General features: G+C 33.0%; 15 protein-coding genes and 1 non-coding gene across 33 annotated transcripts; 6 read left to right on the top strand and 10 right to left on the bottom strand.

Annotated features, from left to right (window-relative positions):
• Positions 1–23966: 23966 nt before the first annotated feature.
• LOC124836736 (Protein kinase superfamily protein) lies at positions 23967–27171 on the bottom strand. Its single transcript, XM_047311921.2, is given in 5 exon segments — positions 23967–24213; positions 24215–25133; positions 26012–26485; positions 26598–26689; positions 26789–27171. Coding segments are annotated over 5 exon segments (1869 nt in total). The 5' UTR covers positions 27149–27171; the 3' UTR covers positions 23967–24189.
• A 3453-nt stretch (positions 27172–30624) lies between these two features.
• PDE334 (ATPase, F0 complex, subunit B/B', bacterial/chloroplast) lies at positions 30625–31519 on the bottom strand. The gene has a single exon (XM_047311923.2). The coding sequence runs from the start codon at positions 31404–31406 to the stop codon at positions 30759–30761; it is 648 nt and encodes a 215-aa protein (XP_047167879.1). The 5' UTR covers positions 31407–31519; the 3' UTR covers positions 30625–30758.
• Positions 31520–31795: 276 nt separating this feature from the next.
• Positions 31796–34304, bottom strand: LOC124836734 (uncharacterized). 2 transcript variants are annotated; one of them, XM_088107137.1, is made up of 5 exons: positions 33899–34304; positions 33688–33787; positions 33352–33451; positions 33016–33104; positions 31796–32499 (listed from the first exon to the last, which is right to left on the bottom strand). In XM_088107137.1, the coding sequence occupies exons 1-5, from the start codon at positions 34173–34175 to the stop codon at positions 32166–32168; spliced, it is 900 nt and encodes a 299-aa protein (XP_087963263.1). In that variant the 5' UTR covers positions 34176–34304; the 3' UTR covers positions 31796–32165. The 2 variants fall into 2 exon arrangements, with proteins under 2 accessions (XP_087963263.1, XP_087963264.1); XM_088107138.1 differs by having other exon boundaries at positions 31796–32493.
• A 2862-nt stretch (positions 34305–37166) lies between these two features.
• LOC124822822 (Nucleotide/sugar transporter family protein) lies at positions 37167–43200 on the bottom strand. 5 transcript variants are annotated; one of them, XM_047294893.2, is made up of 10 exons: positions 42771–43199; positions 42551–42627; positions 40679–40840; positions 40460–40593; positions 39735–39865; positions 39584–39628; positions 39367–39464; positions 38773–38880; positions 37835–37891; positions 37167–37761 (listed from the first exon to the last, which is right to left on the bottom strand). In XM_047294893.2, the coding sequence occupies exons 1-10, from the start codon at positions 42922–42924 to the stop codon at positions 37687–37689; spliced, it is 1041 nt and encodes a 346-aa protein (XP_047150849.1). In that variant the 5' UTR covers positions 42925–43199; the 3' UTR covers positions 37167–37686. The 5 variants fall into 5 exon arrangements, with proteins under 5 accessions (XP_047150849.1, XP_047150848.1, XP_047150847.1 ...); XM_047294892.2 differs by having other exon boundaries at positions 37167–37891; positions 40484–40593; positions 42771–43200; XM_047294891.2 differs by having other exon boundaries at positions 37167–37891.
• Positions 43201–47425: 4225 nt separating this feature from the next.
• On the top strand, positions 47426–49214 carry IAA29 (indole-3-acetic acid inducible 29). Of its 2 annotated transcripts, none has more exons than XM_047294888.2 (4): positions 47426–47824; positions 48150–48409; positions 48495–48585; positions 48697–49214. In XM_047294888.2, the coding sequence occupies exons 1-4, from the start codon at positions 47559–47561 to the stop codon at positions 48755–48757; spliced, it is 678 nt and encodes a 225-aa protein (XP_047150844.1). In that variant the 5' UTR covers positions 47426–47558; the 3' UTR covers positions 48758–49214. The 2 variants fall into 2 exon arrangements, with proteins under 2 accessions (XP_047150844.1, XP_087964147.1); XM_088108021.1 differs by having other exon boundaries at positions 48679–49214.
• Positions 49215–50714: 1500 nt separating this feature from the next.
• TRNAR-CCG (transfer RNA arginine (anticodon CCG)) lies at positions 50715–50787 on the bottom strand. The gene has a single exon. It is a non-coding gene; the product is annotated as a tRNA-Arg (tRNA).
• Positions 50788–52706: 1919 nt separating this feature from the next.
• Positions 52707–55339, top strand: LOC124822819 (ENTH/ANTH/VHS superfamily protein). Its single transcript, XM_047294889.2, has 2 exons — positions 52707–52966; positions 53049–55339. Exon 2 carries the CDS (start codon positions 53078–53080, stop codon positions 55034–55036), a length of 1959 nt encoding a protein of 652 aa, XP_047150845.1. The 5' UTR covers positions 52707–52966; positions 53049–53077; the 3' UTR covers positions 55037–55339.
• Positions 55340–60914: 5575 nt separating this feature from the next.
• On the top strand, positions 60915–63089 carry LOC124822823 (histone acetyltransferase). Its single transcript, XM_088107135.1, has 4 exons — positions 60915–61121; positions 61195–61309; positions 61467–61581; positions 62354–63089. The coding sequence occupies exons 1-4, from the start codon at positions 61021–61023 to the stop codon at positions 62878–62880; spliced, it is 858 nt and encodes a 285-aa protein (XP_087963261.1). The 5' UTR covers positions 60915–61020; the 3' UTR covers positions 62881–63089.
• An 853-nt stretch (positions 63090–63942) lies between these two features.
• LOC124822820 (uncharacterized) lies at positions 63943–67404 on the bottom strand. The gene is made up of 4 exons (XM_047294890.2): positions 66760–67404; positions 66305–66493; positions 65265–65693; positions 63943–65144 (listed from the first exon to the last, which is right to left on the bottom strand). Exons 1-4 carry the CDS (start codon positions 67135–67137, stop codon positions 64194–64196), a joined length of 1947 nt encoding a protein of 648 aa, XP_047150846.1. The 5' UTR covers positions 67138–67404; the 3' UTR covers positions 63943–64193.
• An 11783-nt stretch (positions 67405–79187) lies between these two features.
• Positions 79188–82519, top strand: SD2-5 (S-domain-2 5). Its single transcript, XM_047326836.2, has one exon. It carries the CDS (start codon positions 79906–79908, stop codon positions 82357–82359), a length of 2454 nt encoding a protein of 817 aa, XP_047182792.1. The 5' UTR covers positions 79188–79905; the 3' UTR covers positions 82360–82519.
• A 601-nt stretch (positions 82520–83120) lies between these two features.
• Positions 83121–87421, top strand: APX6 (ascorbate peroxidase 6). 3 transcript variants are annotated; one of them, XM_088107134.1, is made up of 10 exons: positions 83121–83364; positions 83465–83564; positions 83660–83787; positions 84586–84656; positions 84831–84873; positions 84956–85052; positions 85357–85440; positions 85756–85891; positions 86284–86350; positions 87114–87421. In XM_088107134.1, the coding sequence occupies exons 1-9, from the start codon at positions 83226–83228 to the stop codon at positions 86299–86301; spliced, it is 816 nt and encodes a 271-aa protein (XP_087963260.1). In that variant the 5' UTR covers positions 83121–83225; the 3' UTR covers positions 86302–86350; positions 87114–87421. The 3 variants fall into 3 exon arrangements, with proteins under 3 accessions (XP_087963260.1, XP_047182793.1, XP_047182794.1); XM_047326837.2 differs by having other exon boundaries at positions 83137–83364; positions 85770–85891; XM_047326838.2 differs by lacking the exon at positions 83121–83364 and having other exon boundaries at positions 83478–83568; positions 83665–83787; positions 85770–85891.
• A 1545-nt stretch (positions 87422–88966) lies between these two features.
• Positions 88967–96716, top strand: LOC124849003 (protein WVD2-like 6). Its single transcript, XM_047326835.2, has 9 exons — positions 88967–89237; positions 90077–90356; positions 90450–90695; positions 90861–90901; positions 91012–91089; positions 91237–91333; positions 91413–91484; positions 91567–91677; positions 95740–96716. The coding sequence occupies exons 2-9, from the start codon at positions 90087–90089 to the stop codon at positions 96253–96255; spliced, it is 1431 nt and encodes a 476-aa protein (XP_047182791.2). The 5' UTR covers positions 88967–89237; positions 90077–90086; the 3' UTR covers positions 96256–96716.
• A 1861-nt stretch (positions 96717–98577) lies between these two features.
• On the bottom strand, positions 98578–102130 carry LOC124849002 (EIN3-binding F-box protein 1-like). The gene is made up of 2 exons (XM_088107133.1): positions 101855–102130; positions 98578–101203 (listed from the first exon to the last, which is right to left on the bottom strand). Exons 1-2 carry the CDS (start codon positions 101877–101879, stop codon positions 99294–99296), a joined length of 1935 nt encoding a protein of 644 aa, XP_087963259.1. The 5' UTR covers positions 101880–102130; the 3' UTR covers positions 98578–99293.
• A 10762-nt stretch (positions 102131–112892) lies between these two features.
• On the bottom strand, positions 112893–116461 carry LOC124834684 (uncharacterized). 9 transcript variants are annotated; one of them, XM_088107131.1, is made up of 6 exons: positions 116320–116345; positions 115975–116050; positions 114531–114744; positions 113844–113931; positions 113500–113566; positions 112893–113246 (listed from the first exon to the last, which is right to left on the bottom strand). In XM_088107131.1, the coding sequence occupies exons 1-6, from the start codon at positions 116328–116330 to the stop codon at positions 113193–113195; spliced, it is 510 nt and encodes a 169-aa protein (XP_087963257.1). In that variant the 5' UTR covers positions 116331–116345; the 3' UTR covers positions 112893–113192. The 9 variants fall into 9 exon arrangements, with proteins under 9 accessions (XP_087963257.1, XP_047165394.1, XP_087963252.1 ...); XM_088107132.1 differs by having other exon boundaries at positions 113175–113315; XM_088107128.1 differs by lacking the exon at positions 112893–113246 and adding an exon at positions 113248–113315 and having other exon boundaries at positions 113436–113566; positions 114531–114739; positions 115975–116057; positions 116304–116461.
• Positions 116462–116844: 383 nt separating this feature from the next.
• LOC124834687 (phospholipase D alpha 1-like) lies at positions 116845–120878 on the bottom strand. 2 transcript variants are annotated; one of them, XM_047309440.2, is made up of 4 exons: positions 120726–120878; positions 120513–120578; positions 117503–119372; positions 116845–117397 (listed from the first exon to the last, which is right to left on the bottom strand). In XM_047309440.2, the coding sequence occupies exons 1-4, from the start codon at positions 120813–120815 to the stop codon at positions 116952–116954; spliced, it is 2472 nt and encodes an 823-aa protein (XP_047165396.1). In that variant the 5' UTR covers positions 120816–120878; the 3' UTR covers positions 116845–116951. The 2 variants fall into 2 exon arrangements, with proteins under 2 accessions (XP_047165396.1, XP_087963250.1); XM_088107124.1 differs by lacking the exon at positions 120726–120878 and having other exon boundaries at positions 120513–120719.
• Positions 120879–125479: 4601 nt separating this feature from the next.
• Positions 125480–128859, bottom strand: LOC124834686 (phospholipase D alpha 1-like). The gene is made up of 5 exons (XM_047309439.2): positions 128836–128859; positions 128629–128725; positions 128138–128218; positions 126147–128010; positions 125480–126037 (listed from the first exon to the last, which is right to left on the bottom strand). Exons 2-5 carry the CDS (start codon positions 128722–128724, stop codon positions 125595–125597), a joined length of 2484 nt encoding a protein of 827 aa, XP_047165395.1. The 5' UTR covers position 128725; positions 128836–128859; the 3' UTR covers positions 125480–125594.
• Between the last annotated feature and the right edge of the window lie 4119 nt (positions 128860–132978).

Here is a 132978-nt window from a genome sequence, read left to right as displayed (position 1 = left end):
AAATCTCGATAATCGACACACATCCGAACTTTACCATCCTTCTTAGGCACCGGTACAATGTTTGCTACCCATTCTGGGTATCTCGCCACAGCTAGAAACCCTGCATCGAATTGCTTCTGTACCTCCTCCTTGATCTTCAAGGACATTTCCGGTTTCATCCTTCTTAGCTTTTGCTTTACCGGTGGGCATTCCGGCTTGAGCGGGAGCTTGTGTTGTACAATATCTGTATCGAGGCCTGGCATGTCATTGTAAGACCAAGCAAACACATCCCTGAACTCCCTCAATAAGTCACACAATTTTTCTTTCACTTCTGCTTTCATGGCTGTACCGATCTTCACCTCCTTTACCTCATCCCCATTCCCTAAATTGAGTACTTCAACATCTTCCTGGTGAGGTTTCATCTCCTTACACTCTTGTTCCACTAGTCTCAACAGTTCAGGAGGGGGTTCCGGGTCATCATCACAATCATCTTCCGTATTATTGACGGGGCGCCCAAAATCAGGAATATCAACATAATTACTTTCAAAACATTCATTGTCATATCTGCATTATTTGAGTTTATGAAAAGGAAATAAATAAACGAAAAACGACGAGGAATGCAAAATGATGATAAAACACAAACAAACACACTTTGATTATCGCGCTGAGCATAAAACTAAAAGCGTCAACCCGTAAGTCATGAATCCTAAAGCCCCGGGTAAAGCTATAGGATTAATTAAAGTTATTACATCTTATTCAAATTAAGCATCACGGGCAAATCCAGCATCTCCCAGTTGTCGAGTCGTGCATCCGGGGAGCAGGCCCACACGAAACTGGAACCTTCCGATCCATCTTCATCTCCCACAGCTGCTATGTGGCCAGTGTTAACCCAACCAGCACTGCGAAAGCTCTCCTTGAGGTCACAGATACGAATTCTTCCCACTTTGGGCTCCCGTCTTTCCATCCGAGCCAGACTGCGCTCCCTCCTTTCTTCTATCAGCCTTCTCCTATCCTCCTTGGTGGGCTTGTATCCCAGGCCATACCTATTCTTGTTCTCGACGACCTCCAGAGGGAATGCTCGCCCCTGTCCATACCTACCCAAACCTTTCCCATGCATGTAACCTTCTTTTAACATGACTTTGGCCATCATGATAGAAGCACGCGACAGATGTGGACTGATCGCGAATGGCTCCACGTAGGTGTTTCCCACGATCTCCAGAGATTGGAAAGTTGCCTCGAGAGCTTCCTCGGCTACTTCAATATAACGGGAGGATGATGGTCCGCTCACAAGGAGGTCCTCCTCTCCTGATACTATCACCAGCTTATCTCCCATAACATATTTCAGCTTTTGGTGTAGTGTGGAAGGCACAACTCCTGCAGAATGGATCCACGGGCGACCCAACAAACAGCTATAAGCCGGGAGGATATCCATAACTTGAAAGGTCACTTGAAAGACACAAGGACCGACTTGAACGGGCAATTCAATTTCTCCCATCACTACCCTTTTACTGCCGTCAAATGCCCTCACAATCATAGAGCTCGGCTTCATATGCATTCCATCACAGGGGAGCTTCTCCAATGTCGATTTTGGCATGACGTTCAGAGAGGAGCCATTGTCCACCAAGACACGCGCTATAACGTGATCCAGGCATTTCACAGAGACATGAAGGGCTTTGTTATGACCTCTCCCCTCAGGTATCTCCATCAGTGAAGGTGAGGTAATTATTAGCAACGATGTTGCCAACAATGCCCTCGAACTTGTTCAGAGAAATACCTTGTTCTACATGAGCCTCACTGAGTATCTTCATCAACAACTTTCGGTGCGAGGCAGAGTGCATGAGTAATTCTAGCAAGGAGATCCGGGCAGGCATGCGATTCAACTGTTCCACCACTTTGTACTCACTCTGTTGTATGAACTTTAGGAATTCACCAACTTCTTCTTCAGATATTTCCCTCTTCTCCTCTGTGTCGGGGGTCTCCTCGGCCTCCACGTTCTTCCCCCTCAAGAACTCCTTTGCTTTTGCAGCCATTGTGCTTCCCTATCATTGGTTCTTTCTCTCGCCAATTCTGGTGGTGTAAAGATTCGACCACTTCTGGTCATTCCACCAATGCCTGATATGTTTTCCACAGTCGGATTTGCATATTCTCCCTCGTCTAATGCAGTTGCCCCATATCTCCATGGGACGGCTTTCTCGTTCTTATAAGGGAAAGGAGTTGGCACTCGGATGACCACAGACGGATTTCCTTCAGTTACCAGTGCAGGGGTGGTCCTAGTAAAATGGATCACCAAAGGTTCGGGTAGAGTCACATCAGATTCTCCACCAATTTGTGCAAATACTTCCTCCTCTCTGACCTTGCGGCACACTTGCATCAGATTTCTATCAAGTAAGTCTTGTAGAAAAATCTCGAATTCCATACATTCCTCAATAGAGTGCCCGGCCTCCGGATGGAGTGCGCACGCTATACCCAGATCATAATCGCCCTTCACTAGGCCCTTCTTCAACAAAGCTTCAAAGATAAACCTCCTAGAACTTCGGATTTCGCCCACATCTCTTATCAGATCATGGTTTCCAACCTCGACGGCGTTCGTCGAGGAACTCCCGTGCCCGGACAATGGATTAGTATTGACGTTGGGCTGGTCCTCTTGAAACTTTAACCAACCCGAATCTATCAGAGCCTGAACTTTGTATTTGAGAGCCATACATCCTTCGGTCGAGTGGCCAACGCCTCCTGCATGATAACTACACCTGGCATTCGCGTCATAACCCCTAGGATACGGCGGCTGTACAGGCTTCATCGGACAAATGGCGACCAGACCCTTTTTGACTAGGTTAGGTAACAATTCAGTGTAGGTCATAGGGATTGGGGTGAACCTAACAAATTGATTTCCCCTTGGGTTGTTGTTGTGACCCACATTCAGATTTGGGCCCATGTTTGCGACCGGTCTTGCAGCTTCGGTTGGGATACGCTGCGGTGGATAATACGCTTGTTGTTGTTGAGGCCTAGCTTGGTGAACAAACGTGGTGTTAGCAGCATAAGGAGGTGGGTTTAAGTATGGTCGATAATTAGGATTGGGAGCTCGTCCTCTCCACGCAGGCATTACCGACGCAGCATGTACCTCCCCCTCTTTTTTCTTCCCCTGATTGAAACTGGGCTTTTTGTAGTTTGTAGCTGCAGGTGGGCCATATGCTATCTTCCCGTTTTTCAATCCAATTTCTATCCTCTCACCAATGATGATGGTGTCAGCAAAATTGACAGATACATTCCCAACCATATGCTCATAAAATGGCGGCTGGAGTGTGTTTACGAACATCGACACCATCTCCTTATCAAACAACGGCGGCTCAACTTGCGCAGCCAACTCTCTCCATCGCTGGGCGTACTCTTTGAAAGTTTCATTGTCCTTTTTTGTCATATTCTGCAGCTGCAGACGGTCCGGAGCAACATGAGTATTGTATACATATTGTTTACGAAGGCATCAGCTAGATCCGCCCAACAACGAATTCGGTATGGCTCCAGGTGGGTGTACCAGTTCAATGCCACCCCAGCCAAACTTTCCTGGAAAACGTGGATGAGTAGCTGCTCATCATGAGCATACGCAGCCATCTTTCTGCAGTACATGGTCACATGGCTTTTAGGGCAAGTGTTACCCCTATATTTTTCAAACTCCGGCGCCTTGAACTTAGGCGGGATTTTCAAGCCCGGAACCAAACTTAATCTGGCCGCATCTCCAAACCCGTAGCTCTCAACTCCCTCAACAGCTCTCAACCTCGCCTCCAGACTTTCCAACCTACCCGTAGCTCCAACGAGGCTACCGAATCCCCCAACCACCGTGGCGTGTGGTGCAGCTTCGGCTGAAAAATCCTCCCTAGCAACCACAGGCGGTACTGGGGTCACCCGAATTCCATCAGTGGTGTTGGTCTCATTCATTCCCGTGCCCACCATGGGAGCCGACACTAAGACAGGTCCCTGAGTGCCGATTGGTGGTATATTGACAGTCGCGGGAAACGAGAATGAAGCGTGCTCAGCTTCTGAGTACTCTCCTACAGGAGGAGCGTAACCCGGAGGTAAACCATACAGTGGGAAAGGAACAGATTGGCTCGCAGCGTTGAACATTGGGGATAAGGGTGAGCATTCCCCCCAACATGCGTAGATGAAGACTCTCCAGCAGTCTTCATGGATTCAAGCGTCGCCAAGATCTGGCCGATCTGGTCCTTCAACTGGCCAACATCCGTTTTGAGAGACTCTGTGACTCCTCCCAGCTTGCCATGGCTTTTGAGTTTGCCCGGGTCCGGTAGGGATGTCGTGGAAATTTGGTCGTCGTTTTTTCTCACGCGTACTGCTTTATTATTTTAATTAATTAGATGGAAATGAAACATGCTGAACAAAAGAAAAGATGATGCATGCTAGTAATAGGGGGAAATCACAAGATTGTAATGACATCTGATGGAAATTAACACAAGCAGATGCTAAACAACATCCCACACCTTTCATTTAAAGGGAAACAAGTTCATTACATTTCTTACAGGAAACAAATCATAAAGATCTCAAATACATCAATTCCTATCCCGAGTGATGAGGGATTTCATCTCGTCTATCAATGTTTACAGTGATTAATAAAAAGCTCTATCTCTACTGGTGGGCTATAAAAGTGGGTACTCGCTTCAGCTTCCGACACCATTCTGGGGATGTCTTCAATTGCCCCATTTGCCAAAGCAGCCAACTGAGAGAAGCTTTCCTTCCAATGCTTTACGGCCGTTTCTTGCTCTGCGATGTGCTCTTTCATTCGCTTTATCAAGGCCTGATGCCTTTCTTCAAATTCCATCGACCTCCATCGCTCCTCCTGCTCCTCGATGTAATCCTCCATCTGCTTTAACATGGCTCGATATTCCCCTTCAGCCTCTGCCAGCTTCCATCAAAAAAAAAACCCCACACCCCACCCCCCCCCCAAACACCCCCCCCACCCCCCCCCGATCCTGATTCAACTCCGCTTCAAATGATGTAGCCATTTCCTTCATTTGATGCCCCGATTCTTGTACTTGGACTTGCGCTTCCCTTAGTCTTTTTAGGGCTTCCCTTTTATCCCTCTTGGCTTCTTCATAGAGTTGTTTCCACTGTCTGCCCTCTTCTAGAGCCATATTCTTCTCATTCACCCTCATGGATAACTCCTTACTTGCGGCCGCAAGATCCTGTTTTACTCGGAATGTATAATCTCTCTCTGCCTTCTGGCTTTTGACATGTTTTCATAAGCCTGTGACTTTTCTTCGTTATCATTCCTCATATCCACAAAATCATTGCGAGCTTTCTGTAATTCATTTTCTAACCTAGCATTCCTCACCCTCAATTTCTCCACCTCAACCTTCAGCTGTTTCACCTCTTCACTTTCTGGGGGCTTGGATGTCTTCACTTGCCGATTGATCATTGATGGCTTAAAGGCAACTTGACTTCTCTTACCCTCTCCAAATCCAGGTATGATAACTAACCCTGCTATCCATCACTCCACTCCTCAGGTCCTTCTCTGCTCGCACCACATTTTCCCAGGCACTTCTGACTCTCCTCAACATTTCAGTACAATGTCCGTCCTCATAGTAGATGAAGAAGGCTGTGAGATAATCTGGTGAAGGCGCTCCCTTCATAGGATATCCGAACTGTCTTTGGACCAAAATAGGGTTGTAGTTAATACAATACCTAGCGCCTATGAGAGGTATGTTAGGGAAGTTGCCACAATGATGGATAGATGGTTTAGTCTCAAGCCAAGGAAGGCGCCATTTTACGTTTCCCTCTCTCAAACCGGCAAAGAAAAGAGCCCACCCATTACCTCCTTGATGCGACAGATTCTCAGGTGAACTTCTAACATCGACTACCCCCTTAAATACTCGTGCCGTCATCCACGCATATAACGCCGGCAAACAACAAAGAATCCTCTTCCCTTTTCTCTCCTGGCAAAAACTCATAGTCCCATACACATCTGCGAGGACTGCTGTTACGGGGTTTTCTGATCTCGTCTTTTTTGCCACGAAGACATCAATAGCAGTGTAATCTACAAAGTCTTCCAGCTTGGGAAACAGGACAATGCCAAACACAGTGAGGGCTAGTACATCCATGAAGGTCTCCCATTCTTCCCTATCGCCCAGGTCGTGCAAATATTGTTCAAGGTAACCTTGTGTCAGCCCCCGAATTTGATGTCTCGTTATCAACCGGTTCTCCAATTCATTGGGCTGTAATTTCATTATAACAGCAAGGGTAGAAACAGAGGCATGATGCTCCAAGTGCTGATATGGCTTGGTACCCTCTAATGGCAAGCCCAGAATATGCTCAAATTCTTCTACAGTTGGCCAGCTGGAAGTCCTGGAAGGTAAAACATCTCAGGGGAGAATCATAATACTGAGCTAGAGCTGTAATAGCGGGCAACTGTACTTTCACCTCCATTAAACTCAACAAATTCCCATATTTCCTCCCGAAGGCTTCTCTCTGTATGGTCTTGAGTCTTCGGCCTAAATTTATCAACCCGGTCAAATTTCCAACATGTGTCCTTAGGCTAGACTTCTTTCTTAAAATGGCGGAGTTGGTATGCAGTGTAGCATCAGATCTGGTGTCAACATCCATCTCGTGTGAAGTCAAGTGTATACCTGTGATTTCCCCTAAAACCAACATGTTACTAAATGATGCATGAATATGATGCATGATAATAAAACAACACGATGAATCAAATGCATGCATGGTATGAAAATGCAATAACATAATTTTCGAAAGAGAACGAACAGCGTGAGGATTACAAGAATACACGTTTCTCCCTTTGTGCCCTAATAAAGGTTCAATGGCTTGGATTCGATGTCAAGTACATGCAATTTCACAAGGATGGTCTCCTGAACCTAGAGGTCAATGGTCACTAGAGCTATGGCCCCCTTCATAGCATCTCCACAACAGTCGAGTAATCAACTAGATGAGGAGACACAAGTGAAGAGAACAAACTCTAGCTGGAGTTCTCACGATAGCCAGACAGGAAGTACATCCCAGAATGACACCGCTACACAACTCCTCTAATTCTAAGTTGCGCTCAGACCCGGGTATAGGGCCCCACTCATGATATGCACAAAGTGTGTGTGTGAAGGGAGAATGCAATGCATACCCAAACCCTCACCTGCAAAACAACCAGAAAATATTCCCAGGCAGATATAAACATGTTTTCTACCCTAGGGTTCCATATTCAACAATTCACATGCAGTTATTCCAACTATCAGACACAGATAAAGAAAAAACAACAGGGGAAGAAAAACACAAAGAAAAATCATGTCAAATTCGCGCATCTAATTAAATGGCCTGACTCTCGAGTCCCCAGTGAAGTCGCCATCTGTCGCAACCGGAATCGCGACGGGACGACGATCCAAAAAAGAAAAACGCGGGTTTTGAAAAGAGATTTTGGAGTCGCCACCATAGTTTATTCTGGAAAACTACGGAAAAACCATAAAACGATAAAGCACGGTCCACGAAAACCAAAGATTGGGTTCGGGAGTCGGTTACGCGTGGGGAAGGTGTTAGCACCCCACAACGCCTGCCCTAAGGCAGTACCTTTAACTAAATGCACGAATATGATGTGATTGTCAAAATGTTTGACTATCCCCTAAAATAAAATTCTAAAATAAACAAAACATATTTTTTAGTTTTCTGGGCCCGACAAGGATTGACCTTGCTCCTACGTATTCTCATTCAAAATGAGAAATCAGGGTTACGTAGTTCTTTTAAAAAACTGCTTGAAAATTTGTTTGAAAATTGTTTAGAAAATTTTGTTTGGAAAATGATTACGGATAAATTTGGATTTTTGGGAAAGTGAACCTGACAAGGGCTAGCCTTGCTCCTACGTATCTCCACTTTTGATGGAGAATCAAGGATCACGTAGTTCTGGGTAGCAAGACTATTTGTTGTTTAAAATTGTTGATGTTTTCGGGTTTTTGAAGATTTTATACCCTTTTTTGTATTTTGTTTAAGAAAGAGAAAAGGTTGTTAGCACAAGGACGATGCGTGCGATCACACATGTGCATAAACCTTTAAAACTTACTTTTTTTGTAATTTTAATTAAGAAAGCGAAAAGGTTTTCAGCACAAGGACGATGCGTGCGATCACACATGTGCCTAAACCCCTAAAACATATTTTTTGTAATTTTAATTAAGAAAGCGAAAAGGTTTTTAGCACAAGGACGATGCGTGCGATCACACATGTGCCTAAACCCTTAAAAACATATTTTTTTGTAATTTTTAAATAAGAAAGAGAAAAGGTTTTCAGCACAAGGACGATGCGTGCGATCACACATGTGCCTAAACCTTCAAAACATATCTTTGTAATTTTATTTAAGAAAGAGAAAAGGCTTTCAGCACAAGGACGATGCGTGCGATCACACATGTGCCTAAACCTTTAAAAACATATCTTTATAAATTCCTTTATTTAAATTGTAAATATTGCATTATTAAATATATATTTAGGAAAAGTAAATATCTAGAATAAGTAGATAGAACAAAATAAAATAATAAATAAAAATAAATAAAACAAATGAAATAAGACAGACAAAATAAATAGAATAAAATAAGAAAAAACAAACAAATAACGAGCGTTAGGGGATTTATGAACGGACGTTGGGGGTGAATGTGAGATAACGAGCGTTCGTTGCGAATGACGAGGACGAACGAGTGTTAACGGACGCTCGTTGAGGATGAGAGTAAGACCGAGCGTTCGTTCGTTGTGAATGAGGAGGACGAACGAGCGTTGGTGGGAATCTGGATGACGAGCGTTCAATGGGAGAGATAACGAGCGGACGTTGAGAACAGGAGGGTGGATGACGAGCGTTCGTTGGGACGAGCGTTCGTTAGGGTAGGGGCTGAAGGACGAGCGCTCGTTGGGATGCGCGTTCGTTGGGAAGATCGAGACTGGATGACGAACGGATTCTGGGAAAGGGGCTGAATGACGAGCGCTCTTTGGGGACGAGCGTTCGGTTTGGAGTTGAATGATGAGCGTTCGCTGTGGACGAGGTTGAATGACGAGCGCCCGTTGGGGACGAGCGTTCGGTTTGGAGTTGAATGCGAGCGTTCGCTGTGGACGAGGCTGAACGACGAGCGCTCTTTGGGGACGAGCGTTCGGTTTGGAGTTGAATGCGAGCGTTCGCTGTGGACGAGGCTGAATGACGAGCGCTCGTTGTGGACGAGCGTTCGGTTGGAGTTGAATGCGAGCGTTTGCTGTGGACGAGGCTGAATGACGAGCGCTCGTTGTGGAGTTGAATGCGAGCGTTCGCTGTGGACGAGGCTGAATGACGAGCGCTCGTTGTGGACGAGCGCTCGTTTTGGAGTTGAATGCGAGCGACGAACGCTCGTTCTTTACGAGGCGTTCGTTGGGAAGGAAGATTGGTGCTCGTTGAGAAGATGTGGATGACGGATGACGAACGCTCGTTCTGGACGAGCGTTCGTTGGGAAGAATATTGAAAGCTCGTTACGAACGAGCGTTCGTTTGGAAGATGTGGCAAAGGACGAACGCTCGGAAAAGGCCAAATAACGCGCGTTCGTTCTGGGCTTGGCCCACCCGGGTGGTTTCTGACCTAGAATTCCCCTAGGGGTTCCGCCTTCCCATCCCCATTCCTCACCCACTCAGACCCAACACTCTCCCAGAGATCCAAGGTCTCTTGCTCTCTCCGCAGGCCCACCGTCGCCTATGCCAGCGCCGACCACCGCTTGTGCCACCGGAGCCCTCGTTAGCTCAAGCCGAGTCCGCAAGCTCTTTCTCTTCTCGCGCGGCTCGAAGACGGGTTTCTGCTTCCTCTCCCTTTCTTCTTCACGCAAGACCCAGACTCAATCGCCAACACACGCGGTTGCCGGGGGAGCTCCAGATTCGGCGCCAGTGATAACGGCGACAGCCTCGGTGGGTGCTTGGATTAATTATTTTTCACACAGGAAAATGGCATTGGTATGGGGTTGTGTATGAAGGATATCAGTTTACAGGTTTGGATTCTGCAAAGAGAGCATTGGTCTCTTGTTGAAGGTCGTGGGGCGTGTTTGGGTTGTTGGGAATGGATGAAGGAGGTATCTGCAGAGTGAAGTGGAGGCCTTAAGGGTGTTTTTGTGCGATGATAGGTGTAGTGGATGATGGGTTATGTTCCTCGATGGAGGTGTTCACGGGTGCTGGAGATGATGGAGAAGAGTGGAGAATCAGAGGGGTTGATGGAAGCTTGCGAGGGAGGGAGACAAAGGTTGGAGTAGGGAAATGGATGAAGATGGTTAAGGGTAGGATGAGGCTGGGGTGGTGAGTCTGTTTTGGTGGTGATGAAGGTGAAGGCTGATTCGGGGATGAAGATGATGAAGTGGGGAGCGGCGGTGATTGCGTGAAGGAGGATGACGGGTTCACGGGGTGATGGGCAGACGTTGGAGGTATAGTGGATGACGGAGTTGAAGGTGATGAAGATGAATATGAAGATGGCGGAAGTTAGAAGTGGGAGCGTGAAGGTTGTGGGTTAAGGTGTTGTTGATTGGAAATGAAGGGAAACTTGAAGGGTGAAAATTGGGAGTGGAAGAAAAGGGTGGCTGAAAGGGTGTTGGTTACTATAGTAGCCGGAAACGATGGTGAAGGTTCAAATACACCAATCTTAAACAGAGCAATATCAAGTGTAAAAAACGCAATAACGAGTATAAAAAGGCAATAGCAACCATAAAAGCTCCAGTGTTCATTCCATCATACAGGACAATATGAACGAGTGAAGTAGTTGCTTACCTCTTGGAGCTCCTATGCTATTGCTTGGCGTCTCTGGTGGCTGCTGCAACTGCGAGTGAAGTTGGTGCTGGTAGTGAAGATCTCCAGGAAAACCCCCCTTCTCCCTTGAGTGGCTGACCTCTCCTTTCTCTTTGCTGTAAAAATGCTGGATGCTCTGGATGATGATCGAAGATGAAGGTTCGAAGACGCCGTGTCCAATCCTCCTCCCCTTCTTTTTTTTTTTTTTATCTCCAGCAATGGATTTCTCTCCTTTGATGAAGGCCCCTGTAGCTCCTCCCAAAATCCCACTTTCTCTATGCTTTTCTCTGCTTTCTGTGCCACCCTGCCATTCCGTATATCAAATCGTGTATGTGCCATGCAGGCTCCAAAACGTCTCTGCCATCCCAAAACGTGCCTTGTCCTTGCCTGCTCCCAAAACCAGTTTGTCTCCCACAGCAGGAAACCGTTTTCCTCCATCGTGTCCCCTCGCCAATTTGTCCTTTTCTCATTTTTGATTCATTTCATTTGTTATATTTATATATTTTTTTTATTTTTATTTTATTTTAAAACCTTTTAACTAATAATAATTATGAAAAGATAAAAATTTAAGAAAAATAAGAATTAAAATGAAAACGAAGAATTAAAAGAAAATAAAAATAAATAATAAATAAATAAATAAAAGGAAAAAAAAGTAAAATAAATGAAAGAGATAGAATAAAAACAAAATAAGCAATAAAGAAAAAGGGTAATAAAACAATAAGATAAAATAAATAGAACTAAAAAAGAAATAGGTAAATGAATAATAAAAAGGTTAAATATGTGACAACCAAAATGCAATAAAACTATAAAAATAATCCGGACGAAATTGGGTATTGACAATATCTTAAACTTAGTTTTTTAAATTTAAATAATAAATATATTGTTTTATCTTTATATAAAAAATAATTTTTAAGGAAATTATTTAAAAAGAATTAAATAAAAAATGTATTAATTGAATATATTTAAAATTTTATTTTGGTTTTAGTACATATTTATTTAAATTTTAAACTTTAAATTTAATTATCTACATTTAATATTTGATTTCATTTTATTTTTCGTTAATTTTTTTTTTTGCGAGATCATATATTTATTTCACATGTTATTGTTTTTTTTTATTTGAGTTGTATTTATTGTGAGTTTACTTGTAATAACATTACACTTTTATTAGATGTAAAATATAATATAATTAATTATATTTTAATATAATAATTATTTTATTATTATCAAGTAAAACAGTTATTTTTATAATTATAATATAAATATGTAGAGGTTTTTCTTTCAAAATCACTGGTAACAAATTAGTTTGTTAATGTAACGAGGAGTTTGAAATTTGAGTAAAATGTACAAACTATAATTTTGTGTATAAAATTCATAGTTATAAAGGACAATTCACTTGGACAATCACTGGAAATTCTCTTAACAATTATATTATATGCATACATACTAAAAAGGAATTAGTAGTACAATTCTAAGATTGTTGGTGAAATTTTTATTTTTTTTTCTGTGAAGTGAACTGCTGAAATGGGTAAGTAATAAATAAGAATAAGAATGAGAATTTTTTGAAAGCGATCTCTTGAAGCTGAAGTTACTTTTATTTTTATTTTTGAATTTTGACTTTAATTTAATATGTTGAAAAAAGTGGTGGGAAGATAGGTGTCGGGCAATAGGACACTCACCTAAATGCGTACAGAAAAAAGAGAGAGTATTGATTGATTTTATCTAAAGATTTTATTATAACACATTTGAATCCACGTACTTTTCCCACAGTACACACCATTACCATTTTCCTTTTCCCCATCAGATGGATTGCAAATACAATGGGTTGGTAAGTGGATTTACAATGATTACATCTTTTATGTTTAAAATACCTATCAATAAAATTATTCTTTTACCAGCTTAATTAAAAAAACAAATATTAATTTGATCTTTTTAAATTTTTTTCCAATTTGGTTTTAATATATATTTTTTATTCAATTAAGTTTTAATTTTCATCAATTTTGTTCAATTGAATCATTTTAGGATATTATAATTGTTAACAAACACAATATTCAGTGACAAATTTACTTTGCATGAAACTATTTATTTTATGTGGTATGTTTTGAACGGTAATATGTGTCTTTATTCTTTACCTTTGAATGAGAATGAGAGAAAATGGTTTTAGATTTTTATAAAGTGGAGTTTATCTTCTCACGAAAAGGGAGATTAAATTTCACTGTCCAGTTAAAGACATGTGTTGTATGTCTTATAACCAATCTTTTTTCTCTTGTTGTAATAGTTAAGGACAACAAAGTTATAGTTACTCTCATGGTGATGGGTGTAGGGTCTTGGGCTTGACACTCATTTGTGATTACGGAGAGGTTGCAATTGTGAGAATTGAATGTTGGTAAGCAATGTTGGAATTATGCTAGTTACAAGGTTATATTCACTCATTCATTTTTCGGGTAATGTTTTATGGATAAATGATTATTTATAAGACATAATATGTGGTGTTGGTGAGAACATTTTTAGAAGAATTCATTTATATGATTTTTTTAAGAATGATTTAGAGAAATAATTGTATCCAGGATACTCCAACTTTACACGCCTATTATCAACTTTGAAATTGTTTAGTTCAAAAACAAAAAATGAATGAACTAATAAAAGTTTTATAGAATTATTGGAGTTGTTGAATAAGATGTTTTCAAAAAATAAGCACGTTCAACGATGCCCCTATCACTAAACACCAAAGCTTTCACAAAAAAATACATTCATTTGTATAAATCCCTTCATTGAAGGTCAATCATTAATGTACCTCGGTTTGACTCTTAATCGATGTCATTACTTGAAGAATTTTTTAAATCAATGAAACTATCATATTTTAGTTGTTAAAGTGAGTGTCATGTTCATGTAGGTATTATGCATATCATTACCTTTAAAGTATATACAATTTATTATCTTTTATAAATCATGCTCTAAATATAACATTAAACACATGCATATATCACATCACAATTTAATCACTTTTAGTTAATTAACTTCGTAAGGTTATGAATAAAAAATAAAATATCTCATTTTTCATTTTCTTAAAAATGATAATCTCTTTATAACTTATTCATTTCACTTCTCCTTAAAATTTTGAGTCATCCTTTTATCATTTTTCTTATTCAAACCTTGTCAACTAAAGTGAGTTTAGATCATTTTAACCTATCAAAATCTTGATTCAATTAAGTTATTTTTTTCTTTAAATGTTAATTTTTTCTTGCATGTGAGGTAATATTATCACACGTGTGCATGATAAAAAAAATATCAAAATTCTTAAGAGGAAGTTAGAGCATCCAAAATCACTAATCATTGTCTTTTTTAAAGTGAATTCTTTAAGAGCAAGGAGTTTCAATTTAAGAGAACTTTGGCTAATATTTACGTTGGAGGCATTAAAATCTTAAGAATGATTAAGCTCGGTTATATATATCGTGTAAGGATATAATGTATATGATGATCTACTTTTATATTTAATTGTTTGAGTTAGTTGAAGGCTTCATACCTGATTTCCATGTTTGAAATTACGACTTTGATTTTGATTGGATAACTGCTTTTATTGTTATATACGTTGAATTTGACATTGGATGTTGTTGTTCTTAAAACTATTCAAGTACTATAATAAACTAGACTAAAATATTTTTATTTCAAGTTTTGTTTAATGTGAATATATAATTTTTTTTAAGTTTATTTTTTTTTATCTCACAAAGTTTTGAATTATTATTATTTGCATATCTTGCTTAAATTAATATAGAGTTGATCATTTGAATAAGATTCAAACGATCTCATTAAACGCTAGTGTAGAAGTTCATCGCTCAAACATTCAATTACGAAAAAAATAATGTTTAAATACCCAAATGGTAATCTGTGAGGGAGAAAAGTTATAACGTTTATATCTCCTCAAGTGCATGTTTTAACTTTCAATAAAGAGTCAATTTCAATTTCTTTTACTATTAACCCAAATGTCACTCAAGAATGGTATGAATGCTCAAATAAAAAGTTGCATTATTTTAGCAATCAAATTGACATTTGAATGAGAAAAAACTATTTTAGGAAATATTTTAAGTGAGGAGAGTTTCCTCAAGTGATATTTTCCTATTGATTAAGAGCAATGGTACTATGACATACTTTTACATTCATTTGACATAGAGTATAAGGGTAAAATAGTCTTAAAACTCTAAAGTTTTATATTTTCTAAAAAAAGAAGAGAGTAAAAAGTAAACAAGGGTAGTGTCAAATGAATGTAAAAATTTAATTTAATTATATCTCATCACGGGTTTGAACCGAGTTGGGTTTGAAAAAAATGTAATTTTTTAACCCGGCTCACCCAGGTTGAACCCGTGGTGAGCCGGGTTGGCTCACCAGCCCACCTAATTTAATTTAATTATTTATTATTTTATGTTTCAATATTATTAGTTAACATTTTTTTTATTATATTGTAGATGGAATAAAAAAAATATTTTAAGAGAGAAAAATATTATAGATTTATTTATTCAAGACTCTAATTATAGATGGACAGGTGATACAAAAAATATCAATATTAAAACCTTATTTGTTTGCCTTTTGTGCTTGTTAACCTTATTTGTTTGCCTTTTGTGCTTGTTTTTGGATTCCTTGTATGATAATTTTTTTATTTATTTTGAATTGTCTTTGAAGTTTAACATAATTTTTTAATGAAATTTATTTAGATTTGAATTAAAAAAATTATAATTTTTTATTTTAAAAAAATTATAATTAAATGAGTCAGTGAGCCAACATGTTTAACCCACTAACCCGTGGTGGGTCAAGCCGGTTCATATTTTTTTAGCTCGCTAATAAGTGAACCGGGTTGGTTGGCTCACTAAGTGACCAATCGGTAGTGGACCGAGCTAGGTGAGCCAGACTATGAAAGTTAGTACATTATTATTATTATTATTAAATTATTATTATTATTATTATTATTATTATTATTATTATTATTATTATTATTGAATATTATATTATTATTAAATTGATATGATTGTTTAGAGAAGTGTATATAATTATATCCTTATTTGAGTCCAATGAATTTCTCTGTTAAAAAGCTATGACGTGTGTTACTCTTTTGGGAACAGTAATTGACTTGTCTAAGGGTGTACATTAACTAATGAAATTATTACTAAATGAAGAGATATATATGTTTCACCGTGTAGATGAAGATATTAGATGCAAAAAGTCTATAACGATTTATAATAATCCAACGCAAAGTCAGGTAAACCAAATTATAATGCAATGATTTTGCTTAGATTACTACAACCTTAAGTAAAAATAATTATGCAATGACTATTAATTACATTAGAGTTTCAATTATTATTTATCGTGAATCAATTTAAAATATATATTTAAATAGAAAAGGCTAATAAATTAATAATGAACCTTCTATTCCTTTTTACCCCTTTAACAAATATCATGAAAGACAAAGTTTTATTTATTTATATTTTACATATAATATTTTGTAAACCTAATAATAAAGTATAACGTTTTTCATATCTATAAAATAAATTAAGTATACATAGAATTATAAATACTTTTATATTGTTGATTTTTTTCTAAAATTTTATCGATATCATATGATATCATATCACCTATTAATTCTTACACATTTATTTTTCAAAAAAAATTCTTACTATCATATCTTATGATATGAGACTAGATTTACCGAAATAAAATATGATATGATGAATGGAAGCATGCATGGGTAAAATGTAGGTGGCATTGAATGTGCACCAAACATTATTTATGAACACAACACAAGCATTACTGCACTGCACTGGGATACTCCCAAATTCAAATTGCCTGCCACATCCTATTCACTCTTAGATTTTCTTAGGTCCAAAAGATTTTTTTGGTACAGTTAGGTGCACCGGATTTTTTTTCATTTATTGTTTTCTTAGCTGCAGAATTATCATTCAAATACTCAACAATTTCACGTTTTCTAATTTCGTTACACTTTTAAAATGCATACAATTCTTTTAAATGAATTTTAAAAATAAAAACCAGCTGTAGGTAAATATAATATAAATAAAATCTGTATTAAACCTACAATGTGATTTTCATACACATTGAATGAGAATAGTTTTATTAAACAGGGAATTATCATTTCGGCAACTTTTAGCTTGGAATGAAATTCTTTTAAGAAAAGCGCCACTTTCATGAAAATAGATCTCATTACGCAAAATATATGTTATAACAGTCTATGTCTGACTATTATTCAAATAAAAAATATCATTTAAATGACATATCTTAGTAAAAAATATCAAATTCTCTGTTTCAATTCTTTACTTGAGTGGGAAATCTTTTATGAATATTCTCTATGAAATTTCATCTTACGTATTCTAAGAGAGAAAATTGCTTGTCTGACTGAGAACCACATAGATTCATTAATTCAAACTTAAAATTTGAATTTCAACTTCTCAAATCATATTAATAACTTCTTAGTTCAATATTTAAAACACAAAGCTATAATAACAATCAAACATCTGCATAAATTTACACAATTATGATTATTATATCGCACATTCAACTAGTTGAATAAGAATATCAATTTTCTTTTTTTAGATTTGTAAGGTTGATAAAACAACACAAAATAAAATATTCACTTATATCCTAAAAGAGAAGAGTTGAGAATAATTTTCTTTTATCCTCATTTATTATTAGTAAAGGTGTGATTAATAACACGTCATCACCCCGTGAATAAAATGTAGTTTGATGACACGCAAGTTAAGACTGACACGAAGAAAACAAAACGTGAAGAAAAGAAAAGTAAACGGAGGAGAGTGGGAGAGACGCGCAGAAAAAGGAAGTGGGATTGAGATGGAAGGAGGCCCCAGAGATGAAGGCACTGTTGATGCGCACGCGAGCGTACCATAAAACATGATAACATGATCATTAATACCTTTAGACCATCCATCACATCCTCCCGATTCACATTTTATTTCCCTTTTCTCTTCTCATTATTCTTTTACCTTTTTCTTTCATTATTATTTCATATATGGCCTTTGTTAACAATAAATTGTAATACTAATAATAATAATATATATAATATATATAAAGAGATGTTTTCTTACTTTTAATAATAGATTTAATAGATGTAGTAATAAATAGATATTTTTATTAGAGACAGCGGGTGATGAAAGTAGATCTTCTTAGGATCGAGGAGCCCACAGAGTGTTGGTGATGATTATGGAATGGCGGGGACCTCGTACTACCATGGACATGTCCATGCCCATAGCTCTATCATAACCTTTTTTCTTCCTTATCTGGAAAGACACACTGCAATTACATATTAAACCTAACCACATCTTTTTATTTTTGTCTTTATCACTAATCATAACCTCACACACATGCTTACCATTTCTTTATCGTAATCTCAACAGTCCTTTAATAGTTTTCATCTGCTCCCTGTTTTCAGTTTCAGTCACTGCATGTGTACTTTTTTTTTAAATATCAATCCAAAGGACAGGATCAGATCCTAATTCCAGATTCTGTACTTCCATGCTTCCCATTCCCTTCTTCTTTTCAGTATGATATCTTTTTCACAACATTTCAATATTTACGTGATTGGTTGAGATTAATGTTTATGATTATTATTATTAATTATAAAATAATTTTAAATTAATTACAAAATAACATGTTAATGATATTAAAATATTATAAAAAAAATGTGTCAAAGTTTTATTATTCATCCCCACATTGTTCATCTCATCATTTTCAAATTTATAAAAAAAAAATTACACCCTTTTTCAAATAATATTAAACTCAAATACCTTAAATATTTTTCCACCCGTAATATGCAGTTACTTGATATAGGATGGGAGTAGATAACTGACACCCTCTGCCACATTGTTTAGTTTTCGCACTGTTTTTTCCTCTCTCTTCTCACATTGCTTATTCTTTCTGAGATTTCCTTCCATACATTTTTATTTCGTTTCACTGTGCCTTTGGTCCCTTCTTCTACCTTATTCTAAATTACTATGTTTTAGTATAACTTATGATTGTCAGCTCAATATTTACAAAGTTCACCGCTTGGTCGAAGTTTTAAAAAGAATGTTGAAAAGATATTTCCAATCCTAAGTTTATGTATATTGGTCCAATTGGAGATTCTACTGCTAAGCAAATTTAATATGTTTAAGAAGTAAAAACATGTATATTTATTAACTTTTAAGTTGTGATTAGATTCGTCTTAATTAAAAATTCACTTTCAAATTTATAAATACAAAGATAAAATAAGAATGTATGTATTTATTAGAATTTAAAATTTTATTATGATAAATTTAACTTTTAAACTATAAATACATATTTGACTTTTAAATTTATAAATACATATGTAAGGAGGTAAGTGATTGTGTTTATTAAAATTTTAAATTTTATTGTGATAATCAATTAAACACGTTTCACTGACTTGAAATGTTAGAATGTCTTTAATAGATATCTTCAGTTCGGTTTAGAGATCTACAAACTGATAATTATTATAACAAAAACAAAAATTAATGTTAAAAGATTAACAAAAAAAAGTATGGAAGAATAGTTTTGGTCCCCATATGAAACATTTAGTACCATCATTTTATCACTGTTTTAGTTATTAAACTTTCATGATGCTCAAAAACAACAATTTACATTCAACTCATATTTTAAAGAGTTAAATATCTGTTTTTACTTTTACTCTTATAAACACTTATAGTTTTTGACTTTAAGTTCAAAAACATAGGTAGATGGATACATACATTCTAATGTTATTACTATCTACACAATTTTTTTCACAAACTATAAAAACAATTATTAAAAAAATAGCACAATAATAGCAAAATGTAACTCAGTTATTTTACCCCTATTTAACACTTACAGAAAGCTACTCGAAATGATAAGAAGGGTATAAAATTAAATAATTATATTTGTAGTGAACTAGACCTTTCTTAACAATATATAACTTACCATCACATCTTAATAATTGAAACTGCATTATATTAATACGAATAGCATGACTTTTGTATCTACCAATAATTATAATATATATATATATATATATATATATATATATATATATATATATATATATATATTTGCAACAGCCAATAATTTATTTATAAAAATTTAATTATACGCATTATTATAATTTATGAATTCTATTATTGAAACTGTACAGTAGGGTCAATATAACGATTCCATAAATTATATCTTAAACCAAAAATTGTACATTTTGTGTCTGATAATCTGATGATAAATATAAGGAGTTACTCTTTTTTAAGAAAAAAGGAACTTTAAGATATAAATGAGCAAACCATATAGAAATGAAAAAAAAATTGATATTTCTATAAATAGTAAAATATCACATCAAACTTCTTCGGTTTTAGAAGTTATAGGTAGATTCCTCATGAACTTTTTTGTGATCTTTAATACTTTAATGCAAAGTGTTATTGTTACGTGACGTGTTCGGTTACATGTGTAATTAATTCAATGTTTTTATAATGACCTTTTGAATGTTTCATGCAAAATTAAATTAAATTCAATATTAATATTTATATTATGCTTTTTTGAATGCAAAATTAAAGGTTCACATAATAAAAAAGATAATCTATGGAACTTGCTATAGAGTAATAACTAAGATGGTAAAAGAGAAAAAATCATACTTTTTTTTTTACAAATATCTTACGAAATAAAAAGTTTTAGATGAAAAGGATAAGATGTAGGAGCTATCATTATCTTTTGTGGAAGTCACTCTTATTTCGTAAAAAAGTTTCAAAGAAATAAAGAAAGCATTCAGTTGCGTAGATTCATCTCTTTTACGTCCTAATCAAATATTGTTGTAGAAAAATAGGTAAAAATTGCTCAAGTATACAATGTAGACACGCAATTTGAAGTTACCACTAATAGGCTATGTTTGGGTAAAATATTTTTGGAAATTTATTATTTAAACTATATAATTACTATATAATAAACACATGATAAATTGTAATTACTATATAATAAAATAAATACAAATTATTATACGAGTCAAAATTAAAAGAGATATAGTTTCATCATGTTTAATTAATTCATTGGCAAATTTATTTTTCATTATATATTATGTATACATGGAAATATATATATATATATATTTTGTTACTATGTGTTACTATGAGCTCATTGTCGACTGAACGGTAAAGGTGCAGGAGAGCATGTCACTCGGGGGTTCATAAAGTATCGATTTACTTAATACTAAATAAGAGTTTAGGTTCGAGGTAAACTCACGATTTACTTAATACTAAATTATAAAAGGCCTACAGAGAAAATTTATGACTTGAGCGTCAGAGTGTCTTCTGCAGGTCGTCCCCCATTCGGTGATCGATTAACTGGAGATAGGAGAGGGAGGACGCTCGACAGTGACAAGAGGACGTTCGGCGGAGATCCTCGTCACATTTCAGCAGAAACACTATGGGTTTATAGTTGACTGATCGGTTACGGTAACAAACTGGATGAAGAAGGAGTGGTTGACGTGCCAGAAAGCAATGATTGTTGTTAATGTTTGCATTAATGATCATTAAAAGGTAAATTAATTGGTCAGATTCCTATAAACTTTGTAAATAGGGGTTTAATTTCGAGGTAAATGCATCTTTACTCACTATTAAATTACTAAAGGGCTATAGAGAAAAATTCTGACTTGAATCGTCGTAGTGTGTTCTGCAGGTCCCCTTGTATATTGATTGTAACCAGAGCGTGGAGTGGAGAAACGTGTATATATATATATATATATATATATATATATATATATATTATTAACAATTTAAGCTAATGGACATATTAAATAATTTTACTATCAGTCTAACTTATTTACAACAAATTTATACACATTTTACTATAATTGACAACTTTTAATTTTGTTTAAAATAATTTTTATATATTTTATAATAACAGAGAAATTTTTAGTGCGATTACGTTGAATTTAATTATATATTGATTCAAAATAAACTTTGGTTGATAATTATAAATTATGAAAAGTGAATAAATCAGTTGATGAAGATTTGGAATAATTATAAAACTAAATCAATATTAAAAAGTAGACTAAAGACGACAAAGATTATGACTTTAACAATAGTAAGTGAAAAAAAAAACCCTTTAACATTAAAAAAAAAATAAAATAGATGACATTGAAGTCATTATTGCATACTCTACATTTTGATAACAGTTATACAAAATCATCTTTAAAAAATTGATCTGACAACGATTGTCATCTGTCACTATAGGAACACCATATTTTCAATCCAGTTAAAATAAAACACAGTTAAAAGAATTTAAGTATTGATAAAACTTTTTGAGTGGTGATTAGTTCGTAAGAATATACTTTAATCGTTCAATCATACTTAATTTTTTTTTAACAGAAGCAAAGCACTTTAATTCTACAGCCCGAGCAAGTGTGGGGTTCTGGAAATTATAAAAAAAGAAAAGAGCAATGTTAATGAAGCATTTCTGTGTATAAAAAAATGGATTCCGAATAAGTTTTTCATAAAATATTGTTAGTTGCAGAAGCTCTCATCATAGGTTGTTTCTTTCGGCGATAGCTTTCGTGATAGACTTTGTTTTATACATTAACTATAATATATAATATCCTAAGAGTTTCCGAAACGAATAATATCATTTCACATCTAAGTTAAGTTCTTCACGTCGTTAGTTATTATTTTTACTATGGATAATTGGTAATTAAAGTTAAAAAGAAAAGTGATTATGAGCATTAAATTAATTTGTAACAAGTATTTGATAAGTTTGAAAGACTTAAGATTACGAAATCTTGGGTTGATCCTTTGTATATATGAATAAAAGGAGTATCTAATCTAAGTGTACCATAATCTCCATAATGTAATGGTAGCATTAAAAAATATATTTATAATGAAGGTATGAATCCGAAGCACTAAGAAGCCAATTAAGAGAAAGACGTGAAGGAACAGAGAGAAAAGCGAATCAGGTCGTAATCTTTGAAATCTGCATGTGTATATTAATTGGGTACGCAAGAAAGAGTTTAAGATGATTGATTCTTCAAAGCAACTTGCTATCGCTCACGAAAGAGACATTCTAGCTTGGGTTTTAGTATGGTCCGAGGTTCTAATCATGCTGTTTCTGAAAACCTTATATTTTTTACAGGACTAGCCTCTTCAAATCTTTTCTTTTCTTGTATTTAACTACACATCAAATTAATTTGCAAATTTCATTTAAAATTAAATTAAACTCAATAGCTAACTAACTTCTTAAAATAATATCTGTTCTGATAATATCGAGTAACATATAAAAAATATTATTTATTTTGAAAATTAAAAATTTATTACGATTTTGTCCGATAAAAAAAGTATTTTAAGTGTTTTACATCTTAATTTGTAAGCTACTCAAAATTATTAAACTTGATAAAAACATAGTCAAATTATTTATCACCTATTTTAATGAAATTTATTATTTATTAAATTTATTGAATCACTCCCAAATATTTATATGTACACTCCAAATATACATGTTTAAGGAAAACTCCTTCTTTCTCTCTTCTTTTTTTTTTTTACTGAAAATTAATACTTTTTTCCAACTTTTATATATCTATAGATATCAATTGATATTATTAAATGAAAAGAGTGATAGAAAAGTTATATGTGATAACAACAATGTTTTGTAGCGTACAGTACCTCTTTGCTTATTTTAGTGTGGAAAACCTAAAAGCAGAAGAGCAGGTCTAACCGTATCAGATTCTCTGCGACAGTGTCTTAAATTTGTCATAGTGATAGTGGGCTAATGGGAAAGGGTGCCACTTTCACTCCCTTTAAACAACTGTACGTGCGTTCAGCTTCCATTAATCAATTAATGCTCTTTTTAGCTCAATTTATCAATGATTTTGTCAAATTCAAATCAATGACTGTGCTAATGGAAGAAATGACAGATTTATGGCCATGAGATAGTTGATGTAATAATTAAATCCTAGATAAAAATTAAGATGTTATTGTCAAAAGAAGGTAATTTAATATTGTCTTAAACTTTGAAAGCAGTAGTTCAAGAAGAAATGGAGAGAATACGTAAAACTCAATTAAATTAGAAAATAATAGAAAATCATTAAATAAAATGTGAAAGCAATACCTTAATGGAAATTTTAGTGAACGTGTTTAGAGTGTATACGAGAGTTTCTTACAAGCATTTATCAACATACTTCACAACTTCAACGGTACAATCCAGTCAAACAATGCTTCAGGGACAAGTATATCATGAATTTTCCAGTGTTCATTATGGTCAGCATTTGTGGAAACTAAGTATGAACATAGCTGGCTATTTTTGTTTGTAAGGCATTTGTACAATTTTTACATTCAGTGTTGGCATCTATACATAATTACAATTCTCATGTGACATGTTTGTCAAACAGCAACATGGCAGAACAGCTGATGAAATAATATTGAGATTGAAGGGGTAAAACTACCGCCCAGTGGACATGTTAACTACCTTCTCTGAAAAGGATGTTAGCTACTGAAGATTTCCATGTAGATGTAGGGCTGCTAGCATTCTGGCTATCAGTATAATGATTTTCATTCTCCATTGCATTCACATTCATGTTCCTGCCAATTTTTTTTCCAACTGAAATCCCTAGTTTAACAGTGCTAAGAAGGCCAAATGCAATTAGAACAGGTCTAATTGCCCAGTGGTGATCCTCAACATGTTGATACTTTTCTATCATATTTGGACAATTCTTAAAACTAACCACATCAACCTCAGAGGGATCAGCCAAATAAGTGTTTGGTGCATTCCAGATGTTCAACATGCCAGGGAACTTGACAACCAGACATCCATTTGGTAGGATCCAAGAAATCTTAGCAGTAGCCCAGGTACCTCCCCTTCTACGCAACCATTCAAACCGGGGACTTAGAACATTGGGTTTCAGCCTAATAAATTGCCCCACACAGTAAGACTCTGCCATTTCAAGTTCTGAACAGTTTCCTTTCCAAAGAGTTCGTAGGCCTATAAATCCAACAGTCACTCTGCCCTCACGATTGATAGAATGAAGAATACCCACTGGCGAGTGTTTATCATCTTCTTCCTTAATGCGCACCCAATCCCCGGCTCCTAAACCATTGGTGACACGTTCAAGAGTTGACGCATGAATCCTTACAGGGTCATGAACTCCATGGAGCCTCACTAAAACAAATCCATGATCTGCATTGCCGACAACATTTCCTTCTGGGACCTCCATGTTCTGTGGATTGCATGAATTGGAAGGCTTTCTAGAGCGCACGGTATCGCCCACCTGAAGATGATCCTTTGAGAGGGACCACTGTGTGTAGCCCGTGCTACTTGATTTTTCTAATGTTTTGTGAATTCCAAGATATCTCCATCCTCCATCGTTGACCATTGCATTCCGTGCGCTGCAAGGTAGGCAGAACAAATAAAAATAAAGAACTACTGAATATAAATAGAATTCCACTGAAATAATCATGCTTGGAAAAAAACAAATGCAGACTTTTCTCAAACATTATTGTTTTAACACTTTCCAGAACAAAAAATATCTCAGGTTATTTCTAAACATAAGTGTAGAATAGTTTAATTCTCAACAAATTCACTGTCTGTTAAATGTTCAAAGTTCACAATCAAGCTTTGCAAGATTCAAGTTACAATGAGGGACTTGCTACCAAAATGAGTAACCAAATCACCAGCTAGATGATATGCACCGGATGCTTTGTCTCGGTGCCTTTTCAACGAAACAAAATGTTTCACATGTTATGCAGTCATGTAGGATCTTAAATTATAATTGATTGATCTAAACAATATTATGTTTATTCAGACAATGTACTGCAAGACACTAAACCATCAACAAATGGAATTTTTAGAACTGGTGAGGACTACCTGAGCGTTGTAAGCTCGGTTTAGGCTGTCTCTCTAGTTGTTGTAGGACTAAACAGCCCCCTTTTAATTAAGGAAGCCGAGAGAAGCCACGACTAAACTGGATCAAGGGTGACTTAAGGTAACTCACCAACACTCCCACTCATGCCTAGGACAACTGACACAGAGCATGTCAAATGCCAGTTTTGATATCATCCTAGAAAATGCAGTTTTTGATGTTAAATGAAGGTTAAAATCCCAACAATTTTCCAAAATATGAATGTCAAGAACAAGAAAGGTTAGGAAAAAATACATGTGACCCAAAATAAATGTAACTTGGAATATCTAACATACTAGGTTATATGCATACAAAAAAAGGCCACCTAATCATAGAAACTTCCTTTGAACATTGAAACTAACATACCTTCTAAAGACAGACAGAATATCTACCATTGAAGGGCGATTCCTCAAGTCATATTCAAAGCAGCCACTGAGGACATTTTCAACTGAAGAAGGAAGGCCACCAGGAATCTGGGGTTTTTCATAATTTTCAACAACTGATCGATATACTTCACCAACAGGACACCCATACCAAGGTTGGTTACCAACCAACATTTCCACAATAGTACACCCAAACCCCCATGAATCTGTTTCAAAGGATACAGGGCCTCTGACTTCTGGTTGCCATTGTTCTGGAGCCATGTAATTTGGAGTACCAAGCCTATTGGCAGTATCTGAGCTTAGGAATGAGGAACCAAAGAGAATATTTGGAATACCAACATCTCCCAGTATTGCTTGATCAGTATCTTTGAGAAGCACGTTGGATGGTTTAAGGTTGAGAACTAGGATCCCTTTTGAGTGAAGTTCAAGAATACCTTGAGCCAGATCGATACCATACCTGAAGCCCAATACCACACTCTTAGCATTGACCAATATTCTTCCCTCTCCACCATGTACTATAAAGATAAACATGTAAAAATATTTTAACATACACACCAAACTCTCGTTACCTAAGAACATCAGGCAATGAAATCCTTCCCTCTCTGAGTCTAGCCATCTTATCACCAACCGATCCCTCATAAAAATTCATAATGATGCATATCTGTGAGTATAAACAAATATATTAGCTATATAACAAAGTCTCACAAAGGAAGTTAAAGATCTCCCATATACTGAATAAAATGCATAATCCATGGCTAACCCTTCCATTTAAAATTGAAATCCCAAGTAGCCAAAACACCCTAGCCGCTCCTTGGCACTGAAAATATAACTCAAAAAATTTCTCTAATGCAGTCTTCATATGTTCCTCTCTGATAGGGGGTAGCATCTTTGCAGCAACTTCATGATACTCATCATAATCTTCAGTTGACTGATGATGAGTTGCTAACCAAACATCGCCAAAGGGTCCCCGACCAATCCTGTGTCTAAGTTTTAACCTTTCAGGTTCAATCCATGGGTCCGTGCTGCTGGATGAGGCTTTGACAGTTCTAAGGTTCTCAGGATCACCAACCAAGAGTTCAAAATCAAAAGGAACTGGTGGAGTACCAATATCTTGCGCCATTCTTTAATCTGATGTTGTAACATCCATAAAATAATTCAGCAAAAATAAATAAAAGAAGAAGAATCCAATAAATTATCATGAATATTCGTCAAGAATCCCAATATACTTTTTCTTCACCGGAGTAAAAAAGAAAAAAGATTGACTAAAGAGTACTATATTCATACCGAAATTCATCCCCCATAAGGCTGAGAGAGGATGATCCTTAAAAGGGGTGAGACATCAATCCATGAAAAATATAACATATAAAAACCCACATAATCCATAATAATCAGTCACACGCCGTATATGTTCTTTCTCTTCTCAGCAGGAAGAAAATAGATGACTCTAGGGATTAAAATAACTTCCATATTTTTAAAGAAGAATATATTTGACCATAAAATTGTCAGGAATCAAACCGAGTCACTACTCAAAATAATACAGCATAGTACTCATTTGGATAATTTCCCTTCGCCGAACCTCAAAGATTCAATCTTGCGGCAACTAAAGCCAGAGTCAACCCCTCAAAAGCTCTACTTGCAAAGAACTGAGGCAGTCTCCTAAACACAGCTCCAACTTACAATACAAAAGTAGCGGTTCAGTCACAGAGACAACCAACCATGCTAACACATGCACACATCAAACTACTTTTCGACTTCTCAGAACTAAAGAACAGTAATACAATAATACAAAAATCAGGGGAATATATATATAAATATATATATGAGAAATACAAAATTTGAAACATGAAAAACATGCAGAAGTTAAAAACAAGAAAATTAGAAACAGAAAAAGGTACCAAATTCACTGGGCACGTACTCAGAAGAAGAAAGAAATATCTTTTAGCGACAACGTGAACACTGAGAAACACCAACGGCTTAGTAAGCAGAGAAGATTGTTAGGTTTACAGAAATTCAATAAAAAAGAACAGAAACCAGAACTAAACTAAGGGTAGGAATGACATTTCAACAGGTGACGTGATGTGATGAATATTGTCTATAGATATTTGACAAGACTAAAACTTTTGGTAAAAGAAAAAATTGGTATCAGGTTGATTTTCATTCATAAACCATAGGCATAATCAAGTTAAAGTTAGTATTTATTATAATTTTTAACTAAGGTGTATTCTTTTTTATTATAAGAATATAGAAATTGAGTACGTGTGATATGTATCTACAACTACAAAAGGAAAAAAAAAGATGGAAAAGTGCTAAAAACTGATAAAAAGATTGGAATAAGTAATTGTCATAATTAGTATTTTAGAAGGTAAGATGTGTTCATTTGAGTGGAGCTATACAAAACAAATCATGAGTAAATATCACTTTTAATTCATATTTGACTCCGATATTCTACTTATGTCTTGCAAGAACCTGTGATGTATTGCGTTATTTTTTGTTTCAATTTGTGTAAATAGCTTATGAGGTTCGTCTCAGTTTCTCATAATTCAATAGTTTTATGGAATATTTTAACAAAGAGAGAGAGAGAGAGAGATCACATCATGTAAACGTAACTATGTATGGAAAATTATGTTAATAAAGTGTGGAAGCATGAAAGCACAGTGCCATTATGCGTAAAGGAACTTTCACTCAACAAAATAAAAAAAAAATCAGAAAGGATTAAAATAGTAACACCAAATCAATATTTTGTTTGAACGCATATTATAGCATAGTAGAAGTCCTCTGCTTGGGTTTTACCGAGTGCTTGCCATGATTTTATCATTCAAATAAGTTTATAATTTATATTTATATGATGTTGTTTGTATATATATATATATATATATTTTTAATTTTATCGACAAGAATGCTTTTGGGTAGTTGTGATTTTAATTTTTTTAATTTTGATCAGTTATATTTTTATTTAAAATAATAATTTTCATTTATTAGTCCTAGTTATTTTTCACGTTACATGAATAACTACCAAAATTTGGACTTTGATGTTTAATGCGCATAAATTGGGCTAGAAAATTGAGGTAAAATTGTTACATCCAAATTAAGTTAAACACCTAAAAAGGAGGTTTAAGAAAAAGTTCCTGGATCAATATATAGTTGACTTATTCTTTTAGTGCCAATCTTAAAATAGAACTCGGTAGACATTTCGTCTGAACTTTAAAAAGTTGAAAGTTTTCCTAAATGGTAAAACTTCTATAAACTTGATTGTAGAGTGGAATTGTAAACAAATGAATTTCCACTGTAGAAAAAATAATATTAAAAATTGTAGTGCATAGGTTTTACAAAATATTATTAGTAGAATAGTACTTCAACGTTTCAATTTCAAAATAATACAAAATATCAACGCCCAATAATAAAGTGTAGTGATTCATTAGTATTAAATAGAATCAAACTAACCAAATTATTATACCAATACTCAACAAGAATAAAAAATAGGAAACCTTTTTTTAAATGATTTTTGTCATGATAAAACACGATCATTGTAGGGGTCAATGTGAACATTGTTTCATTTCTTGACTTGAGAGTGTACTAAACTTTACATAAATTAATTTAAGCTATTGCTTTTATTTCTTGATGATTCAAGAGTTTATGTAACATTACATCATTTTATTGAATCTAGAACAATTTATTGAAAAAAGAATTTGATAGTGCTAACTTGTTTCTCCATTCGGTTTATTCGGTTTTTCATATCGTCTATCTAATATGTCTTTACTATAAGTACGCAGTGAAGCATTATCAGCGAAGAGGTTATCCATCTGGAAATAAGGTTAGAAATTTTTTAATAGGTTCCTTTTTCTGGCAATGACTTGCTGTGGTTCTAAGATATCATAATAAACTGCATGGGATTTGAATCCTCTCAGTAACCTATTGAAAAGATAAATACGTAAAAATTACAGTAGTGATTGGTTTTAAGGAGCATTAGTTAACTATATTTCCCTTATCTTGTTCTGTCTCCCTCTCTAACACGACCTTTTCAGTTATTCTGTGAAATTTCAGTTGCCATAGGCATCGGTTAACCTGACCTCTGATGAGGAAATCAGAAAGCCAAATGCTTTTGAAAGCAGTCTGCGGCTCGCATGGATTAAGCAATCAAATTAACAAAACGAATCCACATGATACTTCCTAACGAGCCACTTAGATTCTATCCATAAATTCATTCGATGTACAACAATCAAAGGTTCTGCAGAATCTCCGGCAGTCTTTCATTAACAGCTTCCATTCTTCGTCACAAACTAAATACATCAACCCATTTCAAAAACAAAATTATAACTCAATGTCTGATGATGCTGATAACCTGCTCCTGTTGCCTTAACCAAAAAATTTTGACATACAACGAGAAGGGATGCACATAGCTGCATGGTTCCCAACCATAAATGCAACTGTAGTAAAAAGATTTTTCAACTCACTGCAAGAGCAATTACGGGTGCTTTTTCTCACAATATAAAGAATTGTCAGAAATTGCAACCACAATTTGGCTCGGGTGGGGACTTTACCTACATTTTCCATAACTTTTAGAATAAAGGCAGGGGGGACGGGGAGGGTGGTAATTCATACGTGAATATCGGATTTTACATTGAACAGTGTAGCGATTAAACAAGAGGCACATCCAAAGGAGAAAAGGTAGAAACTATCAATTCTTCTTTGGTGGGGGGTGGGGGGATTGAAATGAAAATTACATACATATATTAAGCAACGGGAAGAACCTTTTTAACAATCTCCTGGCTAAGATCTGCAATTTGGGAATCAAGGGACTTGATGGTTTCTTCCTTTTGCCTCTCCAAGTTAGCCAGAGCCTCTTGCAGCTCAGCCTCCACTTTCTTCCTTCCCTCCGCAATCTTTTGCTCCACCTCCGCCTGCGTCTCCTTCTTCATCGCGTTCAGCGCCGCCGCAATCTCCGCCCGAGCAGCCGCCATCACGGCATTCGCCTTCTCCTCCAGCTGCTTAACCTCCGACGACGTGTCCTTCACGCTGTTTAGCTTCTCCCTGATCGCGGCGTCCCTCTCGTCCATGAATTTCCCAAGTGGGGTGAACCATATTTTGTCCAGCGCAACCATCAGAAACAGAAACTCTACCATTATAATGGGCAGGGTCAGGTTGAAGTCGAATAATGCAGCTTTCTCTATTTCGCTTGCGAGGGAGGGCTGAGCCAAAATCAGTGGTGCTATTCCGCCCAGGAGGGATAGCATCTGGGGCTTGGATATTGGGAGTTTCAGTTTAAGGGTTGGGACTTTGGGGAGTGAAATTTGGAGAATAGGAAGTTTGGATGTGGGAGAACGAGAATTGGTGTAGACTGGAACCAAAGGTTTGGTGGAAGCCATAATCATGTTTGCCATGGCTACTGCTTGGTGATTAGGATGTGTGTCTCAGCTCAGTCTGAGGATTGGATTGGAGAGAAGAAGAGGATTTGAGAGGAGGGCTATCTAAATTCTTCGCCACACAAATTCATGAGGTTGTGTGGCAGTGGCTGGCTAATGGAGTCTGAAGGACACTCAAACAAGTTGGAATGTTCCCTTCTAAATGGATCAGGCCTTGGCCCATTTGTTGTCTACCCAAATAACACCTATCCACTTAATTCTCCCTAGGCCCAAATATACAGATTCGGTGTAACTCACTTGCAAGTAAGACAAGAATGTGGACTGAATAGTTAAAAAGAAAATGCCGTAGCATAAGTGCACAAGAATGTCACTGTCAAAATCAGCTGCAATTGAGTAAAACAAACCAACAATTTTAATGACTTTCTACCTTGTCACAAATTGGGTAGGAAATCATTATCCTTAGTTACATTAAAGCAACTGAAAAACTTTTCCATTGCAGGTAGGCCTTGACCCTAACTGCAGCAACTAAGTAATCTAAAGGTATGTCGTGCCTGATAGACTTTAGCATTATGAGCTTTTACTACAATTCCCAAGGCACATCGTTCTGTACAGTGATATGAGAAAGTCCAACCGCAATATGGTACGAGCCCGTGTTTCGTCCTGTTATTATTGTCTCTATCGCTGAAGACCATAAACTAACCAAAGCAAGTACTGTTGAAAAATTCTTTACAGTGGGTATAAAGACAAGAGGTTAAAATGATTAAAGTGCAAACTCCATCAAAATTCTCTCCATGTGGGTCTCCGAGAGTGATGCTGCCTCCTCCAACAGCGTAGAACTCTTCTAATTTTTTTAAAACTGCCCACGATAAATCTTGCTATCATTGAGCAGCAAATCCTACCCTCGGTTCCATGTCTTCTCACAACTGGCAGACGGCTGTGTGAGAATAGTCCTCCCAAAAAACCAGATAGCCAGCTCTTTCCTCCTCGAATTTCTGCATTGTAATTCTGGATATTCCCATTCTCTATGACTATACCATTCAAACCAATGTCGTCTTCGTCATCGTTATGTTCTGTCCGTTGATATATATTCAGTTGATGAGATGACCTGCACCTCCATTGATATCATCCAAGTAGTGTAAGGACTTGTTTGAGAACATTATAGCAACGTGCATGAAATTCAACAAGACGAATTTCCAAATTTCCCATCTTAGTGGTTCCACACCGTTTCAAAGAAAATCATTTAAGTTCTAATAAAATAATCATAATGGTAATTTTCGAGGCATATCACATATTTAAGACCTCTCTAGCTACGGTGTCTTCTATGATTTTAAATTGTATACCTTTAATAAAGAAACACACTATACAAATCTGCAGCATCTACTTATCTAAATATTTGACATGTAACTGAAAAGGTTAAATTAAAACGGGTCGTGTATTATTCGTGAATTTCATTTGGAAGGCACCACAATGCATCAACACAGTTTAATTAGAAATGAGATAAAGTTATAGGGTAGATAGCTCATAGCCCGATAGAGCTGATTTTCAACAATGACAGTACAAAAGTAAATTTCATCACATGCAAGATGGCAACGTAATGCTTTGTATGGTTATATTGAAAACTGCATACCTCATGCGTTTATTTTTCAAATTGAAATATCGTTTCTTTGACTGCTTATTGTAACTGTCAGTGTCAGATATATGGCGCACGAAATGAAGCTGCAAAGACCAAAACAAACATGAGTCAATGGTCATAACAGCTACAGGCTTCTAAGTTCTACATCCTAACCACAACACATCATACAAATGAAACTATAGAGTAAAAACAAAACAAGTTTAGACTCCATTTTCAAATCTTTGGTAGAATGTAGTATTGCCACGTCAAAGTCACACGAAAAATATAATCATAATCTATGTTGAAGGCATACAAGGATGAAGCTGGCTCTTCAATAAATCTGACACAAACCTGGTCACCATCCTTGATGCCATAATCTCGAAGGTAATCCGTCTCTGTAACTAATTTATGTCCTTGATAGGATAAGCAGAATTGCCGCCAAACAAGTGGCCTACAGAAACAAATGAATAATAATTCAAAGAAAAACCCAGCAACATATTATGATGATGAACTAATTAAGTAAATAGAAACTCCATATTTAAAAAAAAAAAAAAGAAAAAAAAGGAAAAAACTCCCCTGTTTTACTTATAATAAAAACGTATAGAATTTACAAAATCAAATTAGTGAAATTACACATTCAGAAACATACGTAAGATCTTTATTAAATTAATCAATTAATACACACACCACAATATTTTCCCCGCGCCCTTCAGAGGCACGTGAGCGAAAATGTCCTCGACAGCCTGCTTGAGTTCTGCAACAGTTGCTTCCTTTGAGACTTCAATGCCTGCAAACAGAATCATGCATGAATTCAATGTCCAGGAACGTTTGACGAAAATAAAATGAGAGAAAAAAAATGAAAAGAGTTACAAAAATAGAAGAAAGAGAATCGAATTACGGAAGAAAGAGGCGTCCAATTTGATTATGGAGAGGTTGAGCGTTTGGGAAGGAGGCTTGTCGTAGTAAAATGTGTCGTCTTTGACGCTCATGCTTGACGATCGCCGATAGCTTCCGTTGGAAAGAATCATGAAGCTTCTGTCACCCACATGCATCACGATGGCTGGATTGTCATACATTAATCCATGGTGTTTGTAGGAACGTGAGGGAGATTGTGAATTTGAACCAAACGAATTATTAATGTGGAAACGGAGCCAGCATTCGTCTGTGACTGACATCGATCGGCGGAGAATGGTTGTTGCAGAGCGGCTTCTGCAGAACGGTTACGTTCCGCCCAAACTTCTGTAACCGTTATTACGCGCCCCCTTCTCTTCCTTCTCCTTTTCTTGTCAGGGAAGACAAATAAACACATTCTGTAATAATGATCAATTTTTATAAAATCAGGTTGAGAAATGAAGAAATAAAGTAAAAATCAAATTTAACATCATCATGACATTTATCTATGTGTCTCAATGACATAATTAGAATTATTATTATTTGTTTATACTATATACATAATACATGTATATATGCATTGGATAAATATATGTGTATATTTATATATAAATATGTTTATTCAGTAAAAAAATATTGGATAAATGTATGTATTTTTGTGCTGCATAATTGAAAAGGACTAACTTAGTTTAAAGGATTGATTTAGAAAGAGAATATTACATATAAAAAAGAAGGTTTAATACCTCTTTTGGTCTCTCGAAAGGGGGCAAATGTTCAGTTGGGTCCTACCTTTTTTAAGAAGTTCAGTGTGATCCTTTTTGGAAACGGCGTTGATTTTTTAACGGAGCAACTCACAGAGTGGACTGAAGTTAGCTACGTGGCTGTGTGAGGGTAATACGTGGCTATGTGAGGGTGATATGTGGCTGTGTGAGGGTACTTTTCTCTTCATCTTCATGTTCATGGCAATCTTAAGGTACTTTTCTTCTTCTTCTTTATCTTCCCTTTCATCATCTCTCACCCCTGTCTTTTCCCTCCCACGCCGTTTCTTCCTCTTCAGTGTTCCCACAGACCAAACCTTTACCGCTGTCCCTCTTTCTTGACTCATCTGGGATCACCGTCACCATTTATACTCAGGGTATGCTATAAAGTTTCAGTCTTTCTATTGGGACCCCTTTTCTTCTTTCAATTGGAATATTCTTTCGACCTTTGACTGATTGTCACCTCTGGAGCAGCCAAAGGCCCAGTTTTTCTCTTCCTGTTGGATTTTTGGGCTCCTGGATCAGATTTCCTGAAGGGTTTCTCTCTGATCTGTTCGGAGGCACATATGTTTGTTTGAGGTTTTTGTGGCTTTGGTAAACTTTGGAGCATTTCGAGTTTCTGGAGACGAGGATCGTGCCTCTTTGGAGGCTTGCTAGATTGGAAAAAAGGGATCGATTAGTGAACATTACAGGATGTTTTTATCTGATTTTAAACCCTTTTATAATTTCTATGGGGTTTTTGTCTTCTTTTGTTTGATGTAATTTGGAGGGTATGCGAGCTTAATTAGGGTTTCTGACTTTTTCCCCACATGAAAAAGTACTTGGTTTTTGAGGATTCTGGTTAGTTTTATGTAGTACTCATATTATTGTTAAGCAGAGTAGGGTTCTTCCTAGTAGTGGGGAGACTGAGGTTGTTCAAAAGGTTGTTTGTATTAGGATGATGGTATGCTGAAAGCTTCTTCCTCTATGTTATGGATTTGGTTGATTGTCTTTTTGGACTGGTGAATCCAATGGGTCTGCACCCTTTGCCATTGTTTTGAAAACAAGTGCATATCTGGTGTTCTGTTAACTCCTGCTGGTTTTCTCTTTAAGATGGTCGTGAACAATCACTGTTTTGTGGAATGGAAAGAGCAGTTTGTTTCACAGGAGCATGGTAATCGTGTGGTTCACTATTAAGGATGCTGCTGGAGAATCTATCACAGCCACTTATCACCCTCACACAGCCACGTATTACCCTCACACAGTCACGTAGCTAACTTCAGTCCACCCTGTCAGCTGCTCCGTTAAAAAATCAACGCCGTTTCCAAAAAGGACTTGATTGCACACTTTTTACAAAAGTTAGGACCACATTGAACTTCCAAAAAAAGGTAGGACCCAATTGAACATTTGCCCCCTTTCGAGGGACCAAAAGAGGTATTAAACCAAAAAAGAACAATGATACACATAGACCTTAATTTTGTTACACATATACACATTTATTTTCTTTTATCATATCATATTACCTTAGCTGGAAACTTATTTTTTTTCTCTAATTGTATAGTAAGTATTGTTTTGAGGGAAAATATTTATAATTACTATTGTTATTTAAGTTAATTTATTGCAAAACTATGGCTTTCTATGGCAACTCTTCCTAATTAATAAAATAAGAGTTTAACTTACGTATATGGCTGGTGTAATTGATGAGAATATTAATCAATCATAAATCATGCTAATAAAATCTTTAAGTTGGATCGAGTGAGAAATTTTAAAATTTTGAGAATTTGGTGATGTTTGTAATTGGTACTGTTTTAATTTAAGTTTATAAATTTCAAATTTTTCTTTGTATGAATCAATTCAAACCTTTTTAATTTAAATTTCTTAATTTAGACACGGTAATTTAATTTCCAGTGTATATAAAAAATAAAAAACTAAATACAAATTTAAGAAGTTAATTTTAGTGACAACTTTTACTTTTAAATATATAATTTTTGAGGAGTAAAAACAAAAATATCGTAAAAAAAAATACTTAGATGTCAGAGAAAAAGAGCAACAATAATTTAAAATTCTTATATTTGTGAAATTTACAATTAAATAATTAAAATACTCTTATAATTTTATATTTTTAATTTTTTTTACCTAAATAACATATTTCGTCATCAAATACTTTAAATTTCTAAAATATTGAATAATCCTTTAAAAAATACTTCATCCGAATACAGTATTAAAGTAATTATTATAAAAATCATCAAATTTATGAATATATTTAAATTGAACTCATGTAACCTCATGTAAAACAAAAAGAGTTCAGCTTTTATTGCTACCTAACTTCGTTTTTGATCCGTGAAGTTTTTTGGCCGACCTCCACTTGGTAACTTATATATTTTTTAAAATTACTAAACGTACATTTATGCTGTCAAAGAATAGCAGACATTTCAGCTATTAGGTAAGCAATTTTTCGTAATTTTCCCGTAGTTATTATTTGTAGAGTTGTAAAATAAAAATGAGATGCATGGGGGCAAAAGTTTGACAGACCAAAGAGAAGGCGCATAAGTTCTGTTTGGGATATAAATATGATCTTATAATTGACCCTCAACCGTTTAGCTTACTCTCCCAAAAACATAACGAACAGGTACACGTGTGAAGTCCAGAAATGGATATCTATATCCTACATTCGAACCTCAAAACTGTTAAGCTTACCGTCCCTCTCTAATCCCGTCTTCTTCAACCTCCCAAAAAAAATTAATAAAGACATGTAAACTCAAAAAATTTCCCTCCCCGTCATGTGGAGAGGGGTGCAATGGATTCATCAAATAAACTAGGTGAACTCATTGCTAGATCAAAGGCAGGGAGAATATACTAAGGCCATGAGATATGTCTTGATGTCAACTTTGACTCAACAAAATCTCCCAATAAATTAGAATAGAGTACGTGTAGAATCAATTCAGATTCTTCTCCTTCTAAAGGTTCTCCTTGTAAAGGGATGTATTGAAGGTCAGATAACAGATGTAAATGGTAGTCCCTAAACAATAAAGACATCAACTGCACAAACTTGAGTGAGTTATTTGCCGATGAGCTTATTGTAGGCAAATAAACCAGAGCCCACAAAACCCAGAAGTTGCCCCACTACATTCCACTGCAACAAAAACGCATATGAACAAGAAAAATACCTCGAATGATAAAAAATCAGTCGGGACAAGAGTACTCACAAAATCAAATGGTAGCCCACCAAAAATTATCCAGCCAAAGCTAATAGTGAATAGATCCTGGACATTTATATATTCAGAATATTTAGAGTCCGTGCATAAAATTCAAATACAGTCTTTAATTATTGCAATAATCTAAAATGAATGTAAGGACTGTAGAAATGAGTTTACACCACAATATATACCTTAATCCAATTAAAATGAAGATATTGTGGTAAGTTTTAAGTAGGCAGCGTTAGGTAAACATATTCTATCTTTGTTGTATTCTAAAATAAAAAACAAAGCACAATGTTGTGTTGAGAAGTGGCATATTTTTATTCAATAAAAAGGAGAGCAACCAAAGATAAAATCCTACTCTAGCACTATGTCTTAATTAAAGGTTTCCAATGTCAATCAAAGATCATTACTATGACCCATCAATCAGAAACAACTGTTCTGCACTAATATGCTAAGTTATGTTTCTTTTTCATCAATTGTTTAATGAACATTTATAATTCAAATATATCCTCTCTGATGAATACGAGAGCCAAATTCATATTTAAATACCCCTCACTATTCAGAGAGTACAGTTTGAATTGCTTCACAACCAAGCGCACCCCCATCCTCTTAACACGAACCAACGTCCATAAGCAATTAATAGTTCCTTATACTTGCTCCCTCTCTCTCTCTCATTCCACACCAAAAAGTACTAGTAGATTTCCCCAGTTTCCAAGTTTTAATAGGCAAGAAGTGCACCAACGCACCTCTGTTTCTACCCTAACATTGGTCAAATTTTTAATTTACCAGAAAATATTGACTCCACCCACTTAGTCCTTGCAAAAATCAATGCAGTAATTAGGTACTATGATGACACCATAAAATAGAACGCTTATACATTATCAGTGCCAATCTGGAACAATACAAAACACATTTATGGCAACACCGCTAACGACTGAACAAACCTTCAGATTACCACATATTGTCTGAGTCAGAGCTGAATTGAGAGTTGTGTTCAGAAAAATACTGTAATTCAGGAAGAAAGCAAGTATGCAGGAAAAAAGTAAAACAACCTGCACCCAAAACACATAAAAACACAGCTTGTCAAATATAAATATTAAGAGGAATCTTGATTTAAAACTTGAACCAGATTGCTATAACCCATTCAGCAGTTGTTTCTCTATGATCAAACGTTATGGACATTTAAATTGATGGAAACAAAATACTTTGGTCACGCAGTTAAAATGAGCCAAAATGCTCCAGCAGATTGCTACAAAATACCATCAAATTGTCAACAGAATAGCCATGTGGAACACATGATAGAAATCAGACTAGGTCTGTTTGCACTTTTTCAAGTATACTTTACTACCTAAGTATATAACCCTCTTTCCAACAAAATGAGACAGAAAATAGCTCAAGCTATAAAAATGCAGAAGAGGGAAGAAGAAATTTGATTATATGATTAATTCTAGACAACTTGAAGGATAGAAAAAAGTATATTTTGGCAAATAACTCAATACTGCTAATTAGTAAATGGAGAAAGCCCGAGCATAACATACAATAAAACCAGGTGAAAAAAGGTATGGAAAGTTGAGTGTCATCTTCAAGTCACCCCGTACTAACGTCCAAATAACCAAAAAGGGCCCACATATGATACCTATATCACAAGAAAAAAATATTTCAAGTCACAGAGATGTTAAAAGAAAACCAAGCGTGATTTCTTTTACCAGGAAAATAAAAGTTTGATAGGCCATTTTATACAATCGATCAGCTTACCATTGCACCACATAAGGCCAAAGCTATTAAGGCCACTAGTTTTTCCTGAAAAAAGACACAATGCAAAAAAAATAAGAAACAGCAGTCCAACTACACGGACAAAGGTATAGAACTTCCAGTTTCTGAACGAGAGACAGGATAGGAATACAACCAACACGGGCTATCATTGCAAGATATATAGCTGTACTGATGTTTGACAGGAAAACAATGGCATAGCCATAGGCATCAAAGGAGAAATCCCGTGCTCCCGCAATAAATGCACCGAAGACAATCAAGCCAACACTGATAACAACCTTACAAATTTCAGTTAAATGAAGGAATCAGGGAGATGCTCAATCAAAGAACAATTTTGAAATTTAACTTCATTGAGTTATAATGGAAAAAGGGAGAGATATACAAATAAACAGATAACCATTTATTTTTCTTTTGAGTAAAGACTCAGTTTGGGCCTCCAAAGAAACATGAGTCATTACAAAACATCAGTACCTAAAAAGTTTTAGCCACCAAATTAATCCTTCAGATTCTTTTTTCGCTGCTTTAGTCCTCAAAATATTGTCACTAAATTAGTCTCCCAATGCCCTTTCTTGCAAAAGGCTATTGGGCTTAGGTATCGACAATGCACAATGCACAATGCACGAGCCTAACCACTTGGTTGTAGAGTGTCAAATTCTATGTTAGGATAAGCTATTAGGAGAAGAGACATGAATGGTTTATTATATTTCTAGGACTGTGGAACATTTTCCACTCTACCTAAATTATACATTCATCATGCCTCACCAAATTTCACATGCATTAAATCATCAAAGATTTATTTGAGCACAATACGGATCTGTAATTCTGTATGTCATATCATGCAATTGGAAAAGGGTAATCTACCTGAAAGTGACAGAAGATGTGTACCTATTCCCCATCAGCATATATTCTACAAGCATTGTAAATACCACTGTGGTCCTCCTAAGGGTGGTGTACATTGGAACATTTACTCCACGAACAGACTCCATGGTGACTAACTTTTGAACAGAAGTGAATGAAAAAATAAAAAACAGAAAAAATTACAATAGAAATTTTTTCCTACAAATAAAAGGAAGGGCATACCATGTAAAGTAAATATGCTCCTGCTAGAGGAAGAGTGTGCTTCAAAGTCCTCAGTGGCACAAACTTCTTCGAGTTATCTGCTGTAATAACTGATTCGCCTGCTATGAGAGAAATCATCCTCCAGCGCCTCAATACATAAAGAAAACAACATGAACATACCATCTGCAGTGGTAAGAAGCATAGAATTATGTTTAAAAGTATGAAAAAGGTCTAATGGAGATCCAGGATGATTTTATTTGTATTCAAGTTGCAGGGCCAGAGTGGTCAACCAAGGTATAGAAACCACACACTTTCCTACATATTTTACATTTAATATATCATTTCTATATCAAATGTGTGAAATGTAGCTTTTGCATTATTTCTTTAACTAACTTGGATAAACCTTAATTTAAGAACTTCAACTACTGTACGGATTTTGTTTGATTGCAAGAAACCTAAGTTTCAGTTGAGAAAGAAGCTCAGAAGCATGGATAGAGCAAAACAGAGGAAGATATGAACAATAGCAGACTGGGAAAAATAGTGAGAGTCAATAAATAAAGCGAAAATGAGAGCTTAGTGTAGCACAGTCAATTTATAGATTAAACCTCCATTTTAATCTCCTAAATGGGAAGGGAGGACAAATTTTTGTTTTCAAAAAAATATTCTCTAGTTTGATAAATTTTTAAGATTAAAGAAATAAAATGATAAATTAGTATACACTTAGAGTTTAATTACTATGTACTGTCAATAGATAAATAGTCATCATATGGTATCTAAGGTAGTTATTGTAAAATTTAACAAATTATTATTCATGACTGTCCATGAATAGATGATAGTGAAAGAATCCTTTACACTCAGTGCATATACTATTTACCCATAAATTAGTTTAATTTTCATGCAGTGGAAAAAAATTAAATACAGCAAACAATCAAGAATAATCATAAATATGACATTTAAAGTACTTATTAAAAAAATTACAAACTAATCTTTCATGGCAAGTTATGATTGGATTATAGCCATTGAAAATTTGCGACTGGAAGTCAATGCACGATAATTTGTGATTGTATTATGGTGTAAAAACCTTTACATCATTTGTGCATTCAATTTAAATTCTAAATGTGTCCCCCCTCTTCCCTTTTCCCTCCAAACATACCCTAAAGCCACATGAGTCATCATTTTGGTCCTCCAAAGAACTTTGACATAAATTTTATCCCTTAATCATGGAAAGTGGCATCAAGGTGAAAGTTTAACCTAATTTACATGTCCCGTAGATTGATTCTCAATCACTGAGAAATTAAGGACTGTAACACGAGAATAATTAGCCAAGCTTTCTTGTAGTCAGAAGATGAGGAAAAAGATATTTTTTTTTATCAATTGTATTCTTGGTTTTAAGAACAATTGAGAACAAAGTTATTTTAGTTACACTTTCAAGCAAGTGATGCCACAAATTAAATTACAATGTTTTTCCCTGAAGAAAAGTGTCAAGCTCTGTCACACAGCTTCCTAAAACCAAGAAAAACCAAATAAATCCTTCAAACTGTTACTCTTTCATCTAAGTTCTTAAAATATACGTTAACGTTATCACTTCAAATCACATGTTGCATGTAAAAGAGATTGACTGATTGATTGCAGTTCCGAGGACTTTCTTTCCATTTTCTCAGCACCTAACAGTTTCAGGACCAAACAGGTGATTTGCCCTTACATCAAATATATTATGAACCTGATCATAGTCCAATTCCAACCATTTGATTTCAACCTTTGGCAAACAAAGGAGTCCCAGACATTTTCCTCCCCCGACATTCTAGTCCAGTTCATAATTTCCTATTGTTCAGAGTGGAGAGAACTATAATTTTAATCCAAATAATAATAATGAAAATTAAAATGCAGAACAACCTGAAGAAGCGTGACGATACTCGAAGACGGGAAGTCATAGGAGGAAAGAACAGCTTTATTGAACAGTATCAAGAGCACTACAAGGCAACAAAAACCTGAGATTAGCAAGTACTTAATCAAAATGTAAAAGCACGCGGAAATTTTTGCGATTAGTTAAATAATTGGAGAATTAAAAGAATACAAAATGCACCAAAAGCTGAATAATAAGAGTGAGCTGAACCTGCACATGACATGTAAGAGATGGCAGCGTAAATCCTTCGTCCTCGGAAGGTCTTACTATCGCTCTTCAAAAGCCTCTCTCTGTCTTCTTCGTTGGGAGGATCGGATACCGGAAGCATCAGATTCTCCGCCGAATAGGACGGTTTTAGAGGCATTCCGCAATTCTCAAACCTCGATATCTGAGTTTCGCGATTCGGAACTAGCGATTAGGAACTAAACTCGGTTCCTCCACTTCTCATATGGCGCTGCCGAAACCCGCCGGCGTCTCTCTCTTCTCCGATTCAGATTCAAGATACCGATTGGTAAAAGGGAGATGAGAAATTATTTCTTAGCACAATATTTTATAAACTTTTTAAATTAGGGAAAATAATAAGAACGAAGGGCGAATTGTGAGACGAAGAGAGAAATAGATGAACAAACATGTTGAAAAATAATCTTAAAAAGGAATGTCCACTCTCTTTTAAATATTTTTATCTTTTTAAGTTAAATTACTACACTACCTTGTCTAATTTCTAATTTTGATTATATTTTTAAAACAAGCCGTATCTTATTACATGTAAAATTAACTTGATTTTTTACTACATACTCAAACAGTTTTTTACTACACTATCAGTAAATACAGAGACACGGTTGAATGTTTTTAGACTAAGTCTCTTTTCAAATTTAGCAGGAATATATATAAAAGTTTTTATATATAGTGTTTTTTTCCCTAGGAAAATGTGTGAGAAACAGCTTTAAAATTTAAAAGTTGTCTTACTACCTTTTATTTGGAAGGACTTCTCTGTTTACTCTGAATTTTCAGCAGCTATATTAACAAGAGAGCTCCAAAAGAATGCAGATTTTGTAGCAGTTTAATAGGACAACACGTAAAAGAAAGATCAGAAATGTCTTCACTTTGTTTCCTCTAGAAAGAAAGTTGTCCTGGATTTTTATGAGAAATTCAAGCAGGTAATCATGATTTGCACGTATATAATAATTATGGTTTGCAATAAAGAGTTTGATTTAACATTACCATAGTCAATGTTCCTGACAACAATCAACAAGGATTTCCATGCATGCTTTGGCTATTGTGCTTTCACATTATCAGTTCAATTCAATTTCTTAAACATCTAGTTGCTTGGTTCAGCAGTTGAAGGCATATCGAATATATGCAACTCACAAAATGAATCTGAGAGGCTATTGCCTATATTTATTTGCTCCATGCCATTATTAATTATCCATGCTTCACGCACTAAAAAAAATGAAAGAGATTAATAACTATTATAATTAAAGAATTCAAACCAAATGGAATGAGGTAACTCGTTTTGAAAGTATGAGTTACTTACTTAAACGAAGAATAAGTGCTTCCCATAAGACCAAAGTTTTGTTGTCCTTTAGTCGAAGACAAAGTTAGGCACAACAAAATTTGGTTTGGGAACTCAAAAAAACATAGTGATAATGTGTCGATGCACATCGTTTCCTTGAAGTGGGCCATCGAATAAACTTTAGAACAGAATCTTTTCGCCTTCCAGATTCGAGAGGGACATCGAATCCATCGGTTCACATTGCTACTCTGTTAAAATCAATTTTATATTTCCAAACTTTATTTCACCTATCAAGAAGAGGATAGCTTTTAATTTTAACCAGATAATACAAAATTCATTTTAAAGCAACCAAAAGTATATAATATTTGCATTCCCAAATTTCGTAAATATTTATTACTTTTAATTTCTTAAATATTACATAAAATTAAAAAACCTGAACATGTAATAAAAGCTTCATAATATAACTTACCAATGACCATTAAAAATAGAAAAATGAAGTTAGGAAAACTTCTAAAAATGTAAGATGTTCGAAAGGTGGGTGAGTTCATGCTCTTTAATATCTGGAATTGAAAATGAAATGTCTTATATAAAATTGAGTGAGAAATATTTAAAATATGAAGTTAAATTATAAACTTAAATTTGTAAATATTTTTGGAAGTGGAGTTACATTACAAAGACTCTAAAATAAAGTTAAATTAGAAATGTTAAAAATCTAGAGATAAGATGAAGAGTTTTAAGGATCAACAGTCCAATGTTAGAATTCAAAAAGTAATTAAGTTGACAAGTTATCATATACAAATAAATTTTAACAAAAGAATGCAATAATTTTAAAAAAAAAATTAAATGAAAAAAATACAAAATACAAGATTTTGAATATTTTAAAACGAACTTATTCAATTATTTAGTTTATATTCAATTCATGATTATGTTTTTTAGTATAAAATTAGTTAATAGTATTTTACTACGAGAATACTTTTTTTTTCACCGTTAAAATTATGTTATAAATACAGATAAAAACTAACATATAAAACAATATAAGTATTCTGTCCATCTAAAGTTTGTGTAATTTTTTTTTTTACTTTTTATCTAACTCGTTTTTCCCTTAAATAAATTAAGCCTAATTGCACCCATATGACGCACTCCAACGGAAACTTTCGAAAAGATTTTTCCATAAAAATATAAATGTTTCCATATATTGCTTCAAAGATTACATCATAAATACACCCAAACGAGGAGGTGTCCTACTCTAGTAGATAAATATTCACTGTTTCATTATCGAACATGATATATATTTTGATATTCAATATTTTTTTACACAGTACCCTTCGTTATAAAAAGTGTTAATTAAAGTAGAAAATTATCACTAATTTTGATTATAAATTTAAAATCCTGATTAGAGGGTAAAAGTTGAGTTAGGTTTTATATTTTTAGGAATTAATTGTTAGAATAACACACAATCATTGCATACTATTCTATGTGTTTTTTTTTTCTTTTATAAATACAAAATTTTATTATTTTATGATAGTTTTGAGTGTAGAGTCTTGGTTATAATATTCCAACTTTTAAATCGTATGGACGGATACATCTTAAAGAAATATCATTATCACAATAAAACTTCAAATTCACAATAAATGCAATCAGTTATCTTTTTACTTTATCTATGTGTTTATACGTTTCGAAATAGACTTTTAATTAAAATTAAAAAAAAACTTATATAAATGTGATAAATGTGTTCAAATCAAAGCAACAATTCAGTTTGAAAATAAATAAGGGAGAGTGAAAATGATCCTGTTATGATCATTTGAAAACATACAGTCCTATGGTATGTTGAGTATTTTATTCTTATAATAGATGTAAAATGAAATGAATGTAAAGATGTTTGAGAGAATTACTGTAATCGTTATCCTGAAAAGTAAGATTGAGGAGAGACAAAGGTGGGAGTTGTGAAGAGCGATGGTTACCCAAGTGTTGGATATGGTGAGTTGTAGAGAGTGGGAGCAGTAATCAATGCCAGGTAAAGGGCAAGCAAGGAATTAGACCTATCATATTTATAGGGTCCTACTACTTCAACTTTGCAACCTTCACCGCACCACAACCAGATACAACCTCTTCCACTGCTCGTGCAGTCTTCACTGAATACCATAATCTCCCATTTCCCTTGCACCATCACGTGGCCTTCACTACCTCTTAACCTGGCTGGACCAGCACTCCATTTTCCTCTATTCATAGCCCTACACTACCATTCTCTTTTCGACCATATACCTAACCATGCTACATACCTTTCTCCACCACTATTTTCAAACATAATCTAAAACAAACTATTCTTTACGACACTAACATGGTACCAGGTACCTAAGGGATTAATTAATTACTAATCAACCAATTAATTAAAAGATCAAACCAAGGTGAAGCGTATGTGCATCAGTGGAAATAGGTAAGTTCTGAGTTCTTCTAAAATCATGATACGTTTGACGGACATCAACCGACACATTGGACTTATTAGCAAACAATATCAACAGGTGCATGAACTGCTAAACATTTTTTATTTTGTTTGGAAGCTACCTCTTCCGTAATCACAAATCGTATTTTTCGTTTGCTACATGAGTTTGATACAAGTTCAACATCATTAATCAGAATCCGAGGGAGGCGACACAAAATTTGACACACGATGTTAGGCTATAAAGAGATTCCACTGGAAAAAGAAAAAGAAAACCAATCGTATCATAAACAAATACAAGTTGTTCCGTTTTGATAAATAATATAAAATTATATCACATTATATTATGTTATATATATCTATCTCTGCATTCTTTCTGCTTATCTGTCTGTGTCTCATTTATCTTGAAATGGATATCAACACATCGTGTTTCCAAGATTAGATTCCAGTTGATGAACCTAATCTCTAATCTTTTCAGAATGATCATCTTCACCCGATTACGGTTTTAACGAATGCGATAGTTTCCTAAAACATTAATACATGATTATTATTATACTAAGTATATAATAATTAACCAAAGCAATGAAAAAACTTCTAGAGAGAGAATATATATGTGTAGTGGGGACACATGTAGGAAAATTGAGACAACTAAAAGAAAGCGGGTAAAGTGGTTGTGGCACGTTGGTGCTCTCATTCCTCAACTAGCTTATAATGCTGCTTCACTTTTAGCCGACCCACCTTCCATGTTGTCTTTAACTATCCTTCTTCCATAAGACAGTGGTCCTTTTCATTCTTATGCCTCACTCACACATGCACACAAGAACATACACACACATAAATATATATATATATATATATATATATATATATATATATATATATATATATATATATACTTATTGCAAGTCTCAAAGGTCTAATAATAATCTCAATAACTTTTGAGAAGGCTAGGAGTGATCTATATCTAACTTTGAGAATAGCCCATATAAATGTTCGACTGTGCCCGTTGCATATATCCTAGGTAGCTTCTTCGTTATACCACGTGCATATGGAACTTCAGTTAGGTCTTGCTCTCCCCACTCACAACTCCGCCGAGGAATTCAAGCTCAGCAAGTCCAAACAAATAGTGAGTTCAGAGTTATGGAGACCCAGTTGCGGTTCTGAAAGTGGAAAGCATGTCAAACACAAGCGCAACTTTGAAGAGTCCTTTGAACGTTTTCTGAAACCTTTCCCTTTACTAGTATGGAGTGGGCAGCCAAATGAAGAAGATGACCGTAGTCAAAAAGTGAGAAGAAACATTCACACACCCAACGAGTAAGTTCTGTTTCTTTCTATTTCCAGCTTTTCTTACCCTTCTAAAAGTAGCTTCCCCAAGTAGAAATTAACATTTGGATCATATATACACACCTCTCGGTAAAAGACAACACTCAGATACAGTTCTATAAATATGTGTTGTTCTTCTATCAAAATTGGACTTAGTTGACCTTTAGTATATTTGTATTATACATATTATCAAGATAAAACTTCAATTGATCATAGAATAATTGCACTGTTTTGTTCTCAGTACAGGAGAATTAAACTTTCTAAAAATGAGAAGCTATATATATGTCTTACTTTTACTTTTATCATGTATACACAGGAACCGTAGTGAAGAAAACCATTTGGTGGGGTGGCCACCAGTTAAGTCATGGAGGAGGAAAGAACTTCATCAGCATCAACCTGCAAGAGGCCAAATCAGGAACGATAGGATTCAAGCTAACGGGAATCAAAGTAGAGGACCAAACTCTTTATATGTCAAAGTTAACATGGAAGGGGTAACCATAGGAAGGAAAATCAATCTGAGGCTTTTCAACTCGTATAAAACACTTACAAACGCCTTGATCAACATGTTTGCTAAATGTAAGTGAATAGTTCTGCATTTTTTTCTTAGTGTGTACAGTGGATTTTGTTTTTGATTTTGTCCATACACTTTATATTTATGCAGACCAAAAATTGGAGGAGGCTGGAGAAAGTTACACACTCACCTTTCGAAACGAGCAAGGAGATTGGCTGCAAGTAGGACATGTTCCATGGCAGTAAGTGTATATTTTACATATAGATTGATTATTTGGATAAAAAAAGTGAGAGTTTGGGAATATTATGATGTTAAGGTATCTAAAGAACAACAGCACTTTGTCGATTTGCAGATCATTTATTGATACAGTGCGGCGTTTGGTGCTACTGAAGAATGGAAGTGAAACTATTTGATAGAGTTTATAATTTTGCTATGATGCTGTTTATGGTGCTCCCTTCGGGGAAAAAGTATTTGCTTTGAAAAGGTTGTAGAGAGCAAAAGCCTCAATATATATGAAAAGTTGGATTTCAAGTAACTGCTTCAACTTTAATTCTTTAATAATAACTTTGTGTCGTTTCAGTCACAAGTAACCTGATCGCACTTTCACATTTTCTGAGTGATCCTTTGTATCAGTAGAAATATTGCATTATAGTAAGGTAGCAGAAGTATTTATCAAGAAGTTGGTATCCAAAGGCATTCCTCTGCTGCCAGTAGTAACAGCAGTGAGACATGTGTTGCAGTTGTCTTACCTAGTTTGTGATTCCACAACCTTGTTCTTCCCATACAAATTACTGTAACTCACTGCACACTTTTCTTTGTGATCAAGGATTGTCTTCAACACAGTAAATTGGTTATGTCTTGTTTTGTTCACTTGATATTTTTGGTGAAATGCTTTCAATTTAGTAACATTAATTGTTTAAATTTTAGTAAGAGTTACAATTATTTATATGTAATCAGTTATACCTTTAGTATTTTACTCCATTTTTATTTAAATGCTAGACACGTATCCTTTCTGGTCACAATTAAACTAACAAAGTTGTTTATTCTTGTACTACTTTTCAAGTCACAAAAGATGCCAGTTTCGCACAAAATCTTGAAATGATTGACAATAATCTAAAAATTACAATATTAAAGTGGAAATAATTGAAAAACTAATAAGGAACCATTTATGGGTATGTAATTTGCATAAGTTTAATTGTAGTGAAATTGTAATATCTTGTTTAAACCTTTTTTTTTCTTAAGGAGTTGGTAAATTATTTTTTCATTTCACGTACTTCTACTTCATGATACTCGTTTTCTTTCGTCTTCTACAGAAAGATGGAGTTTTTGCATAAGATTATTTGACACTCAAATTAGTATTTTGGTTAAAGATTCTAATTAAAATTGAATTATTGCAAAAAGTGAACTTGAATGGGTCTCTTGAGTCTATTGGCCCATGAACCCAATGACCAACTTATATGTGACAAACGACAATTATTTTTGGTTAAATTACCTAATGCGATAATGTCTTCCCGAAACAAGCATATGTATTAGTAGGTGGCGCGGCACCCTGTTCTAGTGAGGAGTATGCTTATTAGATAATCAGTGTAGTCTTTGGTTCACGAAACATAATATTCACTATTCGATCATTGGTATCCACTGTATGTAACATTAAACTTACTCCTTTATAAATACAATATGTGATATCATAAATAGTCCATCCATAACAAAGTGTTCGGTGATCATCCTACTTGCTACAACCTAGTAGTGTAGATACCCAATAAATAGTATCCTATATTAGTGTGTTAGATAACTATTTTGAGACTATAATTGATAGGGCCGAATGTTCGACTACGAACAATACACTTTTCTTTCTTAAGAAACAAAGTATGATATTTTACTTTTATACATGCAGTTGTTTTGTCTATTATTGGTTCCCCTTTTTCGTTTGTCCATTAAATTAAACTGAGTAATGGCAGCCTTAAAATCACCACAAATTTAGTTCCAACAATTTTTTCTCTGATATGTCACGCCATTGAATATAATTGTCATTGAAGTGTAGATACCTAACTTCACATCCACTTTGACTACAGTGGTTGTGGTTGATTAGAGTGTTTTCAGATAAAACAATTCTATTATTTATTTTATCTCTCTGAAATGTCTTACTCCCTTTGACTCCATCGTTCTCAAAAAAAACTGAAATCTTTTCAGTTCAAATAAAAAGCTAAAAAAGGAAAGAAGAAAAATTAATATAAATTACTTAACACGGTGAAAGTCTTTTCACTATGTTTTCTTAGTTTCTGTTGACATTTGAAAATTGGTTGAATTCAATTTGTTTTGATTAATAAAAAACTTGGAAATAAATATATCATCAAAAATTAAAAAGTCGATCGATCACGGTGGGACTCGAACCCACAATCTCCCGCTCCGGAGGCGAGCGCCTTATCCATTAGGCCACGCGACCTTTTCATGCTGTATTTCAACATCAAAATGTATTTTATATATTATTTAGATTAAGATGAGTTATCCACATCTACATGTAAAGATGTGAGTGGTTGTTCATCATTGCCCAGCGACCTAACTTGATGACTATTAGATTAAGACTTGATGTTTTGTTTGATAAAAGAGGTCAATATTTTATATGCATAAAGGGGTTAAGATTTAATATTTTAAGTAACTTTCAACCTATGGGCAAGTGTTGAGCTAAATAGATACAACATCCGCTTAAAGGCTCATTAAAAAAATAATTTTTAAGAGTTTACTATAAAAATAAAACTTTTAGCACACAGTTTTAAGATATTAATTAAAACCTTCAGCAAATAATAATAAATAGAAAATAGTGAGAATCAAATTCAATAAACAGAATACCTGAAAAAAAAAAAGGATTGGTTGATTGTTTCCACTTTCTATCCTTTGGTCACATGGATCTCCAACGGATACGAAGTCGTTGTTGAAAAAGAAACAGAAATTCAAAGTCTAGATTTTAATAACTGTTGTTGAATCAATTTTAACTCCAACGACCAAAGAAATGGTTTAAAGAGTCAAAATAGAATTCAATAGAAAGCATGAGTTGGATTAGTATTCAACAGCTAATTACTCGTTCAGAATCAGCTGTGATCTAGATGCACATAATTAAAAACATTTTTTCCATCGTTTTTTAGCTGGCAAGTGAACACTGCTACCTGTATTCTTTATAATATTTATAGTTTTAAAATTTTCTACTAAACATTATTGATTTTAACGGATATGCTGTAGTTAACAAGTATTATTTGCCTCATTCATTATATAACTTGACTTTTTTATCCCAATGGACAAACTTATGAGCACTAAATGAAGCACAAGTTTAATTTCAGAGGAAGCGGTTAGTTACATCTTTAATTATCACCTTATTATAGTTGATTATTCCAAGAATAATAATTTGCATGAATAAAGATTATATATATTCTTACAGTAATTCGATTCGATTGGTTCTGGTTCACTATGAATTTACTTAGTGAGTTAACCTAATCCGTTTTATTTATCAACGAACAAAAAAATTGAATTTAGTCTGACTCACCACACATTGGTAGGTTAAACGGTTGACTCAATCATTCACTTAATTACAATTTTTTTTATAATTCAAATAAAATGATGCTAAATTTTAAAGACAATTCAAAACAAAAAGAACCAAACAATTTAAATATAATCGAAAAATAAAACTTCTAAATGAATTAATTTTATATATTTTTATTTATTTATAGTATTAGAGTCTTAAATAAATAAATTCATAATATATTTTTCTTTTTCTTCGTTACAACAAAACAAAAATATATAAATAATAATATTAAAATATAAATTAATAAAATAATTAAATTAAATTAGAAATCAAGTGACTCACCTTGATTCACCACCCGGAGGAATTGAATTATAAACCAGATTAAAAGTTGATCTGTATTAAAAAATACATTATTTTAAACCCGATCTAATATGAGTACATTGATGGACCGGATTCACTGTCATATTTTTAAGCACTATTCATGTGATTTTTTATTATTATAATTATTGTTATTTAAGTAAAAAATAATGAAAATGGAAGTGAGAGACAGTAGAATAAAAGGAAAAGGAATGAAATGGAAAATAAGGAGAAAAAGGCAAACACAGGAGACAAATGCTAACATTGGTTGCTTGGGATGAATCCAAGGCATTTCAGATTTCAACATCCCACCGACGACTTGCTAGTTGTACTTCAGGAAGTGGAACCCACCTCATCACAGCAGCAATGGGGCTCCACGTGTTCACATCGCAACGGCAATATAAAAAACAAAATGGGTATGAAGAAGGAGGAAAGCTGTCCACGTCACCGTAAGCCGTACGCGTCGCAGAGAATCCCTACCCTTCCTGCAGATACAGAGAGTTTGGGTAGGCGGTAGCTATTGGTATTAGAGTTTACAAGAACAGACTTTTGTATTTCTCTTCTCTTCTCTGTTTCTCTCTCTCATCGCAGATCTGAGAGTCTCACAGATCACAGGGTTCCACGGAGTTCACGCATTTGGACCCTTTTATTCTCCGCTGCTATTCACCCGAACGCCACGCTCCAATAATCTAGCTCCGAATCCCTCCAATCGGATCCCTCTACCCGATTTCACGCGGATCTAGGTGCTCAGGTAAGTCCTGAGGATTTATCAATTCAAACTGAACGGATTTCTGGTTTTCCAAAATTTGTTGATTAATTCAGCGAGGGTTTAGTGTGTGAGTGAGTAAGGTTGGGGTTTGCGATGGCTCCCACGACGATCCGGAAGGCGATTGGGGTGGTGAAGGACCAGACCAGCATAGGGATTGCGAAGGTCGCCAGCAACATGGCGCCGGAGATGGAAGTCGCGGTTGTCAAGGCCACCAGCCACGATGACGACCCCGCCAGCGAGAAGTACGTCAGGGAGATCTTGAACCTCATGTCGCACTCGCGGGGCTACGTCCACGCATGCGTCTCCGCGGTGTCCAAGCGTTTGGGGAAGACGCGCGACTGGATTGTGGCGCTCAAGGCGCTCATGCTCGTACACCGGCTCATGAACGAGGGTCCCCCTCTGTTCCAGGAGGAGATCCTTTACGCCACCCGCAGAGGAACACGGCTCCTCAATATGTCTGATTTTAGAGACGAGGCTCACTCCAGCTCCTGGGATCACTCGGCTTTTGTGAGGACCTATGCCATGTATCTTGACCAGAGGCTTGAGTTGATGCTGTTTGATAGAAAAAGCACCGCCGCCGGTGCCGGTGGTGGTAGTGTTGGCGGCGGCGGTGGTGCTGATGATAGGTTTGGCGGAAGGGACAATTTCCGGTCGCCGCCGTATGACTACGGTGGTGGGGAGTATAGAGGGGAAGGTAGCTATGGGTATGATAATGGGATGAGGAGGACGAGGTCTTTTGGGGACATGAGTGAATCGGTGGGCAGGGGAGATGAGAGGAGTGTTGTGAGTGTGACTCCTTTGAGGGATATGACCCCGGAGAGGGTTTTTGGTAAGATGGGCCATTTGCAGAGGTTGTTGGATCGGTTTCTGGCTTGTAGGCCTACTGGGTTGGCGAAGAATAGTAGGATGGTCTTGATTGCTTTGTATCCGGTGGTTAAGGAGAGTTTTCAGTTGTATGCTGATATATGTGAGGTTTTGGCTGTGTTGCTTGACAAGTTCTTTGATATGGAGTATGCCGATTGCGTGAAGGCTTTTGATGCTTATGCCAGTGCGGCTAAGCAGATTGATGAGCTTGTTACTTTTTATAATTGGTGTAAGAATACTGGTGTGGCTAGGTCCTCGGAGTACCCTGAGGTTCAGAGGATTACCAGCAAGTTGCTTGAGACGTTGGAGGAGTTTGTGAGGGATAGGGCTAAGAGGCCGAAGAGTCCCGAGAGGAAAGAGGAGGCTCCACCTGTAGAAAAGGTAGAGGAGGAGCCGGCACCAGATATGAACGAAATCAAGGCATTGCCTCCTCCGGAGAATTATACCCCTCCTCCTCCACCTGAGCCGGAGCCTAAGCCCCAGCCGCAGGTTACAGAGGATTTGGTGAATCTGAGAGATGATACAGTCACTGCAGATGACCAGGGGAATAAGTTTGCTTTGGCACTGTTTGCTGGTGCGCCTGCCAATAATGCAAATGGATCATGGGAAGCATTCCCTTCAAATGGACAACCAGAAGTGACTTCAGCCTGGCAAACCCCAGCTGCAGAGCCAGGGAAAGCTGATTGGGAATTGGCATTGGTAGAGACCGCAAGCAATTTGTCGAAGCAGAAGGCAGCTTTAGGTGGTGGTTTGGATCCTCTGTTGTTGACTGGCATGTATGATCAAGGAATGGTCAGGCAGCATGTCAGCACTACCCAATTGAGTGGGGGGAGTGCAAGCAGTGTGGCATTGCCAGGACCGGGAAAGACTACAACCCCTGTTTTGGCTCTCCCTGCGCCAGATGGATCTGTGCAGCCAGTTAATCAGGATCCATTTGCTGCATCCTTGAGCATTCCACCCCCGTCCTATGTCCAAATGGCTGATATGGAGAAGAAGCAGCATTTGCTTGTGCAGGAGCAGCAGGTGTGGCATCAGTATGCAAGGGATGGGATGCAAGGCCAGTCTAGTTTGGCCAAACTGAGTGGCCCTGGATACTATGCCGGAGGCCCCATGCCCATGATGCCTTATGGAATGCCCCCAGTCAATGGAATGGGGCCTCCAGCCGGGTATTATCAAACTCCTTACTGATATCCCTTTCCTTTTTTGTGTCACATATCTATAGGTTGTTTCGTTTATTTTTTACTATGACATAGTGTTTTCCTTGTTTCAAATGATGTCATCTTATTCTTGAGATCTGCACATTAGTACTGCGAGGATGCCAAGGGGACTGAGTTAAAAGGGACAAATTCGTGTTGGGTTTTGATGCCTGGGAGATGTGTACCTCATTTGTGATGTCTCTCTGTATTTTGTAATACTAGCATTTTCTTCTCGATTTTGTACTTTTTGCTCCTTAAAAAAACAAACGATTAACTACTGTAAATTTTTATTGAATGCTGGTGCTGATGATCTTGATTGGTTATACCAAATAATGTTTCATCCTGTAGGAACCTGCCTTGACGGCCTATTCTTAAACTTTATCGGAGGTACTCCGGAAGTAGTTGTTCTTTTATAGTGGTGTTAGGGTTAGATATCTTAGTAAGTTCCTTGGTTTGATATATTAGGGAATAGATTTTCAACCTCTGCACATTTTTTGTTTTCTTCTTACCTTTGGTCACCTAATTTAACTGCTTCACCATTGATATTTTCTATGTACCATAATTAGATGTCAAGTAACATCGATATGGTTGTCCCATACTCTTCATTTCCTATCGTTCATACCTCTTCCGTTTGAATTTTGAAACTATTTCTTTTAGATCTTTGGTTGAAAATTGTCTAAATGGCGAGAGAAGACAGACAGACCGTCTGTCACTGTAAGCTGTAGTTGTTTCTCTCTTCAAGCTTTGCGGTTGGTATGGGAAAAGTTTTGCTGCTGTGAGTTTGTTAGCTGGTTGCGTTGTGGCCTGTTGGAGCTTTTCTTTCCTTTGTATAGTTTGTCAGCTTGTGTACTGATGCAGAGTTATTGTAATATCTTCATTCAATTATCCGTTGATATTTTATCGGACAGTGAAATTTTAAATAATGCGAGTTATATGACAACCTATGATTCTATAATTTTCTAAAATAGCACCTTTAGTAACAGTATCAGCTTGCTTGCTGCAGTCGATATGATGGTGACTGTTAAATGAGTTTGTTCTTGAACTATAGATAATGGGTAAACAGCAAAGACATGTTCGACCTTAGGAAAGTTGTTTATGATTTTTTGTATGTTTCAATTACTTGATTACTTGATTAATAAGTTCGTCGATAATTGTTAAACTTATTTTAGAAAGTCACAATATGCTTTCTGCGTGGAATTTCCAAATTACTTTAGACGAAACTTGCGAAAGAGGATTTTGTTTTAATCAATCATTTCAAGATTTTTACGAACACAACAAAGTTCTATTAATTTTTCTTGATATTATTGTTTGTATTAACATGAATTGTAGGTGGTAACGAACCCGGTCTCATGATCTGGTTCATTTAATTAACTTTTATAGGCGGAGTGAATGGAGATATTCAACTGAGTTACTTTTTTTTTTATGGGCTAAAAAAATTCGAAGTTTTGGATTTCTGTTTTATTTTGGTATGAAAATAAGTTATGTTTTAAGACTCAATATTTTAAGATAGAAATAATCTATAAAAGTAAATGCATTTCTTTGATAAATTGTTTTAGAATAAAAAATAAATTAGAGGAAGTAAATGAAATGAAACGATTAAAAGAATCAGTTGGATTGGATAGCCGCTGACGAGCTTAAAATGGTTTTGTGATTTTATATTTCAATTCATTTTCCCGGTCAACTGCCAATGCGTACATACATATTTAGAGATTATATTTTGGTTATACTAACAATTGTAATTTTGATACCAGATTATTTTTAATTATTGATATTTTTAAAAGTATTAGATTGAAGAAAGTTACTAAAATATATAGAATGAGGATAACTTGAAACGGTTTAGTTTGTTTTGGTGGATAAAAAAGTAGTTTGTGGTAGAATATTGAGAATATTTAATTGAAGTAGTGGGAGTAAATAAAAGTGAGAAGTTGAGTTTGAAAAGTACGTGCCAAAAGAAAAGTAAAATTTGAGAGAATGACGGAAAGGTTGTTTATAGTTTTGTTGTGATAGAACTTTATCGACTTGTCCGTCTATTTTGTTTTTTGTTTGTCGCATTTCCCAATTAGATAAACATTCATATTTGATATTATACTTTATTATTATTTTTATTTTTTTATGATTATTTTATCTTTATATTATTTTTATAATATATCAAATGGATATAAAAATATGTTCAGTGTATCATTAGTTTTTATAAAAATAGGTCTGACTCTGTATAGAAATAGGCCTTAGGAGGAAGGTGAACCAAAAAAAGCTATATATTTTTACGACAGACGTAGGATTCTCGTGCATCCACCTTTTCGAATGTGTTCCTTTACAAATATACCCCTAAAATACATCTCCTTCAATTATGAATTATGATGATTTTGAAACTCAACGTGACGTGATATCAGTTGCCAAACACTACATATTAAATATGTTGAAGCCCAACTAACGAAGAAAAACCAAAGGAATGGGATTTTTTTTTGGTGGATTTCATAAATTGGCCTTAGAAATGGAAAGATTATAACAGATTTCAGGTTATTTGTCGGTATTTTTATACTATAATTTTGAAAATATATTTTAAAATAATTTTAACATATATTAAAATTAGTATCTTTTAATATATTTTAAAAATATAACAAAAAAATAACACTGAAAATTCAATAAAAAAATGTATCAGAACTTGGTCATAACTTTTATTTTCTACGTTAATTTCTGGAAAAGCATTATATTTGTGGCCAAATAAGAGATGTTTGGTATGTCTTTTTAGGAAGGATCGTACCTTAGCCTTAGAAACTTACCTGCTAGAATAAAATATTAACATATTAAGTAAGGAACAGAGGAATTAAAGTAAAACCATACTTTGTGGGCATTACTAAATAAGCATAACTCTCGTAATGCTTTGAGAATAATTTGAAATGAAGCATCTTTTTATAGGATATTCTTTTTTCAGTACTAATAATATTGGAGGAGTACGAGGTCATGTACATTCCAATTTCACTTCTCTCTTCTTTCATCACTCTTCAAATAAATTCTCTTTTATAACTAACTATACTTGTTTCACCTGCCTTCCAATCATTTTATTATGTAAAAAGCCTACTTTTTGTGTTTTATCCAATTTCATAAAAGATTTTTTCTTTTTTCTTTGTTAAATTTCGAAATTTCATAAAAGTTTTTCCATTTTTTAATCAAATTTTAAAATCTAATAAAGGTTTTTTTATTTCTTTTATTGAATTCCGAAATTTAATGAAAACTTTTTTTATGTGAAATTTTGAAATGTGATAAAAGATTTTTTTATCAGTGAAATTCAATAAATAATTTTTCATTTTTCGTTAGATTTTGAAATTTGACGGAGTCTTTTCTTTATTAGATTTTGAAACGGACTAAAATGTTTGAAAGTGCATAATGAAACAACCTTTAACTATTATAAGATTTCTTGTATTTTCTTAACTATTAATGTAGCTAATGACCATATAGTCAGTCATATGACCGATCAAACAGTCGTTCCCCAAAAAGTTCTTTTTATGATTGCAAGTTTAGGAAAGATAATCAAACAATCACTTCAAAAAAATATTAACCAATCTTAAAAATTCTAAATAATTTAAGACAATGACTATCATCAATTTAACCGTAATTAAATAATTAATAATTAAAAATTTATTTCAAAATATATAAATATAAAAAGATTAAAAAATAAATAATTACGTTTAATACATCATTAATGTTTTAATAGTTTGAATGATTATTTTATTTTATTTTTAACATAACTTAGAGTTTTGTTTGTTCTTTATACGTGCTTCTACTGCATTCATTTCCATTCCCATTTCCGAATGCTAGACTGTTGTTTTTATTCTTCATCTTCGTTTTGGTTGCAATAGTAATACAAGAACATATTAATAATCATTAATGATTGAATTTTCTTACTTTATTTTTTCTATGTTTGCATATTATATTGTGTTTATTAATTTTAATCCTTATTGTACAGTTTCTGTCTTCTCTCTATGATTAAATACTTTGATTTCATACTATTTTTTAATATAAAACAAATTGAAAGGGTAGCATTCATATATTTGGATAACTAATGGCTATAAAAATGAAGAAAAAAAAGGTGAAAAATATAAGGAACAAAAATAAACATGTGAAGAATAGAATAGAAATAAAGGATAAATATAGTAAAAATTAATTTGTTGAGATTTTTAATTTATTATTAAGTTTTGTTGGCTATTTTACCCATTTATTTACACTTATAATAAGAAGAAAATGGAACTTGCATAATTGAGTGTGAAAAGCCAAAACCAACTAATTATTTTGTATTTTAATCAATATAATTAATTATATTGTCATCCATAAGATTTTTCATGCGTTTTCTTTTATGCTTTGTATGGAAAAAAAAGTTAAGCATTCCACTCTTTTAAGAAAATAATTCTTCAAATTTCTACACTCTCAAACTTCCAACTTCAACTCTCTTCCTTCTTCTTTTTTATGTGCTAACAAAAAAAGGGATAGCATTGAGTATCTAATAATAGGATGATCAAGTTGAATAGATTAAAAAAAACAAGAGTCCAAAACAGTTATATTTTATCTTTTATTTTTTAGAAGTAAATTATACAAATACTTTTTAAATTTTCTTAAAATTAACTATTTAAACATTAAAACAATCTCAAAATAAAACATTTCAATAATAGTATTCGAAATAAATTACTTTTTGACAGTCTGTGGCGTAGAATGAAATTACGATATTCATTGTAGAAATTTTCTATTTTTTAATATCAATTAAGTATGAATATAAATATAAAATAAAATTTCATTGTTCTTCTAATACCAAAACTGATGAACATGAAAAAATATTATAACTTTAAAGTAACTTGTGAGTACGATTTAGTTCATTTTACATTTGATTTGTAAAAGATGGATTGATTATGGATACAAAATTTTGTTCTATTAATATTTAGTTTATCAATTTGCGAGTCAATCAATATAAATACAATCTTTAAAAATTATACAAATATTATAAAATAGTTTTTACTATATATTTGTACAGGTGGTCCACGAAATATGATTTTAAATTTTGTGTGATTTTAAGTATGATGTCTAATCAAATTTACTAATAAATTTTATTTATTAGGAATACTTAATAAGTAAAATTTATTAGGTTATAATTATGATATGTTAATCATAAGCTAATATATGTAAATATAAGATTGAGGTAAGTTTTACTATTGGATCATAATTATAACTATGTTAATTATAGATTTATTTTGAAACTTATAAATATAAGTTTGAGATAAAAAATAGAAAATAATATTTATTATGAATTTAAAATTTTAATATTACGCCATTATATCATTCACTTAGTACAGTAGTACCTTTGACATATCTGAATGATACAGATAATTTAAGTATCAAAACATATAAGAGTTAAACTAAGTACACACAATTCAACTAAAAAGAAAAGTATAAAGGAGTGATTGACAAGATTATTGACTAGCACTGAATATACTAAAATTAAACTTTTTATAAAATAAAAAAAAAACAAATTTATTGTCTAAACTATAAAAGAAAATTATAAATATTAATCAATATTAAATATGGGAAGACCGTCCCAATTCTCGTACATATTCCGAATTTATGGATGAATCTTTTATTGCCCTTAAGAGAAGAGACGTTTACACTTATTTTTGTTTTTTTATTGTCTTTTCTTAAACAGTGTTATACCAGTGATACAACACTAATGTATTTGTTTTCGGGGTCACCGACAGTGAGAAGAGGATAAAAGGTGAACAGTGAAGACAAAAGTGTTTTTTTTTTTTTTTTTTTTTAATTTGTTTTGGAAGTGGAGAAGTAATTAAGAAAGAAGAAATAAGAAAAAGCAAAAGACAGAGTACAGTGTAGAAGTTGAGTTACCCTTACCCACTAACATCACACAAAATTCACATTTTATAGTTTGTCTCTTTTCATGAAACAAACAGAGGACTCTGTTTTTCTCTAATCACCACCATGCCCCGTTCAGCTCCCAAACCTTACGATTGCGTCAAAAGAACATGGCACAGTCAAATACACCAACCCGTTCGAGGAACTCTCATTCAAGAAATTTTCAGGTCATTTTCTTCTCCCTCTCACACTTCTTCTTCCTCTAATTTCTCACCTTCACTATCTTTTTTTCTTTTGTAGGGTTGTCAACGAGATACATACCTCTTCCACTAAGAAGAAGAAAGACTATCAAGAGAAGCTTCCCGTTGTTGTCCTCAAGGCAGAGGAAATTATTTACTCCAAAGCCAATTCCGAGGTAACCAAACCGACCTTGTTCCCTTTTAAAAAGGGAAACACAGAAATTATTTGAGGGTTATTTATTTTTTGAGAAAAACATCTTACGAGGATGAAAGCTTGTCTGGTGTTGAATCGATAGTGGTCGTAATAATAATTGGAATTATTTTCTTGGGCAGGTGGAATATATGGACCTTGCAACTCTTTTGGACAGAACCAATGCTGCCATTGATACAATAATTCGATGTGATGAGCACACACAAACTGGAGAGTATCTGCGACCTTGCATCGAAGGTATTTTTTACTATAATCAACTCTCACATCAAATAAAAAAAAAGTCCAAGGTTTCAACTTTTGTTCATCACCTTTTAAATAAAAAGGGAATAGATGTGGGGAGAGAGAAGAGAAGATTTTCCACAAGGGTTTATCTCTTTTCTTTTAGCACCAAAGGGAGGAAGTGCACTTGTGAAGTACTGTAAATTTAGGCAGTGTAAAGGATTTTTTTCTTAACACTTTTTGGGTTCGAATGAAGTTAGAAGGAATTTTTAGGCAAGAAAATAAGTGAAAGAAACACTCTTGCCTTGTTTGTTTGGTTGGTTTATCTCCAATTCTATGATCATAACCAAGATTGTAAATTTAAAATTGAAATAGGTTTATATGACTTTTAGGACTAAGCAATATGTTTGGAAAGCCATGTCCTTTAACGGATTTTTACCATTCCAATGTAAAAAGTAGAAACCGTGGAATAGGTTCTTCCACTTGACAAATATGCAAACACATGTTTGTTTGAAAGGGGTTTTGTCATTTTCCAAATTTTGTTTTAGCAATAGTGGCAATAGTTGGATGTTTAAATGAAGTTGTGAACGTATCATTGTTGTTCTTTCTATGTATGTACTTTCTCTCATTCCTAAAATCTATCAACAAATATTTTTTTACATTAGCTATTATTAACGCAAGTTATTCTTGGACTTGCTCATATCTAAAATGCTCTAATCGGTGGTAATTGTTGCACACACGTGTTATGTGTACTTTTCCTTCTTCCATTGTTGTTATTATTATGGTTCAGCTGCTCTGAGTTTGGGATGCTCTCTGACAAAAGCTTCAAGGAGTCAGCCCAACAACCAACGTTGTTACCTAAATCGCAACACTGAAGAGGTTCGCAATCTCTTCCATGATCTCTCAACAAAATCGCAATATGTGTCTGAGCATGTAGCTTCAACCAGTAAAAAACAGTGCGTGGAACATCAAGCACCACCAAATTTGTTTTCAGTTTATCCTTTGTACTATGGTAATAACATTCAACTGGACGAGTCTCGACATGGGTTCAACGTGTCACATGTATCTGTTTCTCACACCGGTGGATCTACCCCTGTTGTTGGTGCTGAAAGTCCCCTAGCCCATAACTTCAACTCTTCAAGTGGGGGCTCCCAATCATTCATTTTCAATGGGGATTTTGAGAATCCATGCACAAACAAGTGTGATCTATCATTGAGGTTAGGACCATCTAGTAGTGTACCATACCCTAGTTTTGAAAATGGTCACATTCGGGAAACTGAAGTGAAAAGCAGGTTTAATTGTTGGAAACCCTTATAAAGGGGAAAAAAGTATGTAGCTTCAAGGGCATAGAGTGCAACCAATGGCAGTACAACAACCGACGTGGGTTTTAAGGTTTGTTTTCCGCTTTAGATTGGGTGTGTACTAACTTTGAGAAACCGTGGTCTCTCTGTAGACTAGATTTGTTTGTTAAAATTAATGCAAACTATCGTTTTATCATATTATAATATTGGAATTTGTATTTCTAAGTATCGGTCTTTTATTGAGTTGCTAAAATATCGGTTGAATGGTATTTTGACGAGTCTCGAAATATTCAGAGAACATAATCAACGGGTACCAGATATCGAATATATTTGAATGTTGAAATCTATAGTTAAACGAATGAGTGGAACCACCTTGTGAAAATGTATGGTTTAGATGTAGACACGAGTATTGGTGAAAAGACACAAATGAATCATTGTGTTTTTACATGAATGGTATGTTCCCTTTTTATCCATTTTCCATCACATTATTTAAACAAAGGGTTAGGTAGTGTAAATTTAGTTGGTATTGGGGTGGTTCATAGCAAACTTGATAATTGACACTTGCCTGTTGAAATATGAACTGGATGCTAAAATAATAATTCATGAATAAGACAAACTTCAATCAAGTCTATAAAGTTACATTTTGGGATAGCTTTTGTAAGTTCATATCTCCCAATATATAATATTAAAATCCTAATATATATATATCCAATTATAAACATACACTTTATTTTTAGATGTATAATAGAAACAAGAGAAACAGGGAGGAAAAAATGAAGGAGGACAAATAAAATGATAGATATAACAAGTGATAAAATAAAATTTGCAGGGCAAGATGTCCAAAAAAGTAGTTGGATCAAATGTTAAGTTTTAGACGGTAAAAAATTGATTAAAAAATGAAATGTTATGGACAATTACATGGCATCTGCAGTGAGATTTCTTTCGTTTTTTAATTGAAATCCATTCAATTAATCAAAAATAAAAAAGGATAACTGTTGTATGAATTAATGATGCTTTTATAATGTTCTTGATCTTCAATTTCAGTAAAATCAATGGCACAGTTTTAAAGGTTTAAAAGTAGTCAGCAAAAAAGAGGTGCAGCCACCAAAACTAAATTATTGTGAATTATCAATTTTGGTCCTGGCAATTGCTCAAGGACAATCTTCGATATCTAATCTAAAAGATTGTAACATGACACATAATTTGATATGTCAAAGGTTTATAAGCATCAATCCTACAACAACAAAGTTAGGAGGGTCATCAAACTCGAATGATTCTGCACGTGTTCCGTGGGTGATATATCAGAATAATAATTTGATGATTATGCTTCTAATTCAATGTTCCACTTGATAAGAGAGACCACAAAGAATCAGTTGAAGTAACAGAAGAAGAAGAAGAAGAATAAGATGATGATGATGAAGAAGAAGAAGAGGTAGAGGAAGAAGAAGAGCTATAATGGAAATCGATCTGCAATTGTCGATGAAGATAGGGACTTGAAACACTCCATTTCTTCTCCTCCTTCTCCATTTGCCAAAGTGGTATAGCCGCCAGAAAGCGTTTGATGAACTCTTTACAACACTCTTTTCCACGACAAATTATCTCACGACTTTCTCCCTTTGAAGGCTCCTCTTTTGTGGTGTGTTTCTTATAAATCAAACTCGAATCATCAAACTTCAATATGAATGCCTGTTGACACCCCTCAAAAAGTCGCTCCCCCAAAGAGTCAATGATGTAGTAAGCATCTCTTTCTACCTTCAACACAAAGAAATGATCATTCCAACTCACTATGTAAATTCTTGGCTCATGATCACCCACCTTCATCTTTATCTCGTCCCAAATTTCATCAAACGACATGGCTCCTTTTAAGCACTGAAACTTCTCAGGGGAGAAAAACCCCGTATACGATTTCCGAGGCAGAACAACAAGAGGTCTTAGATTGGCTTCGATGATCGTCTCAAGGTCAAAATGTTTATCTGGGAAGAGCTTCGAGTAGTAATCACTGTTACATAGCCTTCTCCATTCTGATGAACCTTGTGTGATGAGTTTCTCGAATTGCGCTCTCGTTGGCATTCCATGGTTTGAGTGAAGCCAATGGGCTATGAGTGCAACTAAAACCGTGCACGCACTCTCACCACAAGCTCTTTCACTCATTTGGTCAAAGGAAGCAAAAAATACATTGGTTTTCAGCTTTGCCTTCCCATCTCTACTTTTAATCTCCCTGAATTCCCAATTTTTTGCAGTGCCTTTCTGGTATACTTGTGGATAAACTTCATTTGATTTCTGCCATAAGTAAACAAAACCATTTAGTAACTATCTAGTTGGTAAAAAAGGAGGGACCTTTGCAGTGATAACCATTAGTTAAACATAAAAATGAGGTAACAAAGTAAGAATGAAACACACCGTGAAAGGACCAGGATACGAGGTTTGAGTTTGTTGTTTGTCAGTAGTGGGTGTCTGAAAGTTCCACCCATTGAGGCTTCTATTCTTCTGCAAACGGGTCTTTCTGTCTGAGGTTGTAAATCTCTCAGAGCCCTTTGTGAGTGTTGGCCGTGTGTTGTGGGTACCACTGTTGTTGCTAGCACTGCTTGTGTTGGAATCGTTGGACGAGTCATCCGAGTCAAACATGGGGGATCTATCCGAGTCACAAGGACTGGTTTGTTTTGATTCGTCAATCTTGCCATTGTTTTTCTTTCCCAAGCTTGTGAAATGCTTTACTTTCTCTATAATCCCGTGTTTCTTCTTCGGCTGGACGCTGTTTTCAAAGGGTTTTGCTGAAACCGAGTCACCCTTAGAATCAGAATCTCTCAACTTCAATAACCTTATAGAGACCTGTTAAAAAGAGCAGAGCGGTGAGAAGTTGTATGTTGTCACCACATTTGTATAACCTTTTTGGGTTAGATGAGGCTGCCAAATTCTTTTTTTCAAAAAGAACACACAACAATAATTAAGTGCTGTTCTCGACAGACATCTCACTTATTACTGTCGTATTCTATTCTTATTCAAACAAAATTAATGATACGTTGATGCCGTAACTTTTTTTCATACAACGTAAAGAGTTATATTTGACTCACAAATATCAGCCACAAACTATTAAATTTAAAATAAAGAAACAAAAGGAAAAGACAAAAGCTTCGCTAACGACGGTCAAATCACGTTATTCTAAAAGTGAATTGCCAGAGAAATGAACGAGGAGAGTCACGAGTTTGAAACAACAAAATAGGACATGACATGAGTGGTTTTGTTTGATGAGTTTGTATCCATCCAAGTAAACATGGAAAATTTCAATGAAGGAACCAAGACTTTCATTCCACTTTTTATGTGTGTGCTTATGAAAGGGGTTTGACCAAGAAGGGGCAAATAACACACATAATTAATTTTATTAATTATTAATAATTACTAAAAGCAAAATAATCAACAAGGAAAACGAGGTTGCAGCGTACCAAAAGGGTAGCTTCTATGCATAAACCATTGACCCTCAACTTGATTGGAAGCCTTCTTTGAAACTGATTATGAGAATTGGACTTCGTCTTCTTCTCCTCCCTCCCCGCCAGCTCCGCCACCGTCACGCTCATTTCCGCTTTTCCGACCACCGTCATCTTCGCTTTCGCTTCTCCCCCACCGCCCTCTCCCTGCATTTCATTTTTAAACATTATTTCCCTTATATAAACAAAGACAAAAAATCTATTAATAAACAAATAAACAGATTATATACCCTCCTCCGCATTTCTTCCGGTTTTTTATTCTAAACATATTTTTGAAATTCATAATAAGACACGAAAAACATCGTTACATGTGTTACGACACTACAAATTTCTTTAAACAAACATTTTACGATAAAACAATAAGAGTGAAATATTAATTAGATAATTAGATAAACAGTGGTGGTTGTTCTTACATATAAGACAAGAAATGCGAGGTCGCAAACATCGAGGGGGTTGTCTTTGAGAAGAAGATGAAAAGCGCAGAGGTCGCGCTCGTCCCATGTTAGAGAGGGGGATTTGGAACTGATGGACCTACAGGAAGAGGTTGCGTGAGAACATCGTCGTTTTGAGAAAGGAGCGAGTGAGAGAGGTGTCGTTTTCTGTTTGGAAGAATTGGAAGGTTTCTTTTCTTTGTTCGTAGCGGTTCCTGTTATTTCGAAGGCGAGCTTGTCGTTTGGGGAACCCAGGGTGGTTCCGAAGAGACCCAATTGGAGCTTGAGTTGGGTAACCTTGAGCTCGCGGTTGTTGGCGTGCCCGGAAATCCTGGTGGCCCAGCACTTGATCGGCGACATGTCGTTGTTCCGTACGCTGAATGCTGTGTTTGGTCGGAGGAATAACCATGGATTGAAGACAGGGATAGTTAATTTGGGCAGTGACAGGTAGAATCGGTTGGGTTTGTATATATGTGGTGTGGTTTTGGAAAGTGAAATGAGGAGTGAATAAAGAGAAGAGAAGAGAAGAGAAGAGAACGTGCTTTTGGAGTCAAAGCGAATTAGTCACAGTTCTCAGTTTCTATATTTCCGCGTCAGCGGAATGCCACGGTCTTCAACAGTTTGCATCAACACACGCTTGCCAAATATATATATATATATATACATACATACATATATATCTATGTATTTCATCGATTAAACTGACTTGTGAACCACGTTGAGATTTTAGCAAAAAAGAAAACAAAATAATGACCAATAAAAATGATTTCGGGACTTTTTACAATTAGATAATAGATAAGTAATTTTAATAAATACTTATAATGAATTAGCATAAATTGTACTTAATTATTTTCATCTTTCAGTTAATTTATGAACTAGTTTTGGCAAACATAATCTTAATCGGTTGAAAGTCTTGAATACATGAGTAAGATACGAATCTAAGAGAAGGGATTAGTTGCTATAAATTGCAGAACCGACCACGGTTGAAGGAGGTTTACACATGGCAGATGATGATGATGATTGAGGTAATATTGCATCGATTGTTAATAGAGTGATGTGACACGAGTCATGTGATGAGCAATTTGCAAAGCAAAGAAAGAGAGTCGGTTGGTGAAGAAGAGCCATACACGTCTACCTTTACTTTCAGATAAAAATCTCAGCCTCCATGGATAAAATCCTCACACTTTCACATTCTTCACTCCCATATTACTGCAATTATTCATATAATAATACCATGAATCAAAATTTGTAAGATCAATTATGCAGAATTAGTTTCTCGTATAATCAATTTGAAAAAGAAAATGGCCACACAAATTCACCTTCAGCTTATGTTGTTTCTTTTCTCTTTTCTCTTAACCAATGCATCATCACCTTCAAAGAATAACAGCATATTCTTTTTCTCCTTTTCTAAGGAAACTATAAAAACAAGCTCCCAGACATTCACTTGGATGGTTAAAAAGACATTATTTAATTAAAATAAATTAGTAAAAATAATATTGGTTTTATTTATAATTATTTTAATTCTCCCTGTTACACAGGATGTGTGGAAAAATAAAGCATAAAGAATATTTTCATAATTTTTTATTATTATGTGAAATTATCTGTGTCTTCTGGTATCCGAGTAGGGTTTTTATTTGGTGTATTAAAATGTAGTGGGTTTATCACAGTTGTGTTTTGCGCAGTCTTTGATTGGGCCGTGAAGTATCGAAATGGGCCCATGAATTGGAAGTCCACACCATAGCATCGATAATCTCATTGAAGAAAATGACTCAATCAGTTACTATACACGTATTCATCAACATCAGAAATTATAATACTCAACCTTTATTATCCTTATTATTAAAAAAATTTGTCAAATTATGCTGTTTGAGTGATGTTCATATCTTGTTAGAAATACATTAAATAATTGGTAATTATTTTAATAAGACCAATTAACAGTGAAAAGTAGCATTAAATTGGAGAAGTTTCGGTTTGGTGTTTGGGAAACTGAAGAGTTAAATTACTTACATTTTGATCTGGCTATGGCAATGCATATATATATCCAATGGTTCTGCATCTGCCTTTTCCGCATAGAAAGAGACAATATTTCTGAATTCTTTCTTCTCCTACTATAGTGTTGCGGTTTGAAAAGACACTTTTATATTATTTTATTGTAAACATATCTTAAGTTTAATAATTTATTTTTATGATTTGTTCAGATTGAAGCAGAAAAGAAATGGAAAAGAGGTGAAAAATTAAAATATTTAAGTTTATAGAAAGAAAATAAAAAAAGAAAAAAATTATGATATATTTAACTAGATTTAATTAACGTGGAAAATTAATTAGATAAAATAATAAATTAAAAAGTGTCGTTAATTTAATATTAATGAGAATGAGAATAAATTAAAATTTAAAATATTCTAACACGAATAAAGAATAAAATGAGGAAACAAACAGACATAAAATATAACAGCAGCAGCATATCATATATTAAAGAAAAAAATAGTTCAATAAAAAATTAGGATAATAATACTTTAGTGTTAACACAGTCAAACTTTATAAAATAAATCTGTTTGAAACCACATAAACACTAATTTTCCTCTCCTGCCAATGCCACGAATTGTATTTTAGCATATATATATATATATATATATATATATATATATATATATATATATATATATATATATATATATATAATATAAAATGTAGTATTTGAGATCAAATATAAATATTTTATTATTTAAATAAAATATTTAACTATTTAAACTTTATTTATAAAAAACGAACGTTTCTTCAAATAAACATTTTTTTTATAAATTGATAAAAAAATATGTTCCATTTTTATAAATTTTGGTGAAAAATATAATGAGTTTACTCGAACAACTTTTTTTACTTTACTTCTTTTATATCTTTTATAGAGTTAGTGTTGATAATTTTTGCATGTACAAAACTAGTACTTTGACTTATTTTAAGACCATTGAATTTAATTTTTATTATAATTAGAAATAGGTCAAGAAGTTAACAATAAATATTACAATTAAAATTATTAGTATTATTATTAGTAGTAGTACGTAGTATTAATAATAATATTATTATTATTATTATTACAAATATTATTATTATTATTAGTACATAATATTATGAATATATACTATTATTATACATATTACTATTATATATTAATGTATATTATTATTATATATTAATATACTAATACATAATAGTAATATATATAATAATAGTGTATACTAATAATGATATTAATAATACTATATACTAATAATATTAATATTGATTGTAATAGTAATAATAATATATATATATATATATATATATTGATATTAATAATAATAATAATAATAATAGTAATTATAATCGTAATAATAATATAATAATAATCTGAATGACATTTTTGTAAAATAAGAAGAGTAGTAGAGTTGTTTATGAGTGACATTTTTGTATATTAAGAAAAATAGTATGAATATTTTCGTAAATGGAATGGTTGTTGAGATTTAAAATGACAAAAAAATCAAATAAATAAAATAGTTGTTTAAATTATAAGTGGAGGTGGATTAGTAATTTTCATATATTATACTTGATGAAAGAGTGTTATGTTATGTGTCAAAAGTACACATTGTCAAATGTCAACACATATTTAATCACATGTGAAATTGTGATCTGTGTTTTACTTCTTTTTTTTTGGTAATTTTTTATACTTTTGGTTATTGTTTTTGTTGTAGGTTTAGAAACTTGTTTTTTTTAATGATTTGAAGCGCATAATTTATAGATATTACAAATGGTGTGTTCACATGTCTCATAGTATCATTCATCTATACGCGTATAACACTCATACAACATGTATTAGTGAAGTGTCCAATTTAGAAGACATTTCTCTTGTTTTTTTTATGATATGACTCAAACACAATGTTAATAAAGACAAATAATATTTTTATAAAATTTCATAAACTTGTAAATTTGTTGAATACAGTTATATTATAATTATACAAAGAAGGAGAAAATCTTATATGATAAATAGTTTTCACTTTTTGGTATTAAATAAATGGATTAGATTTTTTTTTATTAGGTGATTATGTGTTTAAATTATTATAGTTAACTAACCTTATTTATAGATGATTTTGAGTGTATAAACATTAATTGTTAAACTAAATAATTCTTAATTATCCAATAAGTATATGTATGTTTTCTTAAAGTGTCTGTGTTTGTGTCGTGTCAAATGTTCACGTCATTATCCATGTTATAGAATTAAAGGTTTTTGTTTTGGTTGAATTGGTCCGAGGGTCGGTCGTCCTTCCTTGTTCTGCTCTCTTTTGATTTTTAACCCTCTTCGAGAACGTGATACACTCCAATTTGTTGTTGACTTGCAAAAGACACCCCGACGCTCAAGTCAGATATGTTTCATAAAAAAGTCTATATTTTATTAGGATAAAAAAGGATATTTGTACCTGTATAACAATTGTATATATTATAGGACTTGTGGCAGTCAAGTCCATTGATTAACCATTAGTGAAGTATATTTTTGGACAATATAACCTGTCAATCACTCATAAATAGCGTATATTCGCATTTAATATGGCCATTAAATGTATTAATTGATCATTAATGATATTTACCTTTCCTTATTAGTTTGTCTGACAGCCGGTCGGTTGCCAGGTATAGTACATTTGTGTATGTGGTATTTTTTATAAATATGATTTTATGTTAGATCATAATCATAGTGGTATGTTGAAGTCGTTATGACAGTCTTACAAAAATATTTAGCTTTATTATGATATGAGTAAAGTTGTAATTTATACTTAGAGTTTAAGCAAGCCTTACCATTTGAGTGAAACTTCCATGGTTTTGAAAATACTGAATTTTGGACTGCCTAAATGCAAGTTTGTCACACTAGTATATATTTTATGCAATAATATTTGATGAAAGATTTTGAAATTATATCTTTTGTAAATGTGAAGATATGAAATTTGGATAGTTTGATAAATAATTTTTTATTTTGAGGTTGTAAAAGTTATGGTGTGATGTTGATGTTTTTTTATGAAGTATTTGAAGTTTGTATGGTTGTAAAAGTTGTTGATCAAATTGTTTGTTTTGAATTTGAACTTGAGTTATATGTTGATTTATGAATTTAATAAGAATGTAATCTATATTTTGAGGAATTTAAAACTATTTAAATCTTGTATGCTCTATAAAAGTTGTAAAATTTTATATTGATGTTCGATAAATACTTTGAAAGATGTTTTGAGTTTTGTAAGTTGATTAGGTAATATTGGTTTATAATATTTTTTCTTAAATGAAAATAAAAGAAACAAAATCCAAACTTAGCCTCAGACTTATTTTTGCTAAAACAAGAAGATTTTTGTTCATACGAAAATAGTGCTACAATTGATCCTTATCTCTTCACTATTTCCTTTAAAGTGAAAGATATCACTATAATTAAGTCTTCTCTTTTTCATGTTTTGGTTCAAACTATTTTTTTTTCTGTTAGTTTTTTTTTTTGGTTTATTATTTTAATTGATTTATTTGTAATTTTTGTAAATATATACATATAAATATTGATTATAAGTATTTATGTAATGAATTATCATGATTTGTAAACATGGATATTTTATAGGAGAGAATATTACGTTGAAATGTTTAATATATGTTTTAAATTTGATATTTTATCTGAGACATTAACTTTGTTTATATTGATCTTGCACGAAGAAAAATATTATGTAGTCAAAATTAAGAAGATATTTCTCATTTAAACCAGTATGTAATGTAAAAAATAATATGTCTAGTAGGCCATAAGAATTTATCTTACACAAATTTTTTTTTTTTATCTAACTTTGTCAAGGTGACAACTTAATCAAAATAATATAATATATGAATATATCAAAGTCTATCACAAAACTGTTTTATATATGAAATATAATTTAAAAAACTTTATAATATTTTTTTAGAGACTTTGTTTTAATTTAAACATAAAGTACTTTTAATTTATCTTTAAAATATTTTTCTTAATAATTACATAAAAGTTCATCAAACAAGTAAATACCAGTGTCTTTGAAACTATGTAAAGATTTAATTTTGCAAGAGCCTTAACTCTTCCATGACCAAGAAGCCTACTCATAGTACATTGGGTTACTCGGTATGATTAATGTTACATGCTTCATTGATTGCTTGTTTAAAAATCTTCAATGTATTTAATATAAAGTATTATTTTACTCACAACTTTCTCATTAAATGAATATGTTTGGTTGTTTTTAGTTAACTTTAGCATATGATGTTACAATTCCACAAATTGTCATCCGTCAGAATTAAATAAAAAACTAACTATTAATTAATTAAAGTTTGAAAAACCGATTATCCATGTGATTTTTTTTCATAAATAATAAAATATATCACAATACGGACAAGAGGAAAGATAAGATAAATTAATAAAATGAGACAAATAATAATTACGTATTATTTAATAATTATTTTCCTTGATAACATGAGAGGGAAGGTGAGATGAATTCAAGTCTAATGGGATATGGTTGGATCTGAAATGGCCGCCATGTCATACCAAACGCATTCTTTAAATTAATTAAAAGGGTTATCAATGGCTTTTTGAAAATACACACCAAAATCATACAACTTCTGTTTGAAACCGAAACATCACTACTGTACCACGAAAGAACAACCATGTCTGTTTTCAATACCTAACAGCACAACTAATAAATTTACATTGTTGCTTGCAAGATGAATGGCACATAATAAAGTTTAGAAGTGTGTGAAGGAAGATAAAGACATTCCAAATTGCTAAAGACACCCCTTGGCTTGCTAACCTCAAACCGAACTCACATAATAAATACATGATTCATGTCGTGCCGCATCATTTAAATAATCGAATTGACTTCATATGCATCATTCGGCCTAATTTAATTGTCAATGAGCATTTAATTTTCAGGAGATGACTTTCATGCATATTATGGTATGTGATAATTGTTGATACACCACTGACTATACGAATATAGAAATCTGTGTACACTATATAGTATGCTCATGGCTCTGACAAGGAATCACTACCATGGTTTTCTCTCACGACACTTATAATGTACGTTTATTTCTCTTCAATGGTTAGTTTGAAAGAATTTTTTTTTAATATTGTTCCTACTAAAATGGACAAGAATAATCGAATGAAGGGTTCATGTTTCTATAAAACGTCTTTCTTATTTTTTTTTTCCATAATCGATCGTGTGGAGGAGTGATATGCAGAATACATTTCAATGCTCAAATCAAAATTTTTTATGTATGTCTTTTGTAATTAAACAGTGAATAAAAGTGAATTTATTTACAAATTAAACCTTTATTTATAAAGTTTAAAAGAATCTAACCAATTAATTTACCTTTTAATGATTATTAATGTAAATTTTAACCGTTTAACCGTAGCTGTTGTGACATTAATTACGTTTTAACTCTGTTCAACAGTTATCGAAACTGAAAGATCATGAGATGTTTTCTTACATTGTCAATCGCTCGTCCTTTCAGTCCTTTCTAACTATTTTGATACCTTACCTTATCCATCGTCTATAAATTTATAGTAAGAAATATATAATTTTTAAAAAATGATTTTGTAAGTTAAAGTTAATTTACACTCAAATAAGTTTTTTAATAGACTACTTAAAGAAAACTTTTAAGATGATAAAACGGGCTGAAGATAAAAAAACGGCACGTGACGTGTTTGGTGATTTAATGTTGTCCCCTTATCCTATCTAATGATGAGGTCATTTTTAAACGTTGGTCGTAGGTAACTTTGGTATCTTTTGCTGGACCAACTTTAATAACACATTTGATAAAAATTAAAATAAAAATCTTGAAATTATATATATATAATCATTTACAGAAAGTTACACTGTTTTCAAATATCTCACATTACTTACTTTAATTTTAAGCACGCAAACAAGATCTAGAAGGTTCTTGAGACTAGCAACATTCACAAAATATTGAGATTAATAGAAAATTATTCACATAAACTCAAGCACATTCTTCGGTTAAGAAAAATTAAATCATCGATTCTTTTAAAAAAATGGGCATTAAAGATTAATGTGGAGCCTCGTGAAAGGATCCGATCCATATAAAAATATTCAATAGCTCAGTTACCAAAATTATAAGATATGTTTGTACATTTTTTTCCAATTTTGGCGGTGTAAGTAAAAGTGATGCGCATTAAATTTATATTTACTTGAAATACCTAGTAAATATTTAATTTAGTGCATTAAATTTTCTTAGTGCGCGTTTGGTTTTAGGTTGATCTCACTTTCTAATTTTAATGCATATTCAATACCAATTCATGTATTAGAATATTTTATCGGAGTGTAATAACCAAACAATAATTCAAACATAGTCGTAGTTTTATAAAACGTCATCACTTTTTAAATTTGAAAAACTCTGCGTGGGATTTATTGTTGTTTACTACTTTGCTTAAACCGATAGACCCTCATTATTATCATCAATATATAAATACCAAGCAACAGTGCTACATCATGGCAACTTGTCTAATATTTTTAAGGATATTTATTATAGTCACAATTCTCGAGAATATGATGTACCTAACTAGTACTACAACGTTAGTCAATATAACAAGAATATTTATTTAGTAGAGTTGTGGTAGAAATTTGTTCCATAATTCTACCGAACGCCGAAGAAAAGGTCTGAATTTTACTGCTATATTAATGATTAATATTACCACTTTAGAAAAGTATTTCAACATGGCGTAAAAAAATTATTTAAAAATTGCTCCTATCTCTTGTGTTATTCTTCTTTGTAATTAGATTACACTAATAATAATAATAATAATAATAATAATAATAGTTATGGTGAAATCACAGATCTAATAGTCGATCGATTTAACCACTCGCTCTCCTGGTGGGTTATTTGGTTATCATTTTCTTTTGGCGTGCTTAGTACCTAATCAATTAATTAATTAACTTTTTTGGGTACAAGTTTTCGATGGAGTCAAAGGATCTCTCTAACCGACGACATAACTCAAATCAGAGATTTGAACCTCAGATTCCAGAAGCTAATTCTAGACCAAATTATCATACTAGTGCAGTCACAAAGCTTCGTTCTAAAATAAATAAAACCTAATATAAAAGTAATGCAATACTATTTTGCTGGTTCAAATTAATAATAAAAACATTTTATTATCAGAAATTTGAGCTTTTAAACTATAGTACAATTAAAACAACCATCTTACATGACTCATGGCTTAATTTAACATAATCTTTCGGGTCCCGCAGTCTTTCAACACCAACCAAACGGTAGCAATAAATTGCAATTACAGTAAACGGAAAGAGAGAGAAAATAAATAAATAAATAAAGTTAGAAAGCAGGTTGCGTTACAATACTGTGTCCAAACAGTGCATGTTTTGGGATTCGTTTGCATTTTTAATAATAAAATACGACAACTGATTATTCCAACGTTTTTATTGGCTAATGCATACGTATGAATGATGTATCACAAATTGGTGTCACTAACACGTGTTAATGAAAATGCATAAACTATAATCAATACTACTGTTAAATCTTGAGATGTGAAGATGTGTGTATATCAAATGATATATAACACACAATTAAAGTTAATTTACCCTGTTTGATAACACTTTTAATATAATGAGGAATTTAATGATCTATTTTTATTCTCTTACATTTTGTTAATTATTGGAATATTTATTACAAACATCAGGCTTCCCGCATGTTTTCAAAGGCTTGGTACCTTTTTCCAATTCTGATTTCATAAGAGTACAATTAGAGGAAGAAAAATGATGAAGATTTTTTTTTCTACTTTAAGTAAAGAATCACTAAGTTGTTAATTTTTTTCAATACAGTGAAAAACTATTGACTTTCTTGAATATATTGATAAATTATTAAATTTGTTGAATATAGTAAAAAATTATATATGAAATTAATTTTTATTGTGTTAAATATATATATAGAGTTCTCTGTTTATAATAAAAGAAATATGAATTAAATTCAAAATACAAATAAAAATAATAATAAATTAACTAAAGATAAAAGATTAATATAAAATAAAGATAATATATCTAACACTCTCCCTCAAACTAATACTTACATATACACTAAGCTTGTTACTAATATAATCCATCAAGTCTTAGTGAAAATATTTTCTTCTGCACTCGAGTGACACTAAATTGTTAACGATTTGCAAGACGACATAAAAGACGAAATACCAACCCAAAAGACTTTCCATGAGCAACAAATTTGGGAAGTTGCTCCATGTAAAATTTTTCTTGCAAATCGTCATTGAGGAATGCATTCTTGACATTCAGTGGATAAAGAGGTCATTGTTGAAGAGCCATAACGACTATAAATAAACTAACAAAAACCATTTTTTCCATGGGAAAAAAAACATATATGAACGAGTCAAAAACAATGGTGATAAAAGGGAGGTCAGAAGAGACGACAATGGAAGAATCCATGGATGAACAGGATAGAGAAACTATAAAAATTCAAGATTCTCCAATCAAGACACCTGCCTGAGAGTAAATTGGATGTGCAATAACGCACAATAAACCTGAAAGCGAAAAACGAGCAACCTCAACGCTCTGAATTACTATTAGACATGTCACCATGCACAACAAAAAAGAGAGTAAATCCATAATTTGAAAAGGCCTTGAGAGCATGTAGGAGCTCCGATGAAAACGTTGTTAATGACATGATGGTTGTTTGACCGAGACGATCAAAACCATGTGATCATCGGTCAAAACTTGAACTCCGATAATGACAACGGTAAACAGTAACATAGAGGATGGCGCCGCCGATGGTAGATGGCGCCACCACCAGCAGTGACACATGTAATGATAGAGTCACCAAAATTTTTTTTCTCAAAAGAACCCGACTCTGCATACCATGTTGAATACAGTGAAAAAACCATAAATAAAATCAATCTCCTTGTGTTGAATATATACATATGGTCCTTTATTTATAATAAAAGAAATATAGACTAAGCTAAAAATACAAATAAAAAATAATAATAAAATTAATTAAAGATAATAAATAAAATAAAAATAATATATGTAATAAACTTAAAAAACATTTTCCATCGCATATATATTTTTCTTAAATAAAAGTTCAATAAAATTCTAACCATTTTAAGGTTTAATTAATTTTTAATCATTCAAAAACAATAATGTAACTATCCTTTCAGTTGGAACTGAAGTTGACAGTTTAATAAATCATCACTATAAATTTGTAATAAATTACATTATTGCAAAATAAACGTCATTACTATTTATTTGTTATCTTTTGGATAAAAGAAATATTATACAGTTAGTCTGTTAAAAATTAAAGGTTTAATTAGTTTTTCATTAATTACATACCTAAGTAAACAAATAAATAATGAAACTTACGAGATAACTATGCCTATTTTTAATATTTTTTTCATTTATAAATTATTAATCATTGTCCTGTTAACCATGAAAAAAATATTTTTTTAAGTTGAAGAACAAGAGAAAAACTTGAGGAAAAAACCTCTTAGTAATTCAAATTATTTATATCACAAGGTCCAATATAATGTTTTCTTAAATCATAAATAAAATTAAAGAATAGTTTAAAAAATTAAAAAATTTATAATTTTATTTTAATTTTACAAAACTAAAAAACCTGAATGTGTAATTTTTATTTTTTATTATTTTTATGTGTTTTTGAGTTCTATTCTTAAATTTGTAGGTTTTATTAAATTTATATGCTTATATATAGAAATATAAAAAATTAATATAGACACGAGTTATACACGCATTTGTATTTTTGAGAAAAATTTTATTTATTTTTAAATTAAAACTCTGATTTTTATCTAAAATTAATATTTTTATGACGAATTTTCACTTGTATTATTTTTTTTTCTTCAAAGCAAAAGTTATCTTGTCCAAAAAAAAGAAGAAAAGAGATTATTAAAATTTGTTAATAAAAAGTTAGAAATAGGTTAAAAGTTATTATCTTTAGTATTTAGAGTTATAAATTTCTTATATTTATTTAGAGTTAAATATGTTTTTAGTCTCTAAATTGGTCGTTTTTGGTTTTTATTCCTCTTTCAAAATAAGGTATAATTTGATTTTTATTTTTTTCAAAATTTTGGTTTTAATCCTCGAAAACTAACACCGCTAAAAATGTGGTAATTTTCAAAAACTAAAACCAAAGTTTCAAAAATTAAAATTAGAATTTAAAAAAAAATAAAAATCAAATTATACTTATTTTGAAAAAAGAACAAAAAAAAAAAACTAATAATTTAAAAATTAAAATCATATTTAACTCATTTATTTATTTGGTGTGGAGTGATTGTTATGAAATAATGGGTAAATCCATGAATCCTAGAAAAATGAATTTAAAAAGGAAGAAGACACCTTCCTTAAATGCTTTTGACGTTCAAAACCAGAATTAGCTGTAAAGTACAGAGGCAACCAACGTGAGATCTAGAGTCTGAAACCATTTCATCCACCAAACTGCATATACAAAATATACAAATACAAACACACACAACACCACCTTCGTTCATTCATTGCTATCAGTAACAAGTCACTGTTGTTCTGCTTCCACCCCACCCCATCGTTGCAATCTCATCTTTCTATCTATTTATCTATCTCTTTTCACGTGCCAGATAGACTCATGGTCAGACCATGAGTACTTTCTCCAGTTGTCATTGTTGACTTTTTCTTCTACTCTCTTCTCTTCTTTCTCTGCTCCTCCATAACCACAAACCCGCCGTGCCGTATCCACCCTTCCGTTGCACACTTCCTTTTCAATCACCCTTTTACTCAATGCTCACACTCCGTTTTCTCACGTGTTAAATCACTATTCATTGTATTAAAATTCATCTTTTATTTTTCTTGGTTGGTCAATCCTCTATTCTTCTTACCCCTTTTGCGCTGTTCATCTTCTCTCATTTCTTCTTTCTCCTTATCTTGGATGACCTTGATGTAGCATTGAATTAAAGATAAAACCGCTAGAAAGATCTTATCTTTACTTCTTATTCTATTCTGGGTTGTTGGGCTCGTATTGCTACGGTTAGATTTTTTTCTTTTGCATTTTCTTTCAGATGAATTTTATTTCTTACCTGTTCGTTTGATTTCCATTCGCTGTTGGGTGAGCATGGGAAAAGATTGGTCTTTATTGCATATTGTGGGCACCCTTTTCCTTTTGTGCAAAGTTTGTTTAGCTGCGAATCAATATACCGGAAGGATCTCAGCCGGGGGGATAAAGGGTTCTCAAATGAATTGGATTGACAGAAATGGCCAATTCCTCGTATCAAACGATGGAGAATTTTCCTTTGGCTTTGTCACCACAGCGAATGACACCACCTTGTTTCTACTCTCAATCATCCACGTGAGAGCTTCCCGGGTCGTTTGGAGTGCTAATAGAGCAGTTCCTGTTGCTAATTCCGACAACTTTGTGTTTGATGACAAGGGCAACGCCTTCTTGCAGAAAGATGGAACCGTGGTCTGGTCCACGAACACAGGCGGCAAAGGGGTTTCTTCAATGGAATTGCGTGACACTGGGAATTTGGTCTTGCTTGGGAGTGATAATAGTACAGTGATTTGGCAAAGTTTCGGCCATCCAACAGATACTTTGCTTCCAACTCAGGAATTCACAGAGGGAATGAAACTCGTCAGTAATCCTAGCACGAACCACTTGACCCATATTCTTGAGATCAAGTCTGGTATTGTTGTTCTCTCCGCAAGTTTTCAAACTCCGCAGCCTTATTGGACTATGCAGACGGACAGCCGCAGAACCATCAACCAGGGCGGCGATGAAGTTGCTTCAGCAAGCATTAGTGGAAACTCGTGGAAGTTCTATGACAAGAGAAAATCGCTGTTGTCGCAGTTCATTTTCTCTTCAGGTCAAGACTCAAATTCGACTTGGATTGCTGTTTTGGGGAGTGATGGCTTCATCACCTTCTCCACCCTCGGCAGTGGAGGGTCAAATGCTGCTTCTGAAACAATTCCCGAAGATTCTTGCGGTACTCCAGAACCTTGTGATGCATATTCCATATGCACGGGTAACAAGAGGTGTAGCTGCCCTTCTATTATTCCCAGTTGCAAACCTGGTTTTGACTCTCCTTGTGGTGGTGACTCAGGAAAATCCATTCAGTTGGTTAAAGCTGATGATGGACTTCATTACTTTGCTCTTCAATTCCTTCAACCGTTTTCCAAAACCGATCTGGCTGGTTGCCAAACATCTTGCCGTGGAAACTGTTCTTGCCTTGCTATGTTCTTCCAGAGAAGTTCGGGGAATTGTTTCTTGTTGGACAGTGTAGGAAGCTTTCAGAAATCTGATTCTGATCCTGGTTATGTTTCTTATATCAAGGTCTCGAATGAAGGAGGTTCTGGCTCGGGTTCTGGGGGCGGTGGAAGTGGCAATAAGCACACCGTAGTTGTTGTGATAATTGTCTTAGTAAGCTTTTTTGTCATTTGTGGTCTTGTCTTTTGGGGAGTTAGATACCAAAGAAGAAAGCAAAGGGTGCCCGAGTCTCCTTCAGATGGCTCAGAAGAGGCAAATTTCTTGGAAAATTTAACCGGTATGCCAATCCGTTACAGCTACAAGGACCTTGAAACTGCCACCAATAACTTTTCTGTGAAGCTTGGGCAAGGGGGTTTTGGGTCAGTGTATAAGGGAGTTCTAGCAGATGGAACTCAAATAGCAGTGAAGAAATTGGAAAGTATTGGACAAGGAAAGAAAGAGTTCAGGGCCGAAGTTAGCATCATTGGCAGCATTCATCACCTCCATTTGGTTAGGCTAAAGGGTTTCTGTGCTGATGGATCTCATAGGATGCTTGCTTACGAGTACATGCCCAATGGCTCCTTGGATAAATGGATATTCAAGAAAAACAAAGGTGAGTTTCAGTTGGATTGGGATACTAGGTTCAATATAGCTCTGGGAACAGCAAAAGGACTTGCTTATCTGCACGAAGATTGTGACTCGAAGATTGTTCATTGTGACATCAAACCAGAAAACGTTCTTCTGGACGAACACTTCATGGCGAAGGTTTCGGATTTTGGGCTGGCGAAGCTGATGAATCGAGAACAAAGCCATGTTTTCACAACACTGAGGGGCACGAGGGGCTATCTTGCGCCGGAGTGGATAACAAACTACGCTATATCAGAGAAAAGTGATGTTTACAGCTACGGGATGGTGCTGTTGGAGATAATCGGAGGAAGGAAAAACTATGATCCTAATGAGTCTTCAGAGAAATCCCATTTCCCAACTTTTGCCTTTAAAATGATGGAAGAAGGGAAGGTGAGGGATATATTTGACTCGGTGTTGAGAATCGACGAGAACGATGAGAGGTTTCAATGTGCTATAAAAGTTGCATTGTGGTGCATACAGGAAGACATGTCAATGAGGCCATCTATGAGTAGAGTTGTTCAAATGTTGGAGGGTCTTTGCACTGTTCCTAACCCACCAACCACTTCTTTCTTGGGTTCTCGCCTTTATTCCGCTGTCTTCAAATCCTCCAGTGAAGGAGGAGCCACCACCTCTTCTGCTCCCTCAGACTGTAACAGTGATGCTTACCTCTCTGCTGTTCGTCTTTCAGGGCCTAGATAACACTTCCTTCCTCCATCTTTTCTCTCTCTTGTGTTCTTCACTATATTACTATCTAATGCACCAGAGCCATTCCTCTTGTACATTTTCTTCAACTTCCTCAAATTTTGTAATATCACCCTCCATCTCTTCTTCATCTTTTATACATTTATAACTTTTCTCACTTCAAAACAGATTCCTTTTCGATCATCACCGTCATAGCCTATAACGTAGTTTTCAAAATCCATTGAAGTTTTAATCCCAAACAGTAAAACAATACTTACAAAAAAAGACAATCAAAGTACTAAACTTCATCCTACGACTGTAGACATCGTATCTAGTCATCCGATTGTTTTACAAATAAAAAATAATCGTCCCTTTCCAGTCACAACACAGTGTAAATATTTCTATTTCCTATTTAGAAAATATTCTTCTATTTTTTTCTACCACTGATTATTTTAAAAATATTCTGTTATTCTGATATTGGGAAACTTTTATATTTAGAAAACAAAATATAATATAAATATTTAAAGTTTTATGCAGCTTCGTCGTCCCACACTGTATCTATCTATATAAATAGAAAAAAACATAAATATAAATGAGTGCAACAGAATGGATGGTAAAAAACAAAAAAGTTTATTATTATTCGTAAAGGAGAAGAAACTGATTTGTAAGTATAAAAATTCGATAATAATAATTAATATTTATTTTTAATTTTAAAACATATTGTTGAGATTTATTTTTATAAAAAATAGAAAAAGAAAAGATTATCTACAGCAGATTAGTGTAATGTTAATTTTGATATCAAAACAATGAAAGTGTAAAAGAAATAAGCGAGGAGGAAGTGAAAGAAAGAAGCGCGTTTGAGTGTGTGGCGTTGGGCAGAGATAATGAGATTAGGTGTGAGTAAGCACGTTGTGCGGTGCTCAATCGGCACCGTTTCAGGCGAGTCCAAAACCCATTTTCCCGCCAAATCCCAACGTTCGTCTTTCTCAGCCGTCAAGTTCCGCCCCGGCGATGGTTCTTCCGGTGAGTGAGACAACAACCTTGAACCCAAAAACTCTCTCGGACAAGGTTGTTATTTCGTTTATACTTCACAATTTCTCAACCCGGTAACTCTATATCGTAGATTTAGCGGTTTCTAGTAGCAGCAGGAGACAGCTGATATGCATAGTCACGTGGCCATGTCTTCTTCCTCTCATAGGTTGTCTCCCAGCCAACGCCTTGCAGTAAGTATGTATATAATGACTTTGGATGTTGCGCACGAAAATGTTCGCAATCACAATATTACACTCATGTCTTGAATGCGTTGTGGTCATTGAAGGGCAGGTGCAAAGGAATATCTTCTCATTAAAGAAGAGGTGAGGAAGGTGTTGTCTAAGGGAAAGGCAGCTGGGGTGCTTCGATTGGTTTTCCACGATGCTGGAACCTTTGACATCAATGACAATTCAGGTTTTTTACTAATGTTATCCAGTGATTCAAAGTTGCTGTTATTTTGGCAGTCCTCCCAGTTTTCTAGCAATACCCAATGAGGTTTTACTCTCTTGTACAATAAAGTGAGATATTCGTCTGAAACAGTTAGATTGGATATCATCAGGTTGAAAATTATCTTCGGTTTTGGTACTGATTAAATAGTTCAATTGGTGTGTTGCGTCTGTGTCAACCAACCAGAAGTTTTGTAATTAGAATGGATTAGATGATAGTATAAATGACCTTTACGCTGTCTATGCATATATTAAGCTTGCATCCACTACTACACATGCTTTCTCGATCATCCAATTTGGCATCATGAGCATAAAACTAAAGCCATGCACAATTCCATGCTTATTTTGATTAGGGTTTTGAGCCTTCAGGAAGAAAACCAATCCACGCTAGAATGGTGACAAAACCAGGATAGTGAGGCAGTGATGACTTTTTCCGATGAGTCATGGCAAATTGTTTTGAAAGAAAATTATTATGTGGCTTCTCCTCATGTAATGAATTATCAATATGGAAGATTTAAGTTTCTATGCTATCTCTGCATTACCTTCTGTAACTCCGTTTCAATAGTAGTTCTTGCCTTTGCTCATCGATTGAATTTGCTTAGTAAGCTTTCGCAAGGCATGAGCTAAGAAATTAAAAAGGAAACTACGCGTTCTCTTATTATGTTTTCTTGGTGATAGTGTCATCATCACCTGTAACGTCAATTTCCTTATTCTTATCAATTTTAAAATGTGTGTGTATATTTATGCCCTTTCCATTCTGTTGCAGGTGGTATGAATGGTTCTATAGTCTATGAACTTGAAAGACCCGAAAATGCCGGCCTGAAAAAATCAGTAAAGGCATTGCTCTGTTTCACTATTTTTTTATTCCTTTCTATCACCGCTCCTTCTATTATTATTTGAAGAATTCCACATGATAGTATGTCTATAGTCTAAATTACTTTATCATTAAGATAAATATCTTATCCTACATTTAACTGCCAGCTAATATCTAAGTGGATGTATATTTTTTAGGTACTGCAAAAAGCAAAGACTCAGATAGATGCCATCCAACCAGGTCCTTCTTCTATCTGATAACTGCTGCTAATAGTAAGTGATAATTTGGTGTAGACCAACACGTTTTCATATACCTTTCTTAGTATCTTGGGCGGACATGATTGCTGTGGCTGGAGCTGAAGCAGTTGAAGTATGTGGAGGTCCACCTATCCAAGTTTCACTGGGCAGACTAGATGCACTGTAAGAGGCCAGGTTTCTAGTATATTGTACTCTTGTTAGTTTGAACTGCGTGACAAGAAACTGGTTTTTTCACAACAGGATGAAAACAAGCAGTTAAATGTTAGTTTTGTTAGATTAGGTTCTCTGAAAATATTTTTTATCCAATTATTGAATAATGTTCAATCTGTTGTTTAATGAGAATAATCAACCGTTTTGGAGGAAGGAAAAATAAAATCTTCTAAGGGAATTTAACTCATTGGTTTTCACATAACGAAGCCCGTTTTTGTCTTCTATCAAATAATATTTGTATTCATTTTAATGATAGGGTGCCTGATCCAGAAGGGAGACTCCCCGAGGAATCTCTTAATGCTTCTGGTTTGAAGAAATGTTTCCAGAGCAAAGGCTTATCGTGAGTATGAGGGAAACTCATAATTGACTTTGTATTTGTGTTCTATAAAATGTTAGTTATTTTTACCTATTTGCAACTATACATCATCTAAAAGCTGTCCGATTGCTCATTACACGAGAATCTTAACACTACAGAGTTAAACTGATTACTATATCTTATAAAGTCTTAACTCTAGACCAGATTAACAAGGCAAAAAATATAGTGATTTTTTATTTACTGACCAAAAAAACGTTGATCGTGTGTTTATCAGTTATCATATAAACTTTTCAACGTATTTTACCTCAATTAATTTTAAGTATCCTTATCCTCTTGGAGTTTTTCTTCCATAGAACACAAGAACTCGTGGCATTATCCGGAGCCCATACTATTGGAAGCAAAGGTTTTGGAAGCCCAAATTCTTTTGATAATTCATATTATAAGGTCCTTTTGGAAAAGCCATGGACGTCTTCAGGTAAAGCTTATCTCCTCTAAACATTGTGTTTGTATGTTCTGTAAACTTACAACCAATCATTGTTTCCTGAAGCAAACAATAAGGAAATGCTGGAGTTGAATGCATGTTACTTTGTTAGGCTTAGAGACTGGATTAAGACATCATTTCTGTCTAGTCTGTTCTGGGTCTTAACGTTCCAATCAAGTTTTTCAGTTTCTTGGCATCAAGTTTGTCTTTCTATAAACTACTACAAATGACATTAATATCTGGTAGTGTGAGTAAACTCGGTTCAGGCCAAATTGGCAGCTCTGCACTCATTTTTCTGGATATACCTAACATGTCTGTTGGTTTGTTTTCATCATTTTTTTTTTAATTATTATATTTGTCAACTGCCTCTGTTCTCTTTTATGCAGGTGGTATGTCGAGTATGATTGGCCTTCCTTCAGATCACGCCCTTGTTGAGGATGATGAATGCTTAAGGTTCCGTATCTCTTGACAACCTATGCTACACTTGTATGAAATTGGCACACACTTTTTTTCCTTTTCTGGCCAAGCACTAAAAGTTTAGTTCAAAAGTGTTAAATACTTCACCTAATGTTAAGTTATCTGAAACAATAAAACAATGAAAATGAGAAACGTTTCTTTTACTTATTTTTCAGAATTCAAGAAAATAACAAGTAAGGCAAATAATTCATCAATTGAAAACAAGTAACATCTTCGTATCAATTGGTAAAGGATAAGTTATGTCAGTTAGATTTCTGATATACTATAATTCGTATATTGTCATGCCCTTTTAAACCTGATCCTTGCCCCTGGATTACGAGTTTACACAAAATACTAAACTTGAAGTCTAAAATGTCAATTTTCTAATACCTAGGTCATGTTCCCGAGCCTACATGTTTCTGTTCAAATGCTTATATTATAGTTGTTTGTTGGCCAAGGGACTCATTTAATTTCTGATTCCTTTTTGTCCATGTGAGCAAACAACGACGTGCTAAAAACAATGTTGTCATATAAGTAAACTAGAGTCAGTATGATCCATAAAATTTTCCATCAATCATGTGATTTGGAGGGAAAGATTTTAACAAAAACTTTTTTCTGGACCATTTTATTATATCTTATTATGGATTACTAAAAATTCACTTGCACGTTACATATCCTGGTGCACTGCATGTCTAAATTTCTGCTAATTATATGTTTCTTATTGTGTGCATAACCTAAAACAACTCCATTGATTGAACAGATGGATTAAAAAATACGCCGACAGTGAGAATCTGTTCTTTGAAGATTTCAAAAATGCGTATGTCAAGCTGGTTGATTCTGGTGTGAGGTGGAAAAACATGTAATTCAGGAGTTGAATGTTCTAACTTGCACTGAAGGGGCAACTTGCAGTTTTATTGACCTGCTAATAGTGTTTATGCAGAGTTGCTATGAAGCATCTGCATGCAGGGCGGCCAATAAGTTTCATGCAAAAGTTGTTTAAATTTAAAGTGTGAAGGCATGGCATATGGAACAGTTTTTTTATGACCACAGTTCCTCCTTTAAACACAATCAATCAGAACATACATACATACATATATATATATATATATATATATATATATATGTATATATATATATATATGTATATATATATATATATATATACATATATATATATATATATATATATATATATATATATATGTATATATTAACAATTTGTATGGAGGATTGTTTCTTCACCATCACGTTTAGGAGAAAAAACACTAAAAAATTATATATATTCTCAAGTCTTGCCCTCTTTTATATGTTTCTAAATGATAAAATCATACTTGGATAAGTTATATATTTTTCTTATTTTATGGATAATTTAAGAGGACTAATTCCTTAAGAGGGAAATTTAAAGAATTCAATTATTTATTACATTAAAACAGAGTTAATATGATATTTTTATTGTATTAAAACTTTTATTTTAACAAAAAACATTTTGAGGTGAAAATATTATTTCTCGAAACATAACCCAGAAAACAAATATTCTCAAAGACCCTAGTTGAAACTCTCACCCATCAAACAAATACTCCACTCAAAAGCATGCTAGACATATCTTATGTTTAGTAACAAAATAGATTGTTAATTTCATGAATAACTTAAGTTCAAAGATTAAATGATAAATATAAAAATAAAAAAAAATATAATAATATTAGACTAATTTGCAGCGATCTAATTAAACGGCACTTGTTAATTTATCCCACATTATCTATTATTTATTCCAGTCAGTCTTGTTTTATTTTATTTTTCTTTTCTTTTTATCTGAACGCAAACATTTTAAATAGTCTTTTTTTTTTCTTTATATATAAATTAATAAAAATCTATGAGAAATAAAATAAAAGTACTAAAAAATTTAACCTTATTTTTATTTAATTAAAGCCAACATTATTTTCACTCTTAAAAATTTTCTTTCCTTCTATTTCCTTGCTATCAAAATATTTTTTCACATATAATACTTAAACCTTGAGAATGATGGTCAAAATAAAGCAACTCTATATTAGTTTATAGAGACATCTTAAACATTATAACTATCTCGTTATTACAACTACAAGTGTTCATAACCAATTTATTTCATCGATACGATCCAAAAAAACTTTTGATAAGCTTGAATTTAAGAAATATAATATACTGTATTTTAAGGACAAACTCAATGTCTCAATTCAATTCAATATTATATTATTCTCTTACTTTTTTTCAAGATAATTATGCAACAATAATAAAAAATTTAACTTAATAAAGAACATTTTTCTAACATAATAACATATTTATACATTGATATTATTTATCATAAAACAAATATTAAAAAATATAATTTAATTTTATCGTATTTCTTTAAATTAAAGTGATCGATTCAATTTTATACCGTTTTCAGGTTCCTATTAACAAAATTCATCCTGCAAAAAGATATAGGAACTCAAATACTGTACAAAAAAATAAACTCCATGATTACAAGAAGATTAAATGCTTTAAACTAAACCAAATAAATAACTTAATGTAATGTAACCGTAAAATGTGAGTACCTCAGAGAAAGCGACTTGACCTGACCCGGAAATTGAAATTCAGCATTTGGATTTGAAATGAAACCGTTGTCTCCTACACCACACTTCTCTTCTCACTCTCAACCTTACACTCTCTTCCTTCTCTCCTATTTTCATTTTCACTTCATTTTATTTTATATTTAAGAATGAATAAAAAATAATAATAGATAAAGCATCAGCGTCACCAACATCTTCTACAACAGTTTGAATCTTTCGGATCTTGTTGGTGGATTCGGATCCCCCGTTCCCCAGATCTCTGAACCCACGATGCCATTCGGCTCTTGAAGCTGACCCCTCAGGTAATAATTTCTGGGAAAACATCAAAATCTCATTTTTGTTTCTCTGTTCATGTTAAGTCTTGTGCTTGAGTTTAGATGGTAGTGTACTTGTTGATTTATATTCTGCGGCTAAATGGAGCTTTGCTAAATGTTTCTTTTTTGGGATCAAGGTTTTTTTTTTGGGCATGGGGTTGCAGTGGAAAATGCTAATCTGGCTTGTTTTACTGTCCCTTGATTTGATTTTCTCTGTTAACTGCACTTATTTTGTTGATGTTAGTTCATTGCTAAGTACTTCTTTTTTTCATTTGGTTTCTAAGACCTAAGAGAATGCTTTGGAAGCAAGTCAATTTAGCTCCTGTTTCATAGTTTGTCTTCATGAGCTTGGCCACCAAGTGGAGATTAGATGCATACTATTATCTACCTAGACCTAGTGTGTTCCACATTATTCATTAATGTCTATACTTTTGAAGTGCCCTGTTTATATTCTTTATTACTGTATTTTATCTTATGTTATGTTGCTTTCACCCTTTTGACTGGTAAGTGACTCATGGCACCACCTGACAGGCATGCTGTTTTAACATGTCACTCTCGTCTTTCTTTCTTCAAGTGGGTAAATTGCATTCCGTTTGGATACATAGGCTGGTGAATTTGTCTTTAGAAAATGGAAATCAATCTCTTTTGATAGTAAAATAAAAGTCTATGAGGATTTTCTAGATATTTTTGGGAAACCATTCTGGCTTACAGGACAAATGATGAATTTTTCATATGAACAATCTTGTTTTGTATGGTTATAATTATTTCCTTTCACTCGTATTAAACTATCTCTAAGTAGCTGGTCATTGGTTTCATGAATATTGTAGCTTGGCTTGAATGATGGATCCAAGCAACCTTTTACCAGGCAATGGACTTGAAGAGGTCTACCAAAATGGTGTTAATGGCAAATTGTCTAACTCTGAAATGGATGGTATTGCCTCAAATGTAGACCCTGCTGTCACTAAAATTGCACAAACTGAAGCTCCAAATGGAATTTCTGAAAATTTCATCCAGTATGATAGCACTGCAACTGATTACTCATCCAAGGCAGAAATCAAGGAAGGATCAGATGACTACTTATGTGTGAACAATGTCACCATTTCTAAGGTGAGAGGATTTTTATTCCCTTGAATTGGTTTAATTAACTCATTAATACTATTCAGATTTAGTATTTCATCTCATGTATTTTCTCAATGCTAGGAAGAGGAAGCAGAAATCATAGACCAGACAGAGCAATCAAAAGCAGGAAAAGGTTCTCTCAAGAGTAAGATTGCAAAGTCACCAAGCCCCAGAGGTGTTCATGCAAGTACAATTAAAAAGAACAAAGATGGAAAAGGTGAAGAGGTAGCATCTACTGTTTCCAATGGTACTTTTACTTCGGACTCCATCCCAAGAGAGCATATTAAAAATAGATCATTGACGGACAAGCAGGCTCGACTGTCGAAGGTAAACTAACTTTTTAGTACCTTTGTTTGTTTATGAAAATTTTCATAGATGGTCAGGAATTCAAATAGTTATATGCCCTTGGTTTCTTCTTTTATTATTTTGTTTTTGATTTATAAGAAGTTATAGTTTTGGCACTCTGATAGTTCCTATATTTTATGCTTGCAGCATGCTGGGAAGTCTAGCGTGGCACCTTCGGAAGCATCAATGTATTTCAATTATTTTGGTTTTTTCATCATATATTAGTTGAAGAATGATTGGGTATGAATAATCCTCATCTTCATTAGTTGATGAGTGGACTTTATTTCATTGGAAACAGGGAGAAGAACAGACCACGATTATCAAAGAAAGGGCCCCCTGATAATCTTAATCTTCAAGAAGAAGCAGAATCTTCTTCGTATCCTTTTTTATTTTCTGGCGGAGCATTTTTTTCTTCTCACGACTGGAAATGGAGAGCTGATGCGGATTTTTTTATATTTATATTATAATTTTTATGAGAGTGACAAAATGTATGATTATGCTTTATCCTTAATCCTGTTGTAAGTCCTACTGCAGAAGATGCAAAACCTCGCAGGGTAGGGATGCTCCCAAATTATGGATTCAGTTTCAAGTGTGATGAGCGAGCTGAGAGAAGAAGAGAGGTATATAATTATTACTTGTTTCTGCCATTCTTTGAATAATCTCGGTTTTAAAAAAAAAAAATGTTATTATGGTGGCCAGTTCTACACTAAACTTGAGGAAAAGATTCACGCAAAGGAAGTGGAGGAGAGTAACCTGCAAGCGAAAACCAAGGTGATAATATTTGATATCTTAGTGGAAATGTAACTTGCAGATGTTGCCTTTTAATCATATCAATCTTTAACTTCTTTTATAGGAGACCCAGGAAGCCGAGATTAAGATGCTTAGAAAAAGTCTAGGATTTAAAGCAACTCCAATGCCAAGCTTCTACCAGGAGCCTCCTCCTCCTAGAGTAGAATTTAAAAAGGTAAGTTTCTCTGTGTGTGTGTGCATACCTGTTTGTTTGTCGGTTGCATGCAAACTCTCTATTTGTACTTTTCCTAATTAATTTCTGATAGTTTTTAATTCATATGTAATGCACGATTTGTTGATATATACCCCAGTGTGCCCACAGCACCCACATATTTATGTGGTCTCAAATAGTTAGAGCGTATAGCAATCTTCTATTCTTTTGAATTAATTTCGAAAGAGCCATACCAGCTGATTGAATCCCTTTTGTTCCTGTTTTCACTTCGTTCCATCTATAGTTTATGCAATGGCAAACCTGATATATGTTTGACAATTGTATCAATCGTTACTTGTTGTAATAAAGATATTGAAATTGTTGAATAATCACTTTGTTGATAAACATCAAATTTGAGATATTTTAAACTAAAGATAACAACAATTAATTATAAAATTAACAAAATGAAAAAAATTAAATACAATTATAAAGAAAAAATTCAATTACAATAAAAAATGTTAGAAAATTGATTTTGTATTCTTTCTTATATGTTTCTATCCTTTTATTCTATACTCAAAGAACTCCTAGTATTCTGAGTTAATTAAGAGTTCTTTACTCCTGATGCCTTAGATAGTAAAGCTGTTCATTGAAATCTAAATCTGCAATCCCTTAGGTAATTTGATAAATTTAATAGAACAGTTAAAAGCATGTCCAATTTTCCAATTGTGACAAGACTTAATTTTTCTATCTCTAATCACAAACAATTCTGTGTTAAATTCTTCATAGATAAGTAGACAAAAAACATATTTTAGTACTGTACATCAATTCTCTAACTAGAGAATATTTAGCAATGCATAATGGAAAAAGATAGAGTCCAATATTGGTGAAACGTTGGTTGCATAAGTGTAGCCTCCACCTCCCACTTTTGGCCTCCTCCTCTGACGATTAATTGTTCCCAACCAAAAGTTTCATTTTCTCTTCCTTTTAAATCCTCTCTCAAATTGGGCCAAACTGCACCAAACTGCAAAAATAAATGTTGTTCGTGGTTGTGATGATTTTTTTACTTTAACTTTCCCTTTTGAAATGTTTCCACGTAGATAGTCTCATCTACAATCAGCCTGTGAATTCTTCTGATCCGTCTTTTCTTATTCCATTTGATTCCAAGTTAAATTTTTGCCCTGCAGATTCCTTCTGAACCATAATTATCTATTCCTAACACATTTATTTACAAAAAAATAACAGAAAATTGGGAGTCTAATATAAAATAAAGACAATTTGATGATAAAATAAACCAAAGAATGCAATTTTGTATGAATTGTACATACACACACAAACAATTTAGACACACATAAGGACTCGAAACTGGGAGCGAGGGAAATGTATTTTAAAAACTAAATAGTAAATATTATTACTGTATAATATATGATTACACACAAACCTATATTAACATACGAGTCTCTCTTTTAAGGGTGGGTCAATATATAAATTTAGATGGTACAAAAATGAAAGTTTAATATATGTTATTGTAATTTTGGAAAAAATGAGGGGTGCAATGCCCACCCTCATTCCTAAACAGGTCCACAACTAAATGTGTCTCAAGGTTGGGTCTAGAAATTCCAAGGCCATGGAATGAATTTTTGTGAGATCCAGTCCTATTAGTATAACCCATTCATCAATTTCGTTTTACTATCCTTCTGATTATTAAACTATTTATCGAAGTTTATATTTAAGTAATTCCAGTATTTCTTCTCAATAGATAATTTGACGAATTCGTATAATGCACCTTAATAGATAAATGATCTCAAACAAGAGTTAAATAATTGTAGTTATGAAAAGATTTTTCAGAAATTGTGCTGTGACAATTATAGTATTTATTCATTTCAACCACCCTACTGATGTCTTGTGTGACTGACATCTTGATTAATTTAATCATCATTTTTGTAAAATTGATCCTAGATATTAAACTTAGAAACCAATGATATAACATCTTCTCCCATTTTTACTTTCCAAGTCATTTTCATCTTGTTTATTACTAAAATTGCAATGCTCATACTTGTCTTACTCCTGCTCAAGTAGAAATCCTTCGGCTCCAATGTATGTCTCCAAAGCTCAAATATAAAGTTAACCTCTTCCTTTGATTCGTCAACTAAAATTAATCATATTTTGTACAATTTAGAATCTTGTGTTTGTCCTTTCTAAGGGCATCCATTTCTTTATTAGTCAAGGACTCATAAACTTATGCTTAAGGAAAAAGTCTATCACCTCTAGGAGTTCTTAGACTATCCATCATACATGTCTTGTATAGCCTGAATATAAGTCAAGAAAAGAACACTTTCCTTTTTTAAAGCCTTCCCACGCTTGACATTCGATCATATCTTTTTCCATGTCTTCTCTTTCTTTGCTTCAATACCTTTTCGTCAATTTTGGTTAAAGTGCTTCTGTTGTATAGACTTTCCTAGTATGAAACCAAATTGATTCTCTGCAATCCTTTTTTTCTGTTTTAATCAATGGCTTCATCACCTTTTGTCTTATTGTCAGCATGAATCATAACTTTTATTGCTCTAGTTTACACAATTTTGAATATCTCTCTTGTTTTAAAATGTATGAGTCAAAATTCTCCACTTTTTCTCACGTGGCTTCTTAAATCTCAAATTTAATAGTTTAGTGAGTCAAATGAACCTTATTCTGTTTCTCATTTCAAAACTTGATTGTAACTATTATGTTGATAACAAACCCATTTCAAAATAAACAAAGGAAAACTGAATGAAACTTCGGTTTTAATAAGATTTTAGCTAAAACATATTTTTGGTTCTTAATTTTATGTATAAGTTTCAGTTTGATCCTCTCTTTTAAAAAGTTGTTTTATTCCTTCATCTTTTAAATTTGGGTCAATTTGGTCAGTTTAAAATAGTTATTTTTTTTTTGTTTTATTTTAAGATACATTTTAAACCATTGTTTTTTACTTATTTAGGAGGTGAAACTTATTCTATTTGGTTGTAGAGCCCACCCAACTGTTACAAATTGCGTGAAAATTGAATCCCCCGGAACAACAAAATTGTCAATCGGATTCCTCTTGGCAGTTCCTGAAATCTAATCTTTACATGAATTTCTATGCTTCTGTTTTTTGTTTACATACCAGCTGGGTTCCGTATGAATTATGTGAATCTAATAAGACAAGTTCCATGCCTAGAATCAGTTATGAAATGATTAAAAATCCTATCTTAAAATTGAAAACAATAATTATTTTAAGGGACTAAATTGACACAAATTTAAAAGATAAAGGACCAAAAGAATAAAATACCTTAAATTTTTTACTCAATAACTGAATAATGAGAATAATTTATTGTGGGTATGAAAAAATGTCGGGGCCTTAGTTGTCATTGGACCATTAAGGCTATTGACATATTTTTCCTATGGCCTTGTACCTGGGCTGCCTAATGAAATTGTCTTGCTTGTTCTTACCTGTTGTTAAGAATGACTGATCAATATACGATGTATAAAATGAAGCATCACTGGATTTATAGCCATGCACAACATAAAGTTTAGGTGTGTTGGATATTAGAATGTAAGGAAATGCCGAATAAGTAATTGTGACAAGGGTATAAAACTATTTTTTAAAAGAGTAATCAAACATGCCCTAGAACTTGTATTTATTTAAGTTGTTGGACCAACATTAGTTTGCAGGTGATGTAAAAGATAAACCTGTTATATTATTCATGGCACATATCATATGGTTTATGAAATTTTAGGTGGTTTTGTTTATTTTCCAAAGTAAGTTCACAGGAGTTTCGATTCCTATCTTTCTGCATTAAAATTATAGGTCTTAATTTGTTCTATACTTGATCAGGTGTTTCTATACTAATTTTATTTAAACTTAGACAGCATTCTGAAACATATTTCTTATATTAGCATATGGTTTTAAATCTCTCTAAGTGACACTAAAACTTTTCAATGGTGAAATGAAGTCTTGTTTGCTTTTCTATTTTACTGTTTCTATGTTGATGTCGTTTTATTCTTATTTTGTGTTTGCAAGTTTGGTCTTGTGTCATTTGCAAATTTAATAAGCTTTTGGACTTACTAATATAGATGCCCACTACAAGAGCTAAATCTCCCAAACTTGGTCGTAAGAAGAGTTCACTGGTTTCGGAGTCAGAAGGAAACACTAGCAATAGTGTTCGACAAGGTCGATTAAGTCTGGATGAGAAAGTGTCTCAGACTAACCTCACTAAAGGAGCTACTCTTGTTCATCAAAAGAGGACACAACGAAAGTCTCTTCCTCCTCGACTGACTTCTGAAAAGACCAGTTCATCCAATCCGGCATCTATTCGGACCCCATCTAAGGCGGTGAATGATGACAAAACCTCATTATCAGGTGTAACAACTGAAGTTACCACCTTATCCATTTCAACTGGGGAAGAGAAAGTTGAAGCAGTCGCAGCCACTGAAGAGAGCAATGTCTTATTGGATGAGACAAGTAAAACTCTGCCTCTGATTGTAGAGCCAAGTGAAGCCAAGTCACCTGCTGTGAATGGGGATTTAGCCATTGAAGAGAAACCGCAACAACTCACCTTGTCACAAGAACCTATAGTGGCAGAGCTCTGAGCAAACAAAAGGAACAGGACCAACTATTATTAACTATCAGATCAATTGATTCGACTGGCGAATGTTATAGAAGCGTGACTGAGATTGCAGAATTCCGTTGTGGTTTTTGATGTCATTTTGTCCAAGCAGCATTGTTTCTTGTGTTTGCTCCTAAAGCTTGCTGGTTTTGTCCTTATGATTTTCTGCTCCTCTTGGAGCAATGTATGTAACCATTTCTCAGGTTGTTTTTCTAGCTGATGTTATTTCAACATGCAACCTTTGTCTGTTTAGTTAATATGTTGGCGAAAATTTTGAGATAGTTTGCCATCATCGGTGGCTCAGTCACATTTTGAAACAAGCTGTGTCGTGCTTCACGAGCCATATGATTGTGGTACCGCTTATGCTCTGGATTCTACCTTGTAACCGCTTATGCTCAAGCAACTCAAGCAAATAAATACTATGTTACATGTAGTTAAAGTTCATTATGATTCCCCCCTTACTTTTTCTGTAGTTTTGATCAGTTTTCAAATCTATTCTCTAAAATTGTTCTATTGAAACGTTCAGTCCTTCATTTTCTCAAGAACTCACGGCTCCTTCTATTAGAGACCAAGCCCTCTCGATGTAGCCAACAACCATTGGAATCTCTTGATCAAAACCTTATCTTTAAAAACTAGTCATTTTTTTTTTCATCTTATCTACAGTTCTGGTTTTGGATGCAGACCTTTTCCATTACTTGCTCCAGCTTCAGCCCTTCACCTTTAGGTACTTTCTCTCAGGTGTTAATGATGATACTTGTTTCACTTGAGTGATTTTTGTGTTTGTTGTAATTCATGCTTCAGTCAAGTGGTTAAACATAAATTGACTTCCCCTTGAATGGTCTTTTTGGCTCATATGATCCTCACGCACGTTCTATCATATCCTATGTGAACACTTGTTATAATGCTTGACTTGCTCTGCAATTGCCTTCTCCAAATTCATTGGCCATATACATAAGGTCTAAGTCACCTAAACAAATCAATAAAAAGGAAGCAGTCGTTAAACTTAAATTTTGTTATATTTCCTGTACAAAAGTTTAAGGTTTAAACATTTTTTGTCTCTAAAAAATTATTGAATTTGTTTGTATTCCTGATGATTAATTAATTACTTTTTCCCAAAACACCAGTATAATGAATGTGCTACTCTCAGTTCTTTAAGTATACGTGGTATTGAACCACTATTGAACTTCTACATGATACGAATATTTTGTCAAAAATGTAGTTTTAGTATAGTTGGTTATGTCATTACAAAAACTATATTCATTACACAATCATCTTTCGTCTTATATCTTCATCAGAAACCAGAAGCAACATACACATAAGTAAATAAAACTGAAGTTATCATTCTCCTGTCAATCAAATTTGAGTTATAAAATGACTCATTATTGTTATAGATTTTACAAAAATATTAAGGTAAAAAAATCAAACAAATATATGACTAAGACTAACTCTTATTATCCACATGTCAGGTTTGGAAGCTGCATCATATATATTGGTTATCCCAATATCTGTATTTTTTGTTTTTGGCAGGGTTATGTTGACCAACGTGTGAACACAATTTTAATTGATGAACTAATTCGGATTCCAAGAGCGTTTGTGGTTTGTTGTTTTCAACTAATATTGACTACGCAAATTTAATAAGAAAAGAAGGACAATACATGTACGTAGATTTTTCAATCATGTGGTTGTTTTATTATTAACATCATATTCATTATGCATCCAACAACTTTCAACCACACAATAAAAAACGAAATAAACATATATTATAGGATAGCTATCATTTTCCCTTTTTTTTTTAATAATCATACCAGTTTTATGTTCTTTAATATCAAATATGAGTTGTGTTAAGACTAATTCTAGATGTATATTTCTTCTGAACTATTCAACGTATACGATAGAGAATGATTGATGAAAAAAGAAGCTTGCGATTGATTGTCCTTCTTCACAACCAGTAGAAATTCGTCACTAATTTATAAATTAAATGGTTGAATAAATTATAAGTACATACAACCAAAGTCCTTGAGATATTATGCTTTAAATTGTTAAAATTGAAGGTGATTTCATTTTTAAAATTAAAAGGAAATAGAACTTCAAATTTCAAAATGATTTTTTGAGGAGAGAAAATATGAAAGTTTGAATTTTGTTAAAATAGGATGAACTGGATCCAAGTTGGGATTTTGGTTGATAGATAATAACATGACAATGTTTCACTAGTGCTGTACCACTTGTCATTTTTTAATAATTGCCTAATGAGAATGCATGTGAACTGCACGTGCCATTGTACAAAGTGTTTGCTCACAGGCTGAAATTTTCACCAAGGAACCAAATTTTGATTCATTATTTTCATAAAATAAACATAGAGAGTACAAGGGGCATATAGAGGTTAGTTACAATGAAGAGTTCCAAAAATGAAGCCTAAAAAAGTAGGGTTTGGTGGTAAAAAAACAAGCCATCCCCCAAAAGGGAAAAGGATTGTGATGACAGACCTGTACATGGGGCTGCCATAGCCAAACCCAAAGCCAAAAAGGCTTCATAAACCTTGAACTGTCAAAGTAACAACTGGAACTTCAAGACGCCCCCTTGACTATTAAACTTAGTCCCAAACAACACGCATGCCACGTGGCTCACATACGTGAAAATTTGGGTAAACACCACTGGACACACTCGTTACATACTCCTGCAAAGAAACAAAGACAAAGGACACACATGGTGGCAAAACCGATACAAAGCATTGCTAAAAACATCAGGTGCCAACACTAGAAAAGGGATACCTAAAACTCCAGAACCCGGTAACTATTGCTCACAGTGATACAGTCATTATAAAAGAGGCATCTCATCGATAGAATGAATGCCAAAAAGCTTTCAACAGATTTCCAATTAAGGAAACCTGGAAAAAAAGGAGTTTAAATATAACTGTACCCTCTGGAAAAGGAGAACCGAGTAGTGGATGACAAAGATCCATCGCGAATGAACCCAAAAACACTAACGAACAACACTAACTATAAAAGCTGAGGCATTTCCTGTTCAGTTGAGGATGTCACACGTCCAGAGATGTTCCTGAAGCTTGCTGATTCCCCGGCTGCTGATTGCACTGCAACGCTTGATATTCAAGCCTGCAAGGGATTGACCCAATTTTTTAAATGCCGCTATGCTATTGTCTGAAACCGATATACAACCTGCCAAAGAAAGAATCTCCAGGTTGAACTGTTTTCCGCGTGCAAGAGCTACAATACCGGTATCAGTGATTGCACATTTGGAAACATCAAGATCAGACAGCACCGGGCAATTGCCTGCAATTGCCATCATGCTAGCATCGGTGACTCTTGTACAACCATCAAGGCATAGCACCTGAAGAGTCCATCCATATGAGTTCACAATAGACAAAACTACTCTGTCCGTTACATTCAGACACCCCCTTAAATTAACTGTTGTCAGACCAGTCTCAGAACACTCCAGCAGTGGAAGAAACCCCACGTCTGTTACTCTCTGAAGTCCACTCAATTCAACATGCTTAAGACGAGGGCACAGCTTTCCAAGTAGTGCAAGATTAGCGTCCCCAAATCCAGGGCAGTCACGGATTGTTAAGGACCAAAACGATTCACAAGGAGAGATTGCTGGCAAATCCATGTCCAGATCTTTGATCCCATAGCAGCTAATCAGAGTAAGAACCTTCAGTTTGGCAGCACAGTGAAAAAAGACACCAAAAAGCCCAATTTGGGTAATTCTGTGGCACTCGTGCAATTTTAGACTCTCAATTGATAGAGCAGCCCTGGTAAATGATACCAACCCCTTGTCTGACAGGTATGCACATTTACGAAGCTGGAAGTTTTTCACATTTGGACAACCCTTTCCAATAGCTTCGATCCCTGTGTCTGTCAAACCTTGGCAGCATTCGATTGTGATTGAATTCAATTTCTGCAGTCCACGGCCATTACCCATAACCCAGAATCCTTTCTCACTGACATTTGGCAGGCCACTTAGGACAAGATTGGTAACTTGAAAGCCATAATGCCCAATCGTTGCTAGAGAGAGATCAGACACCATCAACGACTCAAGCTTCACCTTTGATAGAACATAAGAAGCTGAAGACATGAGGCCACAAACTCCCTGGTCGCCAACTCCTGAGCATCCCTTGATTGATACAGACCTTAGATTGGAACACAACTTCCCAATAGCTTGTAGACCTTCGTTACCAATGTTGGGACATGACTCAATTGATAACTCAGCCAGATTTGGACACTTCTTTGAGATAGCGATTAAAGATTTGTCAGAAATATTGGGACATTTGCAAAGGTCAAGTTTCTCTAAATTATGACACCCGCTAGCAATCTCATTTAGGCCTTCATCATCAATAGTAGCAACATCAAAGACAGAGAAAACCTTCAGAGAAGGGCATCCATGAGCAATGGCCTTGAGACCTACATTAGTCACCCCGCGATCTGAATTGCATCCACGAATTGTAAGCTTCCCCAGCCCTCCTCGAGAGGCTGTTCCAACAGCAATGGCAGCAAGTCTAACATCTGTTGCCTTCTTTCCCTCCAAGCTTCGGGATAGATATCCTTCGTTGCTAAATCCCTCATCATCATCATCACCAACCAAATTATCATCTAGGGTACTTCCATTGTTGCAGATTTCATTCTCACAAATACTGCTTAGAAGCATAAGCCAGCGCTTGGATACAGAAGCACAGACGCTCCTATCTTGGCCAACAGGCAACCTTCTAAGGATCTCGAAGAGGCATTCATCTGGCAGAGATTCAATAGATGCCTTCTGCTTCGGCTCATCAAACCATTCTCGATTGATATCAAAGGGAAAACTGACGCGAGATCTCTTCTGAAGAGGAAAGTAATCAACAGAACGGCCAAGAGACAAGAAGAGACATGGTTCCTTGGGGTTAGGATACATGCAACCCCCAGGGTAAAAATCATCATTTCCTGAAAAGAAAAGAAAATTCAATTACGTCCAAGGTCAAGATCGCAACAAAACAACGCACAAAAGACACCGAGGAAATGTAAATTTGCACAACTAAAACAAAGAAAGCATCTGTCATATGAGCGATAGTTTTGACATACAAAAGAAACCATATATATCCATGAACATCTAAAGGCAGCAGCTTCCAAAGGTCATCTCTGAAAATTTTGCAGAACTTACAAGATTAACCACTCAACAGTTGAAGCTTCTGCCAAGTGACCTCAAAAACAAGATCCAAAGACTATTTACCTATAAAATTCACCTTTGTCCACAAGATTAACTACCCAAAAGTTGAAACTTCTGCTATATAATCTAAAAAAAAGGATCCAATTTTGAGGGAAGACCGAAAACAACTACAAAAAAATACCATTAGGCCAATCCAAAGTTAAATTATCTCACTATCTAAAAAAACTTTGAATCTCTTCCCATCTCTCATCAGATCCACCGAGAAAGACAAAGATTCAAAGAATTCATCACTTAAAACCCAGATAATAATCTTTGACCAACCAAACAAGAAAATAAACATTTAACGCAACCTCCAAAAATAACAACAAACACAACAGCCAGACCCATGAATTGAATCGGGTAAAAGATTCGATCAGACAAAAAGGTACCTGAAAAGCTGAAGACTTGAGACATGGGCGCAGTTCAGAAAACCCCGGGAGGTGAAATCTGGAGTGCTCCGCACAAAAGAAGGGTTGAACAATAGCTAAGAAGAAGAGAGGGACGAGGAAGAAGAACTCGTGAGAGCAAAAATGCATGAGGAAGAAGGAGGGAGAAGGAGGAAAACCCTATGAGATAGGGCAAAAAAAGAGAGAGAAAGTGAAGGAAAGAGAAATGAGGGGCTTGCGTTAGCCAAAGTGAGGCTTTTATTGAAAGTGAAAACAAACAGATTCGGATGCAATGAATGCAAAGCTTCCTAAGTGCAATGTATCTGAACACACAAAGTGCCCTTTCTTTTCTTTGTATTATTCTTCCACCAAATCAATACCAGAAACCACACATACAGCTTTTCCCTTTCTATATCTACCTTTTCTTTTTCATTATTTCAACTGCAAAATTTTACATCTACACTCTTAAAATATTTAATGAAATAATAATACATTTTTATAGTTTAATCATTTCAACTTTTTTTTTAATGAACAAATATAATTATATTATTTTATTGGCTTCTGTTTAAAATAAATAAACCCACATTTTTAAAGTTTTTTTTTACCAAATTAGTTTTACAGATCTTTTTTAAGGAATTTCATAATTGTTGGGTGGAATTTATCTTTAATGCATATTTATATTTTATCTCTTTCTCAATTATTTAATTTATCATATTAAGCAAAGTAATTATATTAGTTGATAATAACTTTTTTCTTAAATTTATATTAGGAAACTATTTTTATCATAAATGCTTTTCTCTTTCTAAAATTTCTATAAATTCTCACTAATTTAAAGTGTGTTTAATCTAAAAGAGTAATTAAAAAGTATCATGAATCACGTCTTACAATAATATTAAAAACATCATAAAAGAATAATTTATTGCTTAATAAACCCACTGAATCAAATTAATGTATAAAAAAACATCATTCAAAATCAATATCACAAATGTTTGACCAGGTACACAATTAACATATTAGAACATCCGTACTGTGTCCTTACCTGAGTTGGTATTGTTTAACAAAATTTTCTATTAGAGTGTATTGTTTAATTGTTCTGTAAAAAAAATAAATTAATGTGACTTAAGTTAAAAGTTCTCTTAAATAATTTTGACACTTGAATACTTTGTTTATAAAAAGAATTATATAATATTTTTAAATTTAAAATTTTGTAGTGTCATTATATCTTATAATTAGTACATATTAAATTTGTAATGGGATTGGTACGATGTTTGATGGGAAATTCGGTTTGTCAGAAACTTCGAAAGTGGGAAACGCTTTGGAATTTTGAATTACACATTTCTTATGTTAATATCAAGAATTGAAAATAAGTCTTGATACTGACATTAAATATCCGTATTAAGCAAATATTGATAAATGTAAATATATAAAAAAATTAAGTTCACCAGTTATTCATTGCTATAAGCATTATATAAGGACAGTCTTAATAAAGAGATATAAAGAGGAAAAAAATATTTTAAAAAAAATTAATGATGTTTATAAATTCATTAATTTACTAGTATTTATTTATAGAGCAAGTTCAATGAACAGAACAGAGTCATAAATGCAAGATTAATAAAACAAAATTATTAATTCATTAATTTTAAGTTTGGATTCACAAGGAAGGTTGAATGAAGTGGGGTAGGTAGGTTATTTTTTGAGGGGCAGTGACTTAAGAATCACATGGAAGGAAATTAACAAATTCAAGCAACTTGCCTTTTTCTAGTTTACAAGGAAATGTATAGAAAAAATTTTCAATTTCTAAAAAAAGTAAACATAGATTCACACGTAACATTTTATATTGTATATATTATAAATTAAAAAATATTTTTTAAAATAAAATATAATATTTTTCAAATAAATTTATGTTATACATCATTGATATAATATTTTACATATCTAACTTTTTATCGAAAAAACGTTTATATTTATAAATTTATCATTTTAACAGTAGAATATTAAAAGTTTGGTATCAATATAAACCAACAAATAATATATATAGTCTTTTAAAATTTTCAAAATATATTCTTTTAAACTTTAAAACATATCTACTTTAAGATAAATGTGTAAATTACAACAAAATAAAAATGTGCAAATAAAATTTCCAAACAAAATTTTAACATTAGTATTCATCACTTTCAATTACACAATATATACGATCATATTATTAGATAGATAAATCATAAACATAAAAAGAAAGTGTAAATTAGTGTAATTATAATAAAATAATAAGATATACATTTATATTATAATATAGACAATTTTCATAAATTTGATTATTCAACATATTTTTCAAGAATCAAATGTGTATATCAAATATACTCTCACTGGTTTTTATATAAAAATTACAACTTACGAAGTTTAGTTTATAAAATTTATAATACTTAGACATTTGAGTCTATTTTTGGAACATAATATATTTAATAAAATTAAATATTTTGCATCTCTCGTATTATCTTATATTTTCACAAAACAATAAATTAGGATAAAGTCTCATTTAACTCTCACAGAACAATAAATTAGGATAAAAGATTCTTCAAATATAACACTAAATTTATCATATGTTAATCTAGTTCAATCTTGTTTCATACCAAAGTATCATATTATAAGAATATTTATTGACTCTCAACATTTTTCTTTTATGAGTTAGATATTAATAGAGTTAAAATAAGTTAATTAAATTATAATTAAATACACTTAAGACAAAACAACATAGCACCTTCCCTAAAAGTCACTGTATACTCCTCATCTATACAGTCATATACAGAATTCTCTCCTTAATAATCCAACACCATTTATACATAATCTAAAAGATATTAATTTATGACATTATTCTATTAGTGCTCAACAATATCTTTCTTGTTCCTAATGAAGGTATGATAGAGTTCTATGAACCTAAGTTTCAATTTACACCCAACGATAAGGGACACACACTTAGTGTGATACCCGGGCACTGACGAGGACGGGGAGTGATCGTCGGTGCAAGAGGCATGGTGCAAGGAACACTGACAAGGAGCGGCTCCTGGCAGGCTTCCAGTGGAAGGGGCACATAGACGAATCGAACATACACCGGAATGAGAGGGATCTAGAGACTCTGTAGGTATGGGACTATACAGTTAAAGGATAACTTAAAGGGATTGATTTGGCTACTCATCACCAAATGCATTTGTTTTTCGGTAGTCTGACCCATAAGAACTCCATAGTTAAACGTGTTTGGCCTGAAGCAATTTAGGGATGGGTATGATACTTAATTGACATCCAAGATACTTTATAATTATATTCAATAATAATTTTTAATTAATAAAATATCATTATTTAAACCATTAAACATAATAAATTACGCACTATTATTAATTGCAGCATTTTCATCCTCAAATTTTTCTTATCATTCTCTTGTCAAAATTTTGAGTAAAGGTAGTGGCTTGGAGTGTTATGTATCTTTTAAACCATGCTAAGATGAGATTGAATATTAATTTTTTTTTTCTCGTTTACCTAATATTTAAAAGTTATAGGTCCTTTTAGCACTAATGAGGACATCAAATATTAGTTTTTGCACATTTCTAAGTTATATATTTTTATAAGCAGTCTTGTTCAGCTCACAATTCAATCACTTATTTAGCCCTAAACCAACATGTATACCTAATGTTTCTACAGTAGAATTCATTTGATGATGGTAGCCAACATCCACTTTCCTTATTTACCAGTTGTGTTATGAGTGTTTGACTCTTCTAAGCTATCACCACTTCATTCTTCTGTGCAAATGTTTTTTTTTTCCACCTTATTTTTTATTGTCAGCCTCTTTTAGGTTAATAATAATAATCGTTTAACAAGTTAATTATTTATGCTAGATTATTATTAAAATGAGTGTATTTTAAAAATACAGAAAGCACAAAAAATTTAAAAGATGATCTCAATTATGGAAGTTTGTATCTTTGAATGAAAATACAAAATTATGTGTTAAATTTAAATGTTATTTTATGTGGAAAAAATCAATTACTTTATTCATTTTTATATAAAGCAAACTCAGTTTCTTATTCTTAGACGTGGGATATATATTTTATTTTATTTTTCATATATTATTTTATCAATATCTAGTACTCACGTTGTTATTTAAAATTAATTATTACCTTCGTATTTTTCTATGTCCAGTAAGCAAATTTCTTATTTTTCAAGTAATATAAATATTGTCTAAAACTATATGAAGGACTTACGCATTGACATAAAACAAAGATTTCTAAAACTATACATACACGAGATCATAAGAGAAAAATAGAGATATTTCATAATAAAATAAAATATACTCAAAATCAAAATTTATTTAGTTATGAATGATCTACTAACACATGTTCACTCTCTAAGGGATAAAATCATAATGAAAAAAACTAAGAAAAATTATAATTTCTTATTTTAATACATACAACTAATAAAATACATAATACATTTTATAACAATATTAGAACAAATAATCTAAATTATAAAGTATAAAAATATGATATTTGTACATAGATACTAAACCAAAAAAATAACTTTTATCATAATTAATCACTCATGCTCTTAAATCATCTCACAACTCTAAATGTTGGCTTCTCTGTCTTTTATAGGTGTCTCTACACTTAGATCTTCGTATGCTCACACATAAAGTGATAATTGCAAAAGAAAGAAATAATGACAAACAATGCAAATAAAAACAATAGGATAAACTAATTTGCATAAGAGGCATCATATATTAATAAAACATGATGTATCACAATACAATGCACAACAAACAATCATATAATATAAATAATGTAATCAAATACTCTTCTAAACTCAATTATTTGGATACATTCATTGATATCAAATTCACAAGAGACATGCATTTGTGGTGGTCTTTAATATTCTACAAAGTCAATGTCAATTGGTTTCACCCTACTACTTACAAGATTAATCCCTTTCACGTCTTAGGTCATTATTATGCCTTTAGACTACAACCTCTTACTATTCTCATCACATAACTCATTCTATCATATATAAGTGTGAATGGTTATTAGAGTGTCAGATTGAATATATCATTGTTTAAATACATACATCAATACATACAATAAAAAGTAACACAATAATAGGTTTTTTTCCCCCATGAAATTCCTTTTATTTCATAAACTCATGTATCCATTACAACCTTCTCAACATAAATTATAACCACAATTAAAACCGTGAACCACAATAATATCAAATATTAGAACCACCAAAACCAATTAAAAATACAACAAACAGTGTATCAGAACATACAACAAAATCGACGGTAACAAGACGCACTCAACATTGAATTGATAGAACTTAGCTTGCTCAATTGCTCAAATTGACACTTTTAACTCTTTTCTACTATATAGTTATTGCAAGACACTTCTAAAATAGCACCAATTTGACCTATGAACCTAAAATTCTTTCATTCACAAAATATCAAAATCATCTAACAAATCAAACAACACAACTTAGCATAACTTTTTAGTACTAATATATCTATGTTAAATTAATTATAACTTTATATTTGAAAATAAAATTTAATTAAATTATTATCTGTATTTGTTAAATTTTATTAGTGTTAAAAATGATATTTATTAAGTTAACTTTTTTTAATAAATTATAATTTTGATCAGAAAAAGATAATAATTAGTTATCTTTATTATTTTATAATCAATTTTTATTTTTATTTTCTTTTTTTTATCTTTGTGTCTTCTCATCTATTGATTTCATTTATTGTCTTTCCTCGTTTCATTCTAATATAGAATTATCCTTTTTAGAGTTTTGGTAGATTTATTCCTTGAATCTCATGTTGTTTGTGGATAACAATTGACTCCTAGAAACATAAAAGGAAAAACACAAAATTGACTCTTAGAAACATAAAAGGAGTGTTAAAAAAAGAGGACTTGATGAGAATGAAGTTTTTCCCTCTTTAATGTGAGATTGAAAGAAGATCAATAGAAAGAACTTGTAAGGAAATGAGTTATTCTCTCTTAGGATGCAGCTGCACAAAGATAACACTAGTAAAAAATCGCATTTTTAACTCGCACATTACGCCTCGGTTTTTCCAGAACCGAAGCATATCAAAACGCGGTGGCAGTTTTGTAAATTTTAAACCACTATATGCCTCGGTTGTTAAGCAACCGGTGTCTAAACCGAATACTGTCTCGGTTAAAAAAATGGACCGAGGTATATACTTTAGGTGAAAGAGATACTGCCTCGGTTAACATATGGACCGAGGCATAAGACTATTAAAACTTGGGCTTGGCCCGTGCAAATCTTCAGAAAACCTAACACCTCTCCCATTTCCCTTTTATTTTTCTTGCTTCTCTCTCTTCTGTATACGCTCCACTGCTGCCTACGCTAAGTGCCCCTGTCGCTGCCCCTACGCTGCCCCGCCCCCCTCCGCTGCCCCGCCGTTGCCGGGAGCCACCTCCACCTGCCCCGCCGCTGCCCCTGTCGTTCACCTCTTCGTAGATCCGAAGCCGATGCCTCTTCATAGATCTGAAGCCGATGCCTCAATCGACCTCATCTGAATGATGGGTCCAACAGGGTAAATGCCTCAATCGATTCCAGTCCGAGGAAGGTATTCATAAAGATACCATCGATTTTCTTCTTCTTCTTCTTCTTTTCTTTGCTGTTGTTGTTGATGGAAGATTGTTTTGTCTTCGTTAAGGGGTGGCGGAGGTGAGGAGACGAAGAGGTCTTTGAGCTTGTGGCGGACGCGGGCCTCGGGGAGGGGCGGGGGATCTTGCGGCGGGGGATGGAATCGGCGTCGGGCGAGGAACATGCGGAGGGTCTTGCGGCGGCGCAGGTGGATTACAGGGGTGATTGTTGGACTGCGAGTGGGATCTGAGAGAGGAGAGGGAAAGAGATTGATTAGAACTGAGAAAGGAAAGGGAAGGGAAGAAGGCTCTGGACATTGATTTGGGTTTTCTTCTTTGTTTTACTTGATTCCTGTTACAGTTTTTTCTTTGTTTTAAATTTTTGAGCTGAAATTGGAAGAAATTTTGGGAGCTGAAATTGGAAGAAATTTTGGGAGAATTCTTGGATTTGGATTTGTTTGGCATATGAGAGAATGACTGAGAAATGAATAAACTGAGAAATGAATGAACCGGGAAAGAGAGTCAGTACGAAAAAATAAAAAAAAAAATACACTCTACTGCCTCGGTTATCTAAGAACCGAGGCATATTCTTGTCTCATTTTATCCCGGTCTATAACCGAGACATAAAGTTTAATCTTTTTACCTCGCCGGTATATGCCTCGGTTGTAGAACCGGTGCCTAAAAGCAAAAGTAACCGGTGCAGTATCCTCTTAGTGTACTAGTGTAAGAAGGAGAGAGAAGTTTTTAAATGGAATAAAAGAAAGAACAATGAAAAAGGAAAATATGTTATGGATTTTACAAAAATAACTTTATACAACTTAAAAATAGTAGAGAAAATAGAAAATAAATAAAGAGATCTGAGAAATGAAAATAATAATAATAATAATAATATAAAAATAAACTAATAAAAGTAAAGATCTATTCTGTACCTAAAGAGTTAAAGTACTGGATGTAACTTGTTAAGAATGGTGATAACTAGAGCTTTGTCATAATCTTATATAATTTGAGTTCAAATTTTGTAAAACGGAACAATTTGAGCTCAATCTATCTTTATGTATAAGATAGTAATGGCTTGACCATGTTATTACCATTGATCAATAAAACACGTTGAAATCAAGAAACTTGTTCAGGGCATTCAAGTCCACTTTGGAGGCTACAGTTATCTCTTTCACACTTCTTTCCTCATTTTTCAACAAATCTAAATTATATTTTATAATACCTCCTTTATTACTTTCGATAAGATTTTTCTCAACAACAAAGTTTTAATAACTATTGTAATTCAAATTTTCACTAAATATTAATTTTTAGGACCATATAAATTATTGGAAATTTTTCTCTTCTAATATGAAACTAATCGTCATAAGATCTGATAATAATATAATGGATAATGATATTTTGACAATATTTTTTTGACAATATTTTAACCATCTATGTGTGTCATTTTGTGATTGATCCAAAATTACTCCACAATTAATAATAATAATCATAAATATCAACATGGACCAATCACAGAAATACACATAAATGATATTAAAATATTGTAAAAAAATGTTGTCAAAATATCGTTATCCTAACGTAATATTCTGTCTAACGCGTTCTTATTCTTATCTTTTGTTGTTTTTACTCTTTGATTGTGCTAGTGTTGGCCATGAAGCAACATCACCGTGGCTTGCTGCTATAAGTCTTTGACAGAGAAAATAACACTTTTTTCATGCCACTTCAACTGTCACTGTCAGTGCACCAACAAATTTTCTTTCTTCAAAATTCCATTGACATTAACATTCATGCGTACTTAAAATAAGTTTCTTTCTACAACATTTTTTAATTTGAAAAAGAATATCGTTTAACATTCTAATGGATATGTAATGTTTTTTAAGAAGAGAAATATAATAAATATAAAAAGCATAAATAAACTAAAAAAAGTAGAGTATAAAAATCATATGTAGCTGATTTTAGAAATTAATAAATATATGCGTCGTGTGTTTTAAAAGGAATTATTATAATAAGTACATCTATTATTTTATACAATAAGTACATGAAATTAAACAATTATGTAAATTTTTTTATATAATAAGTACGAGTATTGTTTTACTTTTATTTTACTGATTGAAAAGTAATACGGGGTGGGATATAAGGATGCTTCTTGTATACTGAAAATATATAAGAGCCAAATAAAAAGTAAATGACAATATTTAATGACCAAAAAAATTAAAATATATAATGTTAAACATGTTTCTTGTTTTTCCCTAAAGTTTAGTTTCGGCTGGTAGTCTCTTTCTTTCACCAACAACACATTTTAAAGTTTTGGGCCTAAATTTGAAGATAGGCCCAATAACCTGATCATTAACAAGTCCATTAAAATAAGAGTGTTTCATCCTACACCTCCAAGATCTCATCCTGCACTTCCAAAAATTCCAATTTTATCTTTCTGACATCTCATCATTATCCTACACCATTAACTTTATAGAAAATTTTATTTTTAATTTTAATAAATATATTTTTATTTTCTTCTTTTTCTTGTTAAAAAAACTCTATATCACCTTAATAATAACTAAATTTAAAATTCAAATATTATTTAATATAATTTTATATTCTAATAATTATAAAAATATGATTTATGTTATAATAATAATTATATTAAAAATATAAAAATAAAATAATTAAAAATAAAAATAAAAAAAAAGTAAATTATATTAAATAAAATATTTAATATATTTAAATATACTAAATTATATTAAAATATTAAATTAAATTAAATAATTATTAAAATTTAAATAATAAACAAAATTTTAAAACAGTTATTTATCAAATAATAAATAAAATTATATTAAATAAAATATTTAAATATACTAAATTATATTAAAATATTAAATTAAATTAAATAATTATTAAAATTTATATATAAAATAAAATTTTAAAAACATTCTTTATCGGATATGCATATCCGATTTATAACTTATCGGATATCTATATCCGATTAACAAATTTTTCAAAATTTTATTTTTTTAAAATTTTAATAATTATTAAATTAAATTTAATATTTTAATATAATTTAATATATTTAAATATATTAAATATGATTTTAAGTATTGTTTTTATTTTTATTTTAGTTATTATTTTTGAATTTTCTTAATAGAACTATTTTAAAAATATAAATTATATTTTATTAATTATTAAAATATAAAAATATAATAAGTAATATTATAATTTTTATTTAAGTTTAATATTAATTAAATTTTAAATAAAAAGCAAAGTATTAACATATTTTATAGATTTTAATATATAAATAAACTTTTTAAATTTTTCATTTTTATTTAAAATTTAATAATTATTTAATTTATTTTAATATTTTATTATAATTTAATATATTTGAATATATTAAATCAAATTTATTTTTATTATTATTTATTATTATTACTATTTTTATTATTTTTATTATTTTATTTTTATGTTTTTAATATAACTATTATTATAATATAAATTATATTTTAATAATTATTAAAATACAAAATTATTTTAAATAATATTTAAATTTTAAAATAAATTAAATTAAATTATTATTAAGATAGTGAAGATTGTTTTTAATAAAAAAGAAAAGAAAATGGAAAAATATTTATTAAAGTTAAAAATAAAGTTTTGAAAAAGTTGGAGGTGCAGGATGATGATGAGATGTCAGAAGGATAAAATTGAAATTTTTGGAGGTGCAGGATGAGATCTTGGAGGTAAATTACTTCTAAATACTATATATTTTATTTGTCGAATACAGAGATATTATGTTAATGAGTTTTAAATTGATTTTATCTTTGTTTTATAATTTCTTGTACACAATTTTATCCGGAGGCATTTCAAATAAATAAGAAAAATCATAATCCTGAAAATAAGTTTCATGAATCACGTTGTAAACAAAAAGAAGATGAAATAAAAAAAAGGCCAAAAAGTGTTGAATTGGTTGAAATATTCTCTAATTTCTTATGATATGCATCTAAGACAACCAAGGATTCTTTTCAAGAACTCGAATATAGCACTTGTAAATTTCTTAGTTGTTTCGTAATGAATTCATAATATCCTTTTGTATATATCTATGTAGCAATAGTGGCCCAATTAACTTCTGCAACAAGTTGAATAGAATAAAACAAACAAAAATCCATGTCCTATGCAACAATAGAGTCACTAAATCATATTCTCTGTGGATCTTTCTTCCACATATCTTCTCGTGATCTTTTAAGAAATATAAATCATTTTATTCTAAAACAATACTTTTTTTCAGCATTTTATTTTATCTGACTATGATTTTATTATAATATCAAACACTTCTTTTCAATAAATAATTACAAGTTTATATACACCCTTTCATCTTATGAAAGTCAAGTTCTTAATAATAATTGCACCATAAAAAAAAGTATCATTAACGTATACGCATGGTGATTATATGAGAACCTTGAACTACATAAAACAAATTGGAGGAGTAGCATAAATTTAACTATATTTACAAATAGTAAAAACAGGTTTAACAAATTTCTATGAATCACCTCCTTGATTACGCAGAAATGACGACCCCAGAAGAAAAAATAAACCCAATTAGTTAAGAGTTAACCCATTTAGCTTTTGTAGAATTATCCAGTGGGGATACAGTAGGATGAACAGATTCTACCTCGCTCCTTCTGCAAAATCTAAGGGGAAAAAAACCCTGTTTTGTCTGCTTAGTCATATAATCCTTCCATCTCCCAAATATCAACAAGAAAGTCAACCATTTCCTGCCAGGTTATGATATTATAATGAGTTAGGAGCATTTCCCGAATCCTTGTTCATGGATGAGAAGAAATCTGCAAATGTTTCAGTTTTATAGGACAAAGTCATGTGTTTGCATCTATTTCTTTCTTGATAGACATTATAAATGAGTGGGGCTGGATTAAAATTATTAAAGAGAGAAATAGACACTAAACTTGTACATGACCTGTCATGTACATGGACATGAGAGGAGACAATCCAATGCATGCAAGAACTTACTCCAAGAGGAATTGCCCGAGGAAAAGCCTTGTCGGTTCCCATTAGACTCTCATAAGAGGCATTCCAACTATAAAGTCAAAACTCTAGAATTAGAACTTAACAAACATTTTCAGAAATGACTTTTATCACTGAATTGAATCCTATAGTTATTCACCAATTCCACCTCTCCATCAATTTCCTCATCTTCCACCTTATCCATGCAATTTTTTACTTACAGTCACAGCAGAAGATTTTTATGGTCAAAACAATAAAATTTTCAACACAATAACAAGCACAGATCAAGGAACAACGGATCAAAGTTAGAAATCATGCAATACTATAGATCTGCTTGTATATTTATTTACCTTATTACAGGTTCTCTAACTTCTTTCTTATTCTGGGGCCTTCTATTTCTAACCCAGTGTCGCCTCATTTGGTTCCAGAGAAGAAGACCTGCATATAATGTAATAATAATCAGCTGGAGATATGTAAGAAAGTGTACAAAAATGAAAGATTGAAACAAACCCTGTTAAATAAAAACAAAATCAGAGACGGTGTGGATCAAGGGAAATCCAGAAAACTAGATTTGAACTTCAAGTTCCATATATGGTCGTTACATGTAATTAAAGAGATTAAATCAACTTGAAAGAAAACACAGTTTACAAGAAAAAGGTACAAAAATAAAGGAGTAGACAATCAGTGCCTGAGAGAGAGAAACAAGAGAATAAAAAGTAACACAAAAGCTTAAAGTGAAAGTTGCATGGCAGAACCAGCATAAAAGTGTGGAATTCAAGCTATTTCAAGGCATTGGAATTGTAACTGTCCCTCATGGTCAGGGTTTTGAAATTGAAAATTCCATGTAAATACTAAGATATGAGACAGTTAGCAAATAAGTCTGGCACGACTCTATCAACAGTTTGAGCAAGATTGTCTCCGCATCAGAGAAATGGCTACTCCCAAGGTGATACAAGATGAAAAGCACCCTTAGATAATGAGACTAACCAATAAGCCAATAAAGATTAAAGATAGGCTGAATATAACAAAATACTTGCCATCATTTACAAATTCAGGAGAATCAATCTGAATGCCAGAGCTACTTTGAGGATCAGAAGGTATGATAATTGATGAGATGCTTTTCTGGGACTGAAATGCCCTCAGATCTATTTCCAAAGCACTGCTGCTCCAAAAATCTTCTGATATGTCTCTGTTCGTTCCTTGGCCTTTAATTATAGGTGGAGCTGGGAGACATCCCAGACAACCTCTGCTCTGTTACAAAGCAGATTTAACCACAAGCTTGATTAAGACAAACTATTAACCATATAATCAGTCTACCTTTGATTAAAAGAAGACGATTCTGTGACAAAAGAATTCAATGTACCAGTTAAAAATTAAGTTGAATAACTCAACCTAGCATATGGCCGTTCAGTCCATCTACTGTATTTTAGTTCTCATTCAACCTAATCAATACTTTGAGGAAATGTAAAAGCGAGAGGATGCAACAACCCACTTTGATTCCCTCGTTATTTTGGTATGATATTTTTGGTGGAGGCTTTCTCAGACCAATTAGCATAATGAACAAGTATGAATTTACTCCTATAACTAGTGTCCTTCTCCTTTACATTATAAGAAACAGACATTGGATTTCAGATTTTCTGTTTACATACTACAGTCAAGCAATCTACAGCAATAAAAATGGAAGAACAGAGGAGCAACATATGAAAATGATAAAGTTATCAGCTATAAATTGGAGTAAACAAAAAAATTTCAAGGACAGCAAGATAAAATCAAGAAGGGCAGTACCAGGCTTAAGATAAAATTTCTCCTTACATTGAAACTCCCCTGGTAATTGGAGCCTTATCTTTTCCATGGCAGACAAAAGAACTAAAGCAAGCATGGCAAAACGGAAAAAAAGGCATAGCAGTTTTGTTCACATAGCATCTTCTCAATTGAGCTAACAAACAAAACCTAGAATACCACGAAACTCAATAGGGCAGCGAAATTCTATGTTTAATGTTGCGAGATTCTGAGGAACACGAGAAAGAGCAACAAACTGTAAACTTTTTCAAATTTCCCTGATCACCAGATCTCACGCTACATCAGAAAGCAAGCCAGTACAAGCAAAGATTTCCATATAATTAAACAATTACTAAAAACTAAAGAGAAAAACCTTAAATTAAATTACTCAGCAGTGGTAAAACAGTTTAAAAAGATCAAACTTTCAGTTTCCAATAATTTGAAAAGTTAGATCCCAATTTCTGACTTCATTTACTCCCACTAAATTGTTCCAAAAACAAACGCCCAAAGCTCACTCAGGACCGCAAACGACATATCTATTAGAGGGATCTCCTTACGGTTTTCTCAAATTTGGCAGAATCGTACAAGTGTATTGATATGAAAAATACAATCTTTTTTTTTTAAAGAATTCTGGTACCGAACAAAGAGAGAGAGAGAGAGAGAGAGAGAGAGAGAGAGAGAGAGAGGGAACAAATAATTTACCCCATGCAAGCGAGAATCTGACAGAGCCAAGGTGGAACATATCCACAGATATGCATCTACGGAATTCTTAGCAGATCTATCACCTCAAAATCCAAATCCAGAACGAAGATAATTCAGTAACATGCATGCACAATCTTTTATTTTCAGTTTATTTGAGAAAAATGAAGAGGCAAAGAGAATCTCTTCTCTCTCTGAATTTAATAAAGCAAAATAGTACTATAGCAAATAATAAAGAGGATAAAAGCCTCTGTTCTAGTTGTTGGCATTTTTGTTTCAAATGATAACAATTTTGCAGAAAAAGGGATAAATTTTGGAATAGAATCAACAACCACTTCAGTCAGAAACCTCAAACTCATCAACAGAATTTTTTATGTCCTCAAATTGGAAATTGAGATGGGGTTAGCAATAACAGCTTTCGATTCTTCACCAGAATGCTAAGAAGAATCTCTAGCATGATATACTATAATTAACAAATTAGAGGTAATTTTTTAAATTGCTAACGCATCACATCACAACTTTTAATGTTCATTAATAGTATTTTGGTTAAACTACCCCACTTCTTACCGAAAAAAGAAGCACAAAATTTAAAACGTGAATTGAATTTAAATAAATTCACATAAAAGCGTAGTCAAATTCTTACTAAAATAAAAAAGTTCAGAGTAAAATAAACTAATTAATTATGTACTTAAACTACGAGACTCTCCTCTCTAATGCATTAGTCTATTGTGTTGACTCTAGAAAAAGCAAGACTATTAATGATTTGAATTAGCGCTTTGAGTTTGATTCATGATGATGAAGCAATACTATACTCGGTCAACTTTAGCAAAATTTGTAATTTTTTTGGATGAAGAAAATAATTGAAATTAGAAAATTTCATTTTTTTTATTAAAAATGCAATGATGTAATGCTAACTAGGAGGTGAAAATGTACATTATTTCTCTTGACCGTCTTTCCTATCATTACTTGGATAGGTACTGTTAGGTGGTAAGAATTGAAGGAAGGAAATATGAATAGGAACCCAAAATCCGAGCTTTGGTGTCAGGAAAATGTTCAAACCCTGGAAGGGTTGTTATGGTTCCATCGTGGGCTACATGTATAGGGTAGCGCATGAGGTGGTGAAAATTTCTAACTTGATCAAATGTTTCCTTTGAGTACATGTCCCAGTTTTCCTCGGCAAGCCTATTCACAAGATCTATGCAGTCCAAATGTTCTGGGTTGTCGAAGATTTTTGAGTCAAAACCATGGTCCCCAAGGTGCTCATACCATAGTGCACGTCGGAATCTATATATCTCCCCTCTGGGTCTTCCATTCCATGCTAGATGACGTGGTTGGAATGCACCCATTGCAATCTCACTGTCTCTTGAACCCTCCATTGATCTTTGATTTATGTTAGCAGACCCAACGATTATATATTCGTCATCAACTGAGGGAACCGATACACACTGTTAATGATTTGTTAAATCTTTACCAAACATGGAACAACAGTGGAAAGTGTTTAACTTTAACATAATGGTGTTTGATCTCATACCTATCATCATTTTGGAATGGACATAGATCATGAACCTCCTAGAATTTTGTGCTCTTCTGTAGTCACTCTCAGGCTCTGGTTCCTGTGGAGGAGTATACTCTCCCGGTTCCTTATGCTCCCTATTGCCAAGGCAAAAAAATGTCAAATAATCTCGAGGGTGTGCTTGAATGCCGACTTTTGCTAAGGCATCAGCAATGTCGGAATACATCATCTCCATGGTTCTTCTCTGCCAATCTAATATTGCTTGAACCGACTCAGTTTCAGGTACACCTTCAGGCCACATTGGGATCACTATGTACACAGAAAACCTCTCTTTTGCTTCAATCTTGCTCACAATCTTCAATGTCAACTCCTTTGGTATAAGATGCAAAGCACCAATGTTCTCAATCACAAAGTCATTAGTTGGGTGCCAAGCATAAGAACTCCCTAAGAAGTATTGATTCTCAATGTAGACGAAGTTTTTTGCACGCCTAATAGCATTAATGTAGGCATCCTGAATACTTCTCTCAATCATATTGTCTTTCCCACTAACAAGGCCTAATGCAGCAACTTCTTTCGGGGCTTGGGGAAAGTCCAAAGCAGCACCACCATCTATGGATCTAAACAGCTGAACATTCCATGTGTCTTCTTCTCCCAGTTCTGATTTTTGTGCGACAGAAGGGTGGACTAGAATGTCATCAAGATCATCAAGCGAGAATAGCAGTTCCTTCCCAACTTGCTTCTCCCACCTTTGCTCAAAGTTGTACAGAACATCCCAAGCAATAGGGCCTTCTAGCTTGCAATGAATGTCATGCCATGGCTCTCTTGGACCACCTTTATCAATGGAAGCAGTTGGAAAGTTTGGTTGATGGAAATCGTTTCTATGCACCGTATTCAAAGTTGAAAATAGAGGATGGTCCCTGGTGTCATACCTCCCGTCACAAAGATCAAGGCCACCTATGAAACTCACCACACTTCGCTTCTGTGATGACCCTACAAAACCTGCATCAACGACCACACTCTTTTGGTGATGAGTGAACATAGTTGATGTTTGAAATCCTTGAATCATGCTTTTCCCATCGTCCGGGTTCCGTGGACACAGAAAACAATGCACCTTTGTGTTTCTAAAATAAGCAGCAGTTTCCTCATCATGAGTTCCCATCAAGCCATCTTTGGTCAATTCTGGTACAGAAGTTCTGTCTTTCCAAACAAGCAGAAGAACTCGAACACCTTCGTCAGCCTTCTTCTTAAGTAACTCCCCGAGGGTGATATTTGATTCCTCTTTGTCTCTAACCAATGCTATTTCAGTGTAAACAGACCAACCAGTTATGTAAACAAGATGCTTAGCATCCATAATGGCAGTGTAAATGTCCTCCCAACATCTTGCGGGCAAGTAGTCTTTTCCTTCGGATATTGGAATGTATGGGACAACACCAACGCCACGCGGGGCATGAGCATCCTGGTACAAAGTAACATGACAACCTTCTCTCTGATTGAAGAATGTACGAGGAACTCCAGAAAATGGCATGCGAATTCCCTGAGACCATGAACATGTTGGGTCCTGAGTGACGCTGGTGAATTTCACGCTGACGCAGATTCTGGAGTGACCCGGCACGGGACGACGATCTTCTTCGTCTAATATCTCAACCCATCTCTTAACTATGGGGCGCTTACGAACTTGCTCCACAGGGACATAGGCTCTTCCGATTAGAGTTGCTCCGATTGGATTGCCATCTTTGACAGTGAATATGATGTTTGAGATACGATGTGCACAGTAGATTTCGAAGTCCTGGTTCCACTTTGGGTTTGAGGGTCGGTTTCCTATCATTCTCGTTCGTCCAACCCTTGCCTTGTCTAAATCAACTGTTGCATACAATCTTGTTCCAACAATCTTCCTCAAGTTTTCACATGTTTCCATTAAACAGAACAAGATTCTACTCTTAGTACCCTCACTTGTCAAAATTAGTTTTGGTTTATCATTCTTAAAATTGTTGAAAAAATAATTCTGCATCTCCCCATAATGTTATTTTCATCTTGCTCACAGGTTAATTAAATTATTTAATTCATCTGAAGATTAATGATTAAATTCAATTTCATCAAACAAACTCCAACCAAAATCATATTTTTCTGAAAAAGTAATTGTCACATTTTTTTAATAAACTTGTTTCTAAACACTTGTCCCGTCTACAATATAAGGGCGTTTTAAAAAGTTAACTCACATTTATTCTACTTTAAACAGGCTGATCACTCCTATATTTTATAATTTTTTATATGTGTACTTCAATTTTTATAATTTAAAAATAAATAATTTATTTATGAAATACTGTATTTTATTGTTAAAACTTGGTGTTCTTTACGAGATCTGGTTCTTATAATTTCAAAAATTCCATGGCGTGACTTTCAGACTTCTGCATTATAAATATTTTACAAAAAAAATTCACAACTTAAAATCAATTTATGTATTAGTAAAATGAAAAACTTTTAGATAAACTAATATCTGAAGACTTTTATAAATTTAATTTATGTTTGAGTTAATGTGAAAAAAGATCATTTTATTTTTTTTGTCTATTTACTTCTATAAACGTTTCAATATATAAGTTATTTTTTCATAAACACCATGATTAAAATTATATTTATAAATAAACTTAAAATATGATTTTTAAAATTTAAATGCTTTTAGGATTATTTTTTAAAATTGAAAATAATTGAAACAAAAAATGGATAAACGTGAAAATTGTAAATACGGTACAAAATAACTTCTCTCGTTTAAATGAAAATATTACTTTCTCAAAAGCCCATCATAGAAATAAAAAATAAAATAAAACCCATTATTCTACTTTTTCCAAAATCAATAATTCCACAAGTAATATTTTAAAACCTGTAACAAAAACACAAACATTGCATTCCCATATTCTCAAGTTTTTAAATTTCGAAGCCAAACCAATCTCATAAATTTACTAATATGAAAAAGTGAAAAAAGTAATGTGGGCAATTGTTAAAAGATTGAAAAGCTGTTTATTGGTTAACATACCTCAGGCCTGCACAGCAGACAACCCTTGACTTGGGCTAGAAATCTCTTACCCTTGTGTGTTGTGCCCTTTGTTCCAATGTTTTTTGAAGCAAATAAAAAGAAGGAAAAAGAAACACAGTCAAAGAGCATAAGCACGTTAATTTCTCTGAAAATTAATGCAGAAGGCATTGACATGAACAAAAGCTTGTGACAGAAAGCTAAAGAGTTTTATACCTTCTGACAGAAATCCAAATGACATCCAGTATGCAGCCTATCAACTTCATCTATGGTTACCTTAAGAATCCCGTGTAGCAGCTCAGGCATTTTCTTTCACACTTTATATTTGTTACCTTCTATGATATCTGCACCATAACCATAGAGGGTAATCAAATTCAGTCAAATAAAATTTTAGCTTTTGTAAGTTGACAATGATGTATATAAATGTAGAGAGAGAGAGAGAGAGGGAGAGGTGGAAAGAGAATCTTGGGAATGTTCTGTTTGAAGAAAGAGAGATGTGTTTGGAGAACAAAACCAAAAACCAGAATCAGTTCTCTCCTTGTTTTGTAAGAAGCGTTTGCCTCCTTCAAACGGACTAGAAGCCCGTTTTGACAAGGTATAATGGGGTTTGTCCACCACCCAAGTTACCATTTTTTTGCATAGATTAGGTCTTTGACTTAAGTTATGCAAGTTTAGCCGATCATCAAATCTTTGCTGTAGTTCGAAAAGTAAAAAATGAGCAACACTAATCATCAAAGTGAAGCAACCAGTATTATGTTTCCTTTGAGGCAAAGGCTAGGCAAGTGATCTTGGATCCCAGTTTCTGGGTTTATTTACTTCCGTTAAATTGTTCCAAAACCAAACACCCAAAACTCACTCAGGAATATCAATAAGATCTCCTTATGGTTTAGTCAAATTGGGAAGAATCGTTAAATTATATTGATTTGAAAAATTAGATCTTTTCAACTTTTGTTTTCTGGGACCAAACAAGGAGGAAAACGAATAAGTTTTCCCATGCAAGTCAGAAACTTAAAGAGTCAAGGAGCCAGCATGTTATAACGAGGGCATAAAAAGATGACTTCAAGATAAAGTGTGTATCTCATTTATGTATTTATATTTCTAAGACTAAGATTTTTCACCTTCCACCTAGTATTCTGCGACTATGTTGGTGAACGAGATGATTAATGATCATAAGTTCTAATTTAATCTTAATTCCATCTTATAAAATCCATTTTCTAATGAGATATTCAATTTACAAGATATCTGTCATTTCAAATTCTGGATCCGGACGAAGTTATAAGTTACCACTACAAAAAAAAAAAAATAAATAATAAAATATATATATATATATATATATATATATATATATATTATATATATATATATATATATATATATATATATATATTCCATCAAGAAAATTCAAAATCCGAATCTAATGCATAAAATTCATATGTAATGGGATATTATCCACATATTATATATATAAAAAATTCATATTAATATAGGCGTATAAGTAAACTTACACGAAAAGATATCCGTGGATAATATTACTTATGAAACTATCTGTAAATGATTTGTAAAAATATATACAAATTATTTTCATATGCATGGATAAAATACATATAATATATAATTTTATTTTCCTATTTTATTAAAGAAACTACCATTTTAACACCATAGTCTTATAATAAATATATTAGAAAACACAAAATAGTATTAGATTATATTAATTTCGCTTAACATGAACATAATTCAACAACTAGATAGCTCGTCCAATAGAGTTATAGACTTAATTTTCCCAAAAGTTGCCTAGTGAGACTTATCTAGCTCAACTACTACTAAATTAGAGAGCTATCTGACTTTGTCTTTACCCAACGAGTATATCCTCGTCCATTAACAACTAAGTTAGAAGCTCTTGGACTTTGGCTTCACCCACCGAGTCTCCATAATTATTCATATTTATGTCATTCCAGCCTTGCAAATTTAGTTTAACAACAGTCACAAATGTCAAAACATACCAAATTTCAGATTGCATAATCTTCACTAACTCAACAATTTCATTCGCAACACCAAACAAACAACATTTTCACGTTTCAACATACAATTTATTCATGTAATTTAAGAACCTAACCACAATTCAATAGATCACACTTATCACACAGATCAATCTTACAGTGTCAATTTTTCAATCTAACAAGCAAAAAGAAAAATTTTTAAGAGAGGAAAAACTCTTAGAGAGAAGTCGAAGAACTCTGAGAAAAATAAGAGAACTCTTACATAAAAATCTCTATAGAAGTAATTTATAGTGTTGTGTTTTAAAATAATAAAATTCATTGATAACAAAACTATTTATATTAAAATTTTTTAATATTAAAATGGAATCTCACTAGTCATTTTTAAAATGTTATTTTCTAGGCCATTAGAATAACTTTTGTATTATTATATTAGATGTATCATATGAATATTTAAGATCATATTAAAGATATCAAATTGTTAACTTTTTTAATATCAACTAATAAAATAGAATACGAAGTATTTTATGGAAATTAGTTAAAAAAGAGGATATTATAGTGTCTACACAAATTAAAATTAGGAAGTATTAAAAAAAACCTCACCCTCGTTATTTTTTTGGGTAACACATTCATTAAATCTCTCTAAATCCAAACCAAATGGGTTTGTTTATGATTAGGTTAAATATAGTCTAATATAATTCAATCTAACTTAATCTACTACCATTAGGGGTGAGTTATATTCACTTAACATGAAATCCAACTGATAAAAATGATTAAATAATAATAATATAAATATTCTATTTATTTCCTTCTTTCATTAACTAAATATATATTTTAAATATTAAATTATTAAAATATTATAATAATATAATTTACTTTTAAATAAATCATTTTAAAAATCTAAAAAACAACTTAAAATTTAAAATTTTAATAAAAAAATTTCACTCAATTAATCTAATCCAATCCATCTCAATAATTGAATTGGATAAGATATAATAACATAAATTCAATAATTAGCTCCAACCCTACCCAATTTTTTTAATTAGATTGAATAGTAAGTGTGTTGAATGCGTGTACCTATATCTCACCATGGGCACTCAACTTGCAAAGCTATCTCAGCGAGAACACATTTTTAATTTGTGAAGGAAAATGAAGTTATGCAAGCGAGATTCTTCATTTCCTTTAGAACAATACTCCACATTCATTTATGAGCATGGTTCCACTCTAACTTTCTATATATTATATTTAATTTCACAATATTTATTACATTTTGTTCTGGAAAATACTTGTAAAATTAAAATAAAAATGTCTTCGCAAACTAAAATTAGACGTGATTTTTTTTAATATTTATCTTTATCTCCTAACAACAGTATTTACGGAGAAATTTGAAGCTTTGTTTAAACATGTTCAAGTCAGTGTTCCCTTCACTATTTTCTTTATACGAGAACAATTTATTTCAACTTTTATAATTTTTGAGATATTTTTATCATTAAAACCTTTAGTTATAATTTTTTTAATTTAATATCTCCATATAAAAATGTTAAATATATTAACAATTAATTAAACTATCCACTTATCAATACGAGTTATTTTTTTTTAAAAGCAAAAGATTAATTAATTAATATAGTAAAGTATTTGTGAAGTGTTTTAATCCTTTAAAAAATGATAGTTAGTCAATTCAAGAATTTTTTATCTTATTATTAATCAAGAATTTCGTATATATTTACATTGAGCTTTAAGAATTATAAAAGCTAATCTGTTAAGAATTAATCGAATTGAAGTTATAGCATCATCGGTAGTTGGAATTGAAATATCAACAAGGTCCGGATTATTATTTTATCAATTAAACAAATTGTTGAAATTTTCAAAATCATACATTTTTGACTAATCATATATTTTTCTTGTTGATAAATAATTATTACAGTAAGTCCTTCGTATATTAAATGTCGATATGTTTCCAATTGAACTAATTGTCTCTTCAGTCATCAATAGCGACATCATTTTTTCAAATACTATGGAATCTCCATGTCTTTTGTTGCATTCTCAATGCAAGAGGGCTAACATCATGAGTCTTAACAAAAAATTGAACAAGATTATTAAATCATTGTCCATCCTGGATACAGAAAGATAAGTGGAAAAGGGCTAACATCACCACCTTCAAAGAAATTGCAATTCATTGTCTACCCTGAATATAGTACATAACCACACACATATCCAAAGTACACAAATGATAAAACTATATTATAAATGAAGAAATAAGTTCAACATATCCAAAAGATCGTCACTACGTCCTTATTCCCTTTGAATTCATTTAAGGGTTTTAAAATATGGTTTTCACATTGTCCATGTATCATGCTTGGTCCGTTGTATAACTAAAGCATAACCTAGCCACTTAAACACTCGAAACAATACAAAGCTACCAGTTTTCAAAGATTTTAAACACAAAACAAGGTAAAAATACCTATCACTATTAGAGAAATTGACAATAGGAATTTCATGTTAATCCAAGACCATGTCGTAATTTGAGCTAGACCAAAAATTTCCTTTGGATCTCCCTTTCCCTGCTTAAAGATTATCATATTTCTATATTTTCCAAACTGTCCTGATTATTGTAGCCACATGTCTCTCCAAATTTTGCTTACTATTAATAGTTGATGTAGAAACTATAAGGTTGATTTAGTGATAAAAGTAGAATGAACGGTGGGAGAGATTGTGGTTCGAACTTCCTCCACTAAGATAAGGTTGTTTTGAAGGATTTGAAAGAGAGACAGAACTTGTGGGTCAACTACAAAATTAACAAGTAACATTTGAACTCATTCCCAACCATTTATCACATAAGGTGGACCCCTCTTGCCATTGCAAGTAATTTAACCTTTGCAGAGTCAAAGAGTGCTCTCCATGTATTTCCTACTCATCTCCCTGCCTCCCCAAAGACTCATTTTAAATCTAACTTGTGTTACGAAGAAAGAGTCGTGCTTAGAAACAAGTTACATTTATTATGATAGAAATGGTAAGAACAAACATTTACATGAACATACATTCAATTCTTCGACACCGTCTTCCCAACAAGTAATTACATATGGTTTATGAGCTAAGTGGTGAGAATTGGAGGAAGATACTCTGATTTGGCACCCAAAATCCGAGCCTCAGTGTCAGGAAAATATTGAAGCCCTGGAAGGTTCGTTATGGCTCCATGGTTGGTTACTTCTATGGGATAACGCATGAGGTGGTGAAATTCTATATTCTCATAAAAAGTTTGCTCAGAGTACAGAGCCCAGTTGGTTTCAGCAAGATGATTCACAAGCTTCATGCATTCTTCCCTTTCAGGATCGTCGAAAATGCTACTATCATTAACATCTCCGAGGTGTTCATACCACAGTGCACGTCGAAATCCATATATCTGTCCTCTGGGTGGCCCATTACACGCTAAATGCCGTGGCTGGAATGCACCCATCGCGATCTCACTGTCTCTTCCTCCATCCATTGATCTTTGGTTTATGTTCGCAGAACCAATGATTATGTATTCATCATCAACTGAAGGAAGCAAGAATCACCACACCTTGTTAATCTCATGTCACGACCAAGTATAAAAGTACTAAAAAATTTAACGTATAAACAAGCGTTCTTGGGTTGGATCCCTTACCTATCATCATCTTGGCATGAACATAGATCATGAATCGCCTAGACTTTTGTGCTCTGCTGTAATCAGTGTCCGGTTCTGGTGCCTCAGTAGGAGTGTACTCGCTATATTTCTGACGCTCACGGTTTCCAAGGCAGAAAAAGGTCAAGTAGTCTCTTGGGTGAGCTTCAATTCCAGTTCTTTGAATGGCTTGAGCTATATCAGCATACATCATCTCCATTGTCCTCCTTTGCCAGTCTAGTATTGCTTGAACTGAATCACTCTCAGGTATGCCTTCTGGCCACATTGGTATGACAACATACACAGAAAATCTTTCCCCTGCTTCAATCTTGCTAACAATCTTCAATGACAGCTCCTTTGGTATAAGATGCAATGCACCAATATCCTCAACTACTATATCAGATGCTTGCCAGGCGTATGAACTCCCAAGGAAATATTGGTTTTCAATGTAGATGAAGTTTTGGGCTCTTCGAATAGCATTTATATATGCATCTTGAATACTTCTATCAATGATGTTGTTGTTCACACTAACAAGGCCGGATTCAGCTGCAACTTTTGGGTCTGGGGAGAAGCCAGAAGCTGCACCACCATCAATGGATCTGAACAACTGAACATTCCATGTGTCATTATCATTTGTCGTTGCCGCAGTGGATCGAGGGACAAAGTATTCGTTAAGCATGCTCGAAGGGAATAGGAACTGATTCCCAACCTGCTTCTCCCACCTTTGTTGAAAATTGAACAAAACATCCCAAGCAACACTCCCTTCTAACTTGCAGTGAATATCATGCCATGGCTCTCTTGGACCACCTTTCTTGATGGAAGCACCTGGGAAATTTGGCTGATGGAAGTCACCTTTATGCACTGTGTCCAAAGTTGAAAATAGAGGATGTTCCTGAGTATCGTATCTCCCATCGCAAAGATCAATGCCACCAACAAAACTTGTTATCGTTCTCTTTTGTCGTTGTCCCACCGCAGCACCAACAAATTGGCTATCAACAACTACACTCTTCTGGTGATGAGTGAACATTGTTGAAGTTTCCAAACCTTGCACAATGCTTCTTCCAACATCTGGGTTCCGCGGACACAAAACACAATTCACCTTTGTGTCTTTGAAGTAAGCAGCAGTTTCTTGATCATGGGTTGCCATCAAGCCATCTTTCTTGAAGTCTGGCACAGATGTTCTATCATCCCAAACAAGCATAAGAACCTTAACACCTTCCTCAGCTTTCCTCTTGAGAAGTTCCCCAAGGGTGATTCTCTTGGGCTGCATGGGGTTCCTAATCAAGGTTATTTCAGTGTACACAGACCAGCCAGTTATATAAATAAAGTATCTAGCCTCCACAATGGCACTGTAAATATCCTCCCAGCATTTCCTAAACTCATAATTCCTTCTTCCCGACAAGGGAATCCACGGCTGAAAACCATCCGAAACATGGACATCTTGGTACAAAGTAACGTTGCAACCAGTTCTTTGACCGAAGAAAGTGTGGGGAACTCCTTGAAAACTCGGAATTCTTATTCCTCCAGTCCAGTTTATGTCATTCAAAACATTAGAGAATTTCATTCTGACATGGATTTTAGAGTCACTTGGAATGGGGTTACGATCCTCGTCTAGTATTGGGACCCATGTGTCCACTATGTTACCGTTCACGACTTGCTCAACTGGGACATAAGCTCTTCCAATTAGAGTTGCATCAATGGGGTCTTTTTGTTTGACAGTGAATATAACATGGGAGATCAAATGGGCACAGTATATGCGAAAGGTCTCATTCCACCTGGGGTTAGAGGGTTCATCATTTATCACTTTAGTCCTTCCAACTCTCGCCTTATGTAAATCAATTGTTGCATACAGACCCGTTTGGGTAGACTGCGAAACGTTATTATACGTAAAGAATTACACTAATCAGAAGGAAATTTAAGCTCCATGCTTAAAATTAAATGTCAAAAAAGCATAAAAAAATATAAAAAAAAAAGTGTCTCCAAAATTAAGGTACCCCGGGCTGGCCCTGGCATTGACAGAACAGACAACTCTTAAGTTGGGAAAGGAATCTCTTCCTCACGCTTCGATTTGTACCCTGTTTACAATATTGAAACCAGACATGAACAAAAAACGAGAAGTGAAACTTGACATAATCCTTATATACTACACTTTATATTTGACACATACAAAAAGTAGTTCATATTATGGTGACAAATTCTTTACGAATATCATATATCTGTGAGCGTAAAAGTCAAAGCTTACTGTTAAAGAAGCTTTATTTCATCTACATTCTCTAAATAAGTTGAACTGTCCTATCGTGTGTACTAACACACTGTTAGTTTACCTTTTTTTCTTCTGGGTTAAATTGTTTAAGTGGTGTAAATGAAGAGAAAGGAAAATATCAAATTTTTATTGTGTACTCGAGAAAAAAAGTAGGAAAACGATATGTATTGTGACTACATTGACGAAAGAACAGAACAGGAGAATTTGGGTTAAGGCACGAACCTTGCAGCAGAGATTGAAATCGCAGTCGTTAAGAGTTGGCAGTGTATCAACCTCGTATATGGTCACATTGAGAGTCCCATGCAGCAAACGCGACATTCTGCAACAAAAGAGAAAGATATTTAGCTTTTACTTTTCGCAACAACAACACATGCATATGCATGTTACAGATTTTATAAAATCAATGCAAAAATTGAAGTTGTTGCTTACATGGAAAATGTGGACGATGGTACAGTCCGTATGATGAAGGTCTCTTCATGTAATGCATTTATAGGAAGAGTAATGGATGTGGTGTGATAAATAGTGTGTCTTAATTCTGAAGCAAGAGATATACTGTGCAAACAAACATAGCTTTGAAGAATAGAGATTCTTTTGCAATTTCTCAACTAAGGAATTAGTTCTCACCTTAACATTCAAGGAAGAGAGTATTGTACGAGAATGTTTGTTTTCAAACATATTCCGCAGTTCAAAAGTATTTGAAGCTAGTAACAACAGTGACTCCTGTATGATGCTATGACTTTTGTGTGTTTTTAGGTCCATTGCTGTTTTTAAGGTTAAGTTAAGGAATTTTGTTTCTAGTGAATTCAAATGAGTCCAGTCACAGGCTTTCACAAAATTAAGGTACTGTTAATGTGTGAGTATAGGAAACATTTGAAGAAAAATATAACTGAACTTTCAACTCTAACTTACATCAACATAACATCACCATCTATTCTGTTTTTCTATCTGTATTTAACTCAATTTGTCAATTTTTATATTATATATATATATATATATATATATATATATATATATATATATATATATATATATATATATATTAATATGTAACTACCAATGGCATTTAAATCCTAACACCCTGCAAAATTAAAACAAGACAAAATAGTTTACCAATTAAAGACTTAAACAAGTTTTTTTTACGTGTTATTAAAAAATTAAAATGATTACACGTTAATTTTTTTTATTAATTATATTAACTTATATGAATTATTTTATTTTGATATTTTATTTAAATATATTTTAATATTTTGAAGAAAAAAAATACTAATGACCGTTGTTCACAGAAATCCGGGACATAATATTTGTGGGGGATATAAGTACAGGAAATACAATTTTATACTTTGAATTGGAAAAATATCTCTTAATATTTATTTCTAAAATAATAAAAAATCATTTTATGTTTTTTAATGAAAAAGTATACTCTGATTTTATTGGATTTTTTGAAAAAAAAAAATCTAAAGTAAATATAAAAGCTAAATGCACTTCGATTTCATTTTAATTTAACATGAAATAAAGTAATACTTTACTTTGAATTGATTTTTGCGATTTTTTGTTATTATAAAATTATGAAATACTTTTTAATATATTTGTTAAGTTAATAACTTGAAACCGGAATTACTTGGAGAGTTTTAATAACTTGAATAACATATTTTATAGAAAGTATTATTTGTTAATTTGTTTTACTAACTATAGAAATAAAAGAAGTGGAGGAAGAGAACAATTATTTATTAACCAAACTAGTAAGGAGACACTATATGACAAGAAATAAAAATTTGGTACATTTCGATATTGTAAGCATGTGAGATTTTTCATTTTCCTAAAGCAATATGCTCTGTCATTTTACTTATTTTATTTAAATTAGGCAATTTTAATTTATTGTTTATAAAAGAAATACACACTTTTAAGTTTAACTCAAATAAAAAAAATTGATATATAAAATATGAAAATAAATATTAACACGTGATCTAATAATATAAAACAACAAAGTCAACAAATTTTCATAACGATATAATAAGTGAAACAAACAACAAATTTCATTAAGATAAAATCTTCCTCATAAATGTTATGTTAAAAATTAAATTTTAAGTTTTGAAATCAACTCCAAAAACTCAGTTTGTTTACACTCAGTTATTTGTAATCTTAAATTTATATAAAACTTTTAACATATTATTTTATTAATTTCTTTATTTTGTCATTAAAATTATAAAAAAAAAATATTTTAATACAAACATTTTAACAAAATATACATATAATTTTTTTATTGATTTATTATTTAATTGTTTCTTACGTAATTTAAACTCAATAAAAAAATACACATAATCTGTGTTAATATGTCATTTTCATCTTTCAATCCTCATCATGATAGTGAGTATGGATCACTCGTTTCTTTTATGAGCAGTCTGGATCATTCATACTCTATAATCATAGAGCTGGGATTTCATTAGATTCAACTACAAGTTATCAACTTTAATTTAATTTGTTTAGTTTATATGAACTTTGATTACGAAGGAGAGTCTCAAAACAACTAACATTTCAAACACCTGCATAAAAATAAGTATACTTTCAAACACCTGCACAAAATTAAGTATACTTGATTTCTTTTGATTTCGCAACGATTCTTGTTGTTCCCTTATTACCTTCATCTCATATACATCGTTTTATACAAAAAATCGATAATACAATTCATATATACAGTATTTTAAAAATATAATGTTGTTTGGGATCCAAATATTTAGAATGGAAAACATAATATTTATTATTAATTTTATGCATTTAAAAATAGGACATGAATTGAGAAGATAAGATATAGTAGAACACAAGTTCAATAATAGACATGATAATTTGAAAGTATATTACATTTTTAACAAGTACTGATTAAAAGTTATATAAATTACGATTTTTAAGGATTGATTATCCGTTTTAAATTGATAAGACACATATGTTTAACTGTATAAAAAATATTAGTTATTCTAAAATTATTGTGAATGTGATGTAATGGTAATTAAATTATGACTTTTGCTTTAATGATCCATTCCTTCGCTTGACTTTTATTATTCTTTTAGTTGCTCAATAAATATTTCGGGCCCCGCTTCTGCATTCTGGATAAAATTCCAAACATTCATTTTTCTACTATATGTATTAACAATTCAATTATATAACTGAATAATAGTAGGGTGTCATATTATTAAGTTTAAGAGTAAAATAATTATAAAATATTAAATTTTATATTTATAAAAATTAAAATATAAAAGAGAATAATTTTAAATAAATAAATAAATTTAATGTGTAAAAGTATCATTTTTCTATATCATTCCTTCTCTTCCAACGTTTTACACTTTACTTTTTATCGAGAAAAAATAAAAGAGAAAGAAACAAAACAAAAGAAAAACACCATTGACAGAGTGAAAACTTTTCAAAATAAATAATTTCATTCAACCATTACCAAACTTTTTAGAATTAAAATTTGTGAAAAACAGTCAAAGTTTATTAAATAATTTTTTTTCTATGGAACAGAAATCTTTTTTAAATATGAACATAGTGATGTATTTGTATTTTTAATTTTTAAAGTTCTTTTTTAAAATTAAAATAATTGAAGATATTGTATCATAGCTAGTTTCCAAGATCTGATATAGAATATTTTGCTCGATATCTTTATTACAGTAAATTTAACTATGTTATTTTAACTTAAAATTTAAAACCTTAAATTATATATATTTCTAAGTTATAGATAAGAACTAGGGATGGTAAGAAATCTTCGGTTATGAATGAAGATGAAAAAGGAATATGTATTGTTTAACTTATCTCAATTTTAACAATAAATTTATATATTAACAGGATATAGATAATATTATATATGTTAAGTTATGTATGTTCATTAGATTCTCATTCTAATACTTGTTCTCTTCTCATATTTTTCCGTTGATTTAAATTATTAAAAAATAAAGTAATTTAACAAACATATATTAACTTTTTTTTCTTATTTTTGTAACTTATTTCTAAATTCAAATATGATTACTTTTATTTTATAATTATTTAATATTTATACAATTATAATTATTTTTTTAATATTTAACATTAAAAAATATATATTATTTTTATATTAAATACTTATCCGACCAACAGGAAATAATATCTATTAAAAATATTTATCTAATATTATTTGCAAAAATACCGCGAATATTTATCTATTTTATTAAGAAGTAAATGTAGATATTATTCTTCTCCTTTAATTGCTGTAAGGTGACGTATAGCACAACCTAAAGAATAGTCAAATTGAGTGAAATAATAAAAATGGAATTAGTTGAGATTTTTCAGGAATGGGCAAACATGCAAACATGCCGTACCGCATAAATAAGAAAATCACGTCACATTGTTTAGTTTGACGGTCTCATCGGGAGGAGTTATTATTATTACCTTAGAAACTACATTAAATTCCACATTTTCAGAACCTCCATAAAAATTGCTGTGAATCAGTAATTTAATCTTTTAAAGTTAAACTAAAATGATTATAAAGACGTGTTTATAAGTTTAGAAATTAAAGTAAATTATTTTATAATTAATGATTACTAATTA

Source organism: Vigna umbellata, chromosome 2, assembly GCF_029865625.1.
Source record: "Vigna umbellata cultivar VRB3 chromosome 2, Vumbellata_1.0, whole genome shotgun sequence".
NCBI lineage: Eukaryota > Viridiplantae > Streptophyta > Magnoliopsida > Fabales > Fabaceae > Vigna > Vigna umbellata.
The sequence above is the reverse complement of the archived record's forward strand: the minus strand, read 5'-3'. Positions and strand labels throughout refer to the sequence as shown.

Excerpts from the sequence above, each read along its gene's own strand:
- PDE334 (XM_047311923.2), bottom strand. The coding sequence starts at position 31,406 with ATGGCAAACATGATTATGGCTTCCACCAAACCTTTGGTTCCAGTCTAC.
- LOC124836734 (XM_088107137.1), bottom strand. The coding sequence starts at position 34,175 with ATGTCAGTCACAGACGAATGCTGGCTCCGTTTCCACATTAATAATTCG. Across the intron at positions 33,788-33,898 it reads ATTGGACGCCTCTTTCTTCC|GCATTGAAGTCTCAAAGGAA; the intron begins GTAATTCGATTC and ends TTCTGTTTGCAG. Across the intron at positions 33,105-33,351 it reads GCATCAAGGATGGTGACCAG|CTTCATTTCGTGCGCCATAT; the intron begins GTTTGTGTCAGA and ends TGGTCTTTGCAG.
- LOC124822822 (XM_047294891.2), bottom strand. The coding sequence starts at position 42,924 with ATGCCTCTAAAACCGTCCTATTCGGCGGAGAATCTGATGCTTCCGGTA. Across the intron at positions 40,841-42,550 it reads GTATCGTCACGCTTCTTCAG|ATGGTATGTTCATGTTGTTT; the intron begins GTTGTTCTGCAT and ends TTACCACTGCAG. Across the intron at positions 38,881-39,366 it reads TTTTTTCACCTGGTTTTATT|GTTGTTTTACTTTTTTCCTG; the intron begins GTATGTTATGCT and ends TTTTGGGTGCAG.
- IAA29 (XM_088108021.1), top strand. The coding sequence starts at position 47,559 with ATGGAACTTCAGTTAGGTCTTGCTCTCCCCACTCACAACTCCGCCGAG. Across the intron at positions 47,825-48,149 it reads AACATTCACACACCCAACGA|GAACCGTAGTGAAGAAAACC; the intron begins GTAAGTTCTGTT and ends ATGTATACACAG. Across the intron at positions 48,586-48,678 it reads GTAGGACATGTTCCATGGCA|CACTTTGTCGATTTGCAGAT; the intron begins GTAAGTGTATAT and ends AAAGAACAACAG.
- LOC124822819 (XM_047294889.2), top strand. The coding sequence starts at position 53,078 with ATGGCTCCCACGACGATCCGGAAGGCGATTGGGGTGGTGAAGGACCAG.
- LOC124822823 (XM_088107135.1), top strand. The coding sequence starts at position 61,021 with ATGCCCCGTTCAGCTCCCAAACCTTACGATTGCGTCAAAAGAACATGG. Across the intron at positions 61,310-61,466 it reads ACTCCAAAGCCAATTCCGAG|GTGGAATATATGGACCTTGC; the intron begins GTAACCAAACCG and ends TTTCTTGGGCAG. Across the intron at positions 61,582-62,353 it reads TCTGCGACCTTGCATCGAAG|CTGCTCTGAGTTTGGGATGC; the intron begins GTATTTTTTACT and ends ATTATGGTTCAG.
- LOC124822820 (XM_047294890.2), bottom strand. The coding sequence starts at position 67,137 with ATGTCGCCGATCAAGTGCTGGGCCACCAGGATTTCCGGGCACGCCAAC. Across the intron at positions 66,494-66,759 it reads TCGCATTTCTTGTCTTATAT|GGAGAGGGCGGTGGGGGAGA; the intron begins GTAAGAACAACC and ends AATGAAATGCAG. Across the intron at positions 65,145-65,264 it reads CGTATCCTGGTCCTTTCACG|AAATCAAATGAAGTTTATCC; the intron begins GTGTGTTTCATT and ends TACTTATGGCAG.
- SD2-5 (XM_047326836.2), top strand. The coding sequence starts at position 79,906 with ATGGGAAAAGATTGGTCTTTATTGCATATTGTGGGCACCCTTTTCCTT.
- APX6 (XM_047326837.2), top strand. The coding sequence starts at position 83,226 with ATGAGATTAGGTGTGAGTAAGCACGTTGTGCGGTGCTCAATCGGCACC. Across the intron at positions 84,657-84,830 it reads GCCTGAAAAAATCAGTAAAG|GTACTGCAAAAAGCAAAGAC; the intron begins GCATTGCTCTGT and ends TATATTTTTTAG. Across the intron at positions 85,053-85,356 it reads CTGGGCAGACTAGATGCACT|GGTGCCTGATCCAGAAGGGA; the intron begins GTAAGAGGCCAG and ends TTTTAATGATAG.
- LOC124849003 (XM_047326835.2), top strand. The coding sequence starts at position 90,087 with ATGATGGATCCAAGCAACCTTTTACCAGGCAATGGACTTGAAGAGGTC. Across the intron at positions 91,334-91,412 it reads GAGCTGAGAGAAGAAGAGAG|TTCTACACTAAACTTGAGGA; the intron begins GTATATAATTAT and ends TATGGTGGCCAG. Across the intron at positions 91,678-95,739 it reads CTAGAGTAGAATTTAAAAAG|ATGCCCACTACAAGAGCTAA; the intron begins GTAAGTTTCTCT and ends TTACTAATATAG.
- LOC124849002 (XM_088107133.1), bottom strand. The coding sequence starts at position 101,879 with ATGTCTCAAGTCTTCAGCTTTTCAG. Across the intron at positions 101,204-101,854 it reads TCAAGTCTTCAGCTTTTCAG|GAAATGATGATTTTTACCCT; the intron begins GTACCTTTTTGT and ends TTTTCTTTTCAG.
- LOC124834684 (XM_088107125.1), bottom strand. Across the intron at positions 114,745-115,974 it reads CAGATTCTCGCTTGCATGGG|AGCAGAGGTTGTCTGGGATG; the intron begins GTAAATTATTTG and ends GCTTTGTAACAG. Across the intron at positions 113,316-113,435 it reads ACATGACAGGTCATGTACAA|ATTTCTTCTCATCCATGAAC; the intron begins GTTTAGTGTCTA and ends AAACATTTGCAG.
- LOC124834687 (XM_088107124.1), bottom strand. The coding sequence starts at position 120,686 with ATGTCAATGCCTTCTGCATTAATTTTCAGAGAAATTAACGTGCTTATG. Across the intron at positions 119,373-120,512 it reads GTCTGCTGTGCAGGCCTGAG|ATTGTTGGAACAAGATTGTA; the intron begins GTATGTTAACCA and ends AACTTGAGGAAG. Across the intron at positions 117,398-117,502 it reads CCATTCCAAAATGATGATAG|TTGATGACGAATATATAATC; the intron begins GTATGAGATCAA and ends CGGTTCCCTCAG.
- LOC124834686 (XM_047309439.2), bottom strand. The coding sequence starts at position 128,724 with ATGTCGCGTTTGCTGCATGGGACTCTCAATGTGACCATATACGAGGTT. Across the intron at positions 128,219-128,628 it reads ATTTCAATCTCTGCTGCAAG|GGTACAAATCGAAGCGTGAG; the intron begins GTTCGTGCCTTA and ends TATTGTAAACAG. Across the intron at positions 126,038-126,146 it reads TCATGCCAAGATGATGATAG|TTGATGATGAATACATAATC; the intron begins GTAAGGGATCCA and ends TGCTTCCTTCAG.